This window comes from Triturus cristatus, chromosome 3_1 (assembly GCF_964204655.1).
Source record: "Triturus cristatus chromosome 3_1, aTriCri1.1, whole genome shotgun sequence".
Taxonomy (NCBI): domain Eukaryota; kingdom Metazoa; phylum Chordata; class Amphibia; order Caudata; family Salamandridae; genus Triturus; species Triturus cristatus.
This window is the reverse complement of record NC_140583.1, coordinates 795,093,066-795,237,244: the sequence shown is the minus strand read 5'-3', so window position 1 is coordinate 795,237,244 and position 144,179 is coordinate 795,093,066. Positions and strand designations below refer to the sequence as shown.

Below are 144,179 nucleotides of genomic sequence, written 5' to 3'. Positions count from 1 at the left end.
TACAGTCCCTTCAAAAGAAGTACTCCTGGCAACTACACTTCTCCTGCAGTGCGCCTCTTCACTTTAAAAGGAATCACAGGTAAAAGCATGGGATTACGTAAATACAGCCAGACCCCCTAGCAGGAAGGTCCAGCAGCATAACTCCATTTAGCTTAACATCACCTTACACAGGTACTTCACTTTACACATGTGACTTTCAGTCCACCTAAAAAGAAATAACCACTAGTAAATGCATTTTGGTGCAATTACACCACTTCACCTCCAGGGGATGCACTTCTCCACACATCCCCAACTCAGCCCTTCACTTCATGATGCACTTCTCCACACACCCTCAGCTGTAGAACAAAAGTTCCAGCCTAGAAGGTGTTTAAATGCTAGCTGAGCCCTTGAGGGGTAGTTTCCTTTAGGTCCCCATGACACTGAGGGTGGGACTTTTCTTCGTGCTGGGAGGGAAGACTGCGCTTCTCCAGCAGCTCTCCCAGCACCTTTTCACAAGTGAGGGTGACCCCCCTCCTCTGGGGGCCACAAAGCACCAAAACTGCAGATTTCCAAATGCTTGGCAAGGCATTATGGGGTGCTTCATGCTCCTCTTTACCAGCCCCAGCCACTGGGAACACTCTCCTCTGCCCTCGGGGTCTCTGAGAGGGTGGATTCAGCAGGGAGCTGTCTACACTGGCTCCCTGCGCCAGCCTTTCGCCTGGCTCTCCTCCTTGGCCTCTCTTCTCCCTGCGCAGAGGCCACTGCTCCTGCGCACCGGTCCTGGGCTCTTCTTCTGGTGCTGTTAGGGTCCTGGGGGCAGTCAGGCGGTCTCTCCTTCCAACTGCCCATTACGCCAGGCTCCAGCACCTTCAGCCTCAGCAGACCACACCCCAGAGAGCTTCACTTCCTGTGCAAGCACTTTTTAAAAGTTGAGTAGGGGGCTGGCAGGAAGTCTCTGTTGGTCCTATCAAACAGCGACACATCACGTCCCTGCCCCTGCTCCCTCCTTCTTGTCCAGCCTCTGGGTTTATTCAAAATGGCGTCGTCCAGTGTCTCTGGCCACATGTCTCTGAAGCCCCTTCCCCCCACGCTGCCTTCCCTACTTGGTGCAGCCTGGTGCCTGGCACCCAGCGACAGCGGTTGATGGATTGGCCTGCAGCCCCACCCATCATCTCTTCGTGGAGAGGAGGCCCTAGCTTGTGGAAGAAAGGTTATCAATCCATCCAGCTGAGGTCAGCCCTCAGCCTGGGTCTGGTCATGGCTGGCTCATAGAAATATGACAGTTCTGTATGACCCAAAAGCAGTACAAATACGACTTTGGACTCTGCAGAATACTTCTTTTCACATTCGCCACATTGGACTTAAGTTCTTGTCTGGAATCTGTAGGTCTAATGGAAGTTAATCTAGCCATGGGCCCCACATCCCCATAGGGGAATAATGAAGTGAAAACACAGTAAAACACACTGACTTTCCCTGGCATGTGTCTTTCCAGTGTATAAAGCCTATTCCATGTCACCACCTAATACTGCATAAGTCCTGCCACACCATTCACTTTGTAGCGGCTTCTGGACTGCGTACACTAGGCACATCCCCTGCGCAGCCTGTACACGTGTGCACACACATGTACACATGTGTCTGCATGTAACCAGCCCAGTGTCCCTTACTCCAGCTGCTGTGCAGTGGCCTGGTCAAGGCAAGGGGACACCAGTAAAATCCCCATTCAGTCTCTTACATCCTGAGTTCACTGTGGGTGAGTCCCAACTTATGAGGCTCCCCCACAGTAAAAGCTCAACAATCAGGTGCTAAAAAAGAGAAAAATCCAGGCGGCCCATAGTGTCAGAACCACCTTCTAACACCCTCCCTTCGACGAGTCATGATGCAGATGCACATGACTGTATGTACAGAACAGAGGAAGAAACAAGGGGATGGGTAGACCTGACTGATGTTCCCTTATCTGAACCCCAAGGGGAACTATATGTCGATGGCTCCTGCCTTAAGCTACCAGATGGCACTACTTCTGCCGCATATGTGATTACCACATAGCGCACAGTCGTAGAGACTTCCCGCGTCCCATATCAATCTGCCCAGGCTGCCGAGTTAGTAGCCTTGTTGAGAGCTTGTGAGTTAAGTGAGGGAATGGCTGTTACTATTTACACTGACAGCCAGTACGCGTTTGGAGTCGCTCATAATTTTGGGCGGCTCCGGGCGGAGAGGGGGTTCCTGACATCCGATGGGTTGAAGATACAGCATGGCCCATTGGTCCAGAGATTGCTGTTGGCTTTGATTTTACCTGAAAAGCTGGCAATAATAAAATGCAGCGCCCACAAGGTAGTCACAGATGACGTGGGTAGGGGCAATGCATTTGCGGACCAAACAGCTAGAGAAACTGCTAGATCGGAGATGAGTAAGATCTTTGTGGCAGGACCCGCTAGGTGGGTACCTGATAATGCGATGTACGAGAACACTGTAGACAGTGTTAAGGACATACAGAATGAGGCCACAACAGACGAAGTGGCTGTATGGCAGGAACGGACAGGCACTCTAGATGAAGATGGGTGCTGGACTGATTTGTCCGACAACCGGAGATGGCTGCTGCCCAATGCATATGTTTTCCCAGTTGTTACTATGGCTCATGGTCCCGCTCATATTAGCGCAAAAGGGATCTGTAAATTGTTAGACCTGGTGTGGCGAAATGATCTCATTCCCAAAGTAGCTGTACAGTTAGTGAAGACTTGTATGATTTGCTTCAAGCATTATTCTGGGAAAGGTAATCCTATGCCTCCTGGGAATTTTGCACAACCCTCATTTCCCTTTGAGGTCCTCCAAATGGACTTCATTGAGCTAGAACGAGTGAACAATTTGAAGTATGTCCTAGTGGTGGTGTGTACTTTCAGTAAGTGGGTGGAGGCATACCCTGTGAAGGAAAATACTGCTAGTGCAACGGCAAAAGCACTCATTAAAGAGTACTTTCCTCGATATGGATTGCCTTGGGTGATCTGGAGTGACAACGGCAGCCATTTTAATGCCCGACTTATGCAGTTGGTGTGTGAAGGGTTGCATATAAACCAGAAATTTCATGCCTCAAATCACCCCTGGTGTGCAGGTCTTGTGGAGAAATATAATGGAACGATAAATTTGAAGTTGGCAAAAATACAGGAGAGCAAAGGCCTGAAGTGGCCGGATGCGTTACCATTAGCCCTGTTATCCACTAGAATGACTGCACATATGAGGACAGATCTATCCCCTTACGAGGTCGTTTTTGTGTGCCCTGCCAATATCTGGGGTGTCCAAAAAGATTCAGTGAGATCGAGTATCCAATGATGATAGATGACCTGTATGAGTTAACTAAGAATCTTAGTTCTATTCATCAGCAGATCGAGGAGTCACTTCGACCACTTCAATAGAGTCCTGGGCATAAGCTGCAGCCCGGAAGCCTCGCTGGCTCGAGCCGAAGCAAGTGCTATTGGCCACGAGGACTGCGGTAAAGGTGGATGGGAGAAAGCATTAGATCCATGCTCACCACACCAAACGGGTACCACTGCCACTCCCTTATGACTGGTGGGTCCAAGAAGGAATCGGAGATCAGGAATGTGAGCAAATACCATGGTTTGTCCCCTTTTCGGATGCCCGGATGACCTGGTCAGAGACAGAAAAGGAGAACGACGACGTGCTGCTGGAAGCTGTCCCCCCTGAAATAAGGGCAGCCCGAGCGCCTTCTGACACTGAACAACGAGTGTTGGAGTCTGGGAGTGTTGGTGAGCCTGAAACTCCGTTGCTTTTTCCTGATCAAACAGTGCCTGGGTCAGCGCGATATGACCTACGCCCACGACAAATTAAGAGCACCAGAGAGAAATAGAGAGTCATGGATTTAAGTTTATGGTAAGAGCACTATATCTGTAGTGCCTGCCACAAAGAGAGACACTGGTGCATTGCTTTGAACACTTAGACTTTCGAGTGAGCTGTGAGTGTTTGCCAGGAGGGCACTCCGACAGATACTAAGAAGGACTGGTTCTATGAGAAGGCCTAGACTGTGAAGCCCCACGCGGAGGAAAAAATCTGCTACAGTTTGATGGACAATAGAAGCCTACCAAAGAGGCTTAGAATGGACTTTGGCGTAGTTGCCTATTGATTGAAGAAGGTCGTAAGTGACTCCATTACTATTGTAAAAAGTATGTGTTAGATATGTTTCCGTTTGGGCGATTAGCAACCTCTGGCGGCCCCGCCCCTAGGTCAAAATGATCCTGGATGGCCTAGTTGGACCACTAAAACCAAAGTTGTGGTATTATCTTGTGTTTTCATTATATTAATTATATTGTTTGGTGTGATATTTTGTTTAGAAGACAACCACTCAATGCATGTTCTGATAGGAATACTCCTGATCTGCCTGAGCATTCGCTTGTTTCCCTAGCTCCGCATAAAGAAAGACATCGGCAGACATATTTTGGAAATGCTTTTCTTCAGATGCTCCATGAGGTACACCAAACGACAAATGCGACAAAGTGTTGGATCTGTGGTTTACTCTCTTCTATGACTCATAAGAATGATCTCCTTATATCTTTGCCTCTGTCATATTTGCGAAGTTGTGAAGCATGGTTTCAGCTCCTTACTGTAGTGTATACCCACTCACACGCAGATACTGCCACACTGACTAAAGAAGATTATGAAGCGGTGTTGGAATATATAGTAATGCACCAGGGTTACACTCCGGGAAAAGGAGGGAAGGCAGGTACTTTACATCCAGATGCCTGTATAAATGTCTATGAGCGAAGTGCAAACACTTCCTGGGTAAAAGATGAGATGATGGAGTTCCAAGGGTTTAATAACACAGAGTATTTTAGATCCTTTCATGAGCAAAATATTCCAAATAGTGAGGCCATACCCATACCGATAATTGATACACCAGCCCCATTTTGTGTAGAAGGGTTTGGGAGTATTCCTGTGGTTCAGAGTCATTGTATTTATACGTTTACATTGACCACAAATAGTAGTCCACCCTTGCTTACTGTGGGGCACATGCTTATGTATGGCTCCCAAGGGGGTGGGCAGACCGCTGTTATGTTTCTTTCCTTCTACCCCCAGTTTATTTAGCACTATCAAATTATCATAAGGATCATCAGTTGCAGAACAAGGCTGCCTCATTGTCGAGAGTAAAGAGAACTATCGACACCGAAGATGTTGATCAGACAGATATTACATTACAGCAATTTGTTGATGCTATGGAAGGCTTGTTGCCTCTATGGGGACTTATATATAATAGTAGGCAAATGTATCATCTTACTAGAGTAGTGGAAGCTGTCATTAACACTACTGCTGGTATACTCACAAATATTACAGCTGAGCTTCAGGCGACCAGGCTCGTTGCTCTTCAAAGTCGGATGGTCCTTGACGTCATCCTTGCAGATAGGAGTGGAGCCTGTCATGTGATCGGCAGCAGTTTCTGTGTTTATATACCAGACCACGTTCCTACTGTGTATTCAGCTATTCAGAAACTCCATAGGTTAGCCTCTGAAATACATGAAGATAATGGTACAGGGTCTCTGACACAGTGGTTCTGGAGTCTGATGGCCGCATGGGGATGGAAGATTCTCCTGGGTTTAGTAGTAGTTGCAGGGATCATCTTCACTTGTTGTCTTTGTGTAAATTGTCTTCCATCCTGCTGCATTTATTGCATGGCTAAACTCACCCCTCTGTTCCAATAAGTGAGTCTAAACCCAGGGATGCAATTATGATGCTGAAAGAACTTCAAGAACTTATGGATACCGATGAAGGTATTTTCGAGGACTGAAGATCCGAATTCTACTGAATCTCGCCCTAGTTTTGCATAGTTGCATACCCCTTAGGTTTTCCCTCATGCTGATAAATGATAAAGACCAAGTCTGATGGCCTCCGCACATTTATATTTAGCTTATAACGCTAAAAGGGGGGTCTGTAGGTTTCAAAATATTCATAGGGCTATGCCCCTTATGTTCTGCTATTTAGATTAGCCTCATATAGCTAAATATAGCAGTGATAAGTAGCTATATTTACAACCCACTGAGCTATAATAATAAGGATGATGTTTTACAGTATAGAATAGTCCTGGACGGGTGGCTTCCATTTTGTATGCCGGCCGCCATTTTATATTTTGGTTATATACAAAACACGCGGTGAGCTCCAAACTGCAAATGAGGTAGGCCCAGAATAGTTGCACCATGACACTTGTTCTTCACCTAATAAGTATATGCCCAGTTTCGTTTCTGTATTGAACAAGGGGCGCTTCCTCGCTTATGAATAGGCCCTTTCTGTGTATGTAAGCAATGTGCTGTCCGCAGCACCTCTCCTACGTGGGGAGGAGCAGGGATGCAGCTGGTTGACCTTGGCTAAGAGATACCGTGTGCCCGTCTCGGACTGGTGATGTACGCCCCCTCTGCCTCCCTAGAAAACACATCCCCAAACCTGGAACTTTCCCTTGTAAGCGTGCTTTAAAGGTTCATGAAGTATTTGATTTGATGCGGCTTGTTGTATTTGGGCTCCTCTGCAGAGTATTATTAATAAATTGTTTGTATTCTCTACTGGCTGACCGACTCTTCAATAACATAGGTAAGGCCGAGAGGTGGTTTAGTAACCCGGGTGACCCTATTCGGGTCACTTCCGTCATGAATCATCACAGACATTGCTATGGACCACCAGGGGTATAATTGCCTGCCCCTAACGGCATACTGGACCATGATGCAGTGAGACTGGAGATTAATCTAGATCTGTTGGCCCTGTCAGGAGGGAGCTGGCAGTCAAACAACTCAAACTACAGAATGTCCAAGGATCAAGAACATCTCTGTTCTTTCTTGAAGATATATTAGGATTAATTTTAAAACCGGGCAGAGGCAATGTCATAGCTGAACACAGACATGAAGACGTTAGCCAAAGTTTTAGCCACAAGACTGAAAATGGTAATAACTTACCCGATACACCCATCCCAGGAGGGATTTGTACTTAGTCACTACTCTGCCACACATTTGAGAATATTATCTCACATCCCCTGATAGACTTTAAATGGCATAGATGAAAGGATTGAGGTATCCCTGGATACTGAGAAAGCTCTTGAGAGGGTGGAGTGGGGATATCTGTTTCTAATACTGAAAAAAGGGTGACTGGGCAAAGGCTTTACTGAAAAGGTAAAATGGCTATATAAAAAAACCTTTGGCTACTATGGCTTGCAATAAATATATTTCTCCCCCTTTTGAGATAATATTGATTACTTGGCAGGGATGCCCTTTATCCTAACTACTATTTATACTAAAATTTGAACCCTAGGCAGTAGCGATATGCCAAAATGGAAGCATCCAAGTAGTTCACACTGCAGCATGAGAACAAAAAGTGTTCTTTCATGCTGAGGGCATTCTAGCCTTGTTTTTAACCTGAAACCAGCTACATCTGTCCTAGCATTGCTATTCAAAATGTATGTTGGTCCAAATTACAACTTCACAAAGTGCGGATCATTAAAATGAATGTGGCACCTTGCTTTAACTGCCTGTTTGCTACAATTGCTCTAAATATACTTACAAATGTATTAAACTATTTAAATAGGAAAATAAAGCCATTCATAAAGGGCTGGCTTAAAATCAAGGCCAATGGCTGCTGAGCTCAAACAACCATGAAACCATGGGGCTCATGGCTCCCGCACACGGGTTCCTACTGGCTAGCAAATTAGATAGCCCAGGTGAGGTACCTGTTACCGAAATGCCTGGAAGTCATGAGTTCACATAGAAAGGGTGATTTTAAATGCCACAGTAGATATAAGGTATATCACAGATATCTCAGTTTGCTCAAAATTAACCCCATCATCCACTGCCATGTGGATGCATGACATAATGCACATGGGAGACTGGACATCAACAGCACAATGCATGAGGGAGCAGCAATTTGGCACAATGGGACATCTGAAAAGAAAAAAACAAAATACCATGGGAGGAATGGGAGAACTGAGGTGTACAACATGGAGATCAATTATTCACTGAGGTACAGGGTGACAAACTGGCATTGGTGCAAATTCAGAATGGTGAGTGTAAAAATTCAGGACAAAGGGTCAAAATACCAGACAAAAATATAGGACAGAAGGTCAAAATTCAGGACAAAAATTCAGGACAAAAGGTAAGTTTTACAGACACATCAGAGGAGGTCAGGCAATAGTATATAAGTAAGTAAATAGACAACCAACATACATACAAGTCAAAATTATTTATATTAGGTTTAGACAATTGTGTACTTCAGTTTTTCGGTATGCATGCAGCTTTGAGCAACTGTGCAGGTCTTTCTGTGGTATTTCATAGGGGTCATAATCTATTTAAATGGTTACTACACTGGGTTGTCCAGTCTGATATTTTCTTTTACAGTTTATAGTCCTGAGCAGGCATGTTTGGTGGGAGAAGTGGTTGGTAAGATCTGCTTGGATGGACTTTGTTACTAGAATCTCTTATCTGAGTGGTATTGTGAGATGTAAAGCAGCACGCAGAGAATGTAGCTAATTGGGACCTGCAGTGCTGAACTAGAGTGCAGTCCTCCGAGTGACCAGCTTTCTGTGTCACATCGCTTCAGGAATTCCATGTCTGTTCAGCTGTTAAAATACTGGTTGTGCCATGAGGATCCGAGCTGCCGACTTCGGAGCTGGTTGGATCCAGGTTCGAATCTCATCATAGGCATCAACATCCTGTGATTCTGGGCAAATCACTTAAGCTCCCCGTAACTACAATTCAGTGCCTTGAGACCCTCAAGGGTGATCTGTGGGCTTTACAAATCTTGCATTTAGGAGCTGGTACAGTACTGTGGGATGGGTAAAATACATAGTGGACAGGTCTTGTGTGGGGGTAAGAGCATTAACCAGCCTGCATGAGCTATAGTTTGCTGCTGAGTGTTATGGTATTATTATGGTCCAGAACAGTTAGATAGGAGTTCCTGTTACAGAAATTACATATACATACACACAGACAGAAAACCACCAAAGAACGGAGAGATAAAAATCCAAGGTTCTAGCCCGAAGCAGATGTCTGGCAGGTCACAGCGGGGCATGGAGGATTCTGGGATTAGAGCACATCGATCATGTTATGTAGGCATTTCTACTTGTGCTCTTTGTTTTCCATTAACTGTTGCTTATTGGTATATTTGGGTGTTAAACTGGTACTGAGGTGCAACTTATTCTCAGACAGTGTTAACAAGTTTTAAAATGTAAAAATAATGAGTAATAGAATTACAAAATGTGCTGCATTACGCCACATAATTTGCCTTTTGTTGCTGCATAATTCGCTTAACTCTGCCACATTATTATTAAATTCCATGGTTAAATATCCAAAGGAACCCTATTTATCAACCATAGAATAATAAAAGATTAGAAAAAAAACTCACACAAACACAATTGGCACACTGTCACACTCCACTGTAAAGTTAGGACTCCTAACTTTACTACTCCTAAACTGAGAAAAATCCTAATTTTAAGACTTTCGGTATTCACAGAAGGCATTTAGGAGTCCTAAAGTTAGGAGTCCTCACTTTACTACTACTAAACTGAGAAAAATCCTAATTTTAAGACTTTCGGTATTCACAGAAGGCATTTAGGAGTCCTAAAGTTAGGAGTCCTAACTTTACTACTACTAAACAGAGAAAAATCCTAATTTTAAGACTTACAGAATAGTTTGTTCTTTTCAGCCACCTCTTCGACCCTGTATACTTTACACTTCAAGTCTGTAAATGAAAACCTCCTGGAATTGCGCCAATAAAGAAGGCCATACTTCCAGGGCATCTTCATTTACACTTCTTTGCTAAGGCATTTGCACCCCCCTGGGAATGCAGTCACAGACCCCTAGGGGGGGCAGGCCCCACAGTATGAAGATCTCTGGCAGGAGGAGGCCCAGCAAATGCCGTATCTGCACAGACGGGCCCATTATCATTCTGTGTTTGATAATCAAGGCAGACAACAGAATGATAATGGGCGACAGCAATCTGTGCCAGGTGGGGAGGGGCTGCTGCAGGCCCTTCAGTTCACAGCAGTGCGATCTGGCCCTGCAGCGAGAGTTAGAGAACTTGCAGGCTGCTTGCAGGGGGACAGCTTGCACCAACACCCAGAATTACGGACAAAAGGCGTCCGTGAAAGAATTCCTGACGGGCAATGGAGAAGAGGCTCAAATAACGGGCAGTCCATTAAATTTACGGATGGTTGGTCGCCCTACTGAAGTATTAATCGAAACATTTGGGGAATCGCAAAGGGATTTCAACTTACCAAAAACTGTCAATTGCTATGGTGCCTGAAGAAGGTACTCGGACCACATCCTATAGATTTAGACACACCACCAATCATTAAACATCTCCAGTTATGTGTCTTATACAAAAGGGAGTTGTCTGGGTAAAGGGTGTACGTCTAACGGAGGGAGGGCGGCTCCTGCCAGCGGTTGAGAGAGGGTTGTGTCCGCCGCTCCTGCACGTGTGGAAGTTGTGGTTAGTTCCTTGTCAGCACTGCAGCTCAATGGGGCTGACAGCTGTGCACCCAGCCCTCCCTCTGGCGAGAGACTGTGTGCATCATTAGAAAGGGGCAAGGCCACCGGCGCACACCCAGGCGGGCGTGTCACGAATAAACTCTGGAGCCCGGAGCACGCAGCGCCTGGACTGGGTGGAGGAATGCAGTGCTTGTGTAGAGGCCAGTACTGCCTTAAAGTGTCGCTTCTGTCCCACTGATGTATAGCAGCCCTACTGACGAGCGTCGTTACAGGGAGATTTAAAATCCGGTAGCTCTGCTGAGAACCGCCACTGCCGCCCACCATAGTGTAGCGGCTCTTCTGAAAAGTGCTGCTATTGTCTGATTAGAAAGTGCGGTCACCCTCATGAGAAATGCAGGTACTGTCCCATAAAATTATAACGGGGCAACCGAAATGTACTGGTGTTATCGCATTAAAATAGAGCGGCCTTGCTGACAGACGTTTCTCCCATTAAAATATACTAGCTCTGCTGAAAAGTGCTGGTACTCTCCCAATAAAGTTTAGAAAAGTACTGCTTTTGTCACATTAAAAACTAAATCCACTTTCATGCACATTAAATGTGTTGCAGTCCTTTCAAGAAGTATTATTATTGCCACATTCCGAGTACTGCAGCCCAGCTGAAAAGCATGGGTGCTTTATGATTAGTATCGCCGTCCTGTGAAGTGTTTGTACTGTCACCTCAAACGTAAAGCCACCCTGCTGAGGAGTGCTGGTACTGTCATATTATTTAGAAGCACTTGAACGTGAAAAATCCTTTTAAAAGTATGCCAGCCCTGCTGGGAAGTTCTATTGTAAACCCCCCCAAAAAAGCCATGCTGAGAAGTGCATGTGCTGTCTCCATGAATGGCTTCCACAAATTGCACACCTGATTGAAAGTGCGAGCACTTTACCATGCACGTATTAGAGGACTGATAAGAAGTGCTGGTTGCATCATTCATGCACTGCAGTTCTGTTGAGAAGTATGCGTGTTCCCAAGCGCCTAAGTGGCTCTGTTTAGAAGTGCTACCATTGTCCACTAAATGCTGTTACCACTAGGGGTGGGTGGAATTTGTGAAAGTGACTTTCGCAAATTATCGCGAAAATGTTAAAAATCTCCGCAAACACGCGGAAATATCGCGAAGATGCGGAAGTTTTTTTCCCGCCCGTTCGCGGTATTTTCTGCGTGGTCGCGGCTCGCTAACTTACCCATGCGGTTGCTCGCAGGCGCGGCCATCTTGTTTTCACTCTTCTCGCGGTACATGATCGCGAGAAGAAAGACGTGATTGCGCGACCAATGACATTACTTCGGGCGCGAACTGTCGCAAGACAGCGCAAATGGCTACCAACAATCCAACATCTCGTGGAGAACGCGACCGGATCGGGAAACTTGTCGGCGAACGCGGGTATTCAGGTAAGGCGATCGCGTGCGCGCGAGAATGTATTATTTTACAGCGCGAGCAAGAAACAAATTATCGCTAAGCTGCGGAATGCGGAAATGTTGACATTTTCGCGCTCTCCGCGGAACGCGAAAATGTCAAATTATCGCAATTTCCACGAGCGGAACGGAAATTTAGCCCAGGCCTAGTTACCACATCTTAAGTTTAGTGGCCCTGTTCTAAAGTGCCGGAACTGGCTCATTAATGTCAAAGAACGCTACTGAAAAGTGCACGCACTAGGCGCCTGCCAGGGACAGCTAATTTAATGTGTTGCTTTCAAAGATATGTCTACCTCCCCCTCCATACTCCTTAAAATACGAAGATCAGAAAAGTTCCTTTTCTAATTCATGTTTCCTCTAAATACACTTCATAGGTCTTGCTCAGGGCACAAGTCCTATAAAAAGAAGTGGGGGGACTGACAATATGCAAATGACCTCATGACGTTAAGTGCTGAACGTGTCCCGGTGTCTGAAAATTACACCAGGACACATTCAGCATATTTCTGTGGGGCCCAGCTTCTTGGCAGGGGGGACGGTGTCCGCCCTGTGAAATGAGTGGGGGGATGCCATGTACCTGCGTGTACCCCTGACTCGAGCCCTGGTCCTGCTTACAGGAAAGGAAAAGCTGGACACCATGTAGCAGTAATGTTGACTCTGTTCAGTGGTAAAGCTGGTGACCGTCTGCAATCTGTACAATAATGAGCGACAAGAGTAACAGCAAATGTTAAAATGTGAGCCCACAGGACATCTGTGCCCCAGCAGGGAGCAGTGGTGGGGCATGTGGGTGCTGGAGTGTTGAGCGATCGGAAAACACCTGGTAAAGCGGGAGACATTGCAGGGTTGTATGCTTGGAGGCAGTAATTGTAGGTCTGCGGTTCAGAGACAGAGCTGGCAGCGACCTTGCTTCAGTATTAAGCATGTAGTCAGTAGAGTCGGCAACCTACATGGGCTATCGAGGGGCAGGGATGCAGAGAGAGAAGGGATACACGGAATGCCCTGTGAGCTAGAGACCATTAAGCGTCAGGGACTCAGATGCGAGAACACCGATAAGGTTAAGGGTAGAGAAGGGGCCATTTCTGTGCATCGAAAATACATAACAAGCCCAGTAGTGGTGCGCGTGTGCTGTAAGGAATGCATCTGCCATCGTGCCCGCCGCTGCATGCAAAAGTAAAAGCTAATTAGAAGCCTGATCCAGAACAGATGGCACCCTGCGTGCTCCCGAGTCCCCTAGACCATGGGAGTGCAAGTTTTGAGGAGAGGCGGGACATGCATCCGTCTTTGGACATTTGCGTGCTTTCAATTATTGAAAGCCACACGCGAAGGCCAATGGGATGTGTGGGAGGAGGCACACCCACATGGCACTTGGAGGTCTGAAGTGACTCCAAGAGCCCTTTCATAGAGCAAGCAGCGCAGGCGCGCTGCGCTCTAGGCGAGACCTAACGAGGGAGAGAGCCAAAAACACATGCACTCCGATAGAATGCTGAAAGCACAAGAAAAAAAAGTAATTCCCTAAATGCAAGCAATGGAACAAAGTTATCCAATCAAAAGAATGGTAAACAAGGTATACTCTAAAGAAGAGACGAATACAAGAAGAGGACAGAAAAGCATCCAATAAAAAACTAGCAAATAACATTAATAAGAAATCCAACCAATGGTAAGAAATGGGTCGTAGCAAAGCCCATTGTAAGTAGGTCTGCCACAAAACACAGCTAAAAGCTGTATGTAAGCGAGACCTATAAACACGTTATTATATGTAAGAAACTGCCAAGCCCTCTGCAAGGGGTCAGTTCAGTTAAGAGACTGCTGTGCTCTTTCAAAGAATCCATTCAATTCCCTCCACCCAAATCTCACTGAGATAGTGTGACCACTCAGAACACACTGTTTCTTCTGTTTAAGTTAGCCATAGTTCAAGGTCATAGTTTACAAGTCACTGCTGGTTTGAGGCAAAATGAAGTGAGTGCTCTCTTATTTGGCATGTTGCAGGACAAATTAACATTCTGAAACTGGTAATCTCATAGCCCGTAGTAAACAAATGAAAAAATACAGACGAAGTACAGCCCATATAGCTAACACTCATTCTTGTGTAAGTGGTTCATTTTCATAAGTAAGGATGTGCCTGTAAAATTGCCACTTTGTACAGAATGTTTGTCCATAAAATTGACCAGTTTTCCAGAACTGTTTCAATCACTGTCCACAGTCTGGCTCCAGGCAGGGGGTCATTCTCGCCTCTGTTGCTCTTTTGGGGTTTCTTGTGGGGCACAGGGAGGGACACAGTGATTAGAGCACTGACATCCCAGTTTTAGATGATGCGGTGTGCTGCCTGTGGCATGCCCTTTATGTCTGCTAAATAATGTGGATTGTGCCTGTGTGAGGCACAATAGGTGAAGTACACCCATCACACGTGTGCAACTCTAATATCCATCTGCAAACTGGCTGTGTTCTTAATCAGCCTTTGCAGATGTAACGTAGCTCCACCTTCCTCCTTCTTTAAAGAGGAGTCACCGCAGGGAATGCATGTGCAGAGCCACACACCTTGTGTTTTCATGAACACTTCTAAATGAAATAAATAGCATTGTGAGAAGGTATCAGGGCACTTATGGCAGCTTACAGGACACCAACAATGCACCCCTGTGGATCATTCGCAATTGTCAAAAAATCATCTCACTATTGCAATTGGCCCCAAACAGAATGTCTAGACTACCCATGGAAATCAAGAGAACTGATCACATTTCACCAGTACTGCACAAGTAGCACTGGCTGCCAGTACATTTAAAATAGACATAAATATTTTGCACAAGGCACACAAAGGCATCTGAGGAACGTGCACCTAAAACATTAGGAATATTGTTAAGGGGAATTCTTCTAACAGTCTACAGCTCATGGTTAGCTTTTATGGTAGTTTCAAATTTCAAAGGATCACAAATGAAGGCCTCTCCATGGCATTTGTAGGGTCCGCACTGGCTGCAAATTTTTCAGCCAGCATTGGAGATCACCACATCATTAGTGAAAAGTAAAGACACCCTTGTGTGGCAAAGCGTTCAATCACAATAGATCATTAAGATTCTCACACTTGAATCTAAATACTTTTCTCCTTGCCCTTGTATTCACGTCCACTTTTTTCTTTGTTTTCTGTTTTTTCTCTCTACAGTTCATTCTCAAGAATGCTTCTTTCTGGGGGAATAAGTGCTTACCCTTCGATTAAACATTTTTTTATCAAGGCATGACAACACAAGCTATGCCCTTTTCAATCAGAAAGTGCCTTGAGATTAAGGGCGTGCCAAACCGCACAACCATTTTTCACAAATTCCATAAACAATTTACAAAATTACACTTTTAGAGTAGGTATATGCAAAATGTGTGTAATTTGCTTTTGCCTAAATGCACAAAATTTCTTCAGAATTACACAAAAGGCTTTGTAATTACATGAAATGCATATCTGTTGTTATGCGCTATACTTTAGCATAAAGTGCGTACGCAAGTCAATTTTTTCATGCAAGGATTCATATTGCGCTAAATTATAGCGCAAAAACCAAAAACACAGCAGACAATAGCCATTCATGTTCTGTTCCACAGGTGCAGTCATGATTATTTTTCACTGCGAATAGCACATAATTACGCAAAGTGGCATAATGTCATAATTTCAGGGACTTTGTGTAATACACCTAATGAGAAATTCCCCAAATGATGGGAATTACACCAGCGTAATTTACATTTCAAACTTTAGAGTGAAATGTGGTTTGCAGTTATCTTTCATGACTATTCTAATGCAAGAACATCTTTCATGTAAAAAGTCTCGTGGGGTAACAGCAGGAGACAGACTTGATAAGAAATATCTCTCTATGAGGCATTTTCTGTGTGAGCAAGCCTCCCGTAAAAAACCCCCAAAAAAACAATAGTGTGTAATGCAAAATTTGCAAGAAATTTCACATAACAAGAAATTTGTATCCATCAATTTGACCAGCATAATAAAAAATTTGCCCACCTCAACTAGTAATGATTCAGTCTGCAATGTTGCGCTCGACAAATATTCACTCTAGCATTTGTGGCAATATACATCCGTACCACCTACTATACAGCTCTATGTTCAGCAAAACAATTTACAAAAATATACAGCTTTTTTTTGTTTAATAATTTTTTATTCAGTTTTTAAAGAGAGAAAAGGAGAAAAAAAAACCTTAGCAAGCAAATGAACACGATACAAATATATTATACAACCAATATAGAGGCATAAACATGGACAAATATTTTATATAAAAAAGAAGAAAAATTAAATTAAAAAAAGAAAGAGAAAGAGAGGGAAGAGAAAAAAAGGATAGTATGAAGCAGAAAAAGAAGATACACTAAGAAAAAAGCACAACCTTACCTAAGTGAGGCTCTTACTCCATTGGACCGAAGCAAAATACTCTACATGAGGCTAACCGCACTAGGAATTGCCGACTTCAACCCCGCATGGGCCGCAAGGGGGAATCTACAAACTGCAGACTATACCCCTACACGAGGGAATCCTGGCTGCATCTCCTATGTTGCTGCCCGCACATCAACAACGACCTCTGGCGACTCCTGCGTCCAATCTGCATTACGAACGGAATAGAGACCTGTAGCGAAGCAGCAGCATTGTGCCTATCCACCACCGACACAACGACAGTAGCAAGACTGGCAAAATTCATCCATCAAATCAGGACCGCCATAAAAGCCGCTAACGAAAGCAACAAAACTTTGGCGAAGGGCACCGCAAATCTGGTGGAAGCAAGCTCAGCGGACCCAAACATCCCTAGCCTACCAATCTAATGACAGCGCTCCCATCAGCGAGGGCCAAAAGGAATGTAGGAGGCGCCGTCCATTATCTTGTATAGCTGTTTATCCAGCGAGGATCAAAGGGGACTTCATAAAAGTGCACAAGGCCACATGGCACTGACTAAAATTCCCGGGGAGGGACGATTGTGTTGGCACAGGGGTGGGGCGCTCATTTTTATTTAAGAAAAACAGCTGTTTTTAGACCATGGTTTTAGCTTTCATACGCTGATTGTTTTTACAGTAATGATTTTAATTAATTGAACAGTTAATAAATAAATAAATAAAATAAAAAATACTAAGAAAAATAAGTAATAGATTAAGATTCAGGTTCAGAGGTAGAAAGATATGAAGTAAAAGATAACCACAATAGATCCGATTTAATTTTCTGAGAGGGAAAGAGAAGAAACAGTAGTAATTCTGTGTCATCACAAATAAAGTTCCACCATGTTAATGATGATAATTTTGAATTATCTTTCCAACAAGATAAGATCACTTTAAAGGCAAGAGCAATAACAAGATCAAATACCAAAGACTTAGGACAAAAGGTATCAAAAGCAGGAGAGGCAGTACCAAGAAAAACAGTTTGCATTGATAACGGAATATTGCAATGAAATATAATCATGCAGTTAGCCCAAACAGATTGCCAAAACTTCAGTAAGTTGAAACATTCATATAATTGATGAATCAAGGTCCCAGTGGAGGCAGAACAAGACCAACATAGGGAAGAGGAGGTAGGGAAAAACTTGGATATACATTCAGGACTAATAAGAACTCTGTTATAAATGAAGTATAAAGATTGAGTGATGCGAGCTGCAGCAGGAGCTTTGAATAGCTTAAGCTAAAATTTATCCCATGAAGAGATAGATAGAGATACAGATAAATCTGATTCCCAAAGTAACTCACTATGGGTTTTAGAACGTTCAATAACAGGTAAAAACAATATCTTATAAATGGCAGCAGCCTTAGGTCTAGGATCAGAAGAAATGTTGTAATGATAGGGATTACTGGTGGAGAGGAAAAGGAAAATTATTAGCAGTTAGATAGGACTGTAGAGCAGACGATATGTTAAGAGCCAATTTGACCTTAATTAATTCATGGAGAATCAGGGAGGATTTAGAGGTGAAATAAGTATGCTCTAATGATTTGAGTTGTTGTAGGAAAATTGTATATTTGGCCTGATAGGTTTTCTTCTTTCTTGATGAGTAGGCAATAGCAAAGGCCTTAAAGGCATCCCAAATGTTAGGAAAAGAGGTATCTACAGGATTATAAATAATAAAAAAGTCGTTAATAAAGGTGGTAGCTTCAGAGATGAAAGTGGTGTCGAATAAAAGAAAATTATTACGTTTCCAACGCCCAAATTTAGGAGTGTTCAGGGAGAAGTCAAATGAAGAGCGGACAGGGGCATGGTCAGAAATAAAAAAAGATCCAATATCAGAAGATTGGATAGTGGGAAGTAAGGGTTTACTAACCAAAATATAATCAATTCTAGAGCGAGTGTGATGGACAGAGGAATAAAATGTGAATTCAAAAGAGTATGGATTACAAGTCTTCCACACATCAAATAATTGACGGGAGGCAATGGCAGATTGAAATGATTTGTGGGATTTATCTGGATTGAATTTGCATTTGGACTGTCGATCAGAAAATGGGTCTAACCATTGATTGACTTCGCCAGCAACAATGATGTTAGGATGTCAATGGAGGAGAGTAAGATCTTGATGCTAGTCCAAAAATCAGGGTCTGGTTTTACGGGTCCATAAATATTGAGCAAAACCATTTCTGTATTATGAATGACAACCCTAGACATTACCCAACGTCCTATCACATTGTGTATATAAAATTTGTACATGCAATGACTTATGAAAAAGAATAGCAACTCCACCCCTGCGAGTGGAGGTTGGGAAATAAACAACTTGGCCAACTCATTGTCTCTTTAATTTAAGGGATTCAACATCATTACAATGAGTTTCCTGGAAAAAAGAAACATGAGAATTCAATCTAGACAAATGCGAAAGTACCTTTTGTCTTTTAACAGGGTGTCCCAGACCACAAACATTCCACAAGACAACATTACACATATTGGGAGGTGGGGAGGGTATTACATGAATGGAGATGATACACTTCAGGAACATATCTGAAAACAAAGGAACACCAATTATTAGATAAAAAGGGGACAGAATATACACAATAACAAACAAAAAAGAGAAGCACATGCATCATGAAAAATAAATAAAGAGGACAAACAATGAAGAGCATAAAAAGAAAAGAGAATAGCAAGAAAAAGAGATAGATCAAGGAAAAAGTTCCAGATCTAGAACGAAGAGTAGACGAAGTGAGCATGGGGTGTAACAGCACCGAGAAAAGACGAACTGGCAGAGAGAAAGAAATAGAAAATAAGAGAATAAACAGCCATAAGAAACATTATAGAAAAGGAGTTTAGCGACGTTGGATAGAACTGTCAGCGAAGCTTAGAAAGAAACATAGAAGAAAGGAAATAAGGAACATTATAGAAAAAAAAGAGTTAGAGACTTTGAATAGAGCTATCAACAGAGTTTGATGAGAGAGTTTGGAGAAAAGGCTTCAATTGAACAGGATCATCAAATGAACGCGTAGTGCCGTCATGAGTAATTTTACACAGACATGGATGCAAAATCCCATAACGAATATGTAACTGTCTCATCTGAGGGCAAAGGGCCATAAATTCCTTTCTTCGAGCGTTAGTGGCATTGGAGAGATCCTGGGAGAGATAAATCGTATGCCCGGACCAAACAAGGCAACGTTTCACTTTGGCTGCATGAAGCACACGCATAAGGTCTGTAAATTCCAGAAAAAGCATTATAATCCCTCCAGGTCTAGTGCAGTTTGGTTGAATGCGACCAAGACAATGTGCATGTTGGATATTTTGTGAAGGCTGCATTGGAAGGTCCATAAGATTGGGTGGTGGAACTTTCGCAAAAAAAGAAGCATATCTGGACCATCCAATTTTTCTGGCAAAACATACAGACGAAGGTTATTGCGTCTTTTGTGATTTTCAAGGTCCTCAGTATGCAATTTGAGATGCTGTTCCAAGATAGGAATTTTAGAAGTAACATCATGCAAATCACTAATACGCTGCTCAATATCAAATACCTGCGCATCCATATTAATCCACCTGTCCTCAATTTGTTGGAGTTTCTCATTAGTAGAGGACATAAAGGAGTTTAAGCCCCTCACCTCATCAAGAATAGTATCAAGGACCGGATTATGAGAGTACAATATGGGTGAGGGGGATTCATTTTTAAGTCTCTTAGGTTTTGTGCCAGAGGTCGAAGCTTTAGCGGGAATAGAAGTATCACGAGCCATTGTGGAATGACAATGAGGATGATGTAACACCTTTAATGGAGACCTCAGTCTGCCCATATGATAAATACACAATGTAAATGAAGGCAGAGGTGAAGGAAAAAACTTAGTTATTATGTTACATGCCAAAAATAAAGGCTTTCTTCCCTTTCCGTCCTTTCCAAGAGAGAAAAAAAGGGCAAAATTAGCAGTTCAGTGAATATGTTGAGGGCAAGTCATACAAAGCCAGTGCAAAGTAAAGGAAAAAAGTAAAAAAATTATATGCAGTGGCCTCATGAAGAAAAAGAGCAGAAAGCAGAAGCACATATAATCAAAAAATTGCACATAAAAATAAAGGTGTAGCTGGAAAAAAACATATGTCCAGGAAAAAAGTAGAAGCAGCTACAAATAGAATGAAAGGAAACATTGCCGAGCGTTAATAAACTTGAACGCTGGTTTTACCTCAGCAGGAGGTCTGTTGGAGCGGGCGGCAAGCTTGTAAAATGGCGGCTGCCCGCATCGTGAGGAAGATTTCACCGCCGCTGCAACAGGTCCTGAAATGACAACATTTGATGTTGGAGCAGCTCCCAATGCTGCTCCGACCAACGAGGCAGGCAGGCAGGCTGTTGAAACCGCAGAAAGTCACAGAAAAGGCTGCAGAATGCGAGGAAGAGCTCCGCTTGGACATGAAGCTGAGCTAATTGCGGCCATCTTGGCTCAGCGCGAGACCACCACAAAAGAATATACAGCTAATCCACTAAATGTTTAAGTGAGTAAGTGCTAGTTAGCATTGGGATGTCCGGATGAAGGGCTCCACTGCTCATGAAGAAAGTTGAGTGAAATCTGGCCCAAAATACGAATTTGAGAGCTTATGCACAACTATTTCAAAGGAAAGATTTGTCTGATTTTCAAACAGCCAATGGTCAAGCTGGACTTGTACGAAATAATGTCAATGCACAGCACACACTCTAATATATGCGATAGGGTGGAAGACATCTTCTGAGGCCAGTAGAATACACCACAGCTTAATGAATAACTGGGACTACCAGTGTCTGAAAGATAAATCACAAATGTGGCACAAAATACACTGGGAACGGTCATTAAAATCCCATCAGAGCCTAAAGACGGCATCAAAATCATATTTGCTGCTAGTCAGCAAATGCAGAAAGCACCTTCGCTGTTGCATGAAATATTCATTAGATGTGTCTTTTCAAGGATATTACTCAATATTTAAAGATTCTAGGACTGGCATCCTGAAGCAGAAACTTTCTTTGCCCCTTTGTGCATGGTCTGTACTCTATAAATTCCCCGATTCAAATGATTTAAAAAAATATGCATGCAGACGTATCGTTAGGCAGGGTTTTTTATTCAGGCAAACAGTGTTACATCTACAGAACTGGCCTCGTCTTGGATGAACAGATTAATTAAAATAAAGAAAGACAGTAATTTTCGCAATTTGTATATTGCCTCCACACAGAGCTACACACATACAGTATGCACATATTCACACAAACTAATACACCTGCAAACATATGTCTATCAAATGCAATAGACATCTAGGCACCAATGGCATCAACCTACAAGCGTACAATCATCAATGCACCAAAACCAAGTCATCCATAATGTAATACAATAAGAGGCCCACGGTGATGAGCAGCAGCGGGCACAAGGAGATGGTCATCGAGCGGTAAAAGGTAATGGGCAGGGGGGCAAAGGCTGGTGTAAAGCAGAAGAATTCAAGCATTGGTAATGCATCGGATTCGCCTATGTGATGAATAAAAAGCTGTTTTCATCAATCATCCTCCGGGACAAAGGAACGAGCTCCATGACCAGTAGCCCAGGAGTGGAAAGGGTGTGGCGCAGCAGCCAGAGCTGCTGTCTCGAGAGCTGGGGATCCTGGTCCGAGTTTCGGTGGCGTAACATCCTGTGATTCTGGGCAAATCACTTAATCTCTCCAGGTGATAAGTTGCTATTTAAATGTGCTGCAAGACAAAAAAGCAAAAAGAGGAAAAACCTTATGAAAAAATTATTCCACCAAAGCAGATGTTAACAGTATTTGGCTAGGAAAACTACTAAGAGAAGCAGATGAGGAAGAAGCACCGGCAAATGCAGGAAAATATGCTACAGCCAATAGAAATGGAGGAAAAGTAAGTGGCACGCACAGGAACCAATGAAAAGAGAGGAGGCAGGATGTAAACCCTTTCACAAGCACAGCGCAAATGCTGTGCAGGCAAAACCTAAAAAATGATGTGCACGAAGAAGAGCTCCCTGAGATGTACCTTAGAGGAGTAGATGTGATGCCCAGCAGGGGGCACTGGGTGATCAGCTTCAGATGCACTGGGTGATGAGCATTAGGGAAGGGCGTGTACCAGGTGATGATGCACCCTAGAGGGCCAAAGGATCATGAGTTTCATGCGGGTTTCAGAAGGCCACAGGGTTATGACTTTCATGGGGGCTCTGGGCGATACACCTCAGGTGAGCACTGGTCCTGTGCATTGAGACATGGGCATAGTGCACAAGGGGGACACAGTTGGTTCAATGATGGTTCAGGGCACAGGATGTGTACATCATGGGGGTATCGAGTAATGTACACTAGGAGGCACGCCTCCATGTGTAATAAGGTGACTTTTAAAAATGCTTAAATTGTCCTATATCAGAGAAGTGAGTCCCTCACTTCTATCCTAATCTTTTCTTTGAGTTACGTTTTTGCTATTCTTAATGAAGAATTGCAAGTACCAGCATGCATTTTAGAAGCTTGCTCACAGTGCCTAGAAGCGATGCGTAGGTCTGTATCATATTTAAGATGTGGTGCATGCACTGCTCTATACAGATATCACTATGGGGCAAATATGCACAACTCACATTCAGGGACGTATGTATGTCATATTTGACACCTTTAATCAGTACTGAGTTTCTGGCCAATGGCATGCTGGGATAACATTTGAAACCAGACACGAAGCATTACATGCAAAAAAAACATTGTAAGAAGTGATGCAAAATAACGGTTTGTCTGAACATTAGTCAAGCAATGAACGTGGGGAGAGAATGTGGCATAACAGACAGAGTTGACGACTTTGGTGCTGGGAAACCAGGTTCGACTTTCGGTGTCAGTTCAACATCCTGTGATTTTCAGCAAATCATGTAATCTCCAAACATGAATATACGCTTGTAACCGGTGCTTATGTAAACCGCTCCTTCGGGTCTAGTTCACACAAAAAGAAACTCAACCGACTTGGATGATTCTGTGAAAGCAGTGTGTAATTTCTGCAGAAAAAGAAGTACGGAAGCCGAACTTTTTCCGTGGGAGCCCAATGCCAATGCCAGGGTGACCAAATATCAAGACTGACTAATCTTTCTTCTTCATTCTTGACACCACTTTTTATTTATCTCACTCCCTTTGTGTTCATCTTTATTTTCCTATTCCTCTCTCCCGCCTTCTTTGTCCCTTTTGTACCTTTTTAGGGCGAGCCTAGAGTGTCAGCGCGCATGCGCTGCTCTGGGAGACTTGTTGTGGTGGAGTATGGAAGAGACGCACCGCCCACTCTCCTCCCATATTTTTCATTGGCTTGTGTCGTTGTCCTTTGTAAATGCTGGCTTCTGATTTGTTAATAGGCTATTCCCTCCTTAGTACTGCCTTGTCTTCATTTGTAACCTCCCATGGTGACTGGTCCCTTTACTTCAGTTGTTACACAGTACTTGTTATTTAGTATTGTAAGCATTCTTTTCTTTCTTGAGTTTCTCATACTGCACGCACAACGTCTCTCCCTCTTCTTGCGGTACCCTCTCTCCCTCAGCCGCATTCTCCCCTCTCAACGGCACCCGTGCAAGATGTCTGTCTCCCTCTCTGCACTTAGCAAAGTCCCCTGGTAAAACACTACTCCCTCCCTGTTTCGTTACTGTAAGGTTAACACAGTGAGTGCCTGGGAGGAGGGAGAGGTGGAAGGGCCGGTGCTCTGCCTCTGACTTCCTTATACACTCTGTAGCTTGGAGAGGGACTCCACAGGGAGGGCCTCCTCGGGACATGAGTACAGCGCCCACCAGCACCTCTAGCTGCCTTGCACCCACGGGTGAGGCTGTGACCGGGATCCCGCAGCCATGGGCGGATATCAGGGGGTTACCGTCATCCCGGGGATGGTGAGTACTGGTCTATACTGAAAGACACCTAGAGCACTTGTTAATTAAAATAAAAGGAGAGCAAATGTCATCGCATATCTGTTTGTAAGATAATGTTGGTGGGAAACCTTCTTGAGAAACTACAAGACCACAGATCTGTAGTGCAGAGCCAGAATTGATCCCTTTATAAAAGCTAGTATTTATCAAACCAGGTTCTGTGTTTTTTAAAGGGAAAGGAGACCTGTTTTACTGGCTAATGTGAATGTTGCAATTTCGCACAGGGCAATCACTCTCCGAGCTCTGGCGCAAGAGCCCTCGACAGGCCAGCGCCAGCAAAAAATGTAGCGTTTGACTCTAAAATCTAAAAAGGGAAACAGGGCAGTGGAGGGGAAGGGGGGTTGGACTGGACGTCAGGCCTTGCAGCGACCGGCCTGCCTGCCAGAGTCAGCGCTGCTGCTGATAACATGGCCCTCTCCAAAGCCTTGAGTGCGGATCTGGAGACTGGTTACATAACAAGTTATCCGGCCAGGATCAGGGCAAGAGCTATGTTGTACCTTTTTTTGCGGTTTTCAGGATGGAGCAAACAGACCTTGCCCACTGCTTTACCATCTGTTCTTTCTCTGGAAATGCACCCAAAGTCCGAATCTCAATTTCAGAGATGCTCACGAGAAGGACCTGCAACTTTTCTCGATCTAAACATACTTTATACTTCCATTAGCAAATACTTATCTCCTGTAAATAGATTCTGTTACTTTTCTCTCTAATATATTAAATCAAGCCATACATAGGGCCATATTCACAAGGATCTATTGCCGAGTTAACGGCACTTTATCGCAGCCAAAATTATGATAACCTTATCGCCCCAATCACAAGCTGGTGTTAACAGCCCACAGCCCCAGTATACACGCGATAGCAGCCGCAAAAAACATCGCCACAGATGACCCCAGCAACTATCGCTAATGAGATGCAGAGTAGGCGTTCCTGTGCCAAAAGCCACGAAAACACCACTCCACAACATTCACAACGACCAGCCATAACTGCGATAAGAACACAAAACAGGCGATAAGTCGCGTTAGCAGTAGGAAAGTAACACCTGCTCTGAACTGGTGCTAAGTCGGACCACAGCCTGTACCACAAAAGGGAGGCCAGCCCAGAGCCACACCTGAAGAACAGCAGATGCACCCGGGCAACTGAACATGCAGCCCGGAGGGCCGAAAGGGCAACAACACCCGCCGCCACCAACCCCAGGACCCCCCTCCACAGCACCCCCGATCAAAGACATGCCACACCAGCTAAACCTAAACATGTACAAAATAATCCGCATGATGTCGCACAATCACAACTGGTGACATGCATCACACATTCACTTACGAAGCAACAAATGAACCTTTATTAAAATGAAAACTGAAATGAAATGAAGACACATGGCGGCTCCCCTCGGGACAATCCTTGGGTTACAGCCTGCAAGACAAAAGTCAGGATGTGAAGGTGTGTCCTGCGCACATCAAAGGACAGAGAGAGAGCGAAGGAGAGAGAGAGGAAGAGAGGGAGAGAGATAGATAAGAAGAGAGGAAGAGAGAGAGAGAGAAAAAAAGAGAGGGGAGAGAGATATAAGAAGAGAGGGGGAGAGAGAGAGAGAGAGAGAGAGAGAGAAGAAGAGAGGTGGAGAGAGAGAGTGAGAGAGAGAGGGGGAGAGAGAGAGAGAAGAAGAGAGGGGGAGAGAGAGAAAAAAAGAGAGGGGGAGAGAGAGAGGGAAGAAGAGAGGGGGAGAGAGAGAGAAGAAGAGAGGGGGAGAGAGAGAGAGAGAGAGAGAGAGAGAGAGAGATAAGAAGAGAGGGGGAGAGAGATAAGAAAAGAGGGGGAGAGAGAGAGTGCCGCCCCTGCTCACCCAGGCCACACTGCTCACCTGCTGCCACCGGTGTGTCTCCAACCACTTGCCGGTATGTATTGCAGTTCACCAGGTCACACATCTGAGACAGACCCATCATCTGAAACAGAGTCCAGATACATGATTGGCACAGTACACACAATTGCACAAGACAACATCGCCTGCCCGCCCATGCACACCCAAGCAGAGGAACCCCAGCCCCTCCCGCCGCCTATCGGAGCATGCCCGCCCATGCACACCCAGGCCTCACTGCTCACCTTCCGCCACCGGCGTGAAGACAGGAGGTCCCACCACGTGCCGCTGCAAGCCAAAAGCCCGGGGCCCGCAGACAGGGCACCCTCCACATCATGCAGCCCCGCTCCGCAGGCCACCAGGTCTTATGTTTGGTGCTGGGTCTTGATTACTCCAATCACAGAGGACATACCAGGGCACCCGGCCTCATCGCAGGCTGCACACCCGCTCAGCCCAATAGATGCCACTAACTCTGGGATCCCGGAAGCGACGCCACGTGGCAGTAGGCACGCACTGCCCGCTGGCTCTGGCCTACACTGCAGTCCAGCAGGGCACACAAAACTTGAGCTGCCCGGACCGCAGGGACGGGGCATCATTGCTGGCTGCACACCCACTCAGCACTTAAGGTGCCCCTACCTCAGTGCACCCAAAGTCAACGCCTGATGGCGGGGTGCCTGTGCCGGCCGCAAAGCATCAGGTGCCACTAACCCTCTGCAACACCAGTCAGCGCCACGTGGTGGTAGGTCCGTGATGGACGCAAGGCCTCAGGTGCCACTAACCCTGTGCGCAACATCTCATGGGCCCTTTATGATTGAGAACCATGGAGCATCCGTCATCCTGTCACCACCGGCAGAGGGGAATGTGACGTTGTCGGCCCCTTATGTTGGCGGAGTCACATGGCCTGTGACGCCTGTGCCGGATGGGTGTGGTGTGTGTGCAAACCTGCCCTCAGGGAGTGGCTGTGACATGCTGACAACTAGACTAGTGACCTGCACACCACCAGCGAGTACGCCTGCGATGGGTAGCAATGAGGGCCCCCCTCGGAGCGTAAGCAGGGTGGTCTGGCCTGCCGTAGGCCAGACCAGCACAGGGCTTGCAACAATGACTTGTGGGCTCTGGGAGTGGTTCAGTCCATGTCCGGACATGGAACTGACTGATGCGTGTGTCCCTGTTGTAGTGTCCGCGGCACCCGGAACACAATATGCAATGTAGCACCCTCTGACTGGCATCCCACAGGATGAGCATCATTGATGCAAGGGAAATCACTGTCCCTACATTCATCCACACATTCATTTATGAATGATGAAAGACATAACACAGCAGTGCGTTTCTGGATGTTTATTACACATCCAGTGCAGTTTTGCAGCTGGAGCGGTACAGGGCAATGCCAAGCACACTACACAATATGGGCCCGTGGAGGGCCAGCCAGAGTCCATCCGGGGATGACAAGTACTGCGGAAGAGGAAGGGTACAGTCCGCAGTCTGGTCGCCGTGTCATTGGTCATGCAGTCCAAGGTCAGTGCATCGGAGTGTATCGGGGGTCAGTGGAAGGTCATGGGGCCATATGCGGCACCAAGCAGAAACAGGCCAGGTGGCGGAAATGAATGCTAGTGCCTCCTGATCACAAATCCATCACATCCTCGTCCCCGGATGTGTGCTCTGCCCCACCTGTGGGTGTTGCAGTACCGGCTGAGGCACTGTGTGCCACTGACACATCAGGTGCCGGAGTGGATGCATCTGCTGCACTGTGAGGCAATGGCACACCAGGGGGCGGAGATGTGGATGGTGTGGGGGCAGCAGCATTCATCATCGCCACGCCTTGTGACAGCAATGCCATGATGAGGATCTGCAGGGCATGGTAGATCCCAGCTACATTTCGCTGGTGTGCAGTGGTGGCTGCCATCCTTTCCGCATCCATACGCACCATGTCCTCCATGAGCCTCTGCATGTGTGCCAGCTCACGGCTGGTATCGCTGTAGCCCCTCTGTGCGGACAGGTGTTCTTCTCTCCGCATCATGACTCCAGCCATGTCAGTCAGGGCTCGTTCGAGACCATGGAGCGGGCCTAGACACCCATGGATGACGTCCAGTTTGGTAGCCATGAGGTCGAACAACACCTGCACCTGTTCAGCCGTCTCCCTCTGGCTCTCCAGCACACGGCATTGGATGGCCATGTGCTGTTCCTGGGGGTCTTGGGAGACTGCCGGGCCGTGGGTACCTCCAGCTGGGTGGTTTGGGTGGTGGGTGGGGTCTCCTCGATGCAGCTGGGCAGCCCTGATCCTGGCGGTGAGTCGCGGATGATGTCAATGATGTCTAGGAGGGCTTGTGCGTCGATGCTGGGGTTGTCCTCCTCGTCATCAATGAAGAGTGGCTGGGACTGCTCTGCAGTGTGATGGGGAGATGGTGTCTTGCAATGTGTCAACATGTATGTAGCCGCATGGGACATGTTGACATTCAGACAGCATGGCATTGTACATTGTGACAGTCTATAGATCTAGGCGATGACCCAGAGTCATTGAGGGTGGGCACTGTGCTCTGCTTAATTGTGTATGTGTGCCTTCGGGGCCATTTCCACCCATCCCCCCAGTACCCGGTGGTCACTCACACTGCTGCGGTTGTGTTGTGTCTTGTCAAGCAGTGTCCGGTCCCCCGACTCCGGCCACAGTATACATACTGATGACTGTCGACATCAGCTCCTCCATGTCACCCTGCACGAGCTGTGGCGCTGGGCCCCCACCTCCAGTCTGCATTGCTGCCTTCTGGTTGGCTGCGAGTTTCTCCTTGGTCTTTCGCTTGATGTCATTCCATCGCCTCTTGACCTCGTCCATTGTCCTCTTGTGCTCTCCGACGGCATTCACCTTGTCCACGATGTCCCGCCATATTCAAGTTTTGGTGCCCATTGACACGTTGGAGGTGACGAACGGTTGCTAATGGTGTTCCATCACTTCCATGACTATGATCCTGTTCGCCTGCGGATTGAACTTCGTGTTCCTCTTCTTCTTGTCCTTGCCCTTCCCTGTCCCCGAGGTCCCGGGCTGGTCGTCCTGGGTGCTTGTGGGGTTGCGCTCGTCCTCTGCATTTGCTCCGGCTGCCTCCATGGTGCTTGGATTATTTGGTGATGTTTAGCACACGTTCTTGTGCATATACCCCATAGTGTTTTCCCTCGCGTATCCTTATATATTGTTCACTTGCTCATATAAACTACTGTGACACCCCTGCTCTAGTACGAGATCCCTAAACCGGAGATAAATAAATTCCGTAAAGATGTAACTGCCGCAACGAACCAAATGAGTTCAGTTTTGCTTTTTTTTTAAATACTAAGGCATAGGACAATTTTCAAACTGTGAAAGATGGATTTAAGCTGCCAGTACATTCATTCAGTTTCATTTTATGAATGCAGGGTACTGCAAACATAGATAACTTTTTATGTTTAACTGGTTGTTTACGGATTTGTGTTTTTGTAGATAAAACCCTTCCTTATTAGACATGTCCAATAATTCGCAAAAAAAATAATGTTTGCATTTGTTTCACAAATGATTTTGCCGCTGTTTGTCTTGATGTATAAAAAAGATTCCACACTGTGAAATAAAACATAATGGGCCATATGTAGGTAACCCAGAAATACCGATTCCTAAATACCGAATTTTACCGAATCGGTATTTAGAAATCGGTATTTTCTATGTACCTAATTTTTCGGTAACTCTTACCGATTCGGTAAAAATCGGTAAATGTTTACCGATTCTACAATACCGACCGGTGTTTCCAAAACGGTATTTACCGAATCGGTAAATACCGATTCGGTATTTTCCGAATCGGTAAATACTGAATCGGAATTTACCGAATCGGTAATTCGAATGAACAGCAATTGAGGAATCAGCCAATCCTGTGCAAACCACACCCCACCCAACCAGGAAGTGGCCACACCCAGGCAGGTGCACACAATCAGCAGACTCTGGAGAGGCTGGGAGTGCAGAGGAGAGCAACAGAGCCAGTGGCTGAACTTGCACAGGAAATCTGACACAATGGCCAGCCAGGACACAGAGAGAAAAGGAGGGGAAAGGAAGAGGAAACTCAAATTCAGTCCAAAGGAACTGCAGGTACTTGTGGAGGAGGTGGTGAAGCAGCATAATAAGCTGTTTGGAAAGCAGTCCCTGCAAGTGGCAGAATCAGAGAAAAGACGGATCTGGCTTGGAATCCAGGCGCAGGTAAATGCCATCAGGAGTGAACCCCCGGGACATTGATGTGCTGAAGAAGCGGTGGTACGACATCCGTATCATCACAAAGAGGAAGATGGCTGCTCTGAAGAAAGAGGCCAGTCGGACAGGAGGAGGAAGGAACAGGGCACCTGCCCTGACTGAACTTGAGGAGCTCGTGGAGTCCACGATTGAGCCCGAAAGTGTCGTTGGGATTGGGGATGCAGACAGCTCTGCCAGAGCTGCTACCAAACAAGGTAAGACGCATGCACAGCATTGTGCCCCCTTCCCCTATCCCAAATCCCCAATTGGGCAATGTGAATCCCACTCCAGTACAGGGGTTTGTGCATACCAGCAATGCATTATGGGAGATGTAGTCTGTGAAACCCCTATCATGACAAGATTTGCACAGAACAACAAGGCATGTGACACACATAAGCGATGAGCAGGCAGAGGACAATGAGATAGTGATGCTGAAATTTATTATGATGTAAGCAATGCAGGGCTGCAGGTACACTCAGCTGATGTTGAATTTCTGTCCACAGGCGATACTTCGCGCAGGACTGCTCAGGAGAAGGGAGAGAGGGCACCCCGGAAGGACAGCACAGAGAAGGCCACCACGAGTGCTGGGCAGACAACAGCACCACAGCCAGCATCACCACCACAGCCAGCCACGCCACCACAGCCAGCCTCGCCACCACATCCACCCTCGCCACTCCTGCTGGCCTCACCCGCATCAACACCACCTGCATTGGTCAGGTCTGGGAGGCGTGCAGTTGCCAGACTGCATGTGTCAGAGTCCTCATCAGAAGACTCGAGGGGGCAGGAAACATCCACTGTGCCACTGGATGGTAGCAATGCCAGTTTGCCCTCCGCCTCTGAGGGAGCACACACAGGTGCCAGACGCCGCCGCAGGGCTCGTGTGTGCAGTCCACCTCCACAGGGTGAGAGCCATGGTGTGTTCTTAGGGTGGAGGCCACCATGGTGAAGGTGCAGCGCCTACAAGGCAAGGCAATTCAGTCAGTCCAGCGCCAGATGAAGGGCCTAAATGACACAATGGGCAACATTGACAGGGGCATAAGCTCAATGGCTGAGGGCATGAGGGAGATGGCTGCGGGCATGCGCGACATGTCCCAGTTCATCATGTTGCTGTGCACAAAAATCGATGAGGACAGAGCAACACGGCGGAGGGAGAGGCAGAAAATTGATCACCACACAAGGGCAGTGAACCGCCTAGCAACTGCCACTTCTCTGCTCTGCAGGCACTCCTTGGCAATGCAGGAGGGGCTTGCGCACTGCAGCAATGATGTGTCAAGGGGGCTGGTGAGGGTGACCAGTGCACTGGAGGTGCTGCTTACAAGCCACTCTGGCACCACTGGTGCTGTGGATGCTGGGGACAGCGAGGACACCACCAGTAGGAGCAGCATTACCCCCCTGTCACAGACACACGGAGGAGCATCAGACGGCATGGGGCTGCCACTGGTCCCACAGCCAGTGAGGACACTCAATCACTGGCATCCCGCACTGTAGTGCGTGGGCACAGACGCTGATGCAGCACACAATTACAGGACACAGTTGGGTGAAGGAACCCTTGACTTCCAACTATGGATGTCACCAATTTGTTAGGCCAGTTTTGGCATTGTGTTGTGGAGTAGTGCCGGATAATTAAAACTATGTCATAGCATCCAACTACTGTGTCCCCTTATTTACTTAGAAAAATGGTTGCATGTGATCTCTGCCCGTCTCACTCTCCCATCTGTTGCTGCTGCCACTCCTGCTGCGTTGGGCTCTGGCTGTGCAAACTCATCATCATTGTCCTCAAAATCTGTTATTTCCACCTCTGTACCTATCTTTGTGGCAAGGTTGTGCAGCATTGCACAAGTGGCAATGATCTTGCAGCAGATGATGGGTGTGTACTGGCGTGCGCCTCCGCTTTTGTGGAGGCAGCGGAACCTGCTTTTCAATAGTCCAAACGTGCGCTCCACCACGTTGCGTGTTGATTTGTGTGCCACATTATATCGTCTCTCACTCAGGGTTGATGGGTGTAGGTAGGGAGTGAGGATGAATGACCGCACGGCATATGCACTATCGCCTAGGTGAGTAAGAGAGTACCATTAGTCACATACCTCAATACACATTCATATGCGGTAAGTATTAGGGAGTGTCACAGTGATTTACCTAGCAGGTATCCTTCTCCAAATTCTCCGGCAACCAGGCGTGTGTAGATCCCCCTGTTCTGGAAGATGTAGGAGTCGTGGGTGTTCCCAGGAAACTTAGCTACGATATCAGTGATTATGTTGCCTGCATCGCAGATTACCTGCACATTTATGGAGTGGGTGGACTTTCTGTTCCTGTAGATGTGCTCAGTGGCTGCTGGTGGGCAGATTGGAATGTGTGTGCCATCAATACAGCCTATGACATGCGGGAACTGTGCCATCTGGTAAAAAGTGGTCTTTGTTTTCAGCAGTTCAGCCTGTGTGTTTGGGAAGCTAATGTAGTGTTGCATTCTCTGCATCATGGCATCCAGGAACTTCCTGAAGAAACGGGACAGGCAACTCTGGGATACCCCGCCTACCGCAGCTATCACCCCCTGGTAACTGCCAGATGCGAGTAGATGTAGGCTACAGAGCACCTGCACATGTGGTGGTATGGCATACGCCCTTGTTGTTGGATGGTCCAGGAGTGGGTGCAGGTCCCTTATCAGGTCCATGATGGTTTGGGGGTGTAGCCTGTACCTTTCATGTATCTCAGCCTCAGTCTGTTGAAAGAGTGTGATGCGCTGTCTGTAAATGCGTTCCTCCCGTCTCCAAATCCTCAGACCTGCTGCCTGTAGACGTAGGCGCCTTGCAATCACATACAGAGCCGCCATGGTGTTCACGCTGTTGCATTTTGGGATTGCTTATATGCACTGTGGCTGATTACCACCTGCTTTCACTCAGTGTTAATTACCGACTCTTAAATACCGAATTTCATGGAATTCGGTAATACCGAATTTACCTACATCTCTTTTCTCGTTTTACCATTTCATATTTACCGAATCGGTAAATATGAATTCGGTAAATATGAATCGGAAATTTAGAATTCGGTAAAGATGAATCGGTATTTACCGATTCATAATTACCGAATCCTTCTTTTTGGACTCCTACATCTCAATTGGCTAAATACCGGTCGGTAACGGGATATTTACCGAATTTCGGCCGTTACCGACCGGTATTTAGCTACCTACATATGGCCCAATGTGTTTACTGTGCTTACTTCCCTGATACATCCGCAGAAACAAATGATGGTACAATAGATTTGCTTGGAAGTTGCACTAGTTTATTTTTTATTTGACCCTGTCTCTGGGGCACTCTTGATGCAACTCCCAGGGCAATAGGACAATTCACACATTTTCCAGGCCCTCTAAAGGAGTGTCAGGAACACTATCGTCACTCAATGGTTTAGAATATAATGCATATTATGTATCATTCTTCACTGATTGAAGCATCAGCGAGAGAACCCAGGAGCATTGGATTGATGCTAAGTATTTAATTAATGGTTGCCGTGCACAAGAGTAGGCCTTGAAAACATATACTGCAAACACATGTCAAAAAGCATAGACTGCACAAATCTCGAACTTCCATAAAAATTTCCACACAAAATCATTCCAACTGTACCTAAACCTGGTATCAAACCCCTGACCTGCCATAAGCTGAAACTGCAGCTGAAATTTTGAACCTACATCTAAATCATGCTCCCACTTTGTTTATTCTGATTTTGGCATTAACCCCTTCCCTGCTCATGACGGAACCACTCCGTCATGAGCCACGGTTGCGCTGTGCTCATGATGGAGTGGTTCCGTCATGCTGCGGCCGTTGGCCGCCGCTCCGCCCACGCGGCGCTAATTCCCCGCCTGTGCGGGGATTAGCGCAGTGGGCGGAGACGTGACGGAACCACTCCGTCATGAGCACAGCTCAACTGTGGCTCGTGACGGAGCGGTTCCGTCACAAGCACAGCGCCACCGCGCTGCCCCCAAATCCCCCCAGCGCTGCGGCGGAATTCCTGCCGCGGCGAAGGGGTTAAATACGAGTTGGCGGATTTGAAGGAAAATCTATCTTTATGGTTTAGACTTTAACTGTTTGTTGTTTGGCGTATGTGCTTTGCAAGATATGTTTTGAAAGCTATTATATGTTTGTATATTTTTTTCTTAGTGTGTAGACATTACACCAAGGCCTGTTTTACAGCACGGCTGGAAACGGCATATGTTTTCAGTGAATACTGGGGAGAGAGGGACAGGGTTTTAACACAGGTTCACACAAACACACACACAAACTCACACGCACACGTTAGGTTAGCTGGTGGATTGTATAATTTTGGTGTTGTGTTTTTGTAGATTGACACGTTTTCTCCCTAAACCAGTAATTTAAATGAGCAGGTACTCCCAGGTTCCGAGTACCTGCACTTCTTAAATTTCAAATGTAGGGTACCAGCATTACTCATGCAGTGCAATACTTTCAACGGGAGAGTACTGGCCTTCTCAGTAGCAGACAGGTGTTCTGGGACACGTAGTACCTGCACTTCTTAAATGTATCTAAACTCATACGCGCACAATGTATTTAACGAGGGAGAACAGGCCCTTCTCAGTAGCAGACATGTATTCTGGGGAAATGAGGACTGGCTCTTCTGTATTTCCATTTCAAACACTGCCCAAACCACTGGCGTAGCTAGAGCTTGTGGCACCCGGGGCTATCCCTCAGATTGGAGCCCCTGGGGTGGTTGCTGGGGAAAAAGGACGGCAAGCACTTGAAAGAGGACCAAGAGACACGTAGTATCGCCGCTAATAGTTAACTCGATCATGCAAGTTACATGCACATACATGACACGGTCCAAGGCTACACAGTTGAATACACCGGTGACTGGCAGTGACTGGCAGTACAAAAGAGAACACACAGACTGAATGATCTATCTGGAGACTCAGAAAACGCATGTGACATCCATCAGAGAGCTGCGTGAACAATTACCTGGTAATCCCCTCAGCACAATGCAAGCATGCACATACATGACACTGTTCAGGGAACCATCATCTACAGCTGACATTAAATGGCCATTCATCATGGTCCCCCCATTAAAGCAGTGCACTTTGTGATCTGCATGGTACATGTTCTTTGCAGCAGGCATATTAACCCTCAGTGCTACCTTTCCATGAGTCATCCCTTCCACTAGACAAAACTCGGATCTCTCTCTAGGAAGAATATTAATCACCGAAGTTATCATGACATTTTTATTGTTTATGAAAATTGCTGGAAGCCAGGAAGGTGGCAGCAAGTTTTTTTAAAACCATAATATACTTACAAACGCTACGCACCCACCCGAAATAGGTACACAGTGCGGTCACACCATTTGCACCACCCTAACCTGCTCAAGGTTCATGTGACCTCAGTGACAGAGCCACAGTGACTGGATCACTGTTGCTCTAGGGTGTGCTACTTCGTAGGCCTGCCCGAAAGACTGGAGATGAACTTCAGTATGGATTGTGGTGGACAGGCCATCAAGGTTAACTCACAATTGACACCACTAGGGTACACCTGCTTGCGCTAAGACATCAAGCCTTCTAAGGTCTAGTGGAGCCTTGTAACGTCTAGCATGGAAATATGCTCCCTCAGTAGAGTGGTCTGGTGGACTGGTCATGAAGGCTGAACCCAGTTCCCCAGTTCCAAATTCGACAGCTCTGGCCATAGTGCCACATCCTCTCCCCCACTGAACACCATACTGCCCCACTGAGAGAAACTCGCACTGCCTTCAGCTACAACCTAATTGTGCCCGCTATAAACACTTGGATGTGGCTCAATTCAAGTTATGCACTTGATAAGAGTAATATGCTGCCTAAAAAAAAAAAGTAAAAGCAAACACTCATAGGGAATGCAAGATTAAGTAAAGCATGTGAAATGTAAGCAGAAACAACATGGTTACCTTAACGATCTCTCACTCACTATTCAGAAATCAGCGAGTGGTTTTACCTGAAAAGTTAAGGACATGACTACAGGGCACTGAAGGGAACCGTTTCAATGTCTATTGCTTATATCCTTAATAAACGTAAGCAGTATGGTTTAAAAAGACCACATCCATAAACAGAGCCATGGTACACATTTAGTTTTCCAATCCATCCATCAACCAGGTATTGCAGTACCTCCAGGAACGGTGCACTTCTCCACCTGGGGACAACAATGCTGTTCAAAGACGAGAAAACAAAAGTAGCGCTTCACTGCAAAGTCTGTAAAGTGAGGCTGATGTGTTTGGATGTGAATAAAACCAATCAGGCCACTTTGCAACCACTCTGTCTTGCTTTATTTAGTTATGTATTTATTTTTCATATTTAAAACCTTCTATTTCTCTCCATCCCGCAGCACTTTGGAATAGAAAAATGTCAGAAAAAGGGCATTTCCCGCAAGAGTGTTTTTCTTTTTTGGATCCATTTCACAGGGAAGCAACTAAATGAAAGAAGGAAAGAGGTTGTGAACCGTTTCTTCAAGTTACGGTTTTCAGTAAGTGAGGAGCAAGACAGAAAGAGAGGGAATAATAGGAAGAGAGGGGGGGACAGCTGCCAGCACAAAAAAGAAGAGGACATTACCCGAGTCCTATTCCTTCTCTGCCCGTCCCCGAACGTCCACGAAAGCAAGCCGAACCTTATCTGAATGTCTTTGTCCGCCCCCAAAATAGTGCCGCCTGGGGCGGACCGCCCCCACCGCCCCCCCCAGCTACGCCACTGTGAGGCAGCGATAGGTAGTACCGGGAACTACCAACCTCAGCTCCCCTCCCCCAGGCTTTGGATCCAGCCCTCGACGAGTGCGCAGGTCTGAGATCTGAAGGGTCGTGCGAGACCAGGAAAAGTGGCAGAACTGGCCACTGTGTGCACGAGCTGCTGGAAAAGCAGACAGTGTCCACGGATAGACGGTAACAGGATGGCCAGCTCTATGAAAAGACTCGGGAGTGACGTTCTAACGGGACATCGGCATTTTGGGTCTTAATATCACGTTTCTGCTAGAATATCTCATGATACTTAACGTATAAGACAATATTGTGCTTAATCCACAATCCTTCTATGAAAACGCTCCTTCACGTCCTCCTCCACCCACCCCTTCACGTCCCCCTTCTGTGTTCCTTTACTGCTTCCTCTAATTCTCTCCTCGATATGTCTTTTAACCTCTTTTTTTCTTTATCTATCACTCCTTCTCTTCTTTCCAGTCATATCCTTTCCATTCACACTCAAGAGCCTCAATATCACACTGGTGGGAGCTGACCACTATACAAGTGACGTATTCCCTTCCATAAACGACCTGACTTTGACATCCAATCCCTGCTTAAAGTACCCATTTTTATGTCTCGCCTGAGCCAGCGCATGCGCTGGTCTGGCGAGACATTTAGGAGTGGAGTTTTAAAAGTGTTGCCACAGGCTTTTGGTGGCCTAGCGCTTGCGTTCACGCGAGCGTGCACGCGCGTAACCGCCATCTGGCTTTCTGTAATGGCTCATTAAGCCTTATAGCGCGTGAATCCCCTCCCCTCCCCCCTCCCTTCTCCCACTCCCTCCACATCAGCACGAGCGCACGCTTGTTTTAGCTTATCTTTTTTTAAACTTTGAAACTGAGGGCCGCGCCGCTTCACGGATACCGTGCTCGGTTTATTGATATATTTCTTAACTTTAGCACTGAGTGCAACGCCCACTTCAAGGACACCGCTCTCAGTGTTGAAGTTAAGAAATATATAAAGAAACGGAGCGTGGTGTCCGTGAAGCAGCGCCGTGCTCAGTTTTAAACTTAAGCATTTGCAATGCAATCGGACGATTACATTGCAAATGCTTGTTTACTGTACATTTCCGTAAGTAATTCAGTCAGCGTCCTTAAGCTGTTACCTTGTCCCTCACTTTTGATTAACGACCCAATTGCATTTTCAATTTAGCCCTTTGTGCTTCACTTGTGTGGATACAATGTAACATCTGCACTTGTACTGTTGTGTAAACTTTGGTGGTTAATTTCCTATCTTCAAAACAAGACCTATGTGTAAGAAAAAGAGGAAAAGTTTAACCTTTCAAAGGTAACTACAAGACGAATATAGGTATTTATTTGTATCCAATTATTTTAGCATTGTAACATAACTTTAAAAAACGGACTATACTTTAACGTTGATCATGGAGTATGCTTCTCGGATTGTTCTATAAACTATACGCAGGTAAACTGCTCATTGTTTTGTAGTTATTCATGGGCCACCGTGTAGGTCAAAGTCTAATAAAGCCATTTTGGGGCCTCCTATTAAAGGTGATATTTATTTTACGCTTGTTTTTTATTTATCATGGCAAGAGGAGCTTGTGCATCTGTCCTATTCCTCTTTCAGACATCAAACATGAAGCGAATGTAGGAAAAGGGACTGAAATAAATCAGATGATGTGAAAGGTGGATGTACAAGGTCCTTCTTCTGCCTCGCTGGCGAGTCCTGCATCTAAAACATTTGCATGGTCGCCATCGACACATCATTGACAAGTCTTGAGCTTTTAAAACTGCAGTCGCCACGCAGACGCCCCAGAATGAAATTGCATTTTTATTTAGCATTACAAAATAACCTTACAGTTGATCACTTTCCTCCTCGGCCATAAATAATCAGGCGAGGCTCTAGCAGAGTCTATTTTGGAGCTCTGGCTCCATTATTTATACATTAGTGTAACTCAAATATGTATTCCTCTCTCGGGATAACCTTTACACAGCTGGCTTTGTCTTCCGTATAATTGTAATATTGGTTTTGTTGACAATGATACGCTCCTTTACTTGAACGCGAACAGGATTTTGTTTATTTCACGTCGAATATTAAATGCCACTTGCCACAGAAATAAATGTGCTGGAGTCGCCCAGACAGCTCCATCCAGGGCTCGCTGGACGCTAGTCCCAGCCGCCAGCAATCTGCAGTGCGCACGACGTGGTAACAATGATCACCGGCGTCGAATCGAGGCTCCATTTTCGGTTTCCTATTGACCCAGACTGGTTTTGAAGGTAATCCGGATCCAGTGGAGAGAGAGATAAATGTTGTGCTGCTCGTCAAGTGGAGATTGGGGGATAAGTGCGGTGGGGGTAGGGGTAGCTCAGCGTGCAGCTTGCATGCGGTGGTGATGGTGCCTTGAAAAAATCTCTGCTTTAAATTTACATATACACACCTTGGACGTATTTTCATCAAAACGCTAGGGGTGCAAGAACCGGCTTCGCCTCGTTTCACTATTGGTGACATTACAAGGTTTATGTAGTCTCTCAAAACTATTTAGCTAAAGGGAAAATGAGGTACTCCACAGTTTGGACATGACCTCAAAATGTAATGCAGGACCTATCCCTCAGGTCCTACTCAGAATTTTTTGTAATTACCACACCTTATTCTTCTCCCAGCCCTTCAGCAGCAAATAGTTTTGAGATACACAAAAGAATCAATGGTTTGACCACCATATTAGGGGAACGGCAGTTGGACCATTTTGGGACCGCCACAACCTCCAGGAATCTGCGATCCCTGGCGGTGGCGCGGTGGTGTGAAGTCACAATATGCTTGGTGGTAGATTTTCCTCTAGGCTAGTTCAAGTATCTTGGATCTTCTTTTGATTTGATTCAGAAGTAGAAAAACGTGCTCCGATCTCAATAGATAAATGCCTTAATATTCCGTGTAAATAATCCGGGCTTTGTACTGCAGAGGTCAAGGATGAGTCATCTGGCTCATCTAATTCAATCTGACTGCCACCTTCTACCAAAGAAGCCATAGGGTTTTCACTTAACGGGGTGTATCGGTTAGAAACAGGAATTGCAGCCAGTAAGTCCTGATTTTCAGTTGTCGCTAGGACCATCACTGAGTCCATCACTGCCTGAGTTACAGGTTTCCCAGTGACCTGAGTATTAGCCATAAAGTATGATTGAACGGAAGGAGTCACGTTAACTAAGTGCAGAGTTTTTTTCTTCCTGCTCTTCACAGGAGTGGGTTTCCCAGGTTTTTCTACTTTGTTGCACACCTTCTTTTGCTTAAGACTTACTACTGTCGCTGCTGGAGTAACTAAAACCTGACAGGCTCGGTCGTGCTGTTCAGCAACGGGTCCCCCGCTTGAAAGGGTACGTGATCTCAGTTTATATCTCTTACCAAGAGACACCTCTGACTTATTTAGTTTGGCCAGACCACTCTCGATAGACTGAGCCCCTCTATTTTCAGACTGACCAGATGGCTGTACCACTAGCTCCATAGGGCAGAGGGCACTTTCATTCCTCGTCCCCTTTACCTTAATTAGTTCTCCTGGGTGTAAAACACGATACTGGACTGAATATTCTGAATATTCTGCTTCTAAAATACCTCTAGATTCATCCCCCAGATCCAACTGTAGATGATAAAAACCCCCTCTCTTTGGCTCAATATAGGGATAAGCAGGGGCTAGGACTGGTCTGCCAGTCACACTGAAGCCAAGTATGTCGGTGCTCAGCAAATGCCCCTGCCGCCCTAAAAAGCGGAAAGTGTAAATCAGCTAACATTCAGGGACGTTCTGGGGCAGAAAGCAAGATACAACTACCCCCCCTTTCCCTCTGGCTCCTACCATATGTTTGCAGAGCAGGGGAGAGTAAAGCAGTAACACAATAGGTAGTGGCAGTAGAACAGCCGTAGAACAGCAAAACAGCACCCGGGTACAGCACCATACCTCCACAACCTCGCTCCTCTCCCAGTCGCTGACCCCTCCTGCCGGCTGCACAAACCTGGAGCTGCAACAATTCAGCTGCTCCTCACCCGATTAACACCCAGAACCACCGCCAAGGAAGCAGGAGAGAGTCAGGGGAGAGTCAGCCATTGCCCCTGGCGAGAGATCAGTGAAAAAGCAGGGGAAAGCAGGAAAACGGAGAGCTCTCCTCCTCCGAGCTTCCGAATCATCAGCAAAAAAGCAGCGGAAAGCAGGAAAACGGAGAGCTCTCCTCCTCCGAGAGAGCAAAGTGGAGGAATTGGGCCTAGAGGTTAAAAATAACTCTAATGAGGTGCGGAGACTGAAGGATAAAGAGCGGGATTTAACAGAGAGATTGGAGAGGTTAGAAAATATCTTGAGGAGGAATAATATCAGGGTTATAGATTTAAAAGAAGGTCTGGAAGGGGATCATTTAAAGGCCTATGTTATCAATCTTTTATCAGTCTTTTAATTAAAGCCTTTCCCCAAATCGCTACAGCTAACATCTGGGAGTCTGAAATCCAGAGAATACACAGGGATCCATTCAAGTTGAACCCTGCCCGGAAAAAGCCCAGGAAAATACTAATCTACATCCAATCTTATTTGCTAAAGGAGCAATTATTGGGGGCTGCCCTAAAACTTAAATCCATCCAGGTCCAGGCTGCCACCTTTAGTATTCGGTCTGATATCTCCCGGGTTACAGAGGATAGAAGGTGGGAACTCGGCAAGAGAATGGATGCATTGAGAGACCAGGGAGCCCAGGTACAGTTGCGATTCCCTGCTTTTTTAAAAGTTGTATGGGCTAACAAAATGAATAACTTCAGATTCCCAGAGGAAGTAGACAGCTTCTTGGCAAAGACCAAACCCAGTTAACTTAAGTTTAAGGGGGGTCTTTGCCGGCACTAGTTACTATCAGCATTCCTCATGATTTCATTTCTTTTTCTGTTTTCTTTGTTCGGAGGCTGGAGGGCCCGACCCGAACAGGCAATACTTATTGCCAATGGGTAATCAGGGAGGGTTCCCACAGGGGGGGAGGCGGGGCTGTGGGGTTGGGGAGGTAATGGTATTCACGTTTGCTGGTGGGGAGCATTGGGAAAAAATTAAAAAAAAGGTGTAACAACAATCTCATGTGACAAAATAACCTCTAGTAGCTTTTGTAGTTATAGTAGTAAGTGGAGACAGGACAGTGATGGAGGATAGGCCCATGCGGGGAGGGAAGCAACATCTTGATTTACTAAGCTGGAATGTATATGGATTGAGGGTGAAAGGAAGACAGCGTTTGATCCTTCAGTACCTAAAAAATAGCTCAGCTAGTATTTTAATGGTACAGGAGACCCATCTTTTACAATCAAGATACTATTTGGAAAATTAAGATAGGTGGATAAGATCATTTCAACAGACCAGCAATGTTCTTCGAAAGGGGTTGCTGTGATAATTATAATACATTCAGGAGTAGAAATAATTAAGTCTCAAGTTGACGACAGAGGGCGTTGGGTTATAGTTGCAATTAAGTGTCGGGAGACAAAATATACACTAGTTAGTTATTTTGGACCTAATGACGATGATACCACTTCCTTGAATAACCTTTGCCTCGCACTAGCAGACTATGATTCAGGTTTGATCTTGTGTGGAGACTTTAATGTACTTCTAAACAATAAACTAGATAGGTCCTCCCTTAGAACTCAGGTAGCAGTCCCACGTGTCAAAGCTTATCTTCTGGCCATGCTGAAAATGTTTTTAATCTTTTTGATGTATGGCGGAAAAAAATGGGTGAGAGAAGGGAATATTCTTTTTACAGCAAGAAGAATTCTCATTATTCAAGAATAGATTATATGTTTATGGAGCATTCCGATCTTGATAAAATCAGCACAATAGAATATCTGCCCATACATTTATCTGATCATGGTGCCATAGTTCTGAAACTAGAACTTTCCCCAGAGTCATCTTTGAGGAGGTGGACTTTAAATAGAAGATTTCTTTTGCAATCCTCAACTCCTGGCCTTCTGAAGTTAGAGGCTGCTTGTTTCTTCCAGGAGAATTTGGGGTCAGCTAGCATACATGTGGTCTGGGACACCTTTAAGGCCTGGCTGAGAGGGATAATAAAAGGAGCGGTTGTGGGTTGGGACAGGGCTGAGAGGAAAGAACTAGCTGACCTTGAATCACAGTTAACGGTGGCAGAGACAGATTTAAAGGCGAGTGGTCCTCCTGGGGTAGATAATACAAATTTAATTAGGAGAGCTGAAGAGTTGCAGCTGAAGTTCAGAATCAGGTCTGAGGAGATTTTGCGCCAAAAATGGGAGGCAAGCAAAATGAGTGATTTCGAGCAGGGGGAGAATTGTGGTAAACTCCTCGCAATGAAGAGCAGGGTTGATAGATCTAATAACTATATCACCAAAATTAAAGTTGGCTCCCAAGTCGTAGAGGACAAGGGTAGTATAGAACGAGTCTTTGCACAATTCTTCCAGGAACTCTACGAAGATGATCTTCAGGTGGCAGAAGAACATATTGATGGGTGGCTTAAAGAGAAACCTCTCCCTACATTAGCTGAGAACAGCCAGGGAATCCTCACATCAGAAATAACAGGATCTGAGATATTAGCTATCTTAGATGCTGTGAGGAATGGCAAAGCAGCAGGCCCCGATGCTATTCCGATCGAGATCTACACAAATTATCCCAGTCTGGCTGAAATTGTATAATGGTATCTTAGACGGTACATCTCCCCTGCCTGACTCTTGGAGCGATGCAGTTATTGCACTGATTTTAAAGCAAGGGAAGAATCCAATTCAATGTCAGTCATACCGCCCAATTTCTTTACTAAATGTTGACAATAAAGTCTTCGCTGGAATCTTGTATAACAGGCTTAATAAAGTTGTAGGGCCATTAATCCACATGGATCAAAAGGGTTTCCTGCCAGGCCGACAGATGTCTGATTTAGTACATACTTTAATTGGGTCGATTGACTTGGCTTCATCACAGGACCTCCCCCTTTCAAACATTACTGTTGATGCAGCCAAGGCCTTTGACCGGGTGAACTGGCACTTCTTGGACAGGGTCCTGAAGATCTTCAGTTTTGCTGATAGATTCAGGGAAGTGTTGAAAAAAATATATAAGTCCCCTCGAGCTCAGACTTTGCTAATGGTAATCTCTCCCCTGTAGTTAAGATAGGGCGTGGAACTAGGCAGGGTTGCCCGCTTTCTCCCATTTTATTTGATTTATATATAGAGCCATTAGCTCAGAGCTTAAGATTAAATCAGAAGATTGTCCCTTTTGAAATAAATGGGTTTGTACGAAAGTTAGCACTGTATGCGGATGATTTGATTCTTTTATCATCTAATGTTAGCCCCACACTTTCAGAGCTTGTAGCTGAAGCCCAATTTTTGGGAAGCTTGTCAGGTTATGAGATAAACAACGAGAAAACCAAGATTATGTCATGGAACATCACCGATCAGGAGGGGAACTTTGCCAAAGAACTCAGATACTTAGGAGTTATAATAACTCAGGACCCTGCCCAAATTCCTAAAACCAATCTAGATAGAGTCTCAAAAGAGGTTGATGTCCTACTAAAAAGATGGCAGAGTATCCCATTGTCACTCTATGGGCGAGTCAACCTGATCAAGATGTGCGTTCCTTCCAAAATATACCTAACTTTTTAACAACATCCCTCTAGAATTTGGAAAATCTGATATTCTCAAAATACAGGTTAAGATATCTTCCTATATCTGGGCAAGTAAAGCGATCCGGCTATCCTGGAAAAAACTTAGGCGTAAACTCCAGCGAGGGGTGTGGGCTTACCAGATTTTCAGCTGTACTATTGGGCCTACCAACTAAAGAACTGTAGAATGTTATTGCTCTCTCCTGATAATTCACTGATAGGCTGCATGTTCAAAACTATGTTAGTGGAGGAAGGGGAGCTAGGTTTTATGTACAAGTTCGGCTCTCCTAAATTCTTCAAACAAATCCGTTTAAAGATTTGGCGGCTAGGCTGTGGTCGGACTGCCGAAACTGTTTAGGACTATCCTATTATAGTGAATGGGCTCCAGTTTGGGACTCTCCCGGTACACCGGAGTGTCTTTTGGACACTCTTGCTTATCCACTAAAAGAGGCAGGAGTCGTATATTGGAGAGACCTCGTACTAGGCGATAAATGCCATTCCTGGGAATATTGGAGTCATAATACTAACTGTACTCTGTCCAGGTTTAAGTTCTATAAGCTCTCTTCCTGGTGTAAGAGTCAATGCTGGCCACTCTTGGATGGTAACAGTATGGAAAGCGAACTATAAGACCTAGCTCCCAGGAAAAAAGAAGCGGCGCAATGGTATAATCATCTCTTGGCAGCAACAGATAGAAAGATGGCGCGGCCATACAGAGTATGGGAGAATTACGTGCCGAGCGAGGAGCTGGAAACCTTATGGCAAGTATCTTTAGATATTCTTTACCCCCTGATTAAATATGCTGCACTCAGACAAAACACTTTTTCACACTCCACAGGATCTATTGGTCCCCACTTAAGATATCCAAGATAATGGGTGGTGGAGAAGCCAGCTGTCTGAGATGCGGCCATCAGAACGCAGATGATGTCCACGTATTCGTTTCCGGCCCTAAAATACAAGAATATTGGACTAATGTGGGTAAGACTATCTCTAGGGCCCTGGGTAGCATCGTGGAGGTAAGCCTATCTGTTATAGTATTTGCTTTTGCTCCTGCACTGGGGGGAGTTTCAGACCCGATAGGGCCCCAACAAAAACTGGTGTTTTACTTGATTTTGCTGGCCAGGAGGGAGATCTGTAAATTGTGGCACCAGACGACACCTCCCACTTGGAATGCTTGGTGGAATTCTGTTAAATATTTCAGAACGCTAGATCAAAAAGTAAATGTTTATAGAGAAAAGTCAGATAAGGGGCTGTTTTGGGATCTTTTGGATGATGCGGCATCTGGTTGAGTTTAGGGATAGGACAATGACCCAATGATTAAAACCTCCGGTCAGCTCAGGTTGCATGTTATGGGTATTCCCTGTAAAGAACATCAGCTGAGAGTGGAACCACCAAGCTAATACGCATCAGAGGTGGTACAGGTCGAATGGGTGCTATAGCTATGGTGGTCATATGAGATGGTGGTGCTGCTGCGGCATCGTTTCTGTCTCAGTCCGACCCTGACAGAAAGCAACAGGGAGCTGACTGTGGTGTGAAGGCTCCTCGAGAGAAGGGTTGGGGCTTGCTGGGAGCATAGATAGTATATTAAAAAGTTGTGGACCTGCTGCAAATAATGTTAGCTAACATGTATTTCAGTGTTTAAAAGAGCTATTGGGTTGTTATGGTGATGTATCTTCATTTGTTACTGTGTGCGCCATTATTATGGCACTAAGCAGTCATGGTCCTGGTATTGTTTTATCTTCGGGCAGTGTGCTCTTCCTCGTTCCTATAACCCTGACATGCCTCCTTAGGCCCACACTAGATATTATCTCCTTGATTATCCCAGATTCTGAGTTGCCCCTGAGCAGAGAGTAGGAGTAAAATTAAAACAGACACAGAAAGAGTGAGAAATACAGATTATCGCATTGGCACCCATAAAAGGGAAGTATGGGAAGGTGTTTTGAGTGTCAGGCCTGGTTGACGCCCATCCAGGAAGAGTAGGCCATGGGCGCAAGTTGCTGGTCTTATTGGGTGTTTTTAGTAAGGTATTTTTATAGAGTGCTGCATGCAGCCTCTTTTTTCTAGGAAGTATAATTAATGTGTGTTTCTATTTACTAATGCAATGGTACTCATTTTACCTACTGCAATGAATAGAAGGCTTAGTTGGCCTGGCTTCTGAATTTGTAACCTAATTACTGCAGAAGGCTGTGGCAAAATTATCATTCACTTAGCCATCTTGACAGCATTTATTTTGCCGTGTATAGGGAACAACAGGAATAGATGGTCCTGAACATTATCACAGAGACAAGTCAAGCAGGTTGGTTGAAGGTGATTGTTCTGTGACCATGACCTGGTGATTCTGGATGTTTTTGGAAAAGATGTGGTGTAGAATGTGGGAACCCATGCCTGACAGGTGGCACAGTGAATGGGCACAGCGGATGGGCTATCCACATTACTTTTGTGCTGCTGGCTTTAAATCATCATTTATTTATTCTGATGGGAACCGGAGGACTGAAGTCACTGGGCATTGTTTCTAGGTCTGGTCAGGTCATGGAACTGGATATTTCTAAGTGTTTTTGCCAGAATGTATGGAAGTGCTGGTGCAGTATTAGATTATAATCCTAGCTTCCTCAATGAACACAGTTGTGTGTTTCTGGCTTCATCACATTGGCGTCTGGAATGGGCTATACTTTCTTTCCCTCCAATATTGGGGAATGTTTGGAAAAAAATCTAAACCTGATGGAGATTCATTTTATGGTGTGGCTTTGGTGCTATCTTTGTACATGTGTGAGCTTTGTCCTATGCAGGATAAGCATAGAGGTCCTTCTGGACACAGGGAACTGGAGATATTGACATATATTCAGTTGTTATTTCATGCCAGTGGGAACTAAAGGAGTGGAGATACTAGAATGAGATGCCAGAAGGCGAGAGAGAAGGTGATTGTGACAAACACAGGTGAGTCAATGTGCTTGAACGTCTGTAAAGTTTAGATGTTTTTTTCTAAAGTAATTTTGCCATGGTGGCCTCTTAACTCCCTGATGACATAATGATATTCTAAGATGACACTGAAGTTGTATCACTCATCTTCCATCCAGAAAAACTTTTGAATAATTTGAGTGATTCATGTATAAATTGGATGGAGGGAATCCAATGGATGTTGGGGATTGGCATAAGTAGGGTGCATATGTATTAGAGTCTCTGTTGAAAATGGTAGGTGGCACTTTAATACTGAAAGGTGATTGCACATATGGAAGTTGCACTGAAGATTGGAGGCTGGTGCTGCACTTGTGGATGTTCGCACTGGAAAGTGGAAGCTGAGTGTGTTCTTTTCAATGCTCTGGTCTGAACTTTTATCATTAAATTAGAGGCTGTAAGAGCTTTATGCAGCTTGTGATACCTCTGAATTGGAAACTTCCATTATTTGTATTGTTTAAATAGATGCTACATTATATACAGTATTTGTAAAAGCACTACATGCAAAAGATCACATTGAAATTAATAGCTGGAGTACCTGGGCATAAGAAATTTGGTTACTAGTTGAGAGGGGTGGACGCCCCACTCAAATAATAACAAGCATTGGCATAGCCAATAGGTCTCGCCTTTGGGACCTTATAAGTGTTTAGCCATGCAACAGTTGATGTTGTTGCACCAAGGATATTGTACTGCATAACTAAATACTTATAAGGTTCCAAAGGCAAGTCCTATTTGCTATGCCAATGCTTGTCTTCCTTTCCCTCAAGTACCCATCTTCTCAAGACAAATAGAACATTCATTCTGTCCTGCCTTACATAATTGAGTGCAAACAGATAGAACATTAATTCTGTCCTGCCTTACATAATTGAGCGCAAAAGGACTGCATTTAAACTGTATCACTGTGGACCGATTTGTAAATGACGAGGACTTACAGACCACAGTAAAATTGCAAATGCAGAACGATTTCTGTGCCACAAGATTGATCTACCTATGAGTAGCATCTGAATATCTTGATGTCATTTCTATATAATCCTTGAGAAAGCCGTGGTCTGATTGACTCTGTAGGGCGAAACACGTGTCGGCTGTTGAAGATCTTTTATTGTACCTCACTTTGCAATGAATAATAGACTCACAAAAATATTTTAAAAATACATAAATAAATGAATATATTTGAAATTACCGTCTGGAACTGAACTATATCTGTTAATGAAGGAACATTGTGAAATGGAGGAGGAGGTATTCACATACCCTTAAATGCTTACAAATTGAGGTACAAAAGGTTCAATACCTCGAGAATAGCCTCCCCAACACTGGATTTAAGGCAATCGTGTCCAGAAAGAGAACCCTTGAACCTTACTTTGAAACCTCAACCTGTATCACTGTGTGAAGGCACCTGCGGCCAAAATCTTTGTGCACTGCTCAAACTCTAGGCTATAGTAGCAGTAAGACAACTCTGGTGGTTCCTGCACTTGCTCTAGAGAGTTGTGAGCAGTCTAATCACAAGTTTGACCCATCATAAAATAGCACCAAGAGTTAAAGCGTCTGCTGCACATTCTCAATCATCCAGGCACCAGCTGACCCCTCATCTTCTGAGACCCCCCCACGTCCTAACATCTCTGTCTTTGATATGTGACATTACGGTATAGTTCTGTGAGTTCTGAAATGGCTTCAAGGAGCTGCATACAGGCTGCAAGGTATCGCTTTAGAACCATGCTGTTTTTAGGTCGAGCACTAGCGATGACCTGTTGTTTCTCTCAGTGGAGCTTTGGAAAACCCACCCATTGCCATTGGCTGTTGGCTGCAGCATCCAGAAATGCTGGCTTCTTATTGGTCCATTTCTCTCAAAGCCCCTCCTTTGTGTGCTTAGTTCTCTTTCTGTCGATTTCACTCTGAGAATATTTAGGTTGGCTATCACAAAGAACAGCGTGTGATGGCCTCTCTTCCGTCCTCCCATCTGGCTATTGCCAGTCAGGCATTGCTTCTTTTTGTAATTTTAAATAGCGCGAATTTAGGCAGAGGGAGATTACGTTATTTTCCCAGAATTTCTGATGTTGAGCCGACGCCAAGGCTCAAACCTGGCTATCCAGCTCCGGCTGTAAGGCCACATCCTTTGTCTATCCACATTCTCTGTTTATAGTTCTTGAAAGCTCTTTATATTAGTTCTCACAGCTTGAACTTAACCTGGAGAATGCGCATCGAGGTCGTCTTAAGTCACGCCAGCACCGAAAGAAAAAGAATATAGAAAATGCATTATTGTTAAAAAATAAGAACTGCTCATATTTTGAAAAACGGCTAGGTTTGAAATTAGGTTTAAATGTGCTTTTTTAATCAAAATACTTTAGTGCTCCGAGTACAATTATGACAACATTTTGGTAAGATTCTAAATGTGGTTAAAAAAAATTCATGTGGTGAGACCATCTGATTTTCATGGTGCTGGGGTATTTCTTGCTTGTAGTGAATTCGAAACCATTTGGCAAATACTAGCGTTCTTTAGCGTTCTTCATGTAGGCGTTAGGTGTTTCGGGTATGTACTTATAGGCAATTGTGCTTACTCCCCACATAGGCTCCAGACCCGGCAACAGTGGCAGTAAGATGGAGGAGAGCAGAACCCCAGAGGGGGGTGACTAGGGTAGAGTGGGTTTACCCACGAGGTAGCAACAGGCAATGCAGCAAGCACTCCATGGACAGAGGGCGCATACAGTTGCCTGCAAAACCTAGATGCTGTGGAGTGTGTGTAGGCCTAGTACACTATAGGCGCCGTGAACAAAGGGACACAGTAGGCAGGAGTGCTAGTGTGGGCCAAAGACCACGAGCGGTCTTGCGCCCGTTTATTTATACCTTCGGGCGTGCCCGCCCTCCGGGTGCGTGGATGCGTGTGATGCGTAGTGGAACGGGCCGGATGGCTCCGTTACCACATCCCTCCAATCTTTCAGATATAGAGATCATTCGCTACGGAACAGTTCGGCTCTCTTGCGCACACCACGCAAAGTCCCTCAGTCTCTGATTAGGGGCCGGATTCGGCCGGAGGCCATACTTCTGGCTCCGGGGGACTTCTCCTCGTCCGGTCCTGCAGGTTCCTCTTCCACTGGGTGCCCCCGCACCTTCGGAGGACCCGTTCGTCCCGTCCTCCCGTCCTTCCGCGCTGGACAGTGGGGGCGCGCTCCGCTGTGGGCTCGCTTGCCCTCCGGACGAGCTACACCCTTCTCCGGCATCCAGTTCCTCCTCCTGCGGGTCAGTCTCTCGTGGGGCCGTGGTGACTTGCTTGAACCAGGATGTGTTTCGGGTCACTACTCGTGTTCCTCTCTGGACCGACACCATGGTGCCCTGCACCTTGACTACCTCCCACACTTCCGGTTCAAACGGGGTGCGATACTTCCAGTTTGGATAGCGGTCCTTCATGATGACCTTGTCCCCCACCCGGAGACTCCTCTCCTGGGCCCTCCGAGCCCGACTGGCGTTCTCATTGGAGGTCCGCCTCCTGGCCTGAGCCGCACCTTGGTCCAGCGGCCGAGGCTGCCACGACTGACTCGCCGGGATGTTGTCTCTGGGGGCCTTCCGGAATAGGAGGTGCGCAGGTGCGCACCGAGTGGTGCAGTGAGGTGTCCGGCGGTACGCACTGAGGAACTGTGATAGGCATTGCTCCGCATCTTCCCCTTGGTCCACTCCTATCTTCAGCGCCCGGTTCATCGTGCGCATGAACCGTTCTACCTCTCCGTTGGCCTGGGGCCATTGCGGGGTGATCTTCCGGTGCCGGACTCCTCGGGCTGCCAGGTATTCTTGGAACTCTCTGCCCTGAAAGGGCGGCCCATTGTCCGACCGGACTTCCTCGGGCAGACCCATCATGGCGAATATGCGGTCCAGCGCTGCTCTCACCTGGCTGAACGCTGTGGAGGACACCACCTCCACCACCGGGAATTTGGAGTGCGAGTCCATTACCACCAAGGTGTGTCGCCCATCTGGGAAAGATCCGAAGTCCACACACAGCTTGGACCAGGGTTCTAGACACGGGTCTTCCGTGATCACCGGATGCGGTGCCGGCTCGCCCCCCGTGATGTTACACGAGTGACAGTTTCGGACGACTTCCTCTACCATGGCATCCATCCGAGGAAACCACACTTTGCTCCGTAGCCTGGCCTTTGTCTTGGAGACGTCTTGATGCCCTTGGTGAGCCAGGCGAACCACCTCTCCTTGGAGACTCCTCGGGATTACGAGCGAGGCCCCTCTCATGACCACTCCCTGTGGCCCCTCGCTGAGCTCACTCTGCGCTTTCCACACCTGTTGCCGAAAAACTCTTTCATCCTCAGTGAGGGCTTGCACCCCGTCCAGGAAGTTCCGCCAATTTCGGTTCACCAGCGTTTGCTTCACCTTGATGAGGCATACGTCCGCTTGTGACACCATCCGGACGAACTCTTCCGTGCAGCTCACATCCAAAGGATCTGGACCCGATTGGGATGGGCTCGGGTGTCTTGACAGAAAGTCAGCAGGGTTATTGGCCCCAGGTCGGAAGACTACCTCGAACCGGTAGGCTTGCAGCTGGACTGCCCATCTTTCGATCTGTGGTGGGCCCAGTCGTGCAGTGCCAGCGAAGAGCGGGACAAGGGGCTTGTGGTCGGTGACCACCCGGAAGTCGTGACCATACAGGTAGAGGTGAAAATGCTGGCAGGCCCACTTGATGGCCAGCGCCTCTCGCTCGATTTGTGCATACCGCATTTCGGTGGCAGTCAGGGCCCTGCTGGCATATGCGGTGGGGACCCACACCCGCGCTTCCGTCTCCTGCATCAGGACTGCACCCAGCCCGACGGGGCTCGCATCCACTACCACCTCCATTTGCCGATGTGGTCTGAAATACGACATGACCTTGTCGTCGATGAGCGCGTCCTTGACCGCCTGGAATGCTAGATCTTCCTTCGCTGCCCAGGTCCAGGGCTGGCCGCTCTTCGTGAGGAGTCGGAGTGGCTCCGACAAGGACGCGAGATTGGGGATAAACCGTCCGCAATCGGTTGCCATCCCTAGAAAGCTCCTGACCTCGGTGGCAGATGTGGGCCTCGGGGCTGCTCGGATCGCTTCCGCCTTCTTCGGATCGACTCTCAAACCTTCCCTGGAGAAGACGTAGCCAAAGAACTCGACCGACTCCTGGTAGAAGGAGCACTTGGCCTCGTGCAGGGTCAGGCCACTGTCCGCCAGCCGCTGCAGTGTGTCTCGAAGATGCCTGTGATGCTCTTCCAAGGTCTTCGAGAATACCAGTATATCGTCGCTCAAGTTAATGACTCCTTGGAGTCCAGAGAGAGTTTCCCGTATGGCATTCTGGAACACCTCCGCGGCTGACGAGATCCCGAAACTCAGCCGCTTGTACCTCCATAAGCCAACGTGGGTGGAGAAGGTGGTGATGTTGCGGCTGTCCGGGTGGAGCTCTAGCTGATGGTATCCTGCATTAAGATCCAGTTTTGTGAACCACTGGGCGCCGTTGAGGTCGGCCACAATGTCGTCCATGGTGGGTGTGAGGTGTCTTTCGCGCTTCACTGCCTTGTTCGGGAGGCGCATGTCGACGCATAAGCGGATGGCGCCTGGCTGCTTGGGTTTGGGCGCCACGACGAGGGGGGACACCCACGGGGTGGGGCCCGACACCTTTTCGATCACCCCCAGGTCCTCCAACTTCTTCAACTCCTCCTCCACTCGTGGTCTCAGGAGGAATGGTATCCTCCGATGCCGGAGCGCCATGGGCCGGACCGTGGGGTCCACGTGCAGTTTGAACTGTTTCCCGCGCAGGCATCCAAGACCTCGGAACAGCATGGGGAAGTCCTTTAACATCTCCCTGGCGTGCAGGTCGTGCACCTGGTTCGCGAAGAACACCAGCGCCAGGTCTTCGGCGGTGTGACAGCTCAGCAGGGTGCCCCGCTTTCCTTCCGCCACGTGGAACGTCGTGGCCAGTTTCCTGCCGTCACTAACGACTTCAACTTCGATCACTCCTCGCAGGGACAGTGGCTTGTCGCTGTCATATGTGAATATTTGGGCCTTCGAGGGTCGCAGGGGTGGTCGCGGCGACAGTCTCTCGTACTGGCAGCTATCCATTACGTCCACTGACGCCCCAGTGTCGATGAGAGCGCTCACCGGAGACCCGGCCACCGTGATGTCGCACATGGGCGGCGGCCTGCGCCTCGTGCCTTCTCTGCCAACAAACGAGACGAAGAACACCTCGTCATCATCCGCCTCGCCCTCCAATTCCAGCTGGGTGTTGTCTCCTTGGGCGGTGGACTCCTCCAACGTCAGTTGGCGCACACTCGCCGCGGCACCTCGCGTGCCCCCAGCATTGCTTCGCCCTCTTCCGCCTCTACAGACCTTCGCGAAATGGTTCACCCGTCCACACTTCAAACACGTCTGTCCTCTCGCGATGCACCTTCCGCCTGGTGGGTGGTCTAGGCCGCAGTTACCGCAGGCGTTCCTCTGGGGAGCCCTCGTGGCTCCACGCTGATGGGTCGGTCGCCTCTATAGTACATCCACTCTCTCCTCCTTGACTGCAGGCACTTTCAGGGCCGCAGCCGGCCGGTTGAGGGCCGCTTCCATCGCGTCCTCGCGTGCATTGGATAGCTCGTGGGACCGGCCCAGAACCAAGATCTCGTCAAGGGAGATGCCCAGCTGCCGTAGGATGAGGCGCCGCAGTGGGACCGACCGGCATCCCTGGATGAGCTGCACCCGAATCTCTGCTCTCTGGTCCGGTAGCGTGCACGATAGCGAGAGTTTGCGAAGGCGGGCATAGAAGCCGTCGATGGTTTCCGTTTCTTCTTGTCGGGCCTGGCGGAGCAATGAACCACTCGAAGTCGGGGTTAGTCTGGGGGTCAAAGTGACGATTTAGGGCCCTTATAGCACCCGCATAGTCGTTGGCGTTCCCTCTGTCTGGTAGGGTCTCGAAGAGGTCGTACAGCTCCTCGCCACCGTAGCACATGAGGAGAGATCTCTTGACTGTTTCATCTGTTTCTCGCACCCCAACAAAGTAGTGCTCCAACCGTCCGATCCATGAGCGCCATCGCACTGCCGCCGTGGAGGGGTCCGAAAGCTCGCTAAACGGAGGTAGCGGGGCTACTGCGCCATGTCCAGGAGCGGCGGGCGCTGGCTGCGCGGCCCGCTGCGGTGGCGGTTGCTGGGTGCCTCCTCCACTGGTGCCGGGGGTGGTCATGCCTGCTGCACCTCTCCGTCAGACACACTCCTCTCGGGCCGTGGCTGCAGGTCCGCTATCCGGGCGAGACCACTGTCTCCTTCCTCCCCCGCCTAGGATGACTGCAGCTGCCTGGCTGGCGCTGCGCGCAGGCGAGACCACTGGCTGCTCCCTTCTATACTGTCTGTCCCTGTGGGCTGAGCCTCCCAGGCAGGCACTGCTGAGGACGCCCCTGCAGCTCCCTTCCCTCGCGCACACTTCTATGAGACAGGGGGGGCCTTGCAAAGTAGACGACCATGGGGCACTCCCCACCCCAACCAGACACAGCACGGGCTCGCGAGGGTCGATTCCCCCCTCCGGGGCGAGCTTACCGGCAGTGGGCGGGCAGATGATCCTCCCCCAGGGCTCCAGAGCGTCACCAACGGCCCTGCCTGTCAGCGCGAGGGCGCGCGTGTCGAAACGCGGACCGTCCCGCCTCCGCGGACTGCCAGGAATCGCCGACAGCGGGATCGTCGCACAGCAGGTATTCGGGAGGGGTGATGCGCGGGTGGGCTCCGCCTCGTCGCCAATGTGTAGGCCTAGTACACTGTAGGCGCCGTGAACAAAGGGACACAGTAGGCAGGAGTGCTAGTGTGGGCCAAAGACCACGAGCGGTCTTGCGCCCGTTTATTTATACCTTCGGGCGTGCCCGCCCTCCGGGTGCGTGGATGCGTGTGATGCGTAGCGGAACGGGCCGGATGGCTCCGTTACCACAGATGCCACGTAAGTTGTTCAGTTTGCGCTTGAAAAAAAGAGCTTGCCTTTTAAAACGGTAATTTGTGTGCTGTGAAAGTGGAACCTGTCAGAGTGCTTCGCGGAAATCACCCACGTGAAGACCATTAGCGGACTTGGGTGTGATGAGGCTTGGTTCTGGTGCTGTGCGTGAGGGAACACGATGCAGCGCCTCGTTTACATGCATGTGCAAGTGTGTAAGAAGAGTGCTGATCGTACCGCCTCCATTGCAGTCTGTAGTGCAGAATTAACCGGCCTTCTTGGAACTTGCGGCCAGCTCTACTGCTGTTGATCCGGTGAAAGTGCCCTACAACTGCATGTTCAGTACATTGAAGCTTATTTCTTTTTCATTATTGTGATTTAAAGTCATGTAATGCTCTTGGTCCAAGCCCTCTTCTTTCAGGACCATTATATACCCGTGGAAGGGTTCTTGCCTTTCCTCAGTTGGGGACAATTGCATCTAATGTAATGTGGGCCGTTTACGTAGTCGATGGATATTATTTTAAAACCTTGGCGGTCATTTCATCAATATACCAGGCCAAGTAAAAGCGCGCAGCTTTGAGGGGTAAATATGCTAAAGCAAGTCCAGTCTTGTGATGTCATTTAGTTTGCTGCCATTTAAATACGTCACAGGATTAGGTTTCAAGCCCAGTCTTATGATGTAATTAATTGCCTTGCTTTTAAATACGTCACAGGATTAGGTTTTCCATCCCGCATTTAACCCCTGAAAAAACACTTACTTACATCCTACAGAAGTGATAATAGAAAGGCAAAGAACATGAACTACTGGTGATAATTGATGCTTCTGATAGGAAGCCATGTAATAACAACATATCATATAAGTGTTATTGGTAACTATTGCTTTATAGCGTGTTTCCCGCACCGTCTGCATACAACACCCATAAATGACACATTGTGAAACAAGATCCCATTCTCCTCATTGATAAGTCACAGGCATAATAGATAATACAGAGAAAATGAATACATTGGGTGCATGTCCTGGATAACCGAAGCTGTAACTTTTACAAGCCATGTACTAGCATTTCATGCGTTTGATCGATAGGATTGATGCTTAACTACATCCCTTACTGTCTTCAGCCATCTGATTGTCTTTGTGGTAACCAGTAACAGCCTCCACGCTATTGTACCATGAACTAATCCCATCACGTCATCTGCCATGCTGATTGGCGATTAATAGCTGCCCTTGCGCTACCATAATTGAATGATGCTCGTTTTTCAGTGATTTCACAATTATCTGGCAATTGGAAATCACTGAATCTGTTGTGCCACGCTCCTTACAGCAGCTCTCGTTCTGGTATCTAACCCTTGATTTAGGAAGTGGGGTGAGCAAGTAAATGAGTGTAATGCTTCACTTGATATCAGCCACTGGTTTAAACGCCTTCCAGGCCGTCAGTTTTTGCTCAATGTGCTGCTACAGGCTAGGCCTCACCGCATGCAAACGAGCCTCACTGACGGGCTGCCAATATACTCTGCACCACTTAACTTTACTCCACTTAACTCTAACCCACACTACTACACTCTACTCCACTAACTCTATAATGCTATACCCCATTAAAATATGATCCACTGACACTCTAATACATTACAAATACCACACTGTACAGCACTATACTCCTCTATCTGCCATTCTACGACACTGGTTCGCTCTTCTCCACTATACAACCCTCTACGCAACTTCCTCTATACACTACATAGCACTTTACTCCACTAAATTCTATGACACAATACTCTACTACACTATATACTAACCTACTCCACTCTGTGCCACTCTACTCTACAACACAATACACACCCTCTGCACTACTCCAGTGTATTCTACACCAATACACAACACTCTGTACCACTCCACTCTATGACACTATACTCAATTCTCACACTATACTCCACTGTATGACACTCTACCACCTCCACAACACTTCACAACACTTTAAGCTACTTCATTACACTACTTTTCACTCTTATCCACGCCAATAAACTCCACTATAGGGCGAGACCTATTGGCATTGCCAATGCTTGTTTAATCATTATTTTTGTATGCTTATGTTATTCAAACGGTTGCTTATTAGTGCCACTTCAATGGTTCCTCGCTTAATTACTCACACAGACAGCTACATCTGCCATTCTTACAGTGCAGGCCTGTTTCGTACATTCAGAGTTTGCAAAGGTCAAAAACCTACCTCTAAATCATAGTTTATCTCTTAAATGCTTATGATGTGACAGGGTGGGTGTCTTTGTTCACCCAATGACATTGGCGTTAAGGGCACGAGCTGGCTCCCTGTTAGGATGACCCTAGAACAAAATGAGTGCCGATGGCTCTGCAAGTGATGCATTTGTGTTATCCCAGCTGCAACAGAAAATAAGACACTTCCCTACCCCACTGCAGGTTGCTGCTCTTATGACAAAACACAAGGTGCTGCCCCCTGAATGTGACCCGTGTCGGCAGATTGCCCCGGGATACAGCAGCTTGGTGGGCTTGCATCTTGCTCAGTAATACCTGCTGCATGCGGCTCGGCACCCCTCTTTCCCACCACTGCTTGTACCCTCTCTTTCTCAATGTGTGTTCTTGGGCTAACTAACTTCTGCATTTGTAAAGCTCCCTTTTATCCAGAGGGGCTTCTTTGCATTGAATAATCAATGTTTATTGTTACCCACGTCAATGGTACCTTTTTTATTGACCTCAGGAGGATAACAAAATGAGTGGATCCACCAGAATTTGAATCTGTGATTTTTAAAGGCAAACGTGCAGTGGCGGTGCGTCCATTGGAAGTGTTGGGGCGTTGCCCCACTAGCCATGGACGACCGTCACGCGAACATTCAGGATTCAAAATCAAAATAAATAATCTGAGCGTAAGCACACTCGCAATCTGCGGCAACGCTCTAGCTCAGAGAGCTGTACCCGGGACAAGCCCGACTTAATCGGACATCGCGGAAGGTGTGGGGGCGGGGCTGCGGCAGTGATTGACAGCGCAGCAGAAATAGCGCTGCTGCAGTGTGTGCGCATGTACATTTTTGGGTTAGTCATTTTTATGACTGGCCCGTGCATGCGCACACGCAGTAGTACCTTCCCTCCTCCTCCCCTATAGCGACTCAGACTGGCGAGGGACCCGGGCCCCCGGGTCTTATTATGGGCAGGCAGTAACCCTGCTCTTAGCCAACCCTGGCGCAGTGGCGCTGCTAATGCAGCTCCAGGATTGGCTGAGAGAGTAGACACCGCGCAGCCAGGCAGCCTGCAGGATGGTGCCGCGCGTGGGTGGTGGCACTGCCCAGTGCCGCACGTGTATGGCCAATCACACTGTGGCTTATGTGAGCCATGCAGTGGCAATTGGCAATTTCCGCTCTACGCTGTCGGCACGTCACCGCGCCTGGCGCACCAGTGCTGACGAGTCAGAGTCACGAGAGTCGAGAGTGTAGTAGAGTAGACCTCGTGCCGGTGTGTCTTCTCCAGTACTGGTCTTCTCTTGAGTCAGTCGAGTCGAGTGAGTCAGTGACAGTCTACACACTTCCTCAATGAGATAACGTAAGTTTTTATTTTAACACAGTCAGTTGTTTCTAAATTCTAACATGGCGCTGGCGCATCGTTTCTTCATGCTTAGACAGCGGCTCTTCTGCTTTGAATAATTATTGCTCTGGGTCGATATTCCCGACAGATCCTAAGTGTACTGTGCAGTCATATTTCATAGGCTTCTCGTCGGAAGTGTCTGCGATTGCGAATCCTACGACCTTTGGCCAGTACAATAATACAAATACTGTGTGCAGTAAATGCAGCACGTGGATATTTTCATAAGAATGGGCCTCTTCCTTTTTGTGCAATGGCCTCATTCCCAGTTACATTCATTCACAGAAACGTCCAGCATTGAAGCTCAGCACGGCTCATGAGGACCTTGTGACATTGTGAACAGGCCATTTCTGTCACACATCACTGCATTGAATTCTTGACTTTATGACATTGCGGGTTTGCTCTGAGTGACAGGAACTTTTACGTTTTGAGTGCTATCACTGACACTACAAAAAAAAGGGATGCAGAGCACAATCTCTGGACGTACCAGTGTGCCAAACTCTGTATCAAGCCTAATGACTGCAAAAATGTCACACAACCCACAAGTATGGCGGCCGATGAGTATTGCGAGCTGGCTCGTGCGGTGCCACACAAGAGATCTTGGTGTCCAGCGGGAAGCAGGGAAGTGGGAAGAACAGTGTAGTCATGTCTCCCCCTCAAACCTCAGGCAGGGGGAGACACAATGGTGCCAAGCAGCTTCCATAGGCCGTGGACCTGCAGCACCTGCACCCTCGGGCACAAGATTTTTGACAGCAGGGTAAGATAATTAATTTAGAGATTAGTGAGAAAGAGGGATGGAAGGCGCAGGTGGAAGAGGACGCAGAAGAATGAAGAAGAGGTGCTGAAGGACAGAGGAAGTAGAACAATTGTGTATGTTTTTTTTAATAATAAATAAGAATGTAAATTTAGAAACGTTCGAGGAAAGAGCGGCTAAATCAGGAACACATGGCAGCCATTTCTGGTGGCTGTGGTTTGCTCAACAGACTCAACACTTCATTGTTGGTCAATGATACATCCTAGAGGTGGCATGTAACTTGTAACATAATCACTGCGCTCTTGCCGAACAGCACTGTTATGATTATAGTGTGCATATGGACCTGCATTAGTCCCTTGGAGAGGGACTGTGTAATATTTTGTATATTTGAAAAATATTATCATTTATATTATAGCTATATTTGTTAAATAAATTAATTTTAAGCTATCTTTCTTTTTTGCAGTGTATGTGTTCGATTGCTAGTTCACAAAAGATCACACAGTGTCACTGTCTAACACATACAACAGTGGGCAAGAGTGCGTTTGGCCTTTTTGCCTTGAAGTAGTCTACAACTGAGAACACTTTGGTTTGTTGAGATTGTTTTGATTTGACCAGAGTGCATGCTTCTATGTGTATTCATTTATTCATTCATTTATTGGCAGCAACTGTACAAATGGAGATTGTTTCATGTTTCTTAAAGACCTTCCCAAGATCACAGATGTTTATTACTACTAAAGTTGACACAGCAGTTGTTCCCAACACAGAAGTTACACCATCACTGTACACATGTACACACCAGAAGTCCTAAACACAGCAATTATGTTGACCCTTTCCACACATCTTTGCAGGCAGCACTGAAATGGTTGCAATTTTAGGTTAGGCAGATAATAGCCTTGTGTTTATGACTGTCTGGCACGACTGATGACGATTTCAGGCACGAGGGCCCGGTTACGTGGAAGCATATTCACGAAGGCACTGGCATAATAATTGTTCAAGCTGCTGACAAAGCCAGGTTATACTTCAAAGGCCGTGCGATGTACAAGCAGCCCATCCCCTGGGAAGCATCGCTAACCCTTGCAGTCAGCATCCTAAAGCCAAGCCTAGCTCCCCGAGTGCGTCAGGAGGCGCACCCGGGGCAGCAGTGAGTTGGTAGCTGACAGATCTTATTTTGTGTGCTCGGCTCAGCTGCTGAATCATGCTGTGCACAGCTTAGTAAATAATATAGGCACACTGACCAGTCATGACCTGCAGGAAGGGTATGAAAGGGGGAGCACTGAATAGGCTAGCCCATGTGTGTGCTTCCTAATCTCTTTGATCCCTTGTATGCCAATTGACGCTTTGATTCACCAGGTCTGCCTGGATCAACCAGAGCGGCGTGGTCTCATTTTGTGCCATGTGCTTTCATAGATAATTGTGGATTTATTCATTTTCACGGTCGTTTGTATCTAACTGTACTTTTAGGGTTTCATCGAGGCGCGGCAGGGCCTCCTTGTGCAGTAGTTAACACTGGCATTTTATTGACACACCAGGGATTCAGCGTCATTAGGAATGGGACAAGTCGGAGACTCATGGAAAATGAACTTTCGGAGGCACAGCCAAGCGCGCCAATAGGTCTCACCTTTGGGACCTTATAATTAAATGTTTAGCAATGCAACACTTGATGTTGTTGCACCAAGGATATTGTTAATGTTTTTCCTAGAGACAGATCAGAGTTTTGTCTAATGGAAGTTTTGACTCATGGAAAGGTAGCGCAGGAGGTTAATGTGGCTCCTGCAAAGAACATGTACCTGATGCAGATCACAAAATGCACATGATGTAAATAGGTCAGTGAGTCACTGCATTTGTCAGAGAGATCATTTTGTTACTTGCAGTTTGTAAGTAAAAATACTAACATACAACAGTGAGCTATTAACTGTCATCTAAGAGCTGCATGCAAACTGCAAGGTAAAAATGTTAGCGTGATGTTCCCCCCCCCGTCTTTCTTTGATTACCCTAATGTTTCAAAAATAAATTTTATATTTTTATTTTCAGCACCTGGTAAACCTGACAACCTGAACCATTACCTAGTTTTTGGGCAATTTTGGGATGGAGAGTAAGAGGCCCCAACCTCCTTTGCTGCTCTTTCATCCCGGCTACGACCCAGCAAACAACCGTGTTAAAGGTAAGGAAACGGATGATATTTTTTTGTTAGATTGGAGTTAGGGCTATGTTTGTGGTCACTCTACATGGTGGTTGGGTTGGGTGCACATTCTGAACATTGTACCCTCAGTGGATGGAATGTACTAATACTGAGCCTTAGCCCTGTGCTTTGGGCAATAACGGTTGTTAAAGGCACTATCTATTCCTTGCCTTGTTCAAGGCCCTCAAACAGTGTCTGTTTCAGTGCCTTCAGCAACCACTATGGCACACAGAGGAAGCAGGCAGTAAGGCTGTATTTTTAGCAGTCCTGTTGCCCAAAGGGGAGCCGTTGGAGATATATTGCGATAATGCACAAGATATATGTATTTGTCCTGAAATTTGATATTATTGCACCAAATCGTATACGGTGTACTTTGATTATTGACAGGCTTCTTTCATATTGGTAAGGACAGCATCGGCATGACGAATATGGTAGAACAAATAATTACACGGTCATTCCATGCACGGCCACTAGAGGAGAAACTACATACAAAGAGATTAGGACCTGATCGGCCTGACCTACAACTGCAACAATTACCCAGGACAGAGGAAAATCTTACAAACGTACATTCTCAAACACCTGGTACACAAAAGCTGATTGGCTTACAGGGTGCCCGTCAAGAAACAAACTGTTCTGCTTCCCCTGCTTGCTGTTTAATGGTGATTTTCCTTGGACAAGAGAAGGAGTGATAGACTTGAAGCATCTGTCTGAAAAAATAAAGAAGCATGCACACACAAGGAAGCATATGGAAAGCCTGACGAGACTGGGAATGTTTGACCGATTGAGCAGCACATAAACAATGCATACCGCCAAACAATACAGAAACACAATGAAGCAGTTGATATGAATAGGCACATACTATCAAAAATAATTGATTGCATTTGTTTCTGTGGTGCTTTCGAACTGGCATTGAGAGGCCATGAAGAATCAGAAGGTTCCCCAAATCCTGGAATATTCAAAGGCCTTGTGGATTTAATAGCAAGCATAGACAAGGAAATGTAAGCACATTTAGCAAGTGCTACAGACTTTAAGGGCACCTTTAAAACTATACAAAATGAACTCCTTGAGTGTATGCTACAAATTATGAGAAGCCATATTGTCCAAGAGTTGCAAAACACAGACTTTGTGGCTATTCAGGCTGATGACACCACTGATGTGTCCACCCCTTATGCTCATTATGTGCAGTGTTACGCACACCAACTTAATCTTATTATGCAACAGGCAGTATCAAAGATCACCGAGATACAAATTTTCTTTCAGGATGTAGGAGGCATGGCAGCATTCTTCTCACGTTCCCCAAAAAGAACGGAAGCACTTCAGGAGATTGTGGACAAAAGGGTTCCAAGGGGATCCTCAGCTCTTTGGAACTTTAGCATACGTACAGTCCAACTAATATATCAGTATAGGGAGGACCTTGTGAAATGTTTTGAAACCATAGAAGTCAATGAAACCTTTCATTTCAAAACTCATAGTGAAGCCCGTGGCTTTGCTAGAACACTAAAAGATAGAGAGTTTTCAGTTCTTTCTGTTTTTATTTCAAGACATAATGTCAGCTGTTGAAAATGTATACAATCAGTTTCAAGCACGAGAGATCGATACTGTCTCTGTGAAAAGAAATACTACTATGTTTGTCGAACGCATAAGCAAAGTGAGAGATGAGGTTGACAATTTAGACAGCAAACTGCCAGAGGCTTCAACTTTTTCAAACTTTTTCAAACTACAGGAAAAACATCACCACTCTGGTCCGAAATGCAAACGAGATATGTGACATTGTAATTGTGCATGCACAAGAACGTTTTGCTTTCACAAAACATTTGGTGAGTGCCGCATTATTGGAAAGTGAATACTTTGCAAAATATGATGAATCCTTCCCTGAGCATGCTCTGCATGAGGCTGTGGAAGCTTATCCTATGCTCAACCAAGAGGACCTGAAAACTGAGTTGACTGTACTGTACTCAATGCCTGTGTACCGAAAGGCCAAAGATGCCAAGTCTTTGCTGGCTTTAATTCATAAACTTAATATGGAAAAGACATTTACAGAGACAGTGGCTTTACTAAAAATTGTCATTACCACTCCTATGACAACAGCAGAGGCAGAACGATCTTTTTCCGCCTTAAAGAGGATTAAAACATTCCTGAGGAACACCATGCTTGAGGAAAGACTAAATGCTTTGGCAATACTCTCTATGGAGAGCGAATTAGTGAAAAGATTCACAGACTTTAACATTCAAGTTATAGTAAAGTTTGCGGCTCTTAAATACAGATGTGCTGATTTTAGATACAAAAAGTAAACATATGTTGAATGCTGCTAGTTTGCGACCTAGTTGTTTGTTAAATAATAAACATCTGTGAGGTACTCAGAAATGCATTATATCTCAAAGTCTGTTATGAAGCTCTGTGGTTATACTGAATAAGCAGCTACCTATGTTATATGACATCTCTTTATTAATGTAATAACTGCACTTTCACAATTGCTTTATTAACCATCCTGCTTTCTCAAATTTGCTTGAAAATGCACCATTTTTCCACTCTTTTTTCAAAATGTTCTCGGGGGAGAAGCCCCCTGAATCCCCTTACGTTGTTCGGGCTGGCTCGCTACCCTCGCTCGCTACGGTGAAGTATGACAATCATTTTATGCCTCACTACTTTCAAATGTCACCGTCCGCCACTGCAAACATAGAACCCTGTAGAAAATGCATTAGTTCGATGTCTTTTACAGCAGGGCATGCTGGTAGCTGTAGTTCTCTTTGTGTTTGTCACTGGAGGTGCCCTTTTTCTCAGTGCAGAGTATCTTGGTATTTTCTTTTCCTCTGAATATTTCTTAGTGCTGTGGATGCTTATATCTATGGTTCTCCGAATGTCACTCATCCCAAGGAATTCTGGGAATTGTAGTTCTGCTGTTCTGTCTTGTTTGAGTGCATGCTGGTATTGATAACTTTTCGGGTTTTCTTTCAGCTGATTATGCTCATGTCCGCAGTTCTCAGACTTTTACTGCATTGAATTCTGAAACTTGTGGTTTTGTTTTACAGCAGAACATGCTAGTAGGTGTATCTAAGTGACTCTTCCTGCATTGAATGCTGGAAGTTGAAGTTTTTTGTTGTTGCTTGAGGTCATGCTCATAGCTGTAGTGATCTGAGTGACTTGCTGCATTGAATGCTGCATCTTGTAGTTTTTAGGTCAAGCTTGGGCAGCGCATGTGCTGCTCTGTGAGGCATGCTGTATTTGAGTGTGGACTTGAAGGTCCGCCCACTCTCTGCCCATATTTTTCATTGGCTTGTGTCATTGTCCTTTGTAAATGCTGGCTTCAGATTAGTTAGTAGGATTGTTAGTCCCTCCTTAGTATCGCCTTGTCTTCATTTGTAACCTCCCATGAGGACAGGTCCTTTTACTTCACGGTATGTCTTATTTAGTCTGTAAGCACTATTTTCTATAATGAGTTTCTCCTACTGCAGACACCACATGCTTTCCTGCAACATTCATCACGCCATGCACGGTTTCACTTTCCAATCAGCCCTGGTCAATGTTGGCCACTTTTTTGAAAGGACATAGGTCTCACATTTACAGGAGTTTGAGCTAATGGCATTGTAAATGACAATGCCTTTTATTTGTGGGTTAATTATCAAAACAGATGGAATGGATTGTCATTTACAATGCCAATAGCTTAAACTCTTGCAAATGTGAGACCTGTTGCTTATTCTCTCCTGTTGGCTTGCAATCAAAGAGAACCTGTGCACATCACCTGGAATCACCAGCACAAAATAAGCATTTAACGTTACTTCAATTAGGCTTTAGCATACATAAATGGCACTTGTGAATTTTTTTTTAAATCCAAGTCCTAAAAGAGCAGTGACTAGCATTAATTGTATCTGCCAAACTACTGCACACCTGGGATAACCCATAGCGCAGCTCAGGAGATCAAAACAGAATTTCTATCAGGACCGGAGGCTTCGATTATGCTTCTCTTTCTATGCTTTTTTTTTTTCCGCAGACAATTAGAAGTCAAAACTTGAAACACTACATTTCCCATGAGTTACTACAGTCACATGTACCAATCATAGTGCCCATATCCCAATATAACTCCCGAAACGCCCTCCGGAGCCTTCTTTCTTTGTTGCTCCACAGCCAGTTAAGTGTTTTATTCTCTTCCTTTATATGTTTGATTTAAGGCATTTATTGTACTTGTTTTGAATGATTGATTTTACTTATTGCTTATTTCCTGAATTGTGGGCAAGCACCCATTCTTTACTGTTGGATATTTAGATTGGTGTGGGTTTTTATGCTCGGAACACTTTTTTTTTAAATTGCAGGTTCTCCTACAAGGGAATGCTTCTGCCACCCAGCCACATGGCATTGCTGCAAGTGTCCCTCTAGTGGAGTGGAAGTGGGGACTGCGGACATGCGAGCCGCTTTGGCCACAGTCTTTATGTTTTACATGGGCTTGACTAATGCGCATGCTCGTTTTCTCCCACAAGCGCCTGGCTCTGTGCAGCGCGGCATATTGTAAGCCCTGTGAGCTCCCTGGCAACACCCTGTGCACACTGATTCTATAGGGCTGTAATATTCTAGAGGTGCGTACTGCCTAGAGTGCTGCAGGCTGCTCCCTTCACATCTGAAATTTGTATTGCCTGCCTGGGGTCCTGAGATTCTTGGACCGCACTCACCCCTGAGGCTCTTCTTTCCAGAAGCTATCAAAAGAATTTCTCCTGAAGGTCACAGTTATCTGATTGACAGTCTATAGACATGTATGATGCACTGGAAGGGAAGATGGATCAGGAATATGATGACCCTCTGGGGTCCCTAGAACAAGATTTGGTGGATGCTGGTGTATAGCAGTCACTAAAAAAAGCCTTAGTTAGGGCTTTAGGCCCTATTACTCAGCATCTACGTGGGTATGCTAGTCAACAGAGTTGGATTCCTGCTCCCGCTTCTATTACTGATGGTGAAGCCCCCACCAAGGCAACCCAAATGCAAAGGAAAGTCTGCCAAAGGTCTCCATTCTCCCGCTTTTGAGAAGATTGTGAAATCCCTGGTAGGAGATCATGCGTATAGAGCTCCGCCTGATAGGGCCCCTTCCCCTTCTCTAATGCTTGGGGATTCAGATTCCTCTAATTCTGAGAGATTGAGGCAAGAAGACGATGCTGGCCCCAGCAAATGTAAGCTCTAATTGCACCATGAAGAATCTATGAAACATTCAAAAGTGCTGCATTTTGAACCGACAGAAATCATTCACCCTCGCTCCAACTACTGGCTTCCCCTACAAGAAGTAGCTATGTCCAGTCCCATATTCACCAGGGTTTTGACAAGGGTGCCTGGGCACGACTACAGTCAAGTAATGTGACTGAAACCCCAGAGATAGGTCCATCTATAGTTACTTTTCTTAAAAAGTATTCAAGAGATCTCAAGAAGGGGCTTGACCATGCCTTGCATAACTGCCAGAATATGTTCTGGATGTCTCAGGCCCTCTCACGAAGATCTTGAAGTTGGCTTTTCAGGCCAAGCATTCCACAACCCTCATCGATCCTGATGTCTTTATGGGATGGTCCAAAGTCTGTGTGCCAACTTAGCAAAACAAATTGTGCGATTTCCGCAGAGTGTAGGCCCTCCATTATTATCAAAATTGATCCTAAGCTGAACAAGCTGGCTTTTTCTGATGCAGGACCGGTGGCACAAGGTTTCCTCTTTGGGGCCCAGTATCGCGTCTGGTGCTCAATCTGAAGGACTTCAATGCTTGTTTAGTTTACTGGCCCTTCGAGATGGAGGAAATCTATATTTTGCGAGACATCCTTCAAGAGGGAGATTGGATGGTGCATCTGGATTTAAAAGATGCATGCTTAACCATCCGTATTTTGCACTTCATTGTCATTTTCTACAGTGTCTGTGACTAGGTTGTTGTTACAAATTCAAGGTCCTTTTCTTTGGGCTCTCTTCTGCACCATGCGTCACAAAGATCATGAGGCCAGTGGTAGAGTCCCTTCGAGTGAGGGCACCCACCTGCGCCTCATCCCTGGTGGTCCAGAGGTGAGTCTCTCTGCTTTCCTGTTTCCTTCTCATTTCTTGTTTCTACTTTTTTGCCCTTCTCTATTTTTCCTATTTTACCTCTATATTTCTCCTATTTTTGCCTTTTCTGTGCCTTTTTCTTCCTGCCCTTGCCGCTGCTCGCCCCCACGGCCCACCTTCGTCCAGTGCTGCTTCCCGCCTCCCAGCTGGCCAGCCCTCTCCAACACTACTTAATGGCAGCCACTGTGCGGCTGTGCCAAATGCAAGCCTGTCTGCGCCCATCCATGCCTGGACTGTGGCCAGCACCAAGGACTGCACCTTTCACAACTACAAAGCCAGCATCCTCTATGCCCTCAACACCAGACGTTCCACTGCCTGACACTTCGCATCACTGAATGACACCCAGTGCCTATTCACCTGCCGCAACTGCTCCTTTGCCTGCCACCACACACCAGACGCACCTACGGGACGACCCACAAGAACCGGACCTGACCACCTCAGCTGCATCCTACTCAACCTACTCTCCATCAACAAACACGCTGTGGAGATCTGTGACCTGCTCAACTCCATCTTCCCTGACGTTACTTTCTTCACAGAAACTGAGATTAACCCTACCTCCGTCATGGGCATCTCAACCACCATCCCTGATGGTTACAAAATCATCCACAATGACAGCACCAAATGACAGGGAGGAGGCATCACCATTGTGCACAAAAACACTCCCCACATAACAACTAGCTCCGACAACCACTCACCTGACAAGGAGCACCTCCACTTTCAGTTTCAGACCAACCCAAACACCACCCTCCACGGCACCCTCATCAACAGATCTCCCGGGCCCGTCCCCCCTTCAGCAAATCCATAGCTGACTCCCTCACACACCACACTTTCACCTCAACAGACTAAATCCTCCTCGGCGACCTCAATTTCCACCTGAACAACCTCAATGATGGCAACACCTCATCCCTACTAGACAACCTTGCCACCATCGGACTTAAACAACTGGTCACCTCCCTAACCCATTAAACAGGACACATGCTCGACCCCATCTTCACCGGAAGCAACAACATCTCCACCAGCCACACCTTCAAACTACACTAGGCAGACCACCAGTGCATCCACTTCTTCTTCACCAAACCCATCCTACACCACCACACCCACCGCTACCTGCACAGAAGCTAGAAAAAGGTCTCCGAAGTCCAACCTCCCACCTCCCTTCACAAAACACCACTGCTGACCTCCACGGACGCCAACGCCTTATCACGCAACCTCGAACGATGGATCTCTGACTGCGCCAACACACCTGCTCCCTTCAGGAAACCCTCCGGCAAGCAGCCCTCCGAGAATGCCAGCTGGTTCTCCATCGCACACCATGTAATGAGTGTTGTAATATGTGAGGTCATAAGCAGAGTATTGCTAGTGTGTACGTTATAGTTAGCTCACTAACAATAAAGGCTGAATTTCACAGTTTTTTTAAACGAATTTCCAAGGTTTTTTTGTATTCCATTTCCTAACGATAACATCCATGTAACATTTGGGTTTTTAAAGTGGATTTCAATGTTTTTTTAAATGCTAATTCTGAACTATAATGTCCCTGTAACCTTTGGGTTTTTTCAGTGAATTTCAAAGGTTTTTTAAGTAGTAGTCATGTTTGCAAAGTGGTGGAGAAAGGGGGCATGGGCACCGAAAACCTCTCAGCAATTTCGCTGTGTAGAACTTACTGGAGGTAACTAGAAGGCAGTTGGTCCCCAAGGACCCTCAAGAGCCAAGGGGACTTCATCCCAATACTAGTAGTGCAGCGAGAGGTGCATTTGCAGAGTGGTGGAAAAAGGGGGCGTGGCCTCCGACCACCTTTCAGCAATACCGCTGTGTGGGACTCACTGGAGGTTGGCCCTCAAGGACCCTCAGCAGCCATGGGGGGGCGTCTGGACCCCCTACCCTGGGCTGGTTTTGGCCCCTAACCCCCAGAGGTATTTTTAGACTGGGGAAGGGGGCTAAGCAGAGCCCCACCCCAGGCCGATTACAGCCCCGGGGACCCCATTGCCCAGGACCTGGCCTTTTTTTGCAATAGACCGCCTGGCCCCCCTTTCTTGGTCTTGTTTTGGCCCCCGGGGACCACATACCCTGGGGCCTGCCCTTTAAATCCTTTTTTTAAAAAACATGGTTGGGGGCCACACGGCCCCCCTTTCAAGCCGATCCCATCCCCTGGGGCCTGGCCACAATACTGGGTGCCCTGGTCCCACCCAGGGCACCTAGTTACTCACATTGGGGACTGTGGATGAGCCTGAAGGCCCCTGCGGTCCCTGTCAGCTCCCCGCGTCCTGCGGGAGTCGGCATTGTTTTTTGACAGAGGGAGCTGCTGAACATGCAGCTCCCTCTGTCCTAAAGCGATTCTGCTCCACTTCTAGTAAGCCAGAGCATATTTCTGCTCTTGCTTACTAGAAGCATAGCAGTGTTTCCTATGGCTTGATGGGAGTGGTGCTCCCGCCATACCGGGAGTGGGCACCCGGTACATTGCTGGAGCTGGCCCTGGGGGGTGGTGGTCCCCCAAGCCATCTATGGCTCCATGAAGGGGGCCTTGCGGCCCCCCTATTTAAAGTATTTAGCCCCAGGAAGATGCACCTTTGGGCCTCACCCGCTTTACTTACAAAGAAATCAGTTTGGCAGTCCTCAGGGCAGCGGGTAAGCCCTGGCAGTAATTTACATATTTTGCCCCAGGGAGGTAGTGGTCCCCAGGGCTGCAGGAGAGGCCCCACATTCCTGTTCAAATAAATCTGGGTGCCTCAGGGAGATGGCTGTCACTGGGGCAGCGGGGGAGTGGAGCGGCTCCCGCCCAGTAGCCTACATTTTTTGCCCCAGGGACGTGGCAGTCCCCAGGGCTTAGAATAGTCTTCGGAGGGGGGCCCCATGCATCCCCTTAATATATTTACACAATGCCCCTGGGACATGGCCGCTGATAAACAAAGCGTGGGAGCCCGCACTTCGTTTTTTTAAACCTTTTCGTCTGGATCCGTGGATCCAGCTGACATGTTTTTTCTAATGCTTTTTTTGGCCCTGCGGTGTTCCACTGGGAACCCCCTCCCAAGAAGCCTAGGGATCAGGGTGTTTCTACCCTGACTCTTTTCTGTTTTTTTTACATTTTTCGTGGGACTTGGTTTAACCAAGTACCAAGATGGCTGCCAACACTTCCTGATTGAAGTGTTGGCAGCCCATTAAATTTCAGTAGGCTGTCGGGCACCCAGATATCTATATTGTATAAACCTAAATATCTCTGAAACTACCCAATGGATATTCACCAAATCACAAAGGCACCAACATCTAGCTTTCTGCCAAATTTGGTGTAAATTCGTTCAGCAGTTTGGGCTATAGTTGTGTTAGAAAAAAGTAAAATCCCCATAGACATAACAATGGGGAAAACATTTTGGGACCCCCTTTTTTCTCGGCCCCTGCTTGACGGATCACCCGGAAATTTTCAACACAGCAGCTGAACCAAAAAGGGAATTTTTTATGAATATTTCATGATGATTCATCGTCAAGTGGCGCTAAAGTTATTGGCAAGACAGAAAACACTTTTCCTGTGGAAAATGTGGTCCAATTTATAATTACCTACTGGCTAGCGCCAATAGGATATATGCAAATAAAGCTGCACACTACCCTCTTGGGAATCCACAATGTGTTCTATGGGTTTTAGACCCTGATGCTAATCCTGATGCTGAGCTGAACATTGCGTAAACTTTAATCACCTGTAGTATTTCTGACATTTCTCTGATTCAGGTATGCAGTCTGCAGAACTCAAACAAGGAGAGTAAGACAACCAATGTCCTCTTTGATCAAGAGATATGATTGAATATTAATTTAAATAATTTATCACTTCCTCTTGACCAATTGACTACTTTTAGATTGCATCTATACTCATCAAATGCACACTACCCTCTTGGGATCAACACTAGCTGAAAAATGAGCTCTCAAAATGTTTATTCTCAATGTTCTGAACAGACTTTGCTAATCAGGAAGATACATTTTTTGACTGGGTGCTTTCTATCTCATCGGATGGATCTTGATTTGTGCCCCTTCCACTAAGTTTAGGAGCATTCACTTTGGAGGATTAATCCTTTCCACTAACACAAGATGTTCTTGAGCATAGAAGACAGGAGGAGTATATAGTTTGTTTTTCCCATTTCTTCGAAATTCACCTCTCTTAGTATCCGATGTGTAAGATCTATACGAGTTTTGGCATTTGAAACACAAGCATTGTTATCTGCTAAATTTCACATATATATCCTTAAGATTTCATTTGGATGTGTCATCCAGTTGTATGCCTGGGACACATATGGTCGAGGCTTTTACCCAGATACCTCCAACTCCAGCTACCTCTGCCTTTCCCTTTCTCAAATAATTAAGTAGCACCCTCTGGGATAGGATGGAACGTCTTTCCTTAAATCCTGCTGCACATTTAAGTAGAAAGAAAACTATTGACTCCGGTAGGATACAGTGAGGCTGGGGCCAGGAATCAGCCTAGTCCCTAAATAGATTATTGTGGAATGAGAAGCATTTATTTACAAGTCATCAAATTAATCCGCCAAGACCCAGAGCTGAACCTTTACTTCCTTCCTGCCACCATTACACTACTGCTGTGTCCCCCTTGTTCCATCTGACCTATCAGCTTCCATGTGGCCTTAAGCCTCCACACTTTCCGAGTTGTGGGCCTATCAAAATTTGCTCATCATCATCACCAAGGGTGGCCTGGGCTTACACAGAGGACAGCAGGAGAGCAGGAATCCTGAGGGAGATAGGGTCAGCAGGTTAGACATGGCTACGCCTGGCCGCTTCCGTGGTGCTCTGGCATCGATGATGTTTACGTAGCATACCAATGTTTTCCTGACCCATTCAAGGCTCCAGGCAGCTTCTAAGGCATTAATATGTAACAATATTATTATTCAGAGCATGCTCAAGCATGTACAAATGTTTAGAACAATGTTTTCTAGGCAGCAAGAGCTCATGAAGAACACCATCAGACCAAATTTGAGGAAGAGGTTGACATCTTCCTTGCCGTTAATATGTTTAACATCATTTTTTATTACACCTCAATAGACAAACATTGTGTCTGTAGGACTGCTGCACAGGTGTCGGACTGGGCCCTTTCTGCAGGGTCAACCGCATACTTTTTGCCTTCACCTTCCTGCTTTCTTAAACCCTTTTTGTTGGTTTTTAGGTGTCTGTGTACTTTAGCACTGCTAACTTCTCTTCTTAAAGCATGGTAACATTGGCTTATCCCCAACTGGTACATCTAATTTACTTGTAAGTCCCCAGTAAAGTGGTCTACTTGTACGCAGGTCCTGTAAATTAAATGCTACAGATGAGCCTGCAGCACTTATTTGTGCGACCCACTTACTTAATTAGCCCTTTAAACATGTCTCAGGCCTGCCATTGCAGCCTGTATGTGCAGTTTTAAACTACCATTTCGACCTGGCAAAATAAACCTTTTGCCAGGCCCAAACCTCCCTTTTTAATACATATAAGTCCCTGCCAGGGTAGGCCTTGGACAGCCCACAGGACAGGGTGCAGTGTATTTATTTAAAAAGCTGGACATGTACATTTTAGATTTACATATCCTGGTACTGAAAAATTCTTAGATAAGGTTTTCACTACTGCATGGCCTACCTCTCCCATTGGAGTTACTTTATTAAGCTGTAAATTCCAAATGGGAACAGGTAATTAATTAATGTTTGGTGTCTTTGAAATTGTAATGAAAAATCCTAACTTATAGTGTAGTTGTATTTAAAATAATAATTTTGAAAATGCCTCTTTAGAAAGTTGCCATTTTCCTGTGTTAGCCATTTGGTTCCTGCAGCCTGTCTCTGGGTCTCATTGTTAACAGTTGGACTTTGTGTATTACTTCTAGGCAGCCTAGAGGGATGAGTTGGGCACAGCCCTCCTTACATTTAATTAGGCTGTGTCTGGCCTCCACACAAAGGGCTGCATACTCCTTGTAGTTAGTCTGGAGCCAGGAGAGAGGACAGGGATGACAAGATGCCTGAGGACTTCAAAGGGAACCTTCTAGAAGTTTCTTCCCCATTTCAAAGGCACAACTGGTATACATACTGGTCCGCAGACACCATCTCTTAAATACACTTCTGGACTTGTGGATACTCTGTCAGGATGGACTGCTGTGCTGCTTGAAGGACTGTCACTTTGCTGGCCTGCTGCTCTGGAAGACTGCTGCCCTGCGGTGCTGAGCTGCAGCCCTCTTGCCTAGGTGAGAAGGACTGGACCTGACTTTCTTGAAACCAGAATGACTCTAAGGACTAGTTGGCTGGCCACCTGATCTGAACCTTCAGGGACACAACATGCTTCCAACAACTTGGCACCTGCAACTGGAGCCCGCCATAAGTGAGTCTACCCTGCCAAGTAATGTCACACTAGTCCTAGACTCATAGAAGTGGGCCTAAGGTGCTCTGCCAGCCTCTGTGGATCCAGCGGAACTGACACATCTCCTCTGCTGAGCGGCACAACCCTAGCCAGAACCAACGCAGAGCTGCTGCTGCGTGGATCAGTATGGTCTCACATACCCGCAACACACTGCAGCCTGTGGCGGCATCGGAGCCACCACAGCATGATGCATCCTCGACGCAGGCCCTTGCATCTCTCATCAACAGCTGCCTTGACGACGGCTCCGGTCTCCGCATTGCAGCTTTGCAGCTCTTTGGAAGCGACACATTCCTCCATCAGTGCTACACATCCTCAACTCTGGACTTTACATTCTAAGCCCCCGTCGACAGGATCCTTGACGACAGCATGAGACCTCGCACCGCAGCCTCGCCACATCTCAGAACCGACACATCGCTTTAGTTGCACAACGCATCTTCAAAGCGGATCCACAACGTTCTCCAAACCATGATTTAAGGTACTTTGTTCAGCAGGCCTAACTGGGTCGGCTCCACCGCGATCATCCTGAAATTGTGACTTTGTACCAGTCCAGCACGAGCCAATATTTACTATTGGTGCTTTACGCCCTTTGGGCGCAATGTTTACTAAAATCTTTAAAATCAAATATCTTTGGTTCTATTGATTGGATTTTTGTCATTTTTGTCTTGTTTTATTTATTACAAATTACTCTATTGCACAAATATATTACACATTGCCACTGAGTTAAGCTTGACTGCTCCGTATCAAGCTATCCAATGGTTGGGCACAGGTTGATTTAGGGTTTGCTTGTGACATCATTCTAAGAGAATTGTGGGTTCTGCTTGAGAAGGGTTTCACCCCCTCATCCAACCAGTGACCCAGTTTCTTACAACGGGGTTGCATTGCCATATTCTCACTAACTCCCAATCCGCTCCTACTCATGACGGCGGACTAACACCTCTTCAGAGAGTAACTATTCAGCTCCAGGAATCCATACAGTTCTGCTCTGGATTATTCACAACATTTAAGTAGTCTTTAATAAAAACAGATCACAAGACACTGTTCACTTATTTGTCTAAGTCTAGCAGTGTTAGAGCCCATGACATCTTTCTTGTTCATTGGAACCCAAACTTCCTTTCCGCCACTAACAACATTTCATGCAAGGTAGGGCTGGGCAAATTCTTTAATCTTCCCATACGTCCATTTCAAGAATAAAAAGAAAAAATGTCCACCTTATGAAATTCATATTTTGGAGGTGAAAAAATTGGCAAAAAATATCTATTAATCAGGAGAATTAACTTGCAGTCTTTGCTTTTAGAGGGTCAGTCATCGGGCTAAAAGATATTACGTGCATTTGATGTAAACAGCCAATAAGCAAGTCAATTGTCAGTTCTACAGATTAGAGCTTTATCCTTGGTCAGTTGGAAGATGTAATGCTAAAATCCATGATTTTTACACATTTTATATATTTTCCCTCAATGGAAGTGAATAGGAGTGAGACCGACCATATAATGGATTAGAAACTCAAAGATAATGACTAATAAGCAGGTGCCAAAATCTTCTTGAGGGAAAGAATTTATGAAGGCCTTGACAACCTTATACACGTTTATTTAGAAAAAGCTAACTCCACTAGTTTCTAAAGTCCTTCTTTATGACAACCTCAGAACTAGGCCACTCTTTACTAACACAGTGCAGTAAATATTTAATTGTGTAACACTGAGCTACAGTACATTTAAAATATGTGTAACTGTGCAGAAATTCTTATCTATTTGGTGGGTCTTCAGACCTTCTTCAGAAATAATATAGCAAATGAATAATGAATTTCAACACCACATTTTAAGGCACATACGAGCATTTGCATGTTCATAGTAAATATTATATATTGCCAGTATGTAGGTATAGTTAGGACCTAGTTTCCGTAGGAAGAGCATTTTTCGACTTGCCTATAACTTTGACGTCGTTTCACTAATCGGCATGAAATTTTCCCAAACAAGTGTCAAAGTAGGTTCTTTGTGTCATGGAAAGTTTGGTGGTGATCCGTGCAATTGGGGGAGAAATAAGGGTGCTTTTGTAATGCTAATTCCCATAGGTTTGGTGCAACTTCTTTCAGTAGTTTTTCAGAAATGTAAGTTGAAAATTATAGTGATATCTCTGGCCACAGATATTTTGCAATGTTTTCGCAACTGGTCGCGACTGCGCGTGCCAAGGTGAATGCTTTGTTTGTCTGGATGCAACCTGAACAGAAAGTTGTGGCTGCCATTTTATCGTCCCGGGGCTAAACTTTTCTGTGAAAGCACACATAAGGGGTCAGGATAGAGGTACTCTGAGCCCATGTTTCAAAAATGTAAGTAGTGACACAAGTTATGTGTCCAAAATAGATTTTTTTAATTGTGCGTGATATTCCCACCAACGCTGTGATCGCCAGCGGGCCCCCGTGTACAGTTGCTGGGACGTCACAACTATCACTGCGACACCACAAATATTGGTGGAAATATAAAAAAAAATATCAGTGAATCATTAATACACATTGTATTATATTGAGATTCTGATAAATGTCTTTATAAAGTTATTTAGATTGTGATTTATCTAGTGTGATGGTTAGAATTAATTACAGAGTTATAATTTTTTATGTGGTGGTGGCTATTGAATTCCTGCTTTTGCTTTCCGCTTTCACGCCATATCTGCAGGGATCGCAATTACTAACGTAATCGCGATCTCCAGCCTCAACGCAAAAATGGAAAATAGGTTTTAGAGAGGGTTTTTCTAGAAATACACTAGAAAAATATGAGTTTGAAGTGTACAGTATTAAACCCCTAGGGGTCGATTACGATCTCATTAGGAAAAGCTCCGAACGGCATTTGATTTGGTCGAATCTGATTTGGAACCAGCCTTTCTGACGACTCGGACATGTTTCCCAACAAGCAATTACGATGGCTGGGAAGCGTTCAAACTGTCCAACTCAGTTCCAAAAGGCATTGGGAGTAACCGAGTCAGTCAGAGCCGATTCGTAGAGGTCTATAGAGTGCGTTTCCAGCAGGGCAATTACGATGTCAGATACGGATAGCCTGTCCGAATCGGTTGTTCCGAAACAAATAGGCTGTTGAACTCTGACTTTGGTGGCCCATAGCAGGCCCCCCTTCACCCAGGGCCCTCTGAATCAGGCCTGTGGGGCTACCCATGGGTACCCTCTTTCAGACCCTGCACAGTGTGGTAGGCACCATGGGGTGCCCGAAACAAAGTACAGGTCAGAACACAGGCTCCCACTAAAGTCAATGAGAGTCCGATCAAATCGTATCCGGAAGAATCCGGATGCATCCAAATTGCTCGGTCGGACTCCCCCGATGCGAGTCGTTCGGAAAGCATTCCGGAATCGATTTGGTCGGAATGATTTCCTAACGACATCGTAATCGACCCCCAAGTGTGTAAAATATTTTTAAATATGTGCATATGTGCTTTTCACTTTATGGAAAAGGCACGATTGTTGCGAATAACACCATCGTCGTGACGCCCTGAATAATCGCGAAACCGGAAAATAGGTCTTAAAGATCGATTTTAAAGAATCTTAGTACAAAAAAAATGAGTTTAAACATGTTTTAAAAGGAACATGTATATAGTAATGTGTGTAGCGCAATGTTTAGAATGGATTTTTTAATTCATATTTTTGGATGTGCTGGTGGCCGTTGAATGTCTGCTTTTGTTTTGCGATTTTGCAACGTATTCGCGACTATCATGACGTCATTGCAAAGATTCCCAAAAACAAAAACAAAAAGGATCTTTATAAAGAAAATAAACAATATTTTGGAGACTAGGGTGGCTCTGACAAGAGCCTTTGTGTTGATTGTGTGTATATGACAGCTACACATAAGACCAGATGCAGAGTTTCATGTTACTTAGAAACATTCTGTTGCCTTCATTTGTAAAGTGCACTCCTTCATTTCTATAAATTCCATGCATGTCAAAATGCAGGCTGTTGTTATAGATATAGCCAATGCAATGGTCTCGGAGGAATGCAGAAACAGTTTTATTAACATGTGTCCTGGCTTTGTCAATCTGTGGACAGAATTGATTTGGCCACTTCCATTTCTGTCTTTGGCATATATTAGAGTCCACTAAGACAGTGTGAGGGGAAAGCGACATTGATTCTGCAAAGGTATTTTTCATTAGGATTTCCAGCCCTACTCCACTCAATGTGCCTAGGTCATTGCCACCACATTGCACAATCATGAGGTGAGGAGCTCGGCAATCCACAATGGTTTTAACCAAAGCCAGCAACTGATAAAACTTTAACCCTCTCTGACCAAAATAAGTAATCTCCACATTTGGTAAAACAACGTCCCTGTCAATACATCACTTTTTTGCAGCCTCTTTACCCAAGAGACATAGGTGTGGCCAACAATACACACTAAGCATTTTGAAGTGAAGGAGCAATAGCAGTCATGAGAAGGCTGGAGCTGAATGAGGTACTTTTCCAAATGAAAACCTGTTAAAATGTAGGCTTTTTTTTTTTAAAGATATATTTCAATGGAGGCTGTAAGTAAGTTATATTATGTTAAGGGGTTTTATAAAGTGCATAGCTGCCCCTGCAAAGGGGCGTCCTAGCGCTAAGTGACAAAAAGGATGGGAGGCTGCAGTCGGAGGGAAAAGATGCGTTTTAATGGCCTTGCGAAAAGCCAGGTAGTTATCCATACTACAAATGTTCACCGGGAGAGAGCTCCAAAGTTTAGCCACCAGGATTCGGAAGGACCGTCCTCCTGCGTGCGCCTTCCTCACCCAAGGGACAACCGCCAAATGCTGGCCCATAGATCGAAGGTGGAGAGTAGGAGTATAGGGTGAGAGCAGGTTTCCCAAAATACTAGGTGAGGAAAGATTCATCATTTTGAAGGCATTGCAGAGGGACTTAAACTCGATGCGCCTAGCCACCGGAAACCAATGGGGTCGGCGCATGGCGTTGGTCATGGAACAGATTCTAGGGAGGCCCATGAGGGTTCTAGCAGCTGCATTTTGGACCCTCTGCAGTCCTAGAGTTTCAGCCTTGTTAGCCCCCAGATACAGAGAGCTGGCATAGTCTAACAGAGACATGATGGTAGCCTGAATGATGACCTGACAAGTGGAAGGATCAAAGAAACCTAGCAGCGGTCTTAGCCCATGCAGGAGACCAAAGCAAGTGCCCGCGACTTTTTTGATTTGGACCTGGAAACTGAGGGCCGAGTCTACTCAAACACCCAGATTTTTAACCACCTGTTTGGGGGTGGGTGCACATCCCAGGGACGATGACCACCAGCGCTCGCTCCACAGCTCTGGGTCTTTTCCTACCAGCAAAACCTCAGATTTGCTGTCATTAAGCTAGAGACAGGTAGCAGACATCCACTCCGCGACAGCTGCAAGATCGCTCCGAAACGTAAGGGCATCCTGCATGGAGTCGTTGGAGAGTGCCACTACCAGCTGAGTAGCATCAGCATATGATACTGCAGTTAGCCCTCTACTCCTGGCCACAGCCGCCAATGGCTGGACATACAGATTGAATAACGTAGGGCTCAATGCTCAGCCCTGTTGAACCCCTTGTTTCACAGTATGTATCTGAGAGGCGAAAGGGGGTGCCGCCACCTGGAAGGTTCTCTCAGTAAGTGAATAAAATTAGTTAGTATGTTGGCTGCATTAGTAAGAAGTCCTATTATTGGTTGTTGTTTAAAAAAAAGGAATGTAATACAGACATGGATATGCTTCTGCATCTGTGCAGTAAACCACACCTGCTGTACATTTGGAAGTAGCATGTTCCTTCTAGAATGTGCTGTGAACTTGGGACTTACTGGTTCCACTGGGTTGCTAGATACACTGAGCTAAGAGTGTATTGGGGGAAGGGTGTTAAAGAGGCAGAACTTTTTTCAAAAAGTTGAGGAGTTATAACATAATTTAAGTAATGATGAACTTTAATTTCCAGTTGAAGACTATGTAATAAACTGTTGTGCATTATCTACATTTTAAAAAACTGAAGCTAAATATAGGTTTGGACTTTTGAAAGATAGAGAAAGGGTTAACAGAAGCTAACCATTCACAAGTGGAGATAGAATAGTCTAAAATGAAAGACATTATTTAATTTGCTGCCTTTCTCATGATCATAGAGTGGAAAGTTGGTTGCTTTGTATGAGAGTGGTATACCATTCTTGTGTTTAGTTTTTACAAATCCTAACTGTGTCAACACTGTTTAAAAGGGAGATAAAACAACATTATAATCTACACATTCAAGTCACTGGTATGTACATAACTTTTTAGTTATTTAAGAAACTTACATTACATTAGAAATAAAGATGTACATGGGAGTTTGATTAAAAAGAGTATCACAGTGACATGAAAAAATATATGCGATGAACTGTATCTATCAGAGGATATGTGTTTAAGATGTTAGTACGAAATGTTTTGGGAATTAAGATAAAAATTAATTAGTGCCCCTATATTCCACTGTAGTTTACAGAAAAATAACAGTATAGTATTGTTTGAAGTTGTAATGAGGAAAGCATTTAAAACTAAGAAAGTTTTAAATGTCTAAGCATCGTGTGCAGAATAGATACATCTATGTTATTAATATTCTGGAAGAAATAGTACTTTTGGTCACATTATTAAACAAGAGTAGTGTAAGAAAATGTTCTGCACCTGTATATGTATTATAAAGTAGTCATATTGGTTACGTATGTATTAGGAAATATTTGTCATTGTGGTTTTTCACTTATTTGCGTGGTTTGCATATGTTTAGATGGTGTGATTGTTTTAAATGATTGCAGATAGTGATATGTACGGTAGGGCTCTTGAGTTTATTTAAAGATGTATAGAACTATATATTTTTGGAAAGATGGCTTGAAGGAATATATCTATTATGGAATCACATATATTTATACTGTGATCTATGTTCTTTAAGACTAATGAAAATTTCATGTATGTGGTGAGGGTGGTGTATTTCTTCAAACATGCTTGGTTTAAAATTGAGGAGTGTTTATAGGACAGAATGTCAGTTTAGAGAGTACTTGTGCTACATTTATTTGGCGTGTAATTTTTCTTTGAGAAATACTGAATATATATTTTAAACACACGAGAAAAGTTTGAGAAATGATGTAGGTAAGCCATTAAGAAAAGGTTTTGTGCTTTAAAAAAGTGAGATTTGTTGTTTTCAGTTTTAGAAACTTACTGATGCATGTGTATGCTAAGTAACAGAGCAATATATGCTTGTAGAGAGACATATATCTAATTATATGTGAAGTGTGATATCTACACTTTTCTGACACATAGGTCATTCAAAAATGATACATTCACTAAAACAGATAGTTTGACACTGACAAGACAAGTTAAACAATGAGTTACAGATATAGTCACACCTGTTATGTATGTAACATCAATGGAGATACTTTACAGCCACCCATGCATTACTCAGACAATCATCCAATCACACAGACAGTTATTGAATCAATCATGCACTATGTAGGCACTTATTCTATCACCCAGGCACTACACATTCACTCTCCCTATCACAGAGGCACTAATTTTGTACTAATTGAACTACGCAGACAAAGCCCATGCGTTCATCCAATCACCCAGGCACTAACCATTCACATATGCAGTAACCAAAGTTGTACCTATGCAGTTATTCAAACACTCATGCAACAACCTATGCACTCATCCAAACACTGAGGCACAACCCATGCACTCATCCAAATACTCAGGGACTAGTCATGCACTCATCCAATTATGCAGAAAGTACCATTGTAATGAACCTATCACACATCCAGTATCTATGCTCTCATCCAATTAACGAGGCAACACTCTTGCACTAATATAATCACCACAGCAGTACACTTGCTTTTATCCAATCGCTCAAACTGTAATAGTGTACTTATGCAATTAATCAGACATTAGTCATTCACTCATGTAATCAGCCAGGCACTACTCATGCAGTCACTCAATTGTCCAGGCAATGCGCCTGCAGTTTTGTAATCACCCAGGTACTACCTGTTCAATTAACCAAAAACAAATGGGCAACAGTCAAGCACTCATTCAATCAAGGGAACGCTACTGATGCAATCTGCCAGGTGCTATGTATGCACTTAAACAATGACGTACACACTATCCATGAACTGAATAAATCATGTATATATCACGCATGTAGTCCTGTTATCACCCAGTGACAAGAGTAGCACTAATTTAATCATCCAACCACCATCTATGCATGTATTGAATCATTGAGACATTTGTTATGCACTAAACTAATCATTCAGGCAGAACTCATGCACTCATCGAAACACCCAGATAGTAGCAATATAGTCATGTGAATACACAGGCACATAACTATGCAGATATGGAACCACTGATGTCGTTCGTACATACTCAGGGATTCACCCAGACACTACCTATATTTGAGGGAATCATCCCGGAACTATATATGCGCTCATCCAATCATCCAAAACCAAACCCAAACACATGTCATTACAAGTTTTAGTGAGAAATATGTGCTCTTTTAGAACCATCTGGTGAGTTATATATGTAACCTATCATACACTGTTTACAAGGTACTCGGAAAAATTAGTGAGCTTTATGCTGTGATAGTTTAATGTGCATATTTATATATGCAACATTTCTAAAAATAATTATCTGACACATCTAAGTAGAAAAGTACTGAAACACTAAATCTACCGGTGACCCAGTGTTAGTGAGGCACAGAAATAGCTCTTAAGTTGTGTTTTCGGATTTACAGTATTGAGACACTGTATGTATTTTGCACTTTCGTTGATGTTTATTTTAAAATGTACTACACAAAGGAGAGGGTGCTATAATATTAAAAGGTAACTAATAAATTAAGTTTTGTGTTTTGGTTTGGGTTTGGTGCTCGTAATTATATAGCTAGATTCATCTGTAGATTTAAAACTGCACCATAACATAAAAGCTGTTTTTGTATAATGTGTAAGCCGGTAGTAAAGTAGTTTGTACATTGGCTAGAATAAAAATTCAAATATACTTTTTTTTTCAGAACCATAGCTACATAGCTACAGACAGAATGCCTACAAAAACTCAGAAGATAAAGGAACAGAAGCAACTACAGTATCTATGCAGAACTGAGACGCAAGAGGGGCTAAATGAAGAAAAAATTATGAAAGAACAAAGAGCTACTGGTAAGAGGGCAAAGTTATTTCTTAAAAATATATATATTTATATACATTTCCAAATATTACAAAATAACGAAAATAAAATTCAAACTTTGAGAAAGAATAACAGTGGACAAAATCTATATAACAAGAACAGGAAAGAATGTAACAAAGATGGTCACACCTTAATCAGGAGACAGAAGCAGTTTAAGGCAATCAGAGCCAGGATGTTTTGTAGTAGAGTAGTTATAAATCTACTGAGAACTATGACAAAGTATGGAAGAAGGCGAGAGGCACTGAAACAGAAAGAACGAGTTGAGAGAGTAGTTGATAAGGCCTTTGCTTTGAAGAGGAAGTTTTTAATTTTGATTATAAATAGAATGAAGATTCTTGACAAAATGGTATTGTGCATGAGGAGACAACACCAGAAAAAAGAAGTGATAGAAGTAACTTTTGTACAGTTTTTAGTGGAGAATGGATACATACTTCTAGTACAGAGCCTTTCTTTAATGAAGAAAGCGATCTCCAGGATAATAGATTAGTTCATGCTATTGATTACAGAGAACGATGTTATGAAATGAAGAATGGCACTCCTATAGCGAAAGAGGTGATGGTACCTAGAAATGTAGAACAAGTTATTGGAGAAGAGGTCCAAGGAAGGTGGAGTCAGGTGCCTGTATACAAATGAAATTGTATTAGTGTTTGTAGTATTCAACAGCAATCAATTGATATAATAAGGACATTTCTATGCATTTTTCTAAGGCGAAGTTTAAAACACAAAAAAGTACTTTACAAGGATTGGATCCTTCCAAGATTGGAAAGCATACAAATTTGCAGGGACACTCACTAGATAGTTTATCAAAGAAAGTGTGCCAAAGCAGCTTTCATCATTTCAGGATTTGAGCTGTACATCACTCAAAAATGCAAACTTTAGTTAGGAGGCTGTCCTATGTGAAAACTCCTGTTTTATGTTTAGAATAAACGAATAGAGCACTTTTGCATGGTACTGTGCCATACATAAAAAAGGTTTGCGATGATGTGCAGTTTTGTTTCTTTGGTCCTGAGCAGGAATCTAGGGAAAATGAAGAGTTGTTAAAAAGTGGAGTTGCACAACCGGACACAGATTTTAACATTGATAGTTTTGAAGAAGAAATTACGAAAGTTAACACAGTGTGGTCAGAAAAACCAGAGTATCTTTGTATATGTTGTTGACGCACGCGGACTGTTGACTTGTATTTAAAAAGTGAAAAAGAAGGCCGGCTGTTGTGGAAGACGGACGCCGCCTAGAGTAGCTCTGTCTTGTCACAGGTTCTACCCGAGAAAATCTGAGAATAAATCCGCAGGCGAGATGCAAATCGGGATGGAGAAGTGATAGGAGCCAGCGTCGATTGGAATGAACTGACTGTGAGAGAAAGCCGACGCGGTGAAGACCCGCTAGGTCGCACAGACTGTTGCGGCCTGTATGTCAGACTGAGGCGGGGAGTTCGAGTAGCAGCGAGATCGGAGTGCCGCGTCGCGATATTACACCATACTGAATTGCCTGTGCAAGGAGGCGGCAAAGGTAGGAGGAAGCCCAGCGAAAAAAGGGTGAGCGGCTCCTGCACCCAACAGCCAAGCAGACTATCGGCCCAAGCCGGCCGTGGGGGAGCGGCATTAACAACATAGTCGAGTCAGGGGCCTCGGAGAACGAGACGCCGGAACACCCAACTGTGCCCTGACTGCTCCCGGGGACCGGACTGAGTGACACTTGCGCCGGCTGGGGAGGAGGGAAGTCCAACAGAAACAAGAGGCGGCCTGGAGCTCCCGCACCCAATGGTGGGAGGTGCTGAACGGCCTGCGAGTGATCGGCCAGGAGGACTAAGAAAGCCGGGGCTTTGAGTCTCCGTAGACCCAGCGTGGGAGGCCTTGTGGTGCTGGCCCCGCGCACCAAGATATTGAAGTCCACGGGCCCTGTGGTTTGGGGGCCTTACCTCCTTGGGCCCCCTCTCTCCTGAAGAACCCAACTGACCTCCAATGCCTGAGGAATAACAGGCACTCAATAACATAGAAGCGGACTGGAACCACCCAAAAAGGGAAGGAGTGGCAAGATAAGAAACAGGCGGTAAGAGCAGGATCTGTTCTTCGCAACTACAGCCATACTCGACTTCGAGGGCTTGGACTGCAGGAGGACCCCCCTGCCTGAGACACCCATACTTGGCAGGACACCAGGTGCCCAATTCTAGGTCCCCAGAGGGCCTGAATAGTTACTGCAGCCAGCAACAGCATTATGGGCATCCACTAAATGTAGCCAGGACGTATCGCTGGCTTGAAGGGAATGGGGCCCAGCCACAGCAGCTTGCAGGAAGAGGAGTAGTCAAACAAAATGGCACCCCAGCGGTGGTACAGAAGGAAACACAGTGCAACACGAAGCAACACACGCAGGGCATTGGACGTATCTAAATCAAATTCCCTCCTCCCCCCCTCCCAGTTATGAGCAGCGAAGTTGCAGAAGGGGAGACTGGTCACCTGGTGAAATGTTTTCACCCATTATCTGCCATCCCGCAGGGCCTTGATATCACCAACCAGTAGTGGGAAAACTGAAAGGCCACGTGGGGTAGCTCACCACACAGGCAGACTGCGGTGAGTACTACCTAGCATCCGCCTCAGACTATGCTGGATAGAATAGACCACACAGCAGCGAAGACAAAAGAGGTCACACTACAAGATGTTATGGCCACCCTGAATAGGGTGCAAATGTCCCTAGAATCACGCATCAGTTCTGTTTCTGTAGAAATTGCACTGGACCGAGCAGACCTTAAAAATATGAACACAAGAGTGACGGCAGTGGAAACTACCACAGCGGCCCTCCGCGACAACTCAGAAACTCTGAAACGTCAAGTGAAGCAACTACAAACTGAAAGCAAGGCAATGGCTTCGAAGTTGGACGAATATGAAGGTCACTTGAGACGCAACAATGTTAGGATCATTGGGTTCCCGAAATGAGCAGAAGGACCAGCGACAGACCTATTTGTGGAGGACCTCATCCAGAACTACTTGCAACCAAGGGGTCTTTAATAATATTTCTCAGTGGAGAGAGTCCACCGTGTACCGGGTGGTAGATCCAGGCCGGGAGCGCATCCGAGGCCTATCCTGGCCCGCATCTTCAATTTCCGGGACCGTGACTTAATCCTACAGACGGCCCGGGCATCCCCACCTTTGCGCTTCGAACACAGTATGGTAACCTTCTTCCCGGACTACACGGCGACAGTCACAAAACTACGACGCAGTTTCTTAGAAATAAAGAAGGAACTGAGAAACCGTGAACTTAAGTATTCAATGATCTTCCCCGCAAAGCTGAGAGTCGAAGAGGAGGGGAAGGCATGGTTTTTCTCAACGCCGGAGGAGGCCCAGGAGTGGCTTGCAGGCTGGAGTCAAGTTACGAACTACGGAAAGTCTGTGAAAAAGCAAGACAAGCACCAATTAACAGCTGGAATTCCGGGTACGGTACAGGCAGCATCTATGACTGCAGAAGATGGCCCGGGGAATTCATAGTGATGACCACAACATCCACAAGCAATTATGATAAACTGACATTGCACTAGAATAACTGAAGGAGTTCATATTATCTGCTCTGAACATTTGTCCATCTATAGGTATTGATCGAGACTTATCATTTATCGCCAGATATGTGCCTTTTTGACACAGGAATGGACATGGGAGGATGCTGGAGATGCTCCCCCGCAGAGGTATTGGGGATGGGGTACCAGGCACTCTGCACTGTTGGGGAGGCGGGTGGTTTTAAATCCGTCATGCAGGGAGGCAGAGAGGGGGGTGGGAAGGGCAGGAAGGGCGGGAGGGATACAAAGTTATTGTATTTGTAGTTGTAATTGTTTAACATTGACCAAGACACGACTTGACAGATATTACCGAGCAATCCAGCTTCAATATCCAACCAATCTCCCTCCACCAGTAGAGTTCAATGGCACAGATATCCACCTTAAGTGATCAGGTCACATCTACACCGACCTTTCACCCTCCGAGTACCACCCACTCACATCTCCTTTCATGGAATGTGAATGGTCTTAGGGATAAATTGAAGAGGTGGCTTGTGCTACAATACCTCAAACATCAGGCACCAGCGGTGGCCCTGCTTCAGGAGACCCACCTGATAGGAACAACATGTAAAGCCCTAGATAGGTGGGGCTTCAAACTAGTGGCACACTCAGGATTCACATCAGGATCACGAGGGGTAGGGATCCTGCTTAAAAAACAATTTCCATTTATTATGCAACAAACGTGGACAGATGACCTGGGGCAATTTGTAGCAGTTTGCAGCAGTCAAAGGCCAGTGGGAAGGGCGACAATTCAACATCATCACTGTATACATCTCCCCAACGTTGCACTTGATTGCCTTCTCGTCGTGTGCGCCTTTCTTCTTAAGCTTCCAGAGGGTGAATTAATAGTAAGAGGTGACTTTAATACTACCTAAATGACCTAGTGGATCGCATGCCCCCTAGACAACAACACCGAACACCATCCCGTCTAGCTAACTTGTTATAGGCTCTGGGTTTTAAAATGATGGCGTTGCCCAGGCTTCTTTATGCCCTGCAAAATACACCATTTCCAGTTCCCCCATCATATTTTAGGGCGATAGAGACAGAAGTATCCAACCTCTTATGGGAAGGAATAGCCATGAACAACCTGGTCAGAGGGTGGCATGATGGGGGCATTGTACTTCCCAACATACAGACGTACTATTGGGCCTCTCAGCTAGCCGCTCTTAACCAGTGGATCCATTCACCCCGAGACGGAATCTGCATTCAGGAAATTGAACAGAATGATTTTTATTTGAAAACAAGTACTCAAACATAAGTATTTTAAACCCTAAATGTGGATCATACAATGTAATATGTATAAATATTTGTTATACACTTCACAAAAAATATACTTGTTGTACCACATGAATATTTTTTTGCTGTGCCCCGAGATAATGTCTTGTCACATATGCTGCACTTTAGCTGTAAAACTGTGTAAACCAATTACATTTCCTTGTCTGATAATTGTGTTCAATTCCTGAGTTGCGATGTTGAAAGTAATTTTTGAAACTGTTGTATTTTTACAAGTGTGTTGTTAAAATAAAGTTAAACCATCACGTTACTAAACAGCTAGACAAACCTTCTGTAAAATATGTCTATATATCTGTTTTACACTTTGGCATTTGTATTCATGACTACTGACGTCATTACGACCTTGGGTGTTGCTATGAAGAAGGAAAGTGCATTTTTTATGTAGTTATTTCAACAAATGAATACAAAGGGGAAAGTTAAATTAGTATCTTACTAAATAGCTACACTGAAACTTTATGTAAAATTTATGTCAATATATGTGTTTTACACATTGTCAAAAACACCCAGTATTCACAGTGTGTCCTTGGCAATTGCACTCATAGAATCTCACAGGCACTACCTATGCAATCATACAATCACTTAGGCACTACTCATGCAATTATGTAATTACTCAGACATTACACACTAACTCACAGACCCATACAGCCACTCACACATCCAGCCACCGACCTATACAGCCACTCACACACCCACTCTCAAAGTTTATAGGTTGAGTTAGGAAATAAAATAAAAAATATCTTTGAAATTCAGTGAAAAAAACAAAGGTTACAGAGACGTTATAGTTAGGCTTAAGTTTCACTTGTAAAAAACCAGTAAATTTCAGCTGTTATAGTTAGCTGAGCTAACTCTAATCCGCACCCACGCAGTGCACTGCTTATGACCTCACATATAACATCACTCATGACATGCTCAGTAACATCACTGATGACATAACTGATGACATCATCCAGTGACTGTGTGTTTAAAAAATGTGAGTGCTAAATATATATACCATGGTGTATTATGAAGAGGAACTGACTCTATTCATAAACGGGGATGGAGAAGAAGTCGAAACAAAAGTAACACAATAAATCATTTGCACCTCCCATTCGCAGGGATGCATTGAAGGATGGTAGCGGGGTTAGGGACCACACACAAGCTAGGGTTAATCACATTATTTTCAACTCTCAAATATTATATAAAAATGTACAAGTTGGCTTTGCCTGCATTTTGATGGGCAAAATCAGGGTACTGCACCTGCAAACAATAGCTATCAACTCGTACTGCCTTATCAGATCATGTATTAAAGGAGGTACAGGATGTCCTCATGATTGAACTAATATGTCAAATACCAATTCATCAGAAGCACCACTGAGCTGCTCTGTATTCCCTGCTTTGCATGTAATCCCTGGCATTTCCCAAACATGTTTCATCAATCTGGAGTCTTCACACAAAGCACAGGAAAGAAGAAAGGAATTGTCCTAGACCTAAAGGGAACTATCTGACTGAATAGGATGAGTAATACTCTTCTCCACTCTACTACAAGTATATTTCCAGTGCCCTTTTCATGTGGGCAATATAGGCTAAGGAAGACATTGTTCTTTGTAGATTTGGGGACAGTAGCAGTGTTTGGTGGCAGCTGAGAGCCCTTCACAATTGACGGAAAATCCCACAATCTTGGTTTGCTGCATGGAAACGTGCATGGTTCCTTGATATACAAGGGACTTTCCTAGAACAAGATATGCCTCTTCCATTATACCTTCCCACTCTACACCAGCCTCGTCCTCCCGTCACCTCTCCCTTTTATTCACTTGTTTGAGGGGCTACCTGACCGCTTCTTTTTGCTGTTTTCTTTTTCATAGACACTGGTTTTTATTCAACATTTTCTTTCTTTTATTCCTGCGTAGCCACAGAATGGTTTGTGACTGTCACTAACTTCATTAACTTCTTAATTTGCAATCCAATATACATTGTTATCAACTGACTACTCCCATTTAGTAATAACCCTGGCACAAAAGCAGAATCTACAGCACCCTGAGCCTTCTACGCCAGGCAGAGAATGCCTGAATACCTCTCAAACACATCCTTTAGCCAGTCTAGGTGATTTGTGAGCAAGTCACACTTATTCTGTTTGCAAGTTGAGATCTTAGTCCGGTTGGTTTTAGTGGGTAAACATCCACAATCGCATTCAACAATGCACCCTTTGCCATGTTTAGCACCCTGTCATTTTGGGGTCCTGTCTCATCCACTCCGACTTTTCCATCAACCAATCTCTTAGTTCATGTGATACCTCCAACTACAACAATTGATTCACATATACCCAAATGGTCTGTACTCTTCAAACACAATTTGTAATTCTTCAGAGAACTAGGTTGGGTTTCCCCTGTGTTAGAGAACTGTTTCTTAATACTCAGCAAGTCAGAGAAAGGCCTTGACACTACAGTACAGTAACTCTACGCCCAGTGGCAGGGTTGTCGCTCAATTGGAGGATGGTATTGGGAGCAGACAAGGAGCGGCCTCATCATATGCCTGACTGGAATGGGAAGTGATTCCTAGCCAGTTGGCCTGCTGTCCTTTTCAAACTTTTGCTAGTAATTGTGGGGCTGTGTTCTGAACAATCTCTACGCCCAGCTCGGACAGAACACATTTGTGCTCTGTATCGAACCACATTAGTGGAATTGATGTCTTGTTTAGTCACTCATACCCTTTTGCCAGGTGCTTTGCCATCATTTAGGGTATCAGATCGCTTGCTTGCACCATACCTTTTTATACTCCATCCACCGGTGGTACCACAGGCACTACTGTGTTTCCAGGTGAATCAATGGTTATAGCACTGTCTTCCTCCAATGATATGGGTAAACATGTCCAACAAATCCTCCTTCATGGGTTCATCACTGTCTTTATCATCAGTGAGAAAGCATACTTAAAATAAATGTGTATAATGTTTATATACACCTATGAAGAGAAATGCTAAAAATCCTAAATATATTCACAAATGTATCCACTATTAATCAAATATGAATGTTGTGCTCTATTTGACTGAAGCTTCCTATGGCATTTTATTAATCACAAACCTTACATGGCCTTAGAAGGCCAGGCGCCATAATGCTTCATGTTCTAAATTGCACATATTGCAGTAGCATACCAGTCTTTTCAAACCTAGAAAGGGATGTCGGATTCTCTGAGATGAATGGTGCTAGTATTGTGTATATGAAATATGGGCCCCTTCAAGGCCATCCTGTGCTTCGTTGAGGCTAAGATCTTGACACTTGCACATTGGATACATTTTCACTGAGAATAGCAAGTTTTGTCCCGTGGTCATGACAGACCACGTTACATGGACCTTTATTGAGAAAAACTGTATATACTAAGCCCATTGTACATGCGTTTTAGCTCTTAGTGCCAGATTAACATTTTCTAGAGAGAGTCCTGGTCAGTTGCAAAGACACTTGCCTTTTGACCTTTCGCTTTGCTACCTTTTCTTTTGCAGTAAACACTAATTGGATTTTAGGCTTCTCAATGTGCTGTGTTTTATTTTTAACATCAGTGGACTAGAGAAACAGATAGGGAGGAGGCAGAGCAGTAGGAGCACAAGCCCTAAATCTGTCGCTGAGGTGACTTAATTTGTACTCTAGCTTCTACTAGGTACATTTCATGCCATGGGCATGGAATTCATGCTTTTTCTTTTGGATCTCTTCATGCTGTTGTAAAAAAGAGTGGCCACTGCTAGCCGACTATCTTGTTTTTTGGGTCTTTTAATTTTGTCTACAAATACTATATAATCCTTCAATTAAAGGTGTAGTGAGGTCCATCACGTCCTGCTCTGAGTTTCTATTTTAGTTTCATTTTTTAGCTTGGCCATATTTTAATGGTGACTTTTTACATGCTTTACACTTACACAATAATACACTAAGAAGCTATTATACATACAGTTAATTTATTATTAGGTATTATTATCATGTTATTCATACACTCTGTCCAAGGTTAGGTACATAGAATGTGATGCACTTGCATTTACATTGTCCAGTTGGAGACAGCTCTAGGCCTATAGACAAACCATCACATCAGCTCTGCACCTTGGGCACTGCATTTGAAACTATGCTTTATTATATAAACAACCTCAGTGCTACCTTCCGCAGAAGAGAACTTATGCTGGTATTGCCCTGGAATGCGGTGCACTGTTACTGAGATGCAGCCCTGCTGACTCTGACCTCTATCCTGCAAAGGATGGTAGCCTGCTCTACATCAGACTGGCTTCCTGGCACATCATACCCAGGTATGGGGGCTAGGGTATTCCAATGGATTTGGCAGAGGGTACTGTCAGTAAGCTATCATAGTATAGGTAGGATTAGATAGGAGTATAATCACATAGTAACATTATCATGGTTGAATTGTTTATCTTTTTCACCGTTCTTGTAATGCTGGTTAAAATGCTGTGTTTCATCTGCCTAATATTTGCAGCTCATGCTTTTTTATACAAGGATACGATTGTTTCAATAAATGTTTGAAAATACATTTTAGTGTCTTTCTTATGTTTGTCTTGGTCATGCAAAAGTAACAATGGAAGGTTAGATCTGTTTCTATGATTTCTTTGGGGAATAAGAGTGGTCATGTTCAAGGTTGCTGATACCAACTGGTACCCTAGTAGGATTAAGGGTTCAGATGGGGCACTGTGAGCTAGCTAAGAATTGGGCCAACATTTTCTGATGATATGAGTGAACTGAGTCCCCGTATTCTGAAGTTCATGTTGTCCAGATACTCAGTCCAACTTAATTCATAGCAACCATATGACATGGCGCCAGCAACATTCTAGGCCAAGTACTAATTAAATGGGTCTCCTGAGTTGTTCTTGCAAGCGCCAAAGGTCCCCTTTTCATCATATATGTGGAAGTCCATGGTGTTAGGGATTGATCCTCCTCAGCTTAATAGGAAACCTCGATTTTAGTATGAAAGTTGTTCAAGCTTGAACTTTTAATAGGGTTATTCCACTATAGTATTTACCATATAGTATTTTTAAATATGGTACTAGCAGTTAACATTCCTGTTAATTGTAAACATGCTGTTACTGCACAGTTACTGGCAAACGAGCTCCCTGTCAGGGGGGAAGATGTTACCTTTGTAGTTAAGGCCCACAAAGCATATAAATGCAAAGTATTTTATTCTTGGGTTCACTTTCATGCAGTCGATGTCAGTAGACAGGCATTTCACACATACACTCCAGCTGTAATACCAGATCAATATAGACCTATGAAGATTATACAATACCGTTAACATAACTGGAACATCAGAATTGGTTCCAAGGCGCCCTCCCACATCCACTTAACAATGTAAGACTGGGTCTCCTCAGCAATGATGTGCAAACTGGCCAGTCCAAACCGGCTATACACCGTACCCAAATTTAGCACCATTAAATGCTATAGACTACTGTGCTCTTATCACAGGATTGGTTAGGATATATAGATGTTTAACGCAGTTCGTTTGCGTACAATAACAGATGCCCCAGCAAGGGCTGTTCAAGCTGTATGAGCCTGTACCTGCAATTAGTCCAGTCACTATAAAGGCAATTATGGGTAAAGTTCCTACCAGATGGGAGGAAATTACGTTTTGCATTACACAAAAAACAAACCAGCTTAAAATAGTGTTTCCCCATACAGGATCCCAAGACAAACATTGAAATCTCACAATGTGTCTACCACTTGGAATGGTTCCCCTAGTACGGCACAGTATTTGCTGCCACCTATAGCATAACCCATGGTACACCATCCATTGCTGTTTTGCCCGAGGTGCTAAAACAGATTCAACATGAATATGGGGCTGCCCCTGTCCTGGATTTGGGGATGAAATTAATTGGCAACTTTGCCAGTTTTCTCAATTATTTTAAGTAATATTAAAGGGGAGGCAGCAGCACTGGTAGTACGCCAGTGCCTTGCACAGGTTCACATTGTGGACCAAGAGCATGAATTACCAAAAATTATTGCTTAAATCTATACATCTAGGCCGAGATCATTCAGGAGCCAGGCTTATAAAGCCGAGGCTTAAAGGCAATTCTGCAAACGATAATACCAAGCATACACCTGAGTTTTCTAAAGAAAACACTGGGACAAACAGAAAAATAAAGACAGAACAAAAACATGGTGTGGATCTCCACAACCAAAGCCCACTGACAAAACGTTATAATTTATGTAGCCGTGATACACTTAAACAGCCTGATATGTATCAGTTCACTGATACACGTCCTTCTCCTTCCTTCCAGAGCTCACCCAACAAACACTCGAAGAGGGGGATGACCCAAATGCAGTTACAAACAGTATGTGATACAGAGAAAGGACTAACAACACTTGTCTGACATCATCATAAAAGAGGAAGAGAAACTTTCTCAACAAAAGCCCGAATTCAAAAAGAAGAAAGTGGCAGGTATTTCCAGTTAACATGCCACACATATTTAGAATGCTCCTTCAGAACATGATGTGGGCATTGACATTGCTAGACAGCGCAGCAGAGGTCACGATAGTTCACCAGAACCCTCAAGAGATTCTGGTTTCGAGAGCAAATAATGAATCTATTCAGTTTGAAACACCTGATCAGCAGGTTAGCCCTCCCAATATACTTTATACTTTGGACAAATTCAAATTGAGGTTGACATACCATGTACTATCAAAGTCGGAGAAAATTTAACAACCACCTATAGCATTCTCCTAGCTGAAATAGATTGGCTGCCTGAGTTTGTTAGAAAAATCCCACAAGGAGAAGATGTAATTATACCTTCGTTCACTGTTCCTGAAGTTGTCAAACAGGCGTATGCAGCGGAATGGGCTTTTCCACACGCCACAGTATTATACCGCAATCTTGTTTGCTGGTATAAGTACTCGCTTTATCCTGTCATATCCATAAGGTCCAGCCCACAGGTGCAACCAGAATACCCAATTAAACATAAAGCAAAGTGCCCGGTTAGGGAGATTCTATTACAATTAGAGTATCAAGGAGTAATAGAGACTTGTAGTTCAGCAATGAAAAATCCTTTATTTCCAGAAGCTAAATTGGATCATTCCATAGTCTTAGACCACAGAAATTTAAACAGTCATACACACACTTTTGCAATTCAAACTTCACATAGAGCAGCTCTAATGAACAATATAGTTCACAAAAAATACAAAACCACATTGGACATTTCCAATGGCTCTTTCTGCCAAAATATCGCACCTGAAAGTAGAGACTTAAGGGTGTTAAGTGCTTTAGGAGTCTAAAGAAACTTTTGCCAACTTCCTCAGGGGTATAAAAACAGCCCAGGTCTGTTTGCTGCTCAAGTAACGTCAATTCTACATGAAATTGACTCAGAAGCATTGCCCTACGTTGATATATACCTTACGGATGATGACTTATGCACACACTTAGACAGAGTAGATTGCATAGTTTTGGGATTTGCTGAATGGCTACAAATTCAATTTCCCAAAAACAAAAATTTATTTTCTCATTGTCCAATTTTTTGGATACAAGTTATCAAATGAAGAAAAAAGCCTTGCACCATATTTTAGAGAAATGTGCTCTCTTGCACAAACACAATAAAAATGCTACAATCACGTTTAGGTTTTCTCAACTTTGGTAGAACATACATACCACACTACGCACAACGGGTTAAACCATTGTACGCGCTAATTTGTCCTGATTACTCCGGTAAACATTGGACATCAGAACACACATGGATTCTCAGAACCCTGTAAACTGACACACTTGTGTCAACACAACTAACTTGGTGATCTGCATAATTGCGATATCCACTGGCTATTCATATGTCAACTTTAATTAGAGTGATACTGTACAGATTGCTTATAAATTGCTTTTATACTCGAATGCTGAAATGCATTTTGCATCAACAGAAAAAATACTGACTGCAGTTCAGACAGCTGTTATAAAGGAAAGACCTTTGGCTCAGGATAAACGCATAGTTGTGGTTATTCCAATTTCACCCTTAGAAGCTGTCACCAAGGCAAGAGGTCCTAACGCAAAAGACTTACATCCAAGATGGATGCAATGGGTCACCGCCTTAGCAGCTACTGATTTTGACTATGTTTTTGGCCCTACTTTGCAAACACAAATATTTCTCCAGGATGAACAAGAATACTCTGTGCCCAGTGACGTCTTGCCTCTTGATTAGTATGATTACATAAAATATACTGATGGTTCAGCTCAGCCTGCAATTGGCACCATACAAGGATACTTAGCCGCATGTGCAGCAGTACGCAGTGTCATCAAAAATGGAGAGTTTTATCAACAAAAAACCTTTACACGATCCTTAGGGGATTGTACCACCCAGCTGCCTCAATTGAAAGCGTTTATTCTGGCACTAGAGAATACTCGTCTAGAATTCCTCCCACATAGTGTGTGATTTGTATTATTGTGACCCGTCTTTTAATGAAAACGTACATTATTGGCACTTGAATGGATTCAGAGATTCTAAAGGAAACACTAGCAAGCAAAAAACTGCTTTGGGGAAAAGTGGCATATCTTAAAGATTGCTTGCCATCGGCGCATGTAATTCATACAGTCATCAGCGTGTTGGAATACATGCTGCAAGGAATTCACTGGCTGATAATGCCACCAAAACGCCAGTGCACACTGCTGTTGTAGCTGCATTTACTCATTCACACAAGGGTGGATGATGACATCATGGTTGCTGTCACCGCTTCATGCAGTGGCACTGCATTACCTAACAAATATCCAGCAAAATATTCATATCTATTGAGTGTTCAAAACATACCTTTTGTTCGCTATCCCGGGGTAGGTGACTGAATGATACCCAACCAGGACATGACGCTACAATTAATCATAGCTGCTCACGAAGGATTAGCGTCTGCCAATGCAGATGTGGCTGCTATGGTTTCCTTACTACAGAAACACTATTGGTGACATGTTCTGTACAAGCACATCAAACAACATGTACTTAGTTGTGAAATTTGTCAGCAAATTAAAAGTTCCACCGCAATCCACCCACCAGAGACATCTCCACCAATCACAACGCTGCCATTGCAGCATTGTGATTGCCTTAGGGAAGAAGAGGGAGGCTGCCTGCTTCCTGTTCCTGCCAGAGGCAGGAGAGCAGAAAACGCAGGACCCGGCCAGTAGCTGAGACGGCACGGGACCCAAGAAGGAACGTTTTTTTTTAATTAAACACCCCCCGCCCCAGCGCAAGACACCCCACCTGCCAGTCATGCCAACAGCAACTGGCAGATACACCTTTTGACATCAATGAATGTTCTCTTGTTTTTTTTGTACTTTCCAGTGTGCACTGGACCTGTATCTTGAAATGAAATTGGTTCAATCTACGGATTCGGATCTACAAGGGTGCGTCCTTTATTTCCAGAAGCTAAATTGGATCATTCCATAGTCTTAGACCACAGAAATTTAAACAGTCATACACACACTTTTGCAATTCAAACTTCACATAGAGCAGCTCTAATGAACAATATAGTTCACAAAAAATACAAAACCACATTGGACATTTCCAATGGCTCTTTCTGCCAAAATATCGCACCTGAAAGTAGAGACTTAAGGGTGTTAAGTGCTTTAGGAGTCTAAAGAAACTTTTGCCAACTTCCTCAGGGGTATAAAAACAGCCCAGGTCTGTTTGCTGCTCAAGTAACGTCAATTCTACATGAAATTGACTCAGAAGCATTGCCCTACGTTGATATATACCTTACGGATGATGACTTATGCACACGCTTAGACAGAGTAGATTGCATAGTTTTGGGATTTGCTGAATGGCTACAAATTCAATTTCCCAAAAACAAAAATTTATTTTCTCATTGTCCAATTTTTTGGATACAAGTTATCAAATGAAGAAAAAAGCCTTGCACCATATTTTAGAGAAATGTGCTCTCTTGCACAAACACAATAAAAATGCTACAATCACGTTTAGGTTTTCTCAACTTTGGTAGAACATACATACCACACTACGCACAACGGGTTAAACCATTGTACGCGCTAATTTGTCCTGATTACTCCTGTAAACATTGGACATCAGAACACACATGGATTCTCAGAACCCTGTAAACTGACACACTTGTGTCAACACAACTAACTTGGTGATCTGCATAATTGCGATATCCACTGGCTATTCATATGTCAACTTTAATTAGAGTGATACTGTACAGATTGCTTATAAATTGCTTTTATACTCGAATGCTGAAATGCATTTTGCATCAACAGAAAAAATACTGACTGCAGTTCAGACAGCTGTTATAAAGGAAAGACCTTTGGCTCAGGATAAACGCATAGTTGTGGTTATTCCAATTTCACCCTTAGAAGCTGTCACCAAGGCAAGAGGTCCTAACGCAAAAGACTTACATCCAAGATGGATGCAATGGGTCACCGCCTTAGCAGCTACTGATTTTGACTATGTTTTTGGCCCTACTTTGCAAACACAAATATTTCTCCAGGATGAACAAGAATACTCTGTGCCCAGTGACGTCTTGCCTCTTGATTAGTATGATTACATAAAATATACTGATGGTTCAGCTCAGCCTGCAATTGGCACTATACAAGGATACTTAGCCGCATGTGCAGCAGTACGCAGTGTCATCAAAAATGGAGAGTTTTATCAACAAAAAACCTTTACACGATCCTTAGGGGATTGTACCACCCAGCTGCCTCAATTGAAAGCGTTTATTCTGGCACTAGAGAATACTCGTCTAGAATTCCTCCCACATAGTGTGTGATTTGTATTATTGTGACCCGTCTTTTAATGAAAACGTACATTATTGGCACTTGAATGGATTCAGAGATTCTAAAGGAAACACTAGCAAGCAAAAAACTGCTTTGGGGAAAAGTGGCATATCTTAAAGATTGCTTGCCATCGGCGCATGTAATTCATACAGTCATCAGCGTGTTGGAATACATGCTGCAAGGAATTCACTGGCTGATAATGCCACCAAAACGCCAGTTCACACTGCTGTTGTAGCTGCATTTACTCATTCACACAAGGGTGGATGATGACATCATGGTTGCTGTCACCGCTTCATGCAGTGGCACTGCATTACCTAACAAATATCCAGCAAAATATTCATATCTATTGAGTGTTCAAAACATACCTTTTGTTCGCTATCCCGGGGTAGGTGACTGAATGATACCCAACCAGGACATGACGCTACAATTAATCATAGCTGCTCACGAAGGATTAGCGTCTGCCAATGCAGATGTGGCTGCTATGGTTTCCTTACTACAGAAACACTATTGGTGACATGTTCTGTACAAGCACATCAAACAACATGTACTTAGTTGTGAAATTTGTCAGCAAATTAAAAGTTCCACCGCAATCCACCCACCAGAGACATCTCCACCAATCACAACGCTGCCATTGCAGCATTGTGATTGCCTTAGGGAAGAAGAGGGAGGCTGCCTGCTTCCTGTTCCTGCCAGAGGCAGGAGAGCAGAAAACGCAGGACCCGGCCAGTAGCTGAGACGGCACGGGACCCAAGAAGGAACGTTTTTTTTTAATTAAACACCCCCCGCCCCAGCGCAAGACACCCCACCTGCCAGTCATGCCAGCAGCAACTGGCAGATACACCTTTTGACATCAATGAATGTTCTCTTGTTTTTTTTGTACTTTCCAGTGTGCACTGGACCTGTATCTTGAAATGAAATTGGTTCAATCTACGGATTCGGATCTACAAGGGTGCGTCCACTTAGGGCGCACATTCAGTGCTGTCCTATGAGAGTGCCATTGCTGCAGGATGCCTACTATGAGCCAGTATTACCGGTTGATATGGAAGCTTTGGCTCCTGGATTTGTGATTTCTGGCTCTCCAACTGAGATTACACTATTGGATGCCACGCTTTCAGCATCTCTTGAACGGAGTGGATATGATCATGTTTGTTCCTTGAAACTTGCCTCTCAGGCCACTGTAGATGTGATGTCTGCGGATGTGGCTCCTTTCTACCCCACTGACTCTCTGAACAAGTTCATGTTGTCTAGATATGCAGTCCTACTTAATTTCATAGGAACCGTATAACAAAGGTAGCATGATCAGGAAAGTACTACTTCCCATTCTCGTGCCTTTGCCATACTGGTGATACAAAATGAGGACAGGAGTCTCTTTTGGTGGGGGCTCACTATGTTTAGATTTTTTTTGCCTTCATTCCTGTTTCTTGTTGTTCATGCACACACAGAAAAAAGGAAAAGGCGTTTGCCAGCCCTCTGCCTGCAGCTCATCCCATAGAGGAGGGTGCAGCGGAAACAGAGCAGGTTAGGGGTTCCCTCGGTTATGTTTTTTAACAGATCTCGGGGAGAGGGGATAGAAAGAAATGTATTGTACATTTATGCCCATAGATCCCATTCTGTTAGGCTGACCTCCGGTTATGTGCCTGAGAGGTCAGTGAAGGGTCTGGGGCAAAAAACTCGGAGGGCCTCTTTCTTTCAAACATTAATCCTTCAAGGGCCTATGCTTTGGGTTCCGACACTCCTGCCTATCTTCCCCACATCACCCTAATTCAAGTGCTCTAAACCATGGATTTTAGAGACACATAATCACTGTCTCAATACTCCTCCCATTCCTATCCAACCAACCAGCCCATTATCCTGTTGTCTCCTACTCATAAAACACCCTTTGTGCACTTTAACACTTTTCGGACATATACAAGACAATATATGCTAGGCAAGCAAGTAAGCGGAACACAATAAGTGCATCTAGACTCAAACTAAATTTGGTTCACAGTGCTTACAGTGTCTGGCTGAATCACCAGATTCAATGCTGGGCTACGCTCCACCTCAGTGCCACTGGAGAAATCTCTTCCTTACCTCTGACTCCTGGGTTGTCTATAATATGAGTAAAGGTGCAGAGATACTAATATTTTGGTGGTCTTCAAGCTGATATAAGCATGCTGTATATAATTCAACAGCACATGACCATTAGCTTTTTCATAGTAAACATATATATTTATTAAGGCACAAAAATGGGTGAATCACTTTCTCAAACTCCATTCCACACAAAATAATTGAGCTACACAATTTCCACTGGAAAAGCTTATTTTCTTATTACACCTGCAGGCGGAGTGCGATGTCCAAAACCTTTAACAATTCTCTGCCTCATAAATTTAAATTTCAAGGAGCACTAACTTTGGATAACCTGGGGATCAGCTACAGTATGGTGCCATTTTGCATTGCAAGTATCCTTGTTACATACAATTGTAACCCAGATTTTTCTTTGGTACACCCCCTCAGTAAAATATGAGACCCAGGGCCCTCCTGCTTTAATGGAGTTTGTGATGTGGTAGTACATATGACACAGCGAGGTGAATGCTATTCATCTCAAAGTGCCTCTTTGAAAGTGTCCCTGTTAATAGAGGCAAATGACTCTAGACGCGACCAGAGAGTTTTTGAAAGCAAATGGTACCATCATCGATTGTAGCATCTAGCAGAAGTGGAAAGATTTTGCCAGCTATTACATGAAGAAAAGGTTTTAGATAAAAAGAGCAACTGTTGATTAGAATGTTCATGACAGAAGAGCAACGGTGACCAAGATCACCCAGGTTACTAGATTCCAACATGAGGTCGAAGCTAGTTTTGCTCCATGAGAGTAGGGTGCTCTCCCATGCAGCACGGTGTTCCAAGAAAAAACCCAATAATCAGACCCCCAAGGATATTGCGGCATGGTTTAGCAAATTTAGCGGCACAAATATGGAAATTTAGCGGCATTTTTGCGGCACTTTATTTTACAAATAATCATTCATTTTCTGCCTGAAATCAATGGAAACTGTTTCAGCAGAGTATTCCACTTTGAAATAGGTATGTGGTATGTTTAAAGTGTCTGCAGCTCTACGGAAGCACAGCTACAGTCCTAACCTCGTGGGAGAGAACTGTATTTCTCTCTGGGATGTTCTAGTGCCCATGTATGCACCCCTGCAGGGGTAACAAGCGCTATATAAATGCAAACCTTTTTCCCCCTTCTATACCTCCGCTATCCTTCTGAATCCAAATAACTGACTAACCTATCCACGACTCAAAATACTTTCATATTTCACTATACTAATTCAACACTAATCCTTCTTGTGTTCTGGAGTAGCGTGCTACTTGCCGAAAAAGCACTTTGATGCCTCATCAGGGGTAGTAAGCGCTATATAAATGCAATTGAAATACAATGACCTCCCTTGCGTAAGGTTTTGGGAGACAGTGCACCCTGGCAACCCATTAAGGGGAACACTATGTAACTTTTTTTGTAGGCCAAGGGAGCTTTTTTGCCGCTCTGACACAAAAACTGACAATTGTGCTCCCGGTGTGTGGGTAGAAAGCCATTGTCTGTATTCTTGAATGTATGGCGAGAGCAGAGGGGTGCTGTTAGTGAGCTGAAGTGGATCCAGAGCGCAGGGAGTATGCATTCCCCCAAGTCCCATAGGTCATCAAGGCATTCCTAATTAGCCCCATCACCTTATGGAAAGTGTCATTTCTGTCTGGGTGGTGTCACATCTGGGGGGATTGGCAAGGGATTTAAAAACCTGTGCTGTCCCCAAGGTTGTTGCAGTTGGCTCCTGTTATAATATAGGGTTGGGTGGGACTACGAACAGTTCAATGAACATATGATAACTTCCTCTGCTGCCGTAAAAAATATATATATAGCATTGTTTTTTTGGCCATGTTTTATGAATTTAGCAATATACATAGGTATAATTAGATTATTCAATAGGCAGGATTCATGATGTGGTATGATACACTTGAATGAAATGTTAAGGTTGTACCGGACACCAGTACCATTGTTTATGAATATTGAATATATATTTCAAAAAATAATTTTATGTACATATTTACTGAATGTTTGATTTTATGTTATTTACTTTACAGCCCTGATGATGTCCCGGGTGGGGACGAAAGTCGGCTGTTTTCTGTAACGATTGGTCAACTTTATTGAAATGATGAAATAATCGATGAAATAATCGAATAAAAGACGAAGAATCACAATTTATTCTACTGGAAGAGTTTTCTTTTTGGACATTATTAATGAACACTTAATATTTTCTAGATTGTAATTGCTGATTATTTTTACACTCCTTCTTGTAGTAACGTGTGTTGCAGGGATTCTGCTCATGCACAGAACTATGCACAGGAAACCAGGACCTCAGTGAATTGTGGTGTACCAAAAACTCACCTCAGAACCCAGAACCCCTATCCGACCAGCATCAGTGTCCCATTCGTTATCCGTATTTATCTCGGCGGTCCCAATGTGTAGACAACCCAGAACAAGCGACTTAGTGTATTCTCAGGAATGGTGGGAATCAGAAATACATGTTCGTTATTATTCTCATATCAGTCCACAACAAGAGTAAACAGAGACACGGTAAAGTTTAAAGAGTTTATTTATAAACCTCGTGTCCTAAGATGCAGTACTTTGGCTAACATAAGCAGACAAATGATTAAAATCGAAACAATCAGCATAGTTACAATACCATAGAAAATGAAAGGAGAAATCATAATAAAACGACAGTGGAATACAGCCACCTTCCTTTCGCTAGTAAACTAATATTATTATTAGACTAATAGAAGGTCTCTAGGCTTGAATGGGGAACCCCATACCGTAAAGATCAGCTTAGTGGAATCACATCACAGGACCAGGTATACTCTGCTTCTGGGAAAGCTATTCTTCCGAATGCCTGAATCTAGCAAGCAGCCTGCAATATTAAAAGCGCTCAACTCTCAGGTATTTGCAGCTGTGTGCGTGTTATGGCTAAATAGTGGGCCGATCAACCTGAACCCAAAAACATGCACCGTCTAGCGACCCATACTGTTTCTTTACACAATGTTCAGACCAAGGTCGCAGCTCACGGCTAGGGATGTGAACAAAAGACAGTTCTCATGTGAAGAAAAGGCGAGCAAGCATTTCTCAAATAATAACATGTAACTGCAGTGTCGTGTGCAAAAGCAGCAAAAGTGGCAAGATGGCTTTCTAACATCTAACTCGGTTACGCTAACTTAGCAATGTACGTATATAAATTGCAGCCCTCACTACAAGGTAATCCTCTTTTGTCCCCTTCCAAATGACTGTAACCTCGTGGTCCTAGTCTACTGAACCTTTTTTGCACAGACATTAACCCACAGTTTCAGGAAGATTGAGACAATATCTACAACCATAGAGTACTAACCACGTTTGACACAATCACAGAGAACCACAAAGTATAATCTTAAAATCAAGGAGCTAGCCAGAAATAAAATACAGGGGCATGTTTGGGGAGGGTTTTAGAAAGGTGTGAGCTTTGTTCAGAAATGAAAAGGAGCATGCAATGGTGTAACCAGTATCGGAAAAGGAAATGGTTTGGACGGCTTTTTTATAAACTGGAAAGGAAAGTGTACTGTTTTGGTCTAGCAGAGGAGATGATCATGCACCAATCAACAAGCAAAATAACTGAACGTGCAGTATGTTCATTAATAGAATAGAATTTATATTAGGGAGACAGTGGATGCCTCTCATTGATGTAATAGCTTAAAAAGGCACCTTAATTTACGAATTATTTGAAATATTTCTAGGGAGTGAAGGTCCCCCAACACCACTCCTATAAAAAGAATTGCCCCTCAACATCAACCCTATGATATTAGAACCACATTTTTAAAAATCCTTGGTTTGATCCTGAAATTCACATGCTTCCAAAAATAGATCAAAGATTAGCTGAGTACTTTACATGCTGTCCTTGAGGACAGCATTGTTTTTTAAGTGTGGCCAATGGCACAAATGAATCCAATTTTACAATGTATTTTGCTTAAACAGATAAACCAATGGGGGGGGGGGGGCGAGCATCCACAAACAAATAGACACAGTACAGCTGATTTTTCTCTTGGCATTAGTTTTTAAGAAGCAGACTTCCGCACAGAGGGTTTTAATCTAATCCAGGAGCCATACTAACTCTACACTTGTTATTTTATGTGTGGAGAAACGTAGGTCTCATGTGACAACATAGATTACAAAAACACTAACAAATATAGACTTGCAAACCATTGACCTTACATGACTATCACCTCGCAAAAAATGTCAACCTCTTTTAATATCCCCAAATAAAAAAACTTACTTCCCACCTTTTGTGATACACAATGCATTTATCATTCAAACTCAGTGTTCGCATACTAGGGACAGGTAGGTTTTAGATACAAGTTGATATTGTAGGGATACATTTCTCCATCAGAGATATTTTTGCAGTTGTTGATTTCAAGTCTACTTTTTCAATCTTTTGTTTTCAAATGTTACTCCAACATGTGTTTTAAAAATGAAGTACTTATTACTTTTTCCAGAATTTCCTGCGACTCAAGTAAAGAGAATAACAGCAGGTACCCACAGTTTGAAGGAAGTGGAAATGTAAACAACTGTCTCTAAATGGTTATGAGAAACCAGGACACAAAACTGCAAAACTTTGGCGTGCACCAGGAGAACATTGCGCAACACAATTTCTTCTAAACTTTGTACACGGAAAATGCTATCGACCAGGCTCGCACAAAAAAAGACTCTGTGCAAGCAAAATGCTAAACCCTTGTGCCACAGCAGAAAGGCCAGTGAATTGTGGCTTGTGTAACGTGTTTATCAAGGCACACCCATAGCATCTGGAACAGAATATACGAGCCCAGTTTTGCAAACATTCACACAATGCATCGCTGCGTACTGTTGGCACTAAGGCAACAATGCAGCGCTGGATTTAGTAAAAGTCCTGCGCCGATGATGCCATTGGCTGCAGAAAAGAAACGAGTCTGTTGCTCCAAGAAATGGAACTTCTATTCACCACTTCCCACGGGGTGGCAGGCTAAGCCTATTTGCTTAACCATAGATTATTATTGTATGAAATACCACAAAAAGTGGTATTTCATACGATAATAATCTATTTCAGACGCATTCCTTTAATTTCGCGAGGAATTTTGTGAAAATCGCTGCATGTTTACAAAAGTGCCGATTTCGTGGCAAATTGCGAAATCGCGAAATTCTGGAGGGTCTGAATGATGGCAATGTAACAATCATATTGACCATGTTCCCAGTCATTGCACACAACTCAAATCTTCATTGAGAAGATGCAGGAAAATTGAGAAATACTAGAATAAGCAAGTGGACTCTGGAATCACAGTGAATGGGAAATACATCATATTAAAACGCTGCAGTCAAAAGCCTACTTGGTAACGATGGTGGCTGTTAGAAATGTGGGTCTCTCGTTGTGACGTGCACCCTGTCCAAGTAGGGACCCTTATTCTAGTTGGGTGATGGGATTACACAGCTAAAATAACCCCTGGTAGCTTGGTACCAGCAGTCAGGCTTATCTCAGAGAAAATGTGTAAAGCATTTGTTTCCAACACACACAGTAACATAGAGAAAACACTACAAAAGGACACCACACCAGCTTAGAAAAATAAACAATATCTATCTGAATAAAACAAGACCAAAATTACAAAACTCCAACATACACAATTAAAGATGTCTCTTTCAAAATGTTCAAAATATTTCAGTCCGTAGGAAACTATGCATGCATCACTTTTATCGCAAATTACCTGGGATGCATCAAAATCGAAGATGAAAACAGGCGCTTGGGAAATGAGGTACCAGACAAGCAAAGCAATGCATTGGTTCCTTACTCTCAGGGAAGGTGATGCGTCGATTTCTTACTGCCAGGGGAGGTGATGCGTCCATTCCTTACTGCAGCTCAGGGGATGTGTTGATTCCTTGCTCTCAGGGGGGGTTGATGCATTGATTCCTGACTTCTAGGGGAGATGATGCGTCAATCTACAGACATGCAGCTTCAGTTCTTTACTGCTGTGCAACGTCGATAAAGAACTTGGCCCACAGGCGCAATGCGTTGTAAATCCAGATGCGCTGGGTCGATTCGGAGGTGCCGAAACAGAGGCAGCTTCGATTTTCCAGCCGCGAAGCAGGTGATGCATCGATTTCTTCAGCTACACAGCAGGCCTTGCATCAAAGTCGGAGTGGGTGACACGGACATTGGAGACACAGTGCTCAGGACTCGGGCTGCAGCGATCTCTCAACCACACGGCAGGCGCTGCATTGATTCTTCAGCCACACTGCGGCGATGCATTGTTTTTTCAGTCGCACGCGGTGCTGCGTCAGGAAAAACAGGCACTAGAGGTCGATGCGTGGATTTTCTGGTGTCCTCTTCAGCAAAACCACCTCTGAGGCCAAGAACTGGAATATACATCATTTGGCAGCTCGGAACTCCCACCAGAGGAGTTCGGGGGCTGCAGATGAAGACTTTGATGGGCCTGAAACTTCTTAACAAGAGACGAGCACACACAAGCCCTTGGAGAACCTTGGAAAGCAGGATGTGAAAGCAAAGTCCAATCCTTTCACTACCAGGACAGAAGCAGCTAGCATTCGGCCAGCACAACAAAGCAACAACCAGAGTGGCAGTCCCTTCCCACAGCATCCAGCTCTTCTTCCTGGCAGAATTTCCTCTTAGTCCAGAAGTGTTCTAAAGTCATGGGGCCAAAGCTCCAGTACTTATACCAGTTTCTGTCTTTGAAGTAGGCAAACTTCAAAGGAAAGCCTTTGTGGTGCACAAGCCTTTCCCATGACCTGGCTCCAGACACACTACAGGCAGGTGGAGACAGCTGTGTGAGGATAAGCACAGCCCAATTCACGTGTTAGTGACAACTCTTCCCACCACTCTAGCTCAGGAAGACCCAACAGCCTGGTGATGGGCCATCAGGATATGCTGGGCACACCTCAGCTCCCTTTGTGTGACCTTCTAGAGTGAATGCACAAACAACTCAACTGTCACCCTCCCTCAGATGTGGATTCCTCAGGCAGGTAGAGGCAAAGAATGGAAAAGCAAGAAAATGCCCACTTTCTAAAATGGGCATTTTCATGCACGCAATTTAAAAAATAACTTCACGAAAAGGTGTATTTTTAAATTGTGAGTTCAGGGACCCCAAACTCCAAATCTCTATCGCTTCCCAATTGGGAGTTACACTCATAAGAGGTTACAAGGCAGCTCCAATGAAAACCTATGGGAGAGATAGTCCTTGCAATAGTGAAAAATGAAATTGACAGTATTTCACTATCAGCACATGTAAAACACACCAACACACGTCCTACCATCCTACCTTCTAAATACACTACAACCTGTCCATGGGAGTATCTTAGGGTGCCTTACATGTAGTAAAAGGAAAGATTTGGGCCTGGCAAGTGGGTGCACTTGCCAGGTGGACATGGCAGTTTAAAACTGCACTCACAGACACTACAGTGGCAGGCCTGAGACATGTTTGCAGGGCTATGCATGTAGGTGGCGCAATCATTGCTGCTGACCCACTTGAAGAATTTAAATTACAGCCCTGGGCACACACCTTGCCCTTTACTAGGGTCTTACCAGTGATTCAAATATGCCAATCATGGATAACCAATTACCAATTTAATTTAGACAGCGAGCATAGGCACTTTTCACTGATCAGCAGTGGTAAAGTGCCCAGAGCCCTAAAACCAACAACAACTGGTCAAAAAATAGAAGGAAGAAGGCAAACAGTTTGGGGATAACCCTGCAAAAAGGGCCAGGTCCAACAGTGGCAAATTTCTGTAGTGAGCCAAAAGCCTTTTTCTCCTCGTACATATAAATTTGAATCATATTCATTGTAGTACAAAGTTCTGTAGTATGCTAGGATTTCCTCGGGAAAAGTGTCAGAGTAAACACTTAATAGAGTTCATCACCATTAATTTCACTAGGCAGAAGAGGTCTATCGCAACCAATCAACATCTTTTCATGAGATGGCAAAACTGGAGCTCTCTTGTGAAGTTATCAGCCAATGGCCACTAGGCTCCACAGCCACCAAACCCATCCCTCTCTGATATCAGTGAGTTCCATTTGTTAGAGCTGAAGATCTACCAGATCCCAGGAAGTGTTTGTTCATTTTCTTGCCATCTCCACTGCTCTGCGCAGGCATGCTGCCTGAATGGCCAACAATTGCCACACTGGGAAAGTCATCCATTCCCGGGACCAATAACACACTGTTAATTTCATTATAAAACAGACACTAATAAACATTGTTTTAATGAAGGGGAACCTCACACAACCTTAGGTACGATATGCACACCAATGATGTCCAGATTTGTATCAGATTTAGTCTACAGATCTCTAACAAAGTAACTTTTGCCTCATTGTTTTGAAAAATAGACGCACAATAATTGACATTCCTGTCTAGGGCCTGATTTAGCTCTTGACGGTACTCCAGTCATCCCTCCGTGGAGGCATTTACAAGTACTCTGTTGAGCTGACAAATTCCGCCCTCCATTTTTAGATGTAGGCTGGATGTTCCTCCGCCCGCGTTGACAGGGCGTTTTCTGTTGCATAAGCGGCTCACTACTGTCAACGCGGCGGACTCCTCTACTGGCTAACACTACTCCGTCGCCCTCATGGTAGCAGGATTGCGCCAGCCTCTTTAGATTTCACAGATCTCCTGGCGTTGTCCTAGCAGTGGCTTGCCGATGGAGGAATTGGATCATGGGTCACATTCAACATTGTAGTATTCCTGTAGCTTTTGGATGGATGCTAGCATCACACACCTGTTGTGTTTTGACTAATTGTTTTAACCAAAATACCACAGTATAAAAACACACGACCATGACCCTTTGCCATTCCACTGTAGCATAACATTTTTCCTGAGCCCTTTTTCAGTGAAGTCAGGGATTTCTTTTGCTTTCTCCGTTTCTTGTTCATTTCATTAGGCTCGCTCATTGAGTTTGTGGAATTCCAGCTTCCCTGGTGCAAAGTGGACTTTTATTTCCATTTGCGTTCTTGAGGTTTGTTTTGGTGCTTGCAAGTGAGCAAAAACCAAAGGAAATGATGGACGGAGTGTTGAACATTGCAAGCACTCACCCCCAGTCAACTGATCTGGGTTAAATCCATCACCGTTCTTTAGCCCACTGTGCCACCCCAGTTCAGACATGGCCATATGCAAATCAGTCTGACCCTGTGCCTCATGGGAACAGTCCAGCCCGAACTGCCAAGCCATGTCTTCCCAGGGAAAGGAATGAGGTCTAGAGATTGTATTTGGCATGCTAGTCACAGTGTATCCCATTTGCCAAACTTGACATCAAATCATGCACTTACTCACACTTTACTCACAGACCTCGGCCACCACCACATATTATTTCCAACAAATGTATTTGCTGGGCAGTAAGGAAAGGAAACTTGACTTACTCTACTGCTTTTGATCTAGAATAGAGGGTCACTACATTGAACATCGATTTGTCATCTTTGGTTTATTCAGTCACTGTACTAGTCGACGGAAGTAGAAAGGGAAAAATCTGGAGAGGCATAAAATAAATCTGTTACAGGAAACCATGAAATATATTTTGGAATCACTTCACATGGCTATAATATCAAAAGTGGCACATGCCAAGAATAGATTTTTCAAATTTTTTGGTTGGCTGGGACAGAAGAACTTAAGAAAAAATAAAGGAGTGAAGGACTAAGAGGTGACTGAGTCGGAAAAGGGAAACACATCTTGTGAGTTCTGTTTGCAATGCATTGAAAACTTTGTAAATGCTGCATTAACTGAAGCAGACATGCATTGCAGGGCCAACACTGCAGTCCCAAATTGAACCATACAGCACTTTGGTCATAGGTGGCAAAATGCCATGGGAGGGGAGGGGGGGTGATGAATGATGGGTGGGATACCTCTGCCTCGCTTGACAAATACAGTGAGTCAAGGAGTAGCTGACAATGTTAGAAAAACAGGGGTGGAATTATGGTAAATGAAAGATATATGGTCTTGGTTGCCCATACTAATTCTAAAATCCCTATTCCAAATTTCCTTAACAAAAACTACATTTGGAGCTAATGCATTACAGTGAATGATCTTTAATTCTATTCTTATTTCTCAACCCCCTTGATGGACCAACTCAGCCTCCCTTTTTTTGCAATCCAAAGATGCATGCTAAACATCGCTGTGAAATAGCGTGGAACTGTATGAGTTAGATAAAGAAAGTCACACAGAGAACGCTACTCACTGGTGTTCTTATGGTTGATAGGAGGACAGTATGCAATGGCTTCCTTATTAATCAGCCAAACCGAACGCCAATGATGAGTACGATTAGGTAGCGCTGAGCGCCTGTCTAGCAGAAACTACAAAATGGATCACATAATAATAATATTCCAACGTAAACTAAATGTAACTTACCTCTGAGTGTGAGCAGCATGCTATTGGGATTTCTTTTTTAACATTGTAGTAAAGAAACAAAACAAAGAATTACTACTCATTGAGCATCGGAATCTCGACACATAGCAGATCGAGCAGGTCCTGTCCTCGGTCCAAGATATCACCCAGCGATGCATCAGCTGCTGGAAGGTGCGGCGAACCCTTCTGGTGTGCCGCATGCACCGGCGCACCCTCCCCTAGTGCAGCCGATGCTCCCACAGGGGGTATCCACTGCCGGGCTTGCCGCCTGCTACCAGCATGGAGGGGAAGTCGCACGGCACAAAAAAATAACTAGTGCTGCTACCTCCTCCTTGCTGAAGAGCCACCGGGGCTGAACACCTGGGCAGCGGTAGACGACCCTCAGCCATGGAAATGGGTGAGGTAAGGAAAGTGACGAAAAACACCAAAAGAATTACAAAAAATGTAAGGACACAAGCACAAAGAGACACACTAATATAATGAATATAAATGAGGGGTAGGTAAGTTTGATAGGGGGAGCATTAAGAAGGGATGGAAAATTAGGCCCAGCACCATAACAGAGAGGAAAAACAAGAGGGTCACACCCATGCGTATCACGTGGTGATGTTTGCACATGATTTGGAACGCGAGGATGCACTCCACGTTGCATTTCACAGCAGAGTTTTTCGCCAGTTTGCACAGTTCTACTTAGGGCAACTCCACGAACTCCGCCCATGTCTACATTTTAACTATTTTTTTATTTGTTATCTTGTAGGTTATTAAAGTTAACTAAGTGTATTTTTTCATAATGGCAGGGAACAGAAATCCCCGTTTTAATGAGGGAGAATTGTCAGTCATGGTGGAGGAAATTATTCGGGTAGAGCCACAATTGTTTGGGGCCCAAGTACAAAATACAAGAATACACAATGAATGGAGGTGCACTGAACATAGAAAAGAAGTCCAAAAGTGTTTCTTTTTTTTCTTTGTTTAATATTTATTTTAGATAGATACACAACCGCAGCCAACGCGTTTCGTTCCTTAAAGATAAAAATTTTTAACGGAACTTCTTCAGGGCTGCAACAAGAATAGAAAAAAATATATATATAATACAATCATTAAAACTGACGGACGTACACATATATTTACAAACATTAAAAACGATTTTTATGTCTATTTTTTGTTTTAAGATCATACCAATTATACAAAAATAGAGTTAATATTTACAAAAAATACCCTAAAACTATATAGATTCATTACATTCTTATACACATTTGCCTACACTTTGTGAACACCGATTTTACAAGAATATAGTGAAATATTGAAAAAAGAGAATTTTGATCCACCAATATACTAGGTCAAAATAGCCTAATTACAATTTCTTTATGAAATCCAGACAATATATCACTTTAAAGTTTATTAACCAAAGCTAAAGCTCATGATATACGGGCCATTATCTTACCTCAAAGTGACAGCAAGTTAAATACAAGCTTTATATTGCGAAAAATGAAGAATGACGAATGAGCAGTGTATCCCACTTGGTAATGGAACTATCCAGAGATCAGAAGATATTCTAAAAGAAATTATGAGACAAGAAGACCAAATTAGAACAACCTGAACTGGTTGGCATGATGTTTGAGAAGGGGAAGAAAAACAAGGGATGGATATAATCATTTGTCTCACCCAAATTGGTCGCAGCGGGTCTAGATAAATCTAAAGAACCAGTGGTTCAAAATTAAGATGTAAGGATCCATTGGGATGGTGAATAACAAAGATTCTTATTGAGAATCTAAAACAAAATGAGACAAATATTCGGTCACTTTTATTTAAAAGTGATAGAGATACATTGCATCCAAACAACGTTTACAAAGAGCATAACAGACTCCGCAGTGTTGGCCTTTATTTCACAAAAAGAGAATTAGAAAGGCTTCAAATTTGAGAAGACCTCAAAAATAACAATCTGCAACTTTGGACGATATAATAATCAAGAGAGAGCGCTTGTGTTTGTTAAGATTCGCTGGGATCTCACCTGCACTGTTCCTTCAATTCAATTCGTGAGGAAGATTGTCAAAGGACATCAAGAGTAGATGCTCAGTCTATTGTCAACAAAATATTGATCAAACACCTAATAAGGAATATGTGAATACATTAATGACTTGACACGAACCTCATTAATACTCTCTAATTCAATCGACGTCATGTATATATACATTTTAAACAAGACCTTAAAAACTCAAAAGGTCAATTCCTTTATTAAAATGCGGATAAACGTTATGTTTTTATTTAGAAAAAGAAGAAGAAGAGGAAATTATAAGACCAAACTCGGATATAACACAGGTGTAGTAAATAAGTCTTTTGAGTTTCTACAACAGAGCACTCATCTTCCAATCTACTTAGTATAGGCACTAGTGGATCTATTAATTTACAACTAAAATAAAGCCACAAAGTATACACACCACTAAATGTATCCCCAATGTCACAGTCCCTTTTACCCACCAAACTCACAAAACATACCTAATCCAACAGAGCTATTGATCCAAACAACTATCTAGAACACAAGGATGCATATTAATGCATCTTAAAACACCGATTCGCCCCTTTGTCAAAACCGCGTTGAGGAAATCAAAATAATGATTTCCATTGAAATACCTTGATAAGCGTTTTCTGCTCACATCTCGATTCGCCGACAGCTTTCTCCGTACTATTCTACTGTTTAAATACCTGGTTTGAATAGTCTAGATCAGAAACACCTGATCTGACGCGTATTCGATGACATCATAATTACGCGACGCCCACACAGGCGCAACCTCGCGTATAACGAACTATCACAAATTGTTCCGCCATTTTGAACTGTCCAAATTAAAACGGATTACTGGGAAAATTTAGAATAAGTTTAGTACTCATTGAATCGGAACTTATTTTTTAATAGAAAAAAGGGGGAATCTACTCCTTTGTGATTCTACAAGGCGGCAAAGTGGTTTTTAATACAAATGTTCGGTTTGAAACAAGTGTAAAGGAATACTATGTCATTTTAATCCTCATTCTAATTTCAAAAAATGCCGCGAAGTATTTTATTATTAATCTATGTCCCACTAACTACAAGATGTTAAAAATAAAGACGACCAGTTTTAAATCAACCGGAAAGAGAGAATGGTATAGCGGCATTTATAAATTACCAGTTTGGAGCTCCAAAATTTCGGCCATCTTTAAATGTCCGTGGGTTCAAGAAGTTAATTATATGGGGTGTCAAATACGCATATATTTGTAAAAATTAATAATTCAAACTGGAGATATTTAGCTAACATAATAGTATAAATTGCAGAGATTTTAGCTGCCATGATAGTATGAATTGCAGATATACATTGTCTACTAATTACAAGAAAGGCAGCAAGATCCGGTCCTATCTTTAGCGCGAAAACATGTGATATTAACGGTTCAATCATAAAATTCTATAGATCACGACGCAACAATTTGAAAGGATGAAGGCAGAGGAGGTAATCATGTTCAACCAGATCTAAATGGATAATACTATGGCATTTTTAAAACGTGCCATTCGGTCAATGTAAAGGAAGCTACAACAAAATTAACTTTATTAGAAGTGTTAATGTTTTCATTATATTTTGACAAACCTCGAACGAAAGGTGACATACAGAGAGTGAGGTCTGGGAATGAAGAGTAGAGTATATGAATAATGCTGGATAAAGAGAAAGAGTCCCATATTGCTAAAATGACTACATAGCTAGTGTTGCTGTCAGTTCGAGTGAGACAATATTCAATACAAGGTATCTTATTACTGGTATTTCTTAACATCCACTTATAAGAATGTCATCACATCTGTAGCATTCGGTCAAATGAGCAGCTTCTCAACAAAATTGATAAAACATTTTAATGCCACGACTCGCAAATAATTGATTTCACTTAAATTGCATACAAGATTTTGACCATTGACAACTGTCCTAATTCAAGAAATAGTGAAATTCGTTATCAGTATTATGACCAAACTTGATTGCTTGTAATCTACAGATCCATTTTGCCTCACGTTGTCTTAGCATAAGAGCTCTATCTCCACCTCTATTACATGCTGCCACATGTTCAATTCCAAAGAACCAAAATGCATGGTCATTAGGATGAATTTGTTTAAAATGCTCCGCCATAGGATACTTTGGATCTCCTGCAACTATTGCTCTTCTATGCTCCTGTATTCTCAATTTTAGGCTTCTTGTTGTACTCCCTACATATATTTGATTGCATTTACAGCCCAATATGTAAACCACAAAACAGGTTTTACAGTTAATAAATTCTCTGATTTTATATTGTTTCTGCGTGTTATACATAAATTCCTTTGTTTTGTTTTTTCCAAAGGCACACATATTGCAGGAGCTGCATGTGAAGAAACCGGCCGGTTTCATAGGTAGCCATGTTTGAGCTTTTCTTGATGAAGTCACATAACTCGGGCACAATCTTTCTTTTAAAGTCGTACCCTTCTTATAAGAGATACTTGGATTCTTAGTCAGAGTCGTTCCGAAAGCCGGTATTTCTAGTAGCATATGCCAGTTGTTTTTCAAGATACTAAAAATCTTTTGACTATGCGAAGTGTATTTAGTGATGAATCTCGGTTTGTCATTGTTGGTTTTCATCTTTTTAGTACTGTTCTCCAACGTTGATTCTCTACTTATTTGATGTACTCTTGAAATGGCTGTTTTTACATCTCTCTCTTCATAACCTCTTTCCAGGAATTTATTTCCTGTCTCTAAGAGAAACAAGGATTACGAGCCCTATTTTTAAAAGTAGAACGTTTAAAAAAACAAGAACTGGCACGATGGTGGGATGGAGTTACACTCCAACAGTACATAGACAACAAGAAAGTCCCAAGAGGACTACGTATTCTAATTTTCCCTACATTTGAAGATCTGAGTGCAGATCTACTCAAAGAATGGGAAGTGAATTTGGAAAATGCGTCATTAGTTATGATGCAAATTTTGATAAGACATGCGATTGATAAAGGGGCAAAATTGCTATCGGAGATTCAAAAGGTAGAATCAGAGATTGAGACATTAGAAACCAAAGATTTAATTGAGAAGAATTATGAGATTCTAAAAAAGGTAATTTTGAGCCATCAACAATATCTCAAAGATAAAAAAATGAGAAAAATTCGGAGAGATGATTGTGATTATAAGGAAGGGAGAATATACACCTTTGCAAAAAAGTATGACTCAATGCAGACACCTGACGTCAAAAAAAGAGGAAGGGAAGAAGTTGAAGATACGCGATCAATAAGTAGTACCTCAGTATCTTCACGAAGTAGTGTAGCTTCAGGTAGTAATCAAGATGAGGCCCTTTTAGGGGAGGGTATCACATCATTCCAAAAAGAACTGGCCACACTTCGGATAAGCAGCAATCAGCGGAAAAAACAAATTCCAAGACGAGAAGAGGAGGGAGGAGAGGTAAAGGAAAAGGAAAAGGCAGCAAAAGGCAGACAGTTAGAACAGGAGAAAATGACACTGAGACCCAAAAAACCATGAGTGCAACCCAAGAAGGAAGTGATGATATCATAACTCCATCTGATGATATTTTAGAGAATACAAAGTTGGAAATTATCAATTTGTCTGATAGATCTATTGATGTTGATGAACAAAGTCTGTTATGTAAAGGCCTTGGGTTTTGTCCCACACAATCAGGAGACTTATCAGATGTACATGTTGATTTGTTCAAATTCACAAGAACTTTGAAATTAAAAGAGTATTTCAAAGATCGAAATTGTGGTGTGTTTTTCGAGGGAAGGAGTACAGAACATATCACACATAGTATTGAGGATGTCCGGAATATACAATGTCTCCTTTCTATTGAGGAAGGTGAAGATTTGGAGATGGAATCTCTTCTACAAGATTTAGACATCTTAGAAAATGTCAATATAGACAGTGGGTTAAGACCAAAGTCCAAGTTTGTTCCTAATCAGGGATATCATCCAAACATCGACAAATTTCATAAAAAAGTAACGGAAGAGTTATATAAGCTAGAAAAATCTGAAAAATACTTAAAACAAGACAAACATAATCTGACCAGAGGTGAAAGAGAGGCATTAAACAGGTTAGAGAATGACAGCTCTATAGTCATTAGGAAAGCCGATAAAGGCAATAATGTTGTAATAATGAATAAGGCTGATTATATGGGTGAAATAGACCGACAATTAAGCGATAAAATCTGCTATGAAGTACTGAAAGGTAACCCCATAATTGAACTTACCTCCCGAATAAATCTTATGTTGGGAGAATGGAAAGAAATATGCCTCCTAAATGACTTAGAATATAGATTCTTAAAAGTGAACAATCCACGTTATCCATGCATCTATATACTTCCGAAAACACATAAAAAAGCCAAATTTCCACCAGGAAGGCCAATAATATCGGGAGTAGGATCACCTACTGAGAAAATGTCTGAGTTTGTAGATCACAAACTACAAAAGTATATGTTTAACCTGCCATCCTTTTTAAAAGATAGCAAAGATGTCTTGTCCAAACTGAAAGACTTTGCCTGGTCAGATGAACTCTTCTTTGTCACGTGGGACGTTGTTAGCCTTTACACATGCATTGAGCATAAGTTTGGTCTTCTGGCAACACAGTCCTTCCTAGACAAAGACAAAGCTGACACCTTTGAACATAACAGGATGATTTTAAAAATGATGGAACTGATTCTTACAACGAATGTATTTCTCCATGATGGAAAGTGGTATCGCCAACTTCGCGGTACAGCAATGGGCACTAAATTTGCTCCCTCATACGCATGCCTATTCATGGGATGGTATGAGGGTCTACATGCATGGGGCAGAGAGGCCTCCCCTTGGACACAGCACATAGTGTTCTGGGGGAGGTTTATCGATGACATAATATGCATATGGTCTGGGTCTGAAATCTGTTTACATGATTATTTCAATCATCTAAATAACAATTCTTACAATGTGACATTAACAATGAATTATAATAAAACAAAAATAGATTTTTTAGATCTACATCTATATGTCAAAGATGGAACGATACAGAGTGCTCTGTATCGAAAAGAGACATCCTGCAATGGAGTACTCCATGCTACGAGTGCCCATTCTAGATCAGTTATTAAGAATATCCCTTACGGAGAGTTAGTGAGGGTAAGAAGAAACTGTTCAGAAACAAACATTTTCGAGAGAAATGTCTTAGAGACAGGAAATAAATTCCTGGAAAGAGGTTATGAAGAGAGAGATGTAAAAACAGCCATTTCAAGAGTACATCAAATAAGTAGAGAATCAACGTTGGAGAACAGTGCTAAAAAGATGAAAACCAACAATGACAAACCGAGATTCATCACTAAATACACTTCGCATAGTCAAAAGATTTTTAGTATCTTGAAAAACAACTGGCATATGCTACTAGAAATACCGGCTTTCGGAACGACTCTGACTAAGAATCCAAGTATCTCTTATAAGAAGGGTACGACTTTAAAAGAAAGATTGTGCCCGAGTTATGTGACTTCATCAAGAAAAGCTCAAACATGGCTACCTATGAAACCGGCCGGTTTCTTCACATGCAGCTCCTGCAATATGTGTGCCTTTGGAAAAAACAAAACAAAGGAATTTATGTATAACACGCAGAAACAATATAAAATCAGAGAATTTATTAACTGTAAAACCTGTTTTGTGGTTTACATATTGGGCTGTAAATGCAATCAAATATATGTAGGGAGTACAACAAGAAGCCTAAAATTGAGAATACAGGAGCATAGAAGAGCAATAGTTGCAGGAGATCCAAAGTATCCTATGGCGGAGCATTTTAAACAAATTCATCCTAATGACCATGCATTTTGGTTCTTTGGAATTGAACATGTGGCAGCATGTAATAGAGGTGGAGATAGAGCTCTTATGCTAAGACAACGTGAGGCAAAATGGATCTGTAGATTACAAGCAATCAAGTTTGGTCATAATACTGATAACGAATTTCACTATTTCTTGAATTAGGACAGTTGTCAATGGTCAAAATCTTGTATGCAATTTAAGTGAAATCAATTATTTGCGAGTCGTGGCATTAAAATGTTTTATCAATTTTGTTGAGAAGCTGCTCATTTGACCGAATGCTACAGATGTGATGACATTCTTATAAGTGGATGTTAAGAAATACCAGTAATAAGATACCTTGTATTGAATATTGTCTCACTCGAACTGACAGCAACACTAGCTATGTAGTCATTTTAGCAATATGGGACTCTTTCTCTTTATCCAGCATTATTCATATACTCTACTCTTCATTCCCAGACCTCACTCTCTGTATGTCACCTTTCGTTCGAGGTTTGTCAAAATATAATGAAAACATTAACACTTCTAATAAAGTTAATTTTGTTGTAGCTTCCTTTACATTGACCGAATGGCACGTTTTAAAAATGCCATAGTATTATCCATTTAGATCTGGTTGAACATGATTACCTCCTCTGCCTTCATCCTTTCAAATTGTTGCGTCGTGATCTATAGAATTTTATGATTGAACCGTTAATATCACATGTTTTCGCGCTAAAGATAGGACCGGATCTTGCTGCCTTTCTTGAAATTAGTAGACAATGTATATCTGCAATTCATACTATCATGGCAGCTAAAATCTCTGCAATTTATACTATTATGTTAGCTAAATATCTCCAGTTTGAATTATTAATTTTTACAAATATATGCGTATTTGACACCCCATATAATTAACTTCTTGAACCCACGGACATTTAAAGATGGCCGAAATTTTGGAGCTCCGAACTGGTAATTTATAAATGCCGCTATACCATCCTCTCTTTCCGGTTGATTTAAAACTGGTCGTCTTTATTTTTAACATCTTGTAGTTAGTGGGACATAGATTAATAATAAAATACTTCGCGGCATTTTTTGAAATTAGAATGAGGATTAAAATGACATAGTATTCCTTTACACTTGTTTCAAACCGAACATTTGTATTAAAAACCACTTTGCCGCCTTGTAGAATCACAAAGGAGTAGATTCCCCCTTTTTTCTATTAAATAATAAGTTCCGATTCAATGAGTACTAAACTTATTCTAAATTTTCCCAGTAATCCGTTTTAATTTGGACAGTTCAAAATGGCGGAACAATTTGTGATAGTTCGTTATACGCGAGGTTGCGCCTGTGTGGGCGTCGCGTAATTATGATGTCATCGAATACGCGTCAGATCAGGTGTTTCTGATCTAGACCATTCAAACCAGGTATTTAAACAGTAGAATAGTACGGAGAAAGCTGTCGGCGAATCGGGATGTGAGCAGAAAACGCTTATCAAGGTATTTCAATGGAAATCATTATTTTGATTTCCTCAACGCGGTTTTGACAAAGGGGCGAATCGGTGTTTTAAGATGCATTAATATGCATCCTTGTGTTCTAGATAGTTGTTTGGATCAATAGCTCTGTTGGATTAGGTATGTTTTGTGAGTTTGGTGGGTAAAAGGGACTGTGACATTGGGGATACATTTAGTGGTGTGTATACTTTGTGGCTTTATTTTAGTTGTAAATTAATAGATCCACTAGTGCCTATACTAAGTAGATTGGAAGATGAGTGCTCTGTTGTAGAAACTCAAAAGACTTATTTACTACACCTGTGTTATATCCGAGTTTGGTCTTATAATTTCCTCTTCTTCTTCTTTTTCTAAATAAAAACATAACGTTTATCCGCATTTTAATAAAGGAATTGACCTTTTGAGTTTTTAAGGTCTTGTTTAAAATGTATATATACATGACGTCGATTGAATTAGAGAGTATTAATGAGGTTCGTGTCAAGTCATTAATGTATTCACATATTCCTTATTAGGTGTTTGATCAATATTTTGTTGACAATAGACTGAGCATCTACTCTTGATGTCCTTTGACAATCTTCCTCACGAATTGAATTGAAGGAACAGTACAGGTGAGATCCCAGCGAATCTTAACAAACACAAGCGCTCTCTCTTAATTATTATATCGTCCAAAGTTGCAGATTGTTATTTTTGAGGTCTTCTCAAATTTGAAGCCTTTCTAATTCTCTTTTTGTGAAATAAAGGCCAACACTGCGGAGTCTGTTATGCTCTTTGTAAACGTTGTTTGGATGCAATGTATCTCTATCACTTTTAAATAAAAGTGACCGAATATTTGTCTCATTTTGTTTTAGATTCTCAATAAGAATCTTTGTTAGTCACCATCCCAATGGATCCTTACATCTTAATTTTGAACCACTGGTTCTTTAGATTTATCTAGACCCGCTGCGACCAATTTGGGTGAGACAAATGATTATATCCATCCCTTGTTTTTCTTCCCCTTCTCAAACATCATGCCAACCAGTTCAGGTTGTTCTAATTTGGTCTTCTTGTCTCATAATTTCTTTTAGAATATCTTCTGATCTCTGGATAGTTCCATTACCAAGTGGGATACACTGCTCATTCGTCATTCTTCATTTTTCGCAATATAAAGCTTGTATTTAACTTGCTGTCACTTTGAGGTAAGATAATGGCCCGTATATCATGAGCTTTAGCTTTGGTTAATAAACTTTAAAGTGATATATTGTCTGGATTTCATAAAGAAATTGTAATTAGGCTATTTTGACCTAGTATATTGGTGGATCAAAATTCTCTTTTTTCAATATTTCACTATATTCTTGTAAAATCGGTGTTCACAAAGTGTAGGCAAATGTGTATAAGAATGTAATGAATCTATATAGTTTTAGGGTATTTTTTGTAAATATTAACTCTATTTTTGTATAATTGGTATGATCTTAAAACAAAAAATAGACATAAAAATCGTTTTTAATGTTTGTAAATATATGTGTACGTCCGTCAGTTTTAATGATTGTATTATATATATATTTTTTTCTATTCTTGTTGCAGCCCTGAAGAAGTTCCGTTAAAAATTTTTATCTTTAAGGAACGAAACGCGTTGGCTGCGGTTGTGTATCTATCTAAAATAAATATTAAACAAAGAAAAAAAAGAAACACTTTTGGACTTCTTTTCTATGTTCAGTGCACCTCCATTCATTGTGAATTGTTTGTCAGAATTTTTCAATTCTAAGGGACAATAAGGTGAATGGTGCTGGAGCTTCTGTGCACTAACAGCCGGATAAGGCAGCAGCTTACTAGAAGTGAAGTGCTACCATTTAAGTCCGTCACCTTTGTTAGTTTTGATATTACAAAATACAAGAATAGCTCAGAAAAACCCAAAGTGGGCCAGACTAGACAAAAGTGAATGCTGTAGCAAGCAACCTGCGCATATAGGAGGAAATTAGGAAGAGTTGGAATGACCTGCGGGGGAGAGTGCATTCTCTGGTCTCCAAGCCTCACCTGTAGGTCCAGAGAACTGGTGGTGGTTCCCCCAGCCCCCCCTTGCAATATTATCCCTGGGAGGATACGGTCTTGTAGCTCCTACATCCTGAAGGCTTGACAGGAATCCCTGGTGGAGTGGAGACTGATCAGTTATACTTTTGAATGTGTCACTAAACCTAAATGTCATTTTTATTTTTTATTTAGCTGTTGCTAATTTGTTTTGGAACTTTTTTAAACATATAAACCTACATATATATTTTTTTATTTCTTAGGAAATTTGTAGCATTATTGTTGCTTCTCTCGTTTTACTAATTGTTAATATGCTTAGTAGAAATGTATGCTTTTCTTCATGTTCTTTATTTTTTCTTTTGCCTAGTTTGGTTGAATGTATTTTGTTGAATTTAAGACTACAGGTTTCAGTTTCCATAAAATGTAACATGATGTAATGGTGCTTGTAAGTGTTTTTTCCTGTAATAAAATATTTCATATATGTAATTCATATTGTAAATGTTTGTTTTGTCTTACTGCATATTTTTACTAGGTATGTTTACATTTTTGCAAGTGTTGTCAATGTTTAATTGAAATGGCTGCAACTAACATGATATCTGTTTTTGGTTTGTTAAAATGATATTGCAATTATTTTCGTCACTCTCTTTTCTTTCTTATTTTCACATATGTTAAAGTGTTATGTATTTATCAATCTCTATTTTATGCTATGTTTTGAAATGTTTTCTTGTTTCATTTTGCGGTCATTTTTTTGTTATTTAATTAAATTGATGTTGTTTCACAAATCAAAGTTTGTTGACTTAAAAATGTTAATGTATGTCATTTTGTATGCTGAATAGAAGTTGTTTTTTTAAATGTACTTTGCAATGTTTAAATACTGATGCTGACTAATGCTATTTTTCCTTCTAAGTTGTCTGTCAGAATTGTATCCTGCTAGGCATTGAATATTTTCTCCTCTCTACTGTCTTGTTTTAATCTTTAGTATATTTTATGTATATTTCCTAATTTTTATTTCAGAACTTCATTTTACATGCTTTTTTAAGTAGTCTTGTGTGCAATTTAAACTGTATTTGTAATTCATTATAATTCTCCTGAAAGGTATATTAATTATAATAATTTCCTTGGTCTTTTAGTTTGCTTCAATGTTTTTCTTCACACTCTTTTGATGTACTATCCAGAATGTTTAAATTCTATTTTTTTCCATTTATTATAGGTCCAACACCCAGAGTATGTGGACAACCATCTGCCATGGCTACTGATGATACCTCCATTGCAGACCAGGAGCACACCTTCAGTGAGGAATCCACTCCTGCAAGTCTGGATGATGAGGAGCACGCTGTTCCGTCTGGTCTGCATGGACAGACAGCTACAGTGAGTGTCACTCTGTCCACACCTACACCTCCCACCCCAGCTGTTACCACACTTCCTGTGTCCAAAGGAACATCATATCAATCTTGTGCCACCCAGTCCTGACTCCTTTTGATCCCAAACCACCACCACCTCCAGTTCCACAAGGATCAAGTGGAATAGGGCACACTGGTTTAAGGGCACAGGTTAGTGGGGGTAGGGGTCATGGGAGAGAATTTGTGGGCCAGCAAAGTGAGGCCACTGGGTTCATTGTCACCCAGGCCACCATCAACCAAGTCTTGGGATCCCTTAATTAGTCCCAAGACGTGATGGGCCACATCCTTACAGAGCTCCAGGAGATGAAGTAGTTGTAGAGGGAGCACAATGTTCAAATGGAAAATCTCAACTAAAATCTGAGCTCTCGACAGGGGCGCTGCATGATTGCTTCACCCATATGTTTAGGGCTTTTCCAGCAACATCTTCCCCTGTCTGTGGTCCAACAACATCTGGACCTACTACATCTGCCTCAGCCACAGAAAGGGAGGCCCTGCCACAAGAGGAAGCACCTGCACCCTCCTCAGTTCCTGCAACTGTGGATCCACCAGTCCCTCTCAGGAGTGGACGTTCATCCGGACCAGCAAGAGAGGATGGCAAAACCTCCACCACCACCAGCAAGAGTCACGGAACCCAATTTCCTCCAGTGCGTGACTAGCATTCACTCTGTAGACTATTTCCTGAACACATTTGCCTTTTTGATGTACATTGATTGGAAGTTTTTTCAACTGCGGTAAACTTGTTCTCTGTCGTGTGGTGGCACCAAGGCAATAGGTTTGCAATAAATTGCTCCAACCACATGTGGTAGGCGACCAAAAGCATAAAAATCTCCTTTCACATCGGCAAAATCCTAATTTCATGGAAATTGTATGAAGCTGTTGATGTGTCTCAACTTTAAAGAATGAACTTCTTGAAGCACACCACTGAAACTTGGTTGTGTCATTCCACCAGATACTGCAAATGTGTTGGAATGATCCCGTGGCCACAAAATGGAGTACTGCCATTAATTTCACTATTGGGATTATTGCTTGTGGGATTCCTATTCTGAGGCAGAAGATCTGGTTCCAGCTGATATAAATCAATAATAGTTTGCCTATTTAATCTGAATTTTTTGATTATATCCCATTCTTCCATGGAGGCAAGGTCTCGAAATGGTCTCATAACTTAAGGCTTCTTCTCAATCTCCCTGGGTTCATATGTCTGCATTTAAATGTAAATTTTTTTAAATAAATTTTGTAAACATATTTTTGAAATAAAACACATTTTATTTCTTTTTTGTTTCTCAACATACTTTTACACAACATTTATTTGTGATTTTTTTCATTACATTTTTGACATGTCTATTATTTTAATTTTTAAACAAATGTGTAAATGATACATTCTAAATGTTTACACGCTTGTTTTTTTCCATCAAAACTTCCGTCAACAGAACTATATAAACAAAACCGTGCAACTATTTCATTTCACCACAGTAACTTATTACATAATACTCTTTAGGCAAAACAAATAAATAATATTAGCATTTTGTATAAGTAAACAAACTACCCACCATTTGGAGTGGTAGTGACGCACTTTACATTTACAAACACATCATTTAACAACTTGAAAAAGCGGAAGCCTGACTTTCCCATCAGGACATTTGAAATAAGACAGAAGTCGGCTAGAGTTGACCGAGGGAGGGAAACTCCTCGACGGACAGAGCTAGGCTAATGTGTGAAAGCAACGTACGAAAGTCAATGGATGTGTCCGTTGACAATCTTGTACATTGTGCAGATGTATGCGGCGTAAAAGAAAAGGCTGACTTGCCTCCGAACAGTGCCACAAACAACACCTATTCAACTTTTGCTGCTGTTTCCTACCTCTGGGAGCCACAATGCCAGGCAAAGCAGGAGACAGGGACCCAAACTTCTCGCAAGAGGACATGGAGATGCTGGCTGATGAGGTTCTGTCCCTGTACAGCATGCGGTATAGCCTACCAGAGAAACAGGTAAATTTTTAGAATGAAAATGTAACTCTGACTAACTTTTACTTAAACACAGAATAGCATTTCTCTTTTAGTTCATGAGTGAAGTGTAGTGATTTGAGGGAAGATTCTGTTTTTTTAATGACATATAAAAAAAAAGAAAATATATAAATATATAGACACGTGATCAAGGCTTCTGCCGAAATGCGTTGTGTAATAAACACTCTGACCTGAACTACGTTGTTGCTGTGCCTTTACTACTGAGAGCATACGAACATTGTTTGCAGTTTCTTGTGGAATATATATATATATATATATATATATATATATGAAACAAAGAGTGCCCAAAGCAACAAGAGCGCACTCACTGCAGAGGTAACCAAAGGTTTATTTTAAAGTGAAAAACAAGCGTCAGCATTCAAAGAAATTGTCCTCATTCCCAACGCGTTTCAAGGCTTTTCCTGCCTCTTAATCATGGGTGATTAGGCATACACACAGCAGATGACTCCAAACATTTTCCGTTGCAGCATGTGAATTTAAATACCCCCAGTGGGCTTTGCGCAGTGCGTCAGTATGTTGATTTCATGCTGGGACTTGTAGTCCGAAAACAGAGTCACTCACAGTTTAAACCCTCCGGTGGGCTCCGCTGTGCACATGGTTATTGAGTCCATTGTTACCCTCAGTGGGTCGTGAAGCTGACGCTGGTTGCATTTATTCTCCTCTGAAGTGCTGAAAAGAGTTCGGCAAAGTTCCAACTCCAGCCTCCCAGTAATCGAGGGACGGTGCATCTCTTCACGGCAGGGCTGCCGTGTAATTATATGAAACAAAGAGTGCCCAAAGCAACAAGAGCGCACTCACTGCAGAGGTAACCAAAGGTCAACCATGGACTCAATAACCATGTGCACAGCGGAGCCCACCGGAGGGTTTAAACTGTGAGTGACTCTGTTTTCGGACTACAAGTCCCAGCATGAAATCAACATACTGACGCACTGCGCAAAGCCCACTGGGGGTATTTAAATTCACATGCTGCAACGGAAAATGTTTGGAGTCATCTGCTGTGTGTATGCCTAATCACCCATGATTAAGAGGCAGGAAAAGCCTTGAAACGCGTTGGGAATGAGGACAATTTCTTTGAATGCTGACGCTCGTTTTTCACTTTAATATAAACCTTTGGTTACCTCTGCAGTGAGTGCGCTCTTGTTGCTTTGGGCACTCTTTGTTTCATATATATATATATATATATATATATATTATCTACTGGCGGTCGCCAGTGGATAGTTATAGTTACAACCTAGTTTCCATAGGAAATCTCAAAATTCTATTTTGAATAACTTTGGCACCGGTTGACGAATCCTCGCGAAATTTTCAAAACTAATGGTGCGCTCCGTTCAGCTCCTACCCTGAAAGTCTCGGGGTGATTCGTCAAGCGGGGGCCCAGAAAAGGGGGGGGTCCCAAAACACGTTTTCCCCATGCATTTTTCCATAGGCCCTTTAGTCGCAGCTACAGCCCGAACGGCTGAACAGAATTACGTGAAATTTGGCAGAGAGGTAGCCATAAGGTCAAGGAAGTGCCTTTTGCAGATCTGGTGTAAATCTGTTCAGTATTTCCTGAGAAAATAGCATTTAAAAGCATATCAATAGCTATACGCGCGCACCGTGCGCGCACCCAGCCGTGCGCGAGCGCAATTCTGATTGGTTGTTAGATGTCGGTAAACATTCGAATCGGTCGAAACCAGGAAGTGTCGGCCGCCATTTTGTCTCTCGCAGTCTGAGGGGGAGAAAAAAAAAGGTGGAGAACGTGAAAAGGGGGCAGAGTGGACAGTTCCTGACCCCCTAGCCTTGGTCAGGGGGTCACAGAAGGACCCCCAAGGGAGAAAAAAACAATTTTTTTTTTAAAGTCGCGAGGTGAGCGCACCACGCGCGTACGGCACGCACTGTGAACTGTGGGTGCTTGGTGCGTGAAGCGCACCGAGTGCCCACAGAGCGCGCACGGTGCGCGCACGGTGCGCGCACGGTGAAAAACCTGAAAATAAAAAAATTATAAATACATAACTTAGCATTTAAAAAACCGTACAAATTCACTGAAAAAACCATAGGTTTCACACACGTTATAGTTACGAATTAGCATTTAAAAAACCTTGCAAATTCACTTAAAAAACCATAGGTTTCACACATGTTATAGTTAGCTGGACATTTCACTCGTAAAAAACCAATGAAATTCCCCCGTTATAGTTAGTGCAGGCAACTATAACTCACGCGTCCGCAATCCTCTGCTGATGACGTCAGATATTACATCACTGATGACATATGTGTCTTTATGAAAAATAAATATTTGTAATATATGTATAGCTAAAGATTAATGGAAGAAGACATGGGTAAATAAGTGTCTAAATACAGTGATGTAATATCTGACGTCATCAGCAGAGGATTGCGGTCGCGTGAGTTATAGTTGCCTGCACTAACTATAACGGGGGAATTTCATTGGTTTTTTACGAGTGAAATGTCCAGCTAACTATAACGTGTGAAACCTATGGTTTTTTAAGTGAATATATATATATATTCTACTGGCAGTCGCCAAAAGGTAGGAATAGGTAGGACCTAGTTTCCATAGGAAAAGCGTTTTTTGACTTGCCTAGATCTTTTGCACCGTTTGACGAATCTTCACAAAATTTTACAACAAAAGTGCCCCGGTGATTCTTCTTGTGCAGTGAAAGTTTTGGAGTGATCCATCAGGAGGGGAGGGGAAGAGAAGAAGGAGGGGTTGTGAAAAAGGTGTGTTTTCCATGTTAATCTCAATAGGGATTTTAGACACAACTACAGCCCGAACCGCTGAACAGAATTACAGCAAATTTGATGGAAAAGTAGATCTTGGTCCAGAAAACAACATTTTCATTATTTGGTATAAATCAGTTCAATAGTTTTTGAGATATTAACAAAAATCCAAATTTGTATGTATAGGGACGCGGATCCTTCTTAGATTCGCGAATCCACAAACCAAAAGCAATGCAGCGAATGGCAGACGGCAACCTGAGAGGAAAGTTATGTCCGCCATTTTGTTCGTTGGGACTCGATTACCAGCAGAAACAATAAAGTTAAAAAGTGATAGAAGGGGTCAGGGTAGAGGTAATCTGACCCCATGAGACTAATGGAGGGGCTGGTGAGGGATTCCTTATGGGCAAGAAATTGTCCTTTTTTTTAACCACATGAGGAGCCGCGGAGCCTCCCTGGATCCACGGATCCAGACCCCAATTAAAAAACAAAACAAACTCACTCACAAACCCATATACCTACTCACACACTCACTTACACACCCACATAACCACTCACACACCCACTCATAGACCCTCAAACCCACCCACACAACTTTCACACACCCACTCACAGACCCACACAGCTTTCATACACCTACACCCACTCACACCCACTTACACGCAGACATGACTCACACACCCACAGACACTCACACGCCCGCAAAGCCACTCCCACACCCAATCACAGACCCACACAGCCAGTCACGCACGCACTCACCCACCCACATAACCACTCACACACCCAGGTTGCAGAGATGTTATAGTTAGGAAATAGCATTACAAACCTATAGAAATTCACTGAAAAAAACAAAGGTTACAGGGACGTTATAGTTAGGAAATTACATTTAAAAACCCTTAGAAATTCATTGGAAAAAAAAGGATACAGAGACTTTATAGTTTAGAAATAACATTTTAAAAACCTTAGAAATTCACTGAAAAAAAAACAAAGGTTGCAGGGACATTATCGTTAGGTTCAGATTTTACACACAAAAAAACATAGAATTTCAGCAGTTATACTTATCTCAAGTAACTATAACTCATGCCCTAAGGTAACTACAACTCATACCCTCACCATGCACTGCTAATCACCCCACATATTATATCACTCGTGACACTTTCTATGACATCATTGGTAATATCATTGCAACATTTGCAGTGAAATTATTGATGAGAAAACTGTGCATGGCGGGGACGCGAGTTATTTTTTACCTTAGGACACTTCTATGGTTCTATGTGTGTAAAATCTGAACCTAACTATGATATCCCTGTACCCTTTGTTTTTTCAGTGAAATAAATTTAAATTAAAATAAATATATATATTTATATCTATATCAAAACTTTCATGTGAAATTCACAAAATTAACATTTTATAATCCCACAAATAGCTCAGTTTAGATGTCATCCCTGGCCTATCTCCAGCTTGATGGGCAGTTGAGAGCAAGATAGCAGAATGAAAGGGGTACATTTTTTTTTAGTTTTTCATTTTAATTAAAGAAAATTGCTACAGCAACAAATGTTGGCATTAACATAAAGGTTGACACATGACCAACGCACAACAAGAGTTCTTGAAGGTGTAAGTTTTGCACAAGGTGCATCATGATGTGTTTTTTCTATAAATTTGTGAAAAATGAAACCAATATATTTTTAACACTTTCAAACAACTGTTTTGAGCAGACACATGCCTGCCTAAAACAAATTAAACATGAGTTTATTTGATGGTATAAGGAACTGTAGTACCAAACAGGCCAAACTTTTGACTTGTGTCAGGTGTGATGTTCTGTCACAATTGTGAAGGATGTTACGTTCCCCCTATTACAAGTGACATATTGACAAATTAATAATGAACAAAATATGAATTACTTAAGGGGACTATTCTGGATGGAATGTTCAGTCACATATATGTTGGGGTATCCCAGCTGCAAAATCTCCAAATCAGGCACACATTAGGACATTTTTAAAAAGGATCAAATTGGAATTCTTTTATAATGTAAATTGCCTTTTGATTTTACTTTTAAAAATAGATATCAATCAAATGTGTTGAAAATCTACCATAACATTGTACCAATTTTTGACTAAACTGAAAGTCAGAATATAAATATATATAAGTATATATATTTGTGGATTTCCACAAATTATTAAAAGAGAACGTGCCAGTATACTTCAGAGGCACGCATAGAGCTTGAACTTCAGCAAGAATCCTTTCTTATAAAAGAAAAGACTGTGGCTATTCTTTTTTCACCCATTTAATTTTTTGGTTCAACACAAATTGTCACCTCTTTCACACAGAATATCAACGGCACAATATATACTAACATGGATGAAGAAACAGAAAGAAGAAATGCTGCGCAAAGTCTGTTTGCAAGAGCCCCAAACAAAAATACCAACATTAATAAAGAAATACGCACAAAGGACGGTTCATTACAAGATAAACTGAAGAGATTTGAAAAATTAAAAAAATCTGAAACTTCCACGTGGTGGGAGGCTATATCACTGGAGGATTATGTAGAGAAGGAGATGGTACCTAGAGGCCTCCGTATATATATCACACCAAGTTACGAGTCCCCAAACCCCCTGATGCTCCAAGAATGGGCGGAAAATTCAGCATTAAGCTCAAAACATATGCTGATGATTCTAATAAAATATGCCTGGGAAGACCGAGAAACAATAATGAAGGAATTGAAAACTTTGGAAGAGGAAATAATGAAACACAAAGAACAGGAGGCTGTTAATAAATTCATGACTGATCTGAAAGGGAGATTGAAACGGTATGAAGAGGATATAAAAGCAAGGAAACAACGTAAGCTGCACCGTGACTGTTGTGACTACGAGAGCGGAAGAATCTTAACGTATAGTCATAAATATGACCATTTGTATGCAAAACTCGCACAAGGTGCAACAATAGAGGATGTATCTGGGATCCGGAGTGCAACTGATTCCATAACCAGCAGTTATACGGAGGGGGACATGCAAGAAACAAACACAAATATCAATGTGAATGAATCAGTTTCGGGAACAAGACAACAAACAAATTTTTTAGAAGAATACCGCCTCATGAGAACAGGGAGGCAAATTCCAAGGACAGTACAACCACCAAAAACAACGGGGAGAGGTCGAGGACAACCGAACAGAGGAAGAGGAAAAAACAGGGAAGAAACTGGCGAAGAAGACAGCAAATCTGACAGAAGATCAAGAAGAGGAAGAGGACGTGGATACAGACCAATGGGAAACAAGAAGACTGGTCCAACACAACAGGAATAATGGAAGACGAAATGGTAAATAAAACTATTGTTAATTTATCGTACAGGCCATTGACAATGGAAGAAAAAAGAACACTATGTTTAGGTCTCTCATTCTGCCCTACAAGTAAATTCAATTACCCAGAAACCAGAATTGACATTTTCAAATTCATTCGTAAGCTCAAACTAAAGAAATGGCATAGCAATAAATGGCTGAGACCCCCAGAGGAAATCAATGAAAATAGTCAAGGGAGAGATGAAACCCCATACACTAATATAGGTGACCTTAATATATTAACAACTCTGGTGGACCTGTATGATGATCCAGATGATTATCTGACCAGTGCTGAAACAGAAGAAATTATTACAGACTGTCCAGCAAGAACTGGATTCAAACCCAAGTCTATATTTTATCCCACAACATCTCATGACAACATAGATGCTTTCCACGAGACAGTAATGAAAGATCTTATTAATTTTCGAATGAAGATCAATAAACCTTCATATAAACAACCTGGAAGAAATTTCTCAAAAAAACAATGGGAACTAGTCAAATCATTAGCAGAGGATGATAACTTAGTGATCCGCCCTGCAGACAAGGGAGGAAATATCGTTCTGTGGGATCGCAGGATGTATGTTAAAGAAACCCTTAAACAACTTAAGGACACTAGATACTATGTGGAAAGCAATATGGAAGAGTATAATGAGAGTATACTCAAAATCTGGGCAATGTTGTCGACATGGAAAGATCAAGGCCTTTTACAATGGGAGGAACTTTGTTATCTGAAAAAAGATTATCCCAAATTGCCCAGTTTTTATCTACTGCCCAAGATCCACAAAAATGCCACGATACCTCCAGGTAGACCTATAGTATCTTCAATTGGGTGTGTATCAGAACACATATCGAAATATGTGGATCATTTTCTACGAGAATATGTTTTAACTCTTCCCTCCTATACTAAAGATACGAAGGATTTCTTAGGGAAAATAAAAGATATTGTTTGGGAAGATGACTACCAATTGATCACAATGGATGTAAACTCTCTGTACTCAATAATAGACCATGAACTAGGTTTACAGTGCTGCTACCATTACCTAAAAAAAGAGAAAAATATGTTTTAGGGATCACACTATGATACTTTTGGAAATGATAACATTTTGTTTAACGAATAATATTTTCATATTTGATGGTCAAATGTTCAAACAAGTCCTTGGCACAGCAATGGGGACTTGTTTTGCCCCAAGTTTTGCCAATCTGTTCCTTGGGGTATGGGAGGAGGAAGTACAAAGAAACATGGACCACATGGGAACAGACAAAAAGATAGTCAAATGGCTAAGGTACATTGACGACCTTTTTATTATATGGAAAGGAGACGAACAATCAGCTACCATATTTATTGAGAACTTGAATATTAACAACTACAACTTAAGACTAACATATAACATCAGTACGGTAGCTATTGAATTTCTTGACGTAGTAGTAGAGATCCGGCAAAACAAAATCTGTACCAAACTACATAGAAAAGATACGGCTGGGAACAGTCTTCTCCATGCTCTGAGCAGTCACCCTGAAACCCTGAAATGGAGCATACCATTTGGGGAACTGCTCAGAGCAAGGAGAAACTGCAGCACTATGGAAGATTTCTGTATTGAGCAAAAAAACATGTTGGAAAGATTTAAGGAAAGAGGCTATCCTCAATGGGTACTGGAAAGAGTGAAAGAAAAAGTAAAAAAGATTTCCAGGGATGAAACCCTTCTAGAAAAAACTAAAGAAAAAGAAGGGGAAAATCAACCCAGAGTTATTTTGACGTTCAATGCAGAATCAAACAATATTGTGAAAATCTTGAACAAAAATTGGAACACACTGAAAAGCGAACCTACTCTTATGAATGACTTACCTGCACGCCCAATTATAACATACAGGAAAAGTAGAAATCTTAGGATATTTTGATGAAAGGAGATATCTCTAAAACCCAAATCAACACACGTCTTAACTTAAAAGGGTTTTTTCCATGTGGTCATTGTAAGGCGTGTCGCCACAGCCACATGCGGAAAAAATATGATACCCCTGTAACAGTCAAGAATATTGAGCAATTTTTAACATGTGGAAGTACATATGTTATTTATATTCTTGAATGTCCTTGTAATTTGAGATATGTGGGGAGCACTACTCTGGCAGTCAAAAAGAGAATATTGGAACACATGCGAGCAATAAATAATAAAGACTCACACTATCCAGTGGGAATCATGGCATATTGTGAATTTGCAAAGCAAACACCCGAGAGGATTAAATCAAGATGAGGAACTGAATGTTCACTTAAGAGAGCAATGAGAAATGTAGAGAATTACAAGTAAAACTATCTGGTTGTATATATTGTGTAGAATCAATTGCAATATGATTGTTTATGTGGCAGAGTTAATTGGGAAGAATTCTATCACTGTTAGTAAAATCTAATGTTTTTTTTATTTTTGTCTCAATTTTTAGGAGGAAAGGAAGGGGCCGACTCCAGAAGGGAATCGAGTTTTTCTTCCCCCTACCCTTTTCTTCCATAGCATCAAATGAAAGTCAATCACAGTGCAGATAAGGGAATCTACATATTCCTAATAATATTTCTAAGTTCTACTCTGTATATGTGAATATGATAAGGGAATGAGGTGGCACATATAAAGATCATGTTTCTTTATACAGTTTTTATAGGGTGTTGATCGTAATCAATTAATTTCTGGTGGATAGTAAATATGTCACATCTTGAATTAATGGGATAACTAATGAAAAAGATTCATAATTTGTTTCAATAAGACACTATGTCAAATGCAGTGGAGAACAACTGATGAATAAGTGTATATATTTTTTTTTTTTTAATTCTCATACTATATTGGTCATTTATTGGGGAAAGCACTATGCCGATGGAATACCAATAATAGTATTTTATGAATTTTTTGGAATTATTCAGGAATAACTAGATGCATTTTGTTGTTTGAAATATGAATTCTGTAAATAATACAATCATGTAACAAAGTATTGAACATGCTATTGACTAGCTTAAAATGGCCGCCAATTTAGTGACCATTGAAACGAGGATTGTAGTCCGTTTTCTCTGTTGGGATTGCCTGTCTGGATAAGCACTATGCTAATAGAAAACCAAGTATAATACTTAGAGAGAAACACTGTGTTGAAAAAATATGATTTTTCTTAAGAATACAATCAAGTAGCAGAGTACTGGACATGTATTTGACTAGCTTAAAATGGCCGCCAATTTTGTGACTGCTGATACTAGGATTGCAGTCCCTTTTCTGTTGGTACTTTCTGAATTCCGATATGGTATATACGTGACTTAATCCCACTACCCAATGTGTGAGCAAGCCTGCTGTGTCAGGCGAAACGCATTACCGAAATTAAAATAGATCTGGTGAAAGATTAGCCCCGTGGTGGTCGTCACAACTATTCATTTGTAAATATATATATATATATATATATATATATATATATATATATATATATATATATATATATATATATATATATTCACTGAAAAAACCATAAGTTTCACACACGTTATAGTTAGGAATTAGCATTTAAAAAACCTTGCAAATTCACTGAAAAAACCATAGGTTTCACACGTTATAGTTAGCTGGACATTTCACTCGTAAATGACCAATGAAATTCCCCCGTTATAGTTAGTTCAGCTAACTATAACTCGCGCGCCCGCAATCCACTGCTGATGACGTCACATATTACATCACTCATGACATGGTCAGTGACATCACTGATGACATCTCAAATGACATCACTGATGATGTCATCCATGTGATAAATTACCACATCTTCTCACACCCTAATATAACCTTTGATACACCATCTCAAAATTTAAGAGTTCCATTCTCAAAATCTTGGGAAAGCATCAAATGCAAACCACGCTGCCCCCCTCTTGCATGACTTCAGTTCCACAAGGACGGAATTTGTATCCTGCATTTGGGAGAAAGGAGGCAAACCAATTGCCTGAAAACGGGATTCGACCGTGTGACTTTGGACCTTCCTGGCACTTGAGCTGGTGTGGGGACCATGTGCCAATTTTATTGGGGCATCACTTGATGTTTGACTGCCTTAATCACTGGATAGGCAGCCGCTCAGGACTTCAATGACCAGCATGCATCTGCCCGGTTGTGGTCAGCGCGAGTTGAGAGCACACCCTGTAATTGGAGGAGGGGCTATATAACACCTGACTGGGAGCGGTCACTAATTATCTACACTCTGCGAGACCCCCAGGGAGAATGCTGTACCCGTGGAACCGGCACTGAGGAAAGCCAATCAAGGCTGAAACGCGTCTGCCGAAAGCGTTTCATGGAGAGCTGATACTGTGCGCGAATTTCATCAATAAAGTCACCTGGTGTATCCTGAAGCTGTGTCACGCTTTCTGTCGAGTTTGGGAGAAAGTATTGGACTGCATATATATATATATATATATATATATATATATATATATATATATATATATATATATATATATATATATATATATATATATATATATATATATATATATATATATATTCACTGAAAAAACCATAAGTTTCACACACGTTATAGTTAGGAATTAGCATTTAAAAAACCTTGCAAATTCACTGAAAAAACCATAGGTTTCACACGTTATAGTTAGCTGGACATTTCACTCGTAAATGACCAATGAAATTCCCCCGTTATAGTTAGTTCAGCTAACTATAACTCGCGCGCCCGCAATCCACTGCTGATGACGTCACATATTACATCACTCATGACATGGTCAGTGACATCACTGATGACATCTCAAATGACATCACTGATGATGTCATCCATGTGATAAATTACCACATCTTCTCACACCCTAATATAACCTTTGATACACCATCTCAAAATTTAAGAGTTCCATTCTCAAAACCATACATACTGCAATACCAATAACTACATATCCACTTATTAACTCTTAGGTCTACATACACCTCCACTCATTCACCTGTACAGTCACTCATACTTACAGTCACTCCATACAAAACTATCATATGCATTTATACACCTATATAGACACTCACACACTACCAATCATCCATAGAGGTACTCTCACACCTACTCAGTCATGCAAATAATCACACTCCCATTTACTCACCAATGCGGTTATACACACTCAAGTTCACTTACTCATAAAAATAGTATCACATTCTTACGCTCTTATAGAATCATTGATACAAGCACACACTCATCCATACAGTCACTCTCACAATCACACACTCTCACATCTACCCACTTATATACTCTTACACGCATATATACTGCCTTTCACATATGTAGTTCGTCACAAATGTACCACATGAGATATACATTCAATCCCTAACACACCCATACATACACTCACTCAACCATACAGTTCATCACAGATGCACTCTTAAAACCATGCACCCATAGAATCACCCACTCACACATCTATGCATAGAGTCACACACACCCTACCCACACAAACACTCAGGAACCCATACAGATACTGAGACAAGCAATCAATAACTCATATAGACATTTATATAGGTATTCACAAAACCATGCCGCCACTTATACACCAACATACAGACACATACAAACCTTTACACAGTTTAGTCACTAGTCTGCAGTAAGATACATTTAATGACTCACTTATAGAGTCAGTTACGCACCATAGAAAATCTTCCATTTACACACTTGTACACCCACTCATTCTTCAACAGGCCTTTCCCTATATATATTAACCATATTAAAATTGTTCAGAAACACATACTCAATGGATGATGTCATCAGTGATGTCATCAGTGATTTCATTTGAGATGTCATCAGTGATGTCATGAGTGATGTCACTGACCATGTCATGAGTGATGTAATATGTGACGTCATCAGCAGTGGATTGCGGGCGCGCGAGTTCTAGTTAGCTGAACTAACTATAACGGGGGAATTTCATTGGTTTTTTACGAGTGAAATGTCCAGCTAACTATAACATGTGTGAAACCTATGGTTTTTTCAGTGAATATATATATATATATATATATATATTTGCAACAACAATTTCCAGTGTGCTCGTTCAAAGAAAAAGAATAAGCACTCCCAGCAGGTAATTTGCAATTAGCAACATGCTCTATGCGTTTTGACACCAAAAATGTCTTGTTTACGAGATATATATCCCTTACTGGCAGTTGCCAGTATGTGCTTGTAGGTAGGACTTGATTTCTATTAAAAAGCGTGATTTCTAATAAAAAGCGTGGGAATTAAAAAGCTGTTTTTCAGTTGCCTATATCTTTGGTGTTGGTTGACGAATCTTCCTGAAATTTTCCCCAAAAATTCGACACTCACTTCAGCTTGTGTCTGAGAAATTTCAGGGTGGCCCATCAAGTGGGGGCCAAGAAAAAGGGGGTGTCCCAAAACGCATTTTTCCCCATGTTAATTCCCATAGGAGTTTTGAACATGATTACATCCCAAAACGCTGGATGGAATTACACTAAATTTAGTAGAAATGTAGATTTTGTTCCACAGATAACGCTTTTTGTGATTTTGTGTACATACATTCAGTAGTTTTAGAGATATTAACTGAAAAGCAAATTTGAATATATAGGGACGCACAACGTTCGCGGATTCCCCAGCGGGGGATCCGGAGAGCAATGCACCAAAGCAAAGTCCTGTTTGGCTGGCTGCACCCTCACAGAAAAGTGGCGGCTGCCATTTTGTTTGTCAGGAAATGGTCCCCGGGAAATGTCCTGTGCAAAGTGAATAAAGGGGTCAGGGTAAAGGGACCCTGACCCCATGGGTGAGTTGGAGGGGTCGCAGAGGGGCCCATAAAGGCCAATAAGTTGCATTATAAAAAGGTTTTCTCAATGCGTGGGAATCCGTGGATCCACCAGAATGCTCAATGTGACCTTCGTCTCCTGTGGAGCTGCAAAACCTGATACAGCTCATTAGAGGCCCCACTCCCTTCATCCAACACTCTACAAATGAGCTGCCTGGTACACTACTGGTTGGAGGATGAAGTCCTCTTGGATGCTGTGGGGCCTTGTGGCCCAAGAACCCCTCTTCTTACCTCCAGTAAGTCCCACACAGCTTGAATGAGAGGTCATCAGAGGCCATACCCCCTTTCTCTATCACTCTGCAAATGAACCTTCAGGCACACTGCTTGTTGGGGGGTAAAAGTCCCCTTGGATGCAGAGGGTCCTTGGGGGCCAAAAACACCACCTGTTACCTCCAGTAAGTCCCACACAGCCAGATTGCTGAAAGGTCAACGAAGGCCACGACTCCATTCTCCACCACTTTGAAACAAGGCTCATGGCACACTACTTATTGGGGGATAAAGTCCCCTTGGATGCTGAGGGTCCTTGTGGGCCAAGAACCCCTACTGTTACCTCCAGTAGGTCCCACACAGAGGGATTGCTGATAGCTGGTCAGAGGCCCAGCCCCCTTTCTCCACCTCTCTTCAAACATACCTCCTGGTGCATTACTGGTTGGGGGATGATGTCCCCATGGTTGCTTAGGGTCCTTGGAGGCCAAGACCCCATCCTGTTACCACCGGTAAGTCCCACACAGCGGGATTGCTTAGAGCTTAGCAAAGACCCTGTCTCCTTTATCCACCCACTGTACAGACCCATACAGCCACTCACACACCCACTCATAAACCTATAAAGACACCTACACAGCCACTCACAAACCCATAAAGCCACTCACAAACCCACTCAGACACCCACACAGCTACTTACACACCCACTCAGGCAACCACATAGCCACTCACACACCCAGTTACAGGCCCATACATCTGCTTACAAACCCCCTCACAGACCTATACAGCCACTCACACACTCTGAGAGGTTAGAGGTTACAGTTAGGAAATCAAATTTAAAAAAACTGTGAAATTCCAAAAAATAACAAAGGTTACTGGGACCTTATAGTTAGGGAACAGAATTTAAAAAACGTAAGAATTTGCTGAAAAAAACAAAGGTTACAAGGATGTTATAATTAGGCTCATTTTTCGCTCATACAATCAATCAATAAATCAGGGGATTGTAAGCGCACTACTCACCGGCGAGGGTCTCAAGGTGCTGGAAGGAGGGGCAGGGTTGAGCAGCTCCGTTCAGCCGATAAGCCAGGTTTTGAGTGTCTTTCTGAAGATACTCAGTGAGGGGGAACGTCTGATGTCGATCTGGAGCTCGTTCCAGGTCTTGGTCGCAATGTAGAGGAAGGCTTTTCCTCCTGTTCTGGCTCTATGGATGCATACGGTTTCAACGAGGGCGAGGTTGGTGGATCGGAGGTTTCTTTTGGGTACATGGAAAGAGATTCTCTCGTTGAGATATTGGGGTCCGGTGTTGTGGAGGCATTTGTAGGCATGGGTGAGTATCTTGAAAGTGACTTCCTTCTCGACGGGGAGCCAGTGGAGCTCCTGTAGGTGTTGGGTGATATGTTTGTGTCTTGGGATGCCGAGGACGAGCCTTGCTGTGGTGTTCTGTATTGTCTGGAGCTTGTGGAGTAGAGACTTGTTGATCCCGGCATAGAGGGTGTTTCCGTAGTCCAGACTGCTGGTTAAGAGTGCATGGGTGACGGTCTTCCTTGATTAAGGGGGAATGCGAAGGGTGTTGAAACAGCTGAAGGTGACGGCATTGACCTGTCGGTTCATGGAGAGGGAGGAGTTGAGTATGATGCCAACGTTTCGAATGTGATCTGTGTGGGTTGGGGGCTGCCGAAGGAGGCGGGCCACCAGGTGTTGTTCCAAGCTGATGGGGAGGTTTCGAGGATGAGGACTTCTGTCTTCTCCGAGTTGAGCTTGAGGCAGCTGTTTCTCATCCAGGATGCGACGTCCTGCATTCCTACCTGGAAGGTGAGTCTGGTGGTGGTGGGGTCTTTGGTGAGGGAGAGGATGAGCTGGATGTCATCTGCGTAGGATAATATGCTGTAGCCGTACTGTCTGACAATGGCGGCAAGGGGGGCCATGTAGATGTTGAAGAGGGTTGGGCTGAGCGATGATCCTTGGGGTACTCGGCAGTTGATTTCCGTGGGTTTGGAGAGGAAGGGTGTCTGTCTGATTCTTTGGGTTCTGGCAGTGGAGTTGGTAGGGGCCCACGAGTGGCTGCCTTTCATGGTTGAGGTGGTCTCTTCAGGCAAGCAAGAGCATTTTAAATGTGAGCTTGCTTGCTGGAAGCAGAGCACAGTTTGCTTTGGCTTGGCGGGAGCAGTAAAGCTCCTGCCAAGCCATGACAAACAAAAATGTCTCAGGGGTGGGCACCCCTGGACACAGCAGGAGCCGACCCTGGGAGGTGGCCTTCCCCGGGGCTGAGAACAGCCCGGGAAGGGGGCCGCGCCCCCCCTCCCATTTCAAAAACAGTGATTTTGCCTGGAGGCCCCGGAGGAGGAGGTGGTCCCCGGGGAATGGGGGATCTGTGAGGCATCCTTGATTTTTTTAGATTAGCCTGGGGAGGTGGCCGTTCTTGGGGCTGCGCGGGAGGCCATAAGGGCCTATTCCCAAACTAATTTTCGAAATAGCCTGGTTGAGCTGGGGGCCCCGGGGCTGTATGGGGGCCATGACGCCCCCCCTGAATAATTTATAAGTAATACCCCAGGGAGGATGTGGTCCCCAGGGTTTTATAAACCCAATGGTTTTTTTTACATGCCCTGGGATTTGGCCCACCTGGGGCTTCCTGAAAAAGATGCACGGAAGCCTGCACATCTTTATTTTCAATTTTGCCACGGATCTGTAAATCTGCCAAAATTGAATTAAAAAAATGCTTTTAATCCCCGGTGGGGTCCCTGTGGGCCCCCTATCATTTCTGGGGGGTCAGGGGATTCTCTCCCTGCACCTTTTTCTTTATTATTTAAATTTTTTGTAGGACTCGGTTTCAAGCCAAGTCCCAAGATGGATGCCAACACTTCCTGGTTCCAGTGTTGACAGCCAAGCAAATTGCAGCAGGGTTTCGCAAGTCTACTGCAAGGATCCACATCCCCAGATCTCTATATTTTTAACCTTAAATATCTATACTACTGAAAAAATTTAAACCAAATCACAAAAGCACACTTTCTGAACCAACATCTAGCTTTGTGCCAAATTTTGTGTAAATCCGTCCAGCGGTTCGGGCTGTAGTGGTGTTCAAAATCCCTATAGGAAATTGCAAGGGAAAAACGTGTTTTGGGCCCCCCCTCTTTTCTTGGCCCCCGCTTGATGGATCACCTCAAAACATTCAACACAGCAGCTGAACAGACTAAAGTAAAAGTTTTGAAAATATTGCGAAGATTCGTAAAGCGGCGCCAACGTTATTGTCAAAACAAAAAGTGTTCCTCTTGTGGACTACGTCCTAGCTAAAACTATATATATATATATATATAACCAGCTCCTGCATAGAGCACCCTCAACACCAGCAACACTCTAAATTTGCTCACCTCAAATGTCTGCTTTGCTATCAAAGTCTTTAACATAGGATTAGCACAGTTCCATCCACGCCGAGATAGAAAGGGATAAAGTCTTTTGCCATTTTTACAGCAAAGTTTTTAAGCATAGGACTAGAACAGTGCTATCCATGCCGAGCTGTAAAATGCAAAAAGCCTTTCACCACTTCAGACACAGTATTACAGCTTTGAATTGGTAAAATACCAACCAAGCCAACCTGAAATGAATAAATGGGCTTGTTTGCAGAGTGGTGGAGAAAGGGGGCGTGGCCTCTGACCACCTCTCAGCACTCCAGCTGTGTTAGCCTTACTGGAGGTAACAGGAGGGCTAGTTGGCCCCCAAGGACTCTCAAGAGCCAAGGGGACTTCATCCCCCTACTAGTAGTGTGCCAGGAGGCACGTTTGCAGAGTGGTGGTCAAAGGGACGTGGTCTGCTATCAGATCTCAGCTATCCTGTTGTAAGGGACTTACTGGAGGTAATAGGAGGGGTAGTTGCCCCCAAGGACGTCCTAGGGGGCCAACTACCCCTCCTGTTACCTCCAGTAAGTTCCACACAGCAGGATTGCTGAGAAGTTGTCAGAATCATGCTCCCTTTCTCCACCACTCTGCAAACGTGCCTCCTGGCTCACTACTAATTGGGGGATGAAGAAGTACCCTTGGCCCCAGAGGGACCTTGGGGGCCAAGAAGCCCTCATGGTACCTCCGTAAGTCCCACACAGCGGAATTTCTGTGATATGGTCAGTGGCCCCCCCTTTCACTACTACTATGCAAAAGTGACTACTACTTCAAAAACCATTGAAATTCACTGAAAAAAACAAAGGTTACAGGAACGTTATAGTTAGGAATTAACATTTAAAAAACCATAGAAATTCACTGAAAAAACTAAAGGTTACATGGACGGTATAGTTAGGAATTCACATTTAGAAAACCTTAGAAGTTCACCTAAAAAACAAAACAAAGGTTACAGGGATGTTATAGTTAGGGTCAGATTTAGTGTATTGCAGGGGTGTGAGTTATAGTTAACTCAGCTAACTATAACGGCTGAATTTCTCTGGTTATGTACAAGTGAAACCTGAGCCTAACTATAACATGAGTGGGTGTGTAAGTACTAGTATGGGTATGAGAATAGGTTTGTAAATGGTTGTGTGAGAGTGGGTGTATGAAAGGCTCTATGGGGGTGTGAGTGGGTGCGTTAGTGATTTTGTGGATGATGCCATCAGTGATGTCATCAGTGAGGTCATTTGAAATGTCATAACTGATGTCATCAGTGGTGTCGCTGACCATGTCATCAGTGATGTAATATGTGAGGTCATATGCAGTGCATTGCGGGGGCCTGGGTTTTCGTTCACCCAGCTAACTATAACTGCTGAATTTCACTGGTTTTGTATAGGGAAGCATTTGTTATTTTCAGTGAAAAAAATATATATATATATATTAAAAAACAATTTGATTCACTTAGCGGCGCGCTCAGGCGACGGGTGCAGTCGCGATGGGGCTGAATCCAAGTCCAAAATTTGTATATATATATATATATTCACTGAAAAAACCATAGGTTTCACACATGTTATAGTTAGCGGAAATTTTACTGATAAAAAAGCAATGAAATTCCCCCGTTATAGTTAGTGCAG

The 144,179-nt window shown here is 43.5% G+C and overlaps 1 long non-coding RNA gene across 1 annotated transcript; it reads left to right on the top strand.

The window, feature by feature from the left end:
- The first annotated feature begins 58,840 nt into the window (after nt 1–58,840).
- On the top strand, nt 58,841–103,254 carry LOC146861053 (uncharacterized). Its single transcript, XR_014979229.1, has 4 exons — nt 58,841–58,962; nt 61,787–61,916; nt 83,347–83,488; nt 103,153–103,254. It is a non-coding gene; the product is annotated as an uncharacterized LOC146861053 (long non-coding RNA).
- Nucleotides 103,255–144,179: the final 40,925 nt, after the last annotated feature.